Source organism: Pezoporus wallicus, unplaced genomic scaffold (assembly GCF_028554395.1).
Source record: "Pezoporus wallicus isolate ANWC-B61680 ecotype Strahan unplaced genomic scaffold, APGP_CSIRO_Pwel_v1 contig_2, whole genome shotgun sequence".
NCBI lineage: Eukaryota > Metazoa > Chordata > Aves > Psittaciformes > Psittacidae > Pezoporus > Pezoporus wallicus.
The window spans coordinates 1,489,989-1,634,167 of NW_026639478.1; the positions used below are offsets into that span (position 1 = coordinate 1,489,989).

At 41.9% G+C, this 144,179-nt stretch overlaps 1 protein-coding gene and 1 long non-coding RNA gene across 4 annotated transcripts; one reads left to right on the forward strand and one right to left on the reverse strand.

Moving 5' to 3' along the window:
* Positions 1-6,775: 6,775 nt before the first annotated feature.
* Positions 6,776-14,413, reverse strand: LOC130602153 (uncharacterized). Its single transcript, XR_008972835.1, has 3 exons — positions 14,309-14,413; positions 12,524-12,613; positions 6,776-6,914 (listed from the first exon to the last, which is right to left on the reverse strand). It is a non-coding gene; the product is annotated as an uncharacterized LOC130602153 (long non-coding RNA).
* Positions 14,414-14,598: 185 nt separating this feature from the next.
* On the forward strand, positions 14,599-116,615 carry ZNF516 (zinc finger protein 516). Of its 3 annotated transcripts, XM_057414736.1 has the most exons (6): positions 26,786-26,857; positions 57,543-59,567; positions 99,757-101,238; positions 106,029-106,133; positions 107,030-107,097; positions 113,582-113,781. In XM_057414736.1, exons 2-6 carry the CDS (start codon positions 57,668-57,670, stop codon positions 113,639-113,641), a joined length of 3,615 nt encoding a protein of 1,204 aa, XP_057270719.1. In that variant the 5' UTR covers positions 26,786-26,857; positions 57,543-57,667; the 3' UTR covers positions 113,642-113,781. The 3 variants fall into 3 exon arrangements, with proteins under 3 accessions (XP_057270718.1, XP_057270719.1, XP_057270717.1); XM_057414735.1 differs by lacking the exons at positions 26,786-26,857; positions 107,030-107,097 and adding an exon at positions 14,599-14,730 and having other exon boundaries at positions 113,582-116,615; XM_057414734.1 differs by lacking the exon at positions 107,030-107,097 and having other exon boundaries at positions 113,582-116,615.
* The last annotated feature ends 27,564 nt before the right edge of the window (positions 116,616-144,179 follow it).

The window sequence follows — 144,179 nt, forward strand, 5'->3', positions numbered from 1 at the left end:
TTGAAGCCTGGAAAATAAATGCTGGACTAGGCAGAGGACAAAAATACTTGGCTAGAAGTCAGCACCAATGAAGTGCCCTGTATTTACTTTGTGATATGTATCTAAATTTCTATTTTGATTCAGGAATTTACCCTGATAGATTAATCTATGTTTAGTGAGAGCAGCAACTCATGCTACCTGTTTCAACAGTGAATTTGCATTAAATAAGATGGGTAAGAAGAAAGCTGAATACTCCATTTGCACATTAAAAGCTGATCATTAATCCTATATTTTAACTCTACAACTGTCAGGAGCTATTATTTCCCAAAGAGCCTGACAGTTCAAGGGATAAACTGGAGTGGGTCCCATTATAAAGGTCTATGAATAGACGTCAGAATAGTTTGCGCATCAAACCCCAAAGGCTATTAAATGTGATGCTTTAAGAATCAATTTGTAGCTAAATTAAACTGAAGGGATGTGAATCCTAGGACAGATTTTAATAAAGCAGAAAATGTAACATAGGCATTTTAAATACAATTAGGCAGATGTAAAGATTTTTAAAATATGCATTATTAAGCATTAAAAAAAAACAAAACACCACATTGATTTTCATCCTAATGCTTGGAAAACTCTGCCACAGTTTGCCACAGTAAAGAGATCAAACAAGCAGAGGTGCTGAAATGCTGCTTGCAAAATTATGTTTTCAAGTGACTTTAGAACAGATCAATAGAGAGCTGATAGCTTACGAGCCTCTGAGACAAGTCAACAAATGCAATGCAAGAAAAGAGGACCAAAGAGCTGTCTTTGCACAAAAAAAAATTAGTTTCTAACAGGGCATCCTGCCGAGTTTTATCTGAGTTCATTAGGCTTGAAGACTGAGATCTGCTAATTCCACGTGAAAAGTTCCAGGCATTTGCAAAATCAAATCAAATGTGATGCTGCACTTAAGCTTGTTAAGAAGTTGAAGTTAACACTAAAACCTGCTTAAATGGGCTATCATGAAACAAGGCTGTACAAGCAGCACCATCCTCACACTTTCATCAAGCCAAAAGAAATCATGTAAGCTCTGTGCAGTTCTTGTGAAGTTTTTTAGCACCACATTAGACTGGCCCTCCAAAAAATAAATGTTGGGAAAAGAACATGTTTCTCCAATATGTTACTTCTGTTTTCCCCCAAGGGGTCTCAAATGAAGCCAGGGAGTCAGGCCCAACATACAGAATTACAAGGGCAGGAGTGCAGAAAGACTGACAACCTCACTGTACTGGGACTAATTTTGTTCTCTCTCATTTATTTCCACAATTTCTTTTTCTTAAGTCATTTATATCCCCAAGTCCTTGAAACAGGATGTGCCTTAAAAATGATACATCTTCCTCTGTGCTTGTAAAGTGAATAGTTGTTTATTATTCAAAGTAGGCTACCGAAGAAAAGATCTCTCAAAAATGAAATCACGGTTCATTTCCATAGCTGAAAATGGAGCTCCTTGCTTACTGCAGCTGGAAGAAGTGAGGACAAAGAGAAGTTTATCATAGATAGTTACCCCTGGTTGTTTTGTTTAGAGCTGGCTGAGACATGAATGGAAATTCCAGAAAGACCCCCACTTTGTACTCCACTGCTTATCATGGATTTTAATATTCTGGGGGGATGGCTGAAAGCTCTGTGCTGTGATGTCTAGTAAATCACTGTCTCCGACAACTTCGGTTTAGCTATTCCTGCCTTTTTTATATTGTCAAATGAAATGAACTATTACCCACTTCGTGGTCCACCATTATTTTATTATTTTGAACTAGAGGCAAGCTGTCTATAGGCATGTGCATATGCATAATACATATTAAAGGAAGCAGGTTCTTTACTATTTTCTTAGGCTGTGTAGACAAAATAGTATCGAAAGTGTCAATACTAAGGATGTCTGTCCACTCACCCCTTTACATGTGTGCTTTATGGTATCATCTTTAATTGCACACCTACCTGCTAATTTCATTGTAAATCATAATTTAAATTTCAGGAATTAGGAGCAATTCCATATTTTGCTACCTTCAAAGCAGTTTATTATCCCATGCCTTACTTACAGTATGCTATTCAAGCATTTTTCTCAAAAAAGGAATAATTAAATTCCTCATGAGATTTTCTGTGGTGACCAGTTCTGCACTATTTGAAAGCTGCATGAACATAAATTAATATACGTCCCTCTTAGCAGTTGCTTTTGGAACTCATCCCAACCTTACTGCTTTGAGTTCTTAGTACAGTGAAATTTTGGCTTTGGCCCTGTAATCTATCCTAGAATAATATATTCGAGCATGGAATAGCGAGGACACTAGTCTATAACTGAGGACATGGCATATGTGGTTCAGTCAGCGCTACCAGCTGTGAGAAACCTGAGCATCCTCAGTTACAGCAGAATCTTCTTAGAATTTAGCAACTCCAACTGAAGAGGTAGTGATGGAGCATGTGCAAACTGTGAATTTTCACAGGCTTATAACACAGCCAAATGTATAACAAGAATAGCAAAAGGCAACAGGGAGCCTCTTCAGATTTTTCAGACTCTGGCTTCAAATTGTGGAGGTGCTAGAACAATTCTCAGAGAATGTCCAGAATGTTTAATGATGGGCAAACCCACCTGGTTTATGTTAACCTCACTCTCAGAAAGCAGTTTTGGCTGAAATTTTCATTAGAATTTGAACTTGAATCAGGCACTGCATGCAAACGACAGCAGAAATGTCTAAACTTTAATGAAATCTAGCTGTCTAGGAAGACAGGCTTATAAAGGTAGAGCGTCAGGCAATTTTCCTTTTCACGCTGTGCATATACACAAATGTAATGATCTCATTACACCTAATGCTGTGCATGTGAAATAAACATGTACGTGCCACGTGGGTGCAAATGTGCTTGTGCACACACAACGATCAAACAATTTAAACAATTTATCATGTTCAAGAATATCACCCATAGATAGTCACCGTGTGTAATTCAGGATCAGTTATGCAAGCAGACAGGCCTGCTGTTCATGAGCCACTCAGCAACAACAGTACTATCTCTGACCGCAGTAAGAACAGGACAGTCAGGATTATAATCTCATTAAAGGAGAATAGATTCAGAAATCATGTCCTACTTTTGTTAAATGCAGCACTGGTAGGTTATATGGATTGTTTATAATTTGAACGCTAGTTGTGTATCTGGCTTGCAAAAATGACTTGATTCATTTGTGAAATTCTAAATATTAGCATTAACAGAGCTTTATTCTTTGGGTCCATAAATCCAGGTGTATCTATAAAAAGAAAAAATAAAGGGTTTCTGTTTATCATCTGTACAGAAGTTCTTCTTGTCTTTTATTGCAGAGAGCCAAGTGTAATCACCATGAGAGGAAATGATCGAGTTCGGCAGCAGCCTCAGCAGGAAAGCCGACTGCCAGGTGCGTGGAGTGTAAGCATAACTGTGCTAGCTATGTACGCACCAAGGGTTTGATTTGCATTAGAACACTGCTGGGCTGGAGGGAAACAAATGAAAGAGAGGATAGGTAGGCACCTACCCCACCACCACATCTTTGCCCACTGAAAAGGTTTGGGTTTCACGGCAGAAACACAAATACAGCATCAAGCTAAATAATTAAAGCCTGGCATTACGGGTCAGAGTCATTTCTTATTATCGGGAGGGTCATTTTTTTTGTGTGTGTGTGTAACAGACAAACCTTATTTTGAAAGATCTTAAATGTGTTCCTAAGAGAAAACATAATCTCTTCTAGCATTTGCAAAACTTATATTACCCCAGGAAAAAAAAATAGCCGACACCACTGAGCACATGGGCTTATCTGCAACCTAATACTGTTATTGTAAGGGTTTGTATAGCTCACTTCCTGCCTTTAGGCTTGCACAACAGGATATTTAAATTACAAAGACAATGAAGAAACAAGGCAAAATGCTCTTGATATTAAAAATATTCTGGCTGCTTTACTGCTCTAATTCCCCATGAAGTGACTTGCAGGATTAATGAGTAAACACAGGGTTACTCCTAGAGTGGTGCTGGCTAAACAAACTACAGGCAAATTAAAGGCAGCCAGCAGGCAGGTTCAGGGTTTAGCAGCTGTCCCACTATGCTGTGAAAAACATATAACTTACTATTATAACAACCACTACCCCTTACTACTGTTAGCAGTCTGTCACTGTTTCCATTGTTAACTTGGTCTTTGGGGTTTAATATCTCATCTGTATCAAGTTGCATCAAGTTGAAACTTGGCACACAGGTGTGTCTGGATGGTACTCATTTTTTTTCTTTCTTTTTAATTACAAAATTAAATTGTGTCAATTAGAGCTGAGTGATTTTTTTTTTTTTCCTCCTTTACTTTCAGGCACTGTTTATTCACTTCCCAAAAACTGAATGCAAACAGAAGTTTAACTTTTCACTGAAAGAGCCCCAAAGTATAATCCAATTGGTCCATTAAATCTCTTGGTTCCTATGCAGTTTGTATTGACAGGGCTATTTTTATCCTAGAGGGCTTTATCTGAGTGGGCACTTCTCGGTTTACACTTTCCTGATCTACCACCTTGGAGTACTGAGAGACACCGAATTAACCCATACTGGATTGCTATTACATCCTGTTTGTTTCTCTTTGGCTTGTATCTGGAGGAGACTTTCTCCTCTATTCAGTGTATTTATTCTCTTTTAGCTGTGTGACCACCTCTCTCTCATTGCACAGTCAGCTCACGGAAGGTGCAAAAAAGTTTCAGCAGAAATTGCAGAACAGATATAACCCTTGTTACGTGCTAAATTAGATAAACATGCCAAAACACAATTCCAAGCACAGGTACCATGCGTGACTTTTTCCATGATTTGCTCTGCCAGGGTCAGAGAAGGTCTCAGAGTATTTCATTATGGCAGTGCAGAGCACAGCTCTCTAGAAGTACTGACACATTCTGCAGCTACAAAAAATGAGACTCAGAGAGAACTGGCTTCTGTGGCCAGTGAGTGGAGTGTCCCCCCTAAACTCAGTATATATGGCTGCAACAGGGGTCAAACCCAGCACAGCGCCTTGCATGCAGGGGACAGATGGGGCAGCCTGTGGCGAGAGATGTCCCATGCTGTGGCAGGCTGCAGGCGATGCCCAGGTGAAGTGTAACATGGTACATGCTGTGCCACAGGCACGTAGGTGCAGATGCAACCATGGCCAGCCAGTAACCACCTGGGATCCAACTCAGTCACATCAGCTCTGCTGGGCAGTGTGATCCTCCTTCTCTCCTCATTCATCTGATTGGCAATGGGCTCTTTGACCGAGCCTGCCCCTGCACTGGGACCCAAGCTGCACAGGGGGAAAAGGGGACAAGTCTTACAAACCCTTGGTAAAGATTGAGTATTTCGAGTGAAATTCAGCTTAGATTAATAGTTGGAGTTCTAAGCCCATTTTGCATTAGCAGTGACAAAGATGTGTTAATACGTGGATGAATGTAACTTATTCATGGGTTTATGAGCCCAAAATTCAGGGAGTGGAGGGCTCTACAATGGCTTTCATGGTTACATTCTTCCATTCGTATCTCTGATTAAGTTAGATCAGGGACTGTAGTGATAGGACAAGGGGTAATGTGTTTAAACTTAAAGAGGGGAAGTTCAGGTTAGACGTAAGGAAGACGTTTTTTATTGTGAGGGTGGTGAGGCACTGGCACAGGTTGCGCAGAGAAGCTGTGTTCAAGGCAGTGTTCAAGGCCAGGCTGGATGGGGCTTGGAGCAACCTGGTCTACTGGAAAGTGTCCCTGCGCATAGAAGGAGATTGGAACTAGATGACCTTAAGGTCCTTTCCAACCCAAACTGTTCTATGATTCTATGATTCTAAGTTTAAATGTAAAACTCACAGAATTTCCCATTAACTGTACATCTGAGGGAGCTGCTGAATGCACTTATGGGAGTCCAGATAAGCAGAAACTTTAGGTTATACAAACAAGTCACACATCCCCTTGCTTTTGATAAAGCATGACAGTAGGATTATATGTGTGCTAAGTAAATGGCATTAGATGAAGTAATGCCTTTTTTGGACCTTTTCCACTTTGCATTTGGAAGTCAGGAGGATCTGCAAAACCACATTTTTTTGCAATATGGTGGGAAATGATTAAATAAGAATATTGCTGTCAATCTCTTGTGTGCAAATCTTACAGGGTCTGGAAATCACCAGTGAACTTTGGAGAGAATTTTACCCTTAATATGGACCAAACACAATTGGTTGTCAAGGAGAAGAAAACACTTGGCTACTAACCAAGCAAATACTTCCTTTTAAAAATGTTCTAGTGAGCAAGTGAAAAATGAGGTCATTCATGCAAATACCCATTCACCGGCACCTTTTTTTACAGCCAGATTATGGCCACTATGCCTGCCCTACAGCAGAGTGGTGCAGACTCTGGGTAGAAAACTCTTGAAAGTAAAGATAATGGTTTGTAGTGCTCGAGGAGGCACTTGTGAATGAAATGGGGAGTGTGCTGAGGTAGTGTGAATGCTCTGCCACACTGCTGCCTGCAAGAGGCAGATGTGGGAACAGAGCAGGCTTCAGGAGCAGATGCTGAGCACGGGCAGGGATGCAAAACCAGACAGCTTTATCCTGGGTCCCACAGCAGAGTTGCTCCCCACCTCCCCTCTGAGATCTCACCAGCAGCACGTCTCTGCTTCTTACAGCTGAAGGCAGTATGGGGAGCTCAGGTTCATGTTCAGCTGTTTTGCACCAACTTCCAGTCACTGACCTTGCACAGACATGATACTGGGACCATCATAATGGTGCTTGGGCTTACGCAGCAAGAGAGCGCTGCCAGAGGCCTTTTGGCTTCCCTTCACCGTCTCTTGACCCCTTCTTCCCATTTATGCCTTATGCTGTCTCTCCTGTGCACTGCAGAAGTAAGTATGCAGTTCTACATAGCAGAGCCTTCAGAGAGTTAAGCACCAAATGGTAAAACAAACTCTCTTTAATTCTGTAAAACAAAAAAACAAACAAACAAACAGGAACTTTAGCTTCAGTGACTATGCAGGCACACCAGAGTTGCCAGTACACACTCATACTCATCCTCCTTCTCTGAAGAGACAAAGCATTGGCTTGGACATAGCATAATTCTGTGAGCATTTTTGGCAGTGCTGTTACCACACTTATTTTGCAGTGTATTATGTTTATTACACCAAGGCCCACCAAAGAAATAGGATCCTGGACCCCTTACTAGATGGAGGGATTTGGCATGAAATGTTCTAGTGTCTTAGGTAAGAATATGTGGGGATATTATATGGCAGCATACTTCATAACAATAAAAGTATGACTAGTGGTACAGCTTGTATTATGAGAACACTGTTGTACTGGTCATGTGAAGAGCAGATCTACCACATTTGATTTTATTAAGCGTAACCCTTTTATTATATAAAGCCTCTAGGAATGAACAGCATGCTTGCACCATCGATATTAATGGGATCTTTTGCACTAAAAACAGTACTTGGGAATCTTTTGCACAGCCAAAGGAATCTAAGAGTTGCTGCTGTATGTAATAACTGCTTTACTAAACAAGTACATCTCTGCTTTTGTCAGAGAAGCAAATGAAAATGTAAATAGAAGGAAAAAAACCCAGATGAGGTATTGCTCCACAAGAACATTCAAAATGAAGAAATATCTCCCAAATAGCCTGCTCAGCTCTTTAGGAAGCAACATGAGTGTTTTAGAATAAAAGTGCTGCTTATTCCCAAACAAGGCACCCACACAGGGAGCTGCTTTAGTCTGGGTATTCTGCAAACAATTCCGATAGCAAAAGCTATGCCAGCCGGCTTCCTCACTGAGGCGGGGGGAGGAGGTCTTCTCCTACATTAGGAGCCTTTTGTTGGCCTGATATGGCTATATTCCCCGCCACACTGGTGTTCAGCAGGGTTTCCGGGATAAAATAGAAATCCAAATAGCCCTTTCTGTCTACTTGAAAGTTTGTTCTGATTTGAACAGAATTTGTGTACTTACCGGACAATTGAATAGTGTAGTTTAACACTCAGCCTTTTCTGTGCTCGTTTTAAAACGCGGGGAAGGGGGAGGGAGGGGAGGGAGCAAAGGGGATTATACTGTATGAAACAGAGAAGCAAAAGTGCACCGCATATGACTAAAATATCTTCAAATCCTCGCCACAGAAGTTTCTTAAAACCTTGCCGTCTCTAAGTAAGGCCTTTGTTGACATGAGTGCCTCACTTGTTACTGAATGCTCCGGGTTTATTAGCTTTGGAGTTTAACAGGGGAAAAAGGCAAATGCCTCCCAGAGTCTGTACCAGGACGACTTCCCTAACTCACTTCTGTCTTTTAAACCCAATGGAAGCAACAAACTAGAAGCCTTCTGCATTTTTTTATATTTTTGTAAAAAGTTAGGATAATTCTATGCCTCTAATTTTATGTTAATGATCCCAGGCGTTTGTTTCAGCCTCTTTCTTTCAATGGAACGAATTCACTCGGTTGATTTGTGGATCCAAATGTGGAAAAAGGAGTCATGAATTTTGCGTGATTAATGGGGAAATTAGAAAAGTAGCCAATTTCGCATAAAATTATACAGGGAAGAAAAATGGTCTATCAGCAATGAAAGAAATAGTGGGAAGCTTTTGGAAGAGCTCCCATTCTCAAAATAATTTTCCACAGAATTGTACATCTTTATTATGACTTACACTGTTGCAAACTACTGCATCTTCATGTGTAATCATCGTACTTTTACTCATTTTTACTCTGTGCCAGTTCAGAAATGCGTGCAGGAACACACAGTTTTAGGAGTAACAGACACAGAGCAACATATCGGCTACCCACCCTCATCTAGTATTTCATGATTTAACTGCTAAAAAGAAGCTAATGCCACATATTTCTGATTTGAATGAGAACCAGAAGGTGAAAAAAAGGGTTCGGGAGCTTCTGAATCCTGAGTTTTTGTCTGGCCCAGTGAAAGGTTAGAAGGCATTGGCAAGCTTTTTCTTCAGCCTGTGAACGGTTCTCTGTGGATGGACCTCAGTACAGGTTGCAGCATCTCTGCGGTAAGCTAAAACAATCTGAGATTTAGGCTTGAAAGCATCTCTATTTCTTGTTTGCAAGTTCTTGTGTGCTTTCAGCAAAATAAATACCTGATGCTGGTCAAGTTTTTCTGGCTTTTTTCTGCTGCTCGCCATTGCAGATCCATGTCCTAGTGCTTACGACGTATTATGTTACAGCCAACAAACTAACTTCCTCTTAAACATGTTACTTCTACTCTGTTGCTCGTGATATTGATGGCTATTTTGACCTTTGGAATTCTCTAACTACTGGAGCTTTAAAATAGTACAGATCAGGTAAATTTTCTCTTTTAGAAGTTCCTTTTGCCTCGCATGCCTGAGCTGAAAGACCATATAAACCAAGATTATTCAGACACTTAGACCACTGCCCAGAATGTCAAGGGAAATTTTGTTAGCAAGAACAAGTGACTATTTTGTTCTGCTTTTACTTTTGAGATATGTTTTACACAGCAGAACTACATCGCTCTACTTGCCATGCTGCCACAGGAATCATTTAAAGCCTTCCCTTACTAAACTCCAGAAATTAACACTTGTGAAACTATTTTTTTCTGTGCTCCTTTACTTCAAGTCTTTTGTGAAACGTTACCAAATAACACGCTGTTTTAGAGCTAGCAGCCAGTTCCCCCAGTTTTATCAAGCTCTGCATTCTCTGTATCATCAGAGGTCATTTTTAGCTATTGTACCTCTTTGTCTGGTCCAGTTAGAAAAGCACACAAGCACTCCAGTACTATCAGTTATGCTTGGAGGAACATAAGAAGGGCGAGGGGGAGGGGAAGCGACACAAACTCAGAAATAGCCTGTTTCTTTGCTTTGAGAGAGTGCAGCCTGCTAACAGCCAGGTCGGGCCTGCCAGAAAATCAGCGTCCTGCAGTACTACAGTCAGTAGACAACATGGCCACAGAAATATGCCCTGACAAAGGTCTCTTAAATAAATAACAAAATAATGTCTCAAAAGTGGCATCGCTATTGAATTTGTCTCTCTTGAAATTAATTCTAGGTTGTGGCCTAGTTCTTTCTTATTTCTGAACCTATGATGGGCCACATCTGTGGAAGTCTGTATCAGCTATTCTGAAACCAGCTGCTGCCGAGATTCTTTCAGTTAAACTGAAATTAAGAACAGGTTTGTGGGCTCCCTACCTGCTGTGAAGCCGTGATGTAGTTTATAAAATTACATATGGGTGAGAAAATCTGACTGCCAGGGCTGGAAAAGTTGGTAATATATACAGCCTTTAGCATGAACCTAAAATAACCACGTACACTAAGGCTGCACTTACTTTGCAATATTAACTTTTTCTGCTCTCTTCCTCAGTGTCGTTGTAAAAGCTATGTTGAATAATTTGATTTAAAACAAAAAAAGTGGGTTTGAGAAGATCAAAGCACAAAAATCAAAATCAGGCCATATCCTAGCAACTGTGTTGATGGTAGGGGCAAATATGAAAGACATTAAAAATGTTGATTCTTCAAGAAAGGACTCCGGATTATTTCTGCCATAAGGAAAAGCTCATTACATGCCGTAAATGAGATGATGGAGACAAACACTGATCATCTTTTATCATTAAAGAAATTCCATTAATAGCAAGGGGACAACTTGTATGAGTAGAAGGTAAAGAGGATGTGACCACATCCTCTTTAAAAATGACACCCCATGCAATTTGTCATCAGATATGCCCAGGTCGCTTATTGCGGTTACATGTTAATAGACTCATCAGGTCCTGAAATACATGCGGCTCTCTGAATGGAAAAGTATTTTCAAATCTGTTTGCTAGATTTATGCCTGACTCAATTAATGGTGTGCAAGAGCTTGACCTCAGTCCACGCAGACCCAGAGTACACCAGTGTGCAAAACTTTGCTGGGTGGTGCTGTGTTTTCATAGCGCAAACTTTGGAAGCAGCTGGACACTGCGCAGCTACTGGGGCACGATTAAAGAAGAGGCAAAGATATTTGCAGCGTGTGAGAAGTCGGTCTATTTTAGCCAAGAGTATATGCTGGGTATTGATTGAAACCATTTGGTCTGAGTGAAATTTGTGCCACCCACATAAACTCTGAAAGCACACCAGTGTTAGAATGGCCCATTTTAATTTGAGTCAGAAATGTTAGTTTCTTGTTAAGAAGCATCCCTGGGAATGTTTCTGTGCAGCGATCTGCAGATGTACAAGGGCATTAGAGCCGTGTGCGCCTTCCAGTCTGCAAGTTCTGCACATGCTCTTTGTACTTCCAAGTACACCAAGAAAGAGTCTGGGTTTGAATGTAGAGACTCATAGAGGATTATTTGTCGTCAGGCTTTGCATGCTCTTTTTTTCCTCTGACCCAAGCACACTTTGAAAGCAAACTCTCTGGTTTAGATTAAAAGAGATATATACTGGTTTATTGGCAGAACTGGAGAACTAACTATAAGGCTAGGGTCTGTGTTTAGAAAAGGTTGTTGAGAGACAGATAGGACGGGAGACGCCAAGGAAAATGCTAGTCTGGGTCTTGAGATGGAGAGACAGATTCCTTAAAAAAATCAAGAGCCACAAACCATCCTGGTTTAGCACTATTTAGACACATTCTCTAAATTTCAGACAGATTCATAACAACAAGAAGTATTAACCGGCACAAAACCTGAGCAACTCTGAGCAAGCATACAGCCAAAGCTAAAGCAACTGACTCCTCTAGATTACATTTCACTGAATGTATCTGTGGATGTGACACGTATACACACACACACACATATATACACAACGTGATACAAACTTGGCTTGTTTGCCTGCCTTGAAGTATTTATACACACTTTCAGCTTTGCTTTTAGAGAGACTGCTTTTTTTCCTCACTATTCCACGCTGGGATTCCTCGGGAACCTTTTCTTATCTGAACTTCCACCAATCATTCCTAAGGCTAAGTTATGCAGACAAGTCATCGCAGAGATTTTCATCAAAATGCCATTTTCCTTAACTTGAGAAAGCCTGGTCCCAAATGCTGAACAAATAATTTATTAGATCGTAGCAAAAGTAAATAAATGTTTTCCTGCTCCAAGTATTTCGTTAGCCAGAATTATTATACATGTGAGTCTATAAATAGCAAACCGCGTATTGAGCCATTAATATCGCTGACATTCTCATACGAAATACCGTAATTTAAAGAATTTGAAACGGGAGGACATCGCCTGGAAGATTTCTGGCAAAGACAAAATGGGTAAACAGTGTCTGCAAACAGATTAATCACCCATGGTAATGGTACGTTACTGACGACTTGAAAATTAGGAGTATCTTCTCTACCTGAAATTTCTAACGACACCAGTGATGCTATGCAAATATATTTTGCATCTCCATATAAGTCTATAAATCCTTACCCTGTTCTGGGTTTGCTATTGAAACCCAGAAGTGCTGGACTCAGCAGAAGAAATCTGAGAAAATCTCCTATTTAAAATTACATGGACAGAGGAACTCTGCTAGTGAGTTTCCGTGAAATTAATATACCACTTGATTGTTTTTAAAGTCTCTGCATCTTCTGAATTTTTAATTGCCTTTCCATTAAAATGGAATACCCCTCACTTACTGGGTTTGAAATGGCTTCTCCAGTCCTTTCACCCCTGTAGCCACTGCATCCTATGCTTTTTTACAGGAACAAGGAGTGCAAGAGTGGGCCCTGCAGAAGCAAATATGGAAAATATTAAGCACTTCAAGCATTACTCTATCAAATAGTAAAGCAAGTGCTGTGTTGTGTATTCTCATGTTTTACTGTCTAAGGAAAAGAACCTATACAGACTATGAGGGAAAAGGAGTAGGTTGTAAAAATCACATTTTTTAGGTAGAGGATTTGGGAAGTCTCCTGCACCTTTCATTGCCCTGACTTGTCAATTTTTGCCATATGGAAATTATTAGCTTAATACTGTAGTCCTAAATGCTGCCCAGGAATGCTGATTTATAAGGGATTTCTTACTCTTTGTGTGAAGAAAAGCTAAACTACAACGCGCGCTGTGATTAGATAATCTACACTTTTGTGCTGTAGGGCATGCGTCTGGGGTGAATTCTTCAAGCCGGGGGAGGTGGCATCTGCTCCGGTCCATTCGCAGGTTAAGTCCGTCGTCAGGGAACTCGGAATTCCCACAAAACGCTGCAAGGGACTGGGAACACAATGTGGCCCGCGATTGAAAAAGCGTGCAGGGAAGATGCTGATGCAGAAGGAACAAAATCCAGACATTCCAGATAGATTATTTACTATTGAGGCGTGTAAAAGCGCTATCTTGGCGTAATGAGCTGCCTTTGAAGGACAGGCAAAGTGCATTTTTTAAAGCGCGTCCCCTCTCTGTTTTGACCAGCTGCTCTGCACGTCCGATATTTTTTTTTTTCCCTGTGAATTAGAATTAAATTTGATTGTCCCAAATACATCCCACTCAGGCATTCATGCTGAAAGCAGCAACAATTGTCACTGACCTTTAACACGCCTGCTATTCAAATTAGTGCAGATCATTAATCACGCATAGCTTACATTTTATGATTCGTGTATCCTTCATTACCAACTTTCCCCCTTCACTCGCTGCCCCCCATCCCCCTCCTTTCTTTCCTTTATTCCCGGGGTTCTGCTAACGAGCACTGGGAAGGGCAGGGTTTAAACCCCTCTCCCCCCGCCTCCTTCTCGCCCCAATTTTGTTTCCGTCTCCCTTGTCGGAGCAGTTTGCGTCCCAAGTGTAAGGCGGGGCTGGTGGGGAGCAGCCCCGGGCGGGAGGCTGGGACCCGGGGTGCCCGGGGAGGGAAAAGGAGAAGGGGGTCCGGGATCCGGCCCGGGGCGGCGGCCCAAGGGTGGGAGATAACCCGGACCCTCCGTCAAAAGTCCTCCGTGTCAATTCTACGTCATCACACATTACGAGACAAAGAAAGAGAAGGAAAAAAAAAAAAAGCGCCTCCTCCACACCCTCGCTGTCTAGTACCGGGCTTCGGCACGTTAAATTGGGCTTTCCAGGCACGGGGGGAACACGCTAGCGGCACACGGGCTGGCCGCAGCTACACCGGGCTTTGGGAACACGCGGGGACACACGAATCGAACTTTGCAGACATGGCAGGCGGGGGGGGGTGGGGGGGGGTGTGCTCGGGGTTTTTTTCTTTTCTTTTTTAAAGCCATATGGCAGATTGATTTGTTCGGAGGTCTTTCAACTTCCCCAGCGTGGCTGTTGAACAGTATTCCGCTTTGATCTTGATTGAGGACTTTAATGTTGTGTTGTTTCTGCGCATTTCAACAGATCCATAAATATTTTACCAGTGGAATTCTCCCCCCCCTCACAAAAAAAAAAAAAAAAGGAAAAGTTTCGCACAGAAACGCATCGGGGGCAACTCCAGCCCGCACCTTTCGCACCGGAGCTACGTGGGAACCGGGCCGGCGGTGGGCAAAAGCGCGGCTCCGTGCCCGCTCCCGCCCGGCAACATATCCCCGGCCCGGCAGCACCTCGCGCCCCAACTTTGCTCCGCGGAGACAATAGTACCGGCGGGGCTGTGCTCCGCACCGGCCTCACCATTGCGGAAGGGCGGGGGGGGAGCCGAGCGGTGGCGGAGCGGGCGGGGCGCGGCGGGGCGCGGCGTGCGGGGGGCGGTGCGCGGGGCGCGGCGGGGTCCGTCGGGCCGCCCCCCCCGCTCCGCGCCAGTGGAGCCGCTCGGCGGATCATGTGGAGCGCGCGGCCGCTCGCATGCGGCGCGTGGTTTCACCTTCAGGGCGGCGGCGGGCGGCTCGGCGCGCCTTTCCCCGGCAGTGGCCGCCGGCCAGGCGAGGAGGTGAGGGGCGGCGCGGGAGGCAGCGGGGGCTCGGGGTGTGTGTGTGTGTATGGGGGGAGAAGGGAAACTTCGGGCCCCCCCTTAATCCCCCACCCAGGAGAGGCGGCTGTCCGCCCGGCCACCGGAGCGGCTCCAAAATGGTAACTTTGCGCTGTTTCCCTTGGAGGAGGAGGATGATGGTTTTACTGCAGTGGTGGTGCCGGGGGGGGGGGGGGGTAGTAGCGGGGGTGGGGTGTTTGTGGGCTCTGGGAGCCTTTTGGCTTTGTACGGTCCATCAGGGGCTGTGGGTGGGGGGACAACGCGGGGACTGCGATATTAATGCATTAAGAAACAAAGAACAAATTGCCTCACTTTAAAGTAAAACGCTTCGGGGAACGGAGGTGGGTGATGGGTCTTGGAGCCCCGAATGGCCAGTTAAATTATTAAGTGGGGTTGATATTTTTTTTTAGTTATTTAACCCCCCCTCTCCCCCCGCCCCATAGTATTCTTTGTGCGATGCCCGATGTGTGGCGGTGCGTGGGTCCCCCCCAACCCCGCGTCCCCCCTTGTTTTTTATCCGCTCTCCACGAGTGGGTCCCCCTCGCAGAAGTACACAGTTCATCGAGGGAAGTTGGGGGCGGGCGGACGGGGAAAACAATTATTCACATACAGACAACGAGAAGGACAATGTCTCCGGAGCGGTTATTGCCAGAAGAGGAAAAATAGCCCGTTGGGTGCGGGTGGGGTGGGGGGGCCTTGATGTGTATGTTAAAAAAAAAGAGAGGAGGGGGGAGGAGGAAAGAAGAATAGAAATAATGCAGTTCCAGACATTTTGTGCTATAAAAGCTTTCCTCCTCCTCGTCCCTCCCTCTCTCCCCCCGCTGCTATCCCCGGTGATCATTAGCATAGCGCCCAGTCGCGATCCTGATGCGAGCGGAGCACTCGGGCAAGTTGGGGAAAGTTTGGATGGGTGAACTTCGCCGAGAGGGAGGGAGGGAGGGAGCTGGGGTGTGTGGACCGGCCGAGCGTGTATGTGTGTGTTGTATGTGTATGGTGGGGAGGGCATGACAGCCGGCCCTTGCTTTCCCCCCAAGCACCTAACCTTTGCCATTAATCGCTGGAGACAAACCCCTTGGGTTTGGGCTTTTTTTTTTTTTTTCCTTTTTTAAACCGAAAAGTGTGGGTTTGGAGCCGGGCACCATTTATTAGGAGCGTTAATAAGCTCCCAGCAGCAGGCGGGGATCGTGTGGGGAATGCGCATTGTGTGTGCCCACGGCTGAGCCTTCACATTCCCCCCGCAGATACGGAGGCGCTCGGGCACTGGACGCGCAAATATAATTTTGCTCGGACTACTTTCCAAACATTAATCCTGGCCTTTATTTAATCCAGATGCAGGGTTTCCCCCCTCATTCCCCCGCCCCCCCCCCCCCCATTTGCTGCCTTATTGTTGGTTTACATTTTCTGAAAAGACGACTGGTGTAACCTGTGGAATTTGAAATGCAAATAAAAGCCTGTGGGAGTTGAGGCAGAACAAATCAGCATTTATAAAGTGAAAAAGATTTAATGTCTTTGAAACCATTGCGAGATTTATTTATTTATTTATTTTAATGCAAGCCGAATCGTGACGTCAGGTCGTTTGGGAAAGATTTTTTTTTGTTGTTGTTTGTTTAATTATTTTTATTATTATTATTTTTAACGTTTGAAACGCGGGTATGCGAAGTGCTTACAGGAAAAACAGATTACAAGATTAACATCTGTTAACATGATCGTTTATCTCCAGCCAAAAATAGGTCAGTCCTTTCTTAAGGAAACACGATTGCCGGGCGCATGATTAAATAATGAAATTAGGCTGATGAGTTCATAAATTAAGACGCTGTGGAGACGTGCAGCGGCGAGGGTCCGTCCTGTGGCAAAAATAATGGTATTCGGGGTCCGAATGGTATTCGGTGCCCGAGCGCTGCGAGGGGTCAAAGTCCCTTTTTGGGGAGAGCTGCAACTCCTCCTCCTCCCACTCCCCCCCCGCCCCATCGCCACCGGTCGCCCCCTCGTCCCCCCGCCCTGGGAGCCGAACTCTTCCTTGAGACCGGAGAAGTTTCCTCGGCGGGCAGGGCCGCGGGGGTGCTGTGGATGAAGGGGGGTGGAGGGGGCGGACGGAGGGTCGGACGGGCCGCGGAGCTGAGCCCCCGCCCGCCGTCGGTCCCCGCCCCGCCGGGGCGGCCCCAGTCCGCGGGCCCGCCCCCCCGCCACCGCCCGGCCCGGCCCGGCCCGGCCCCGGGGTGTCGGGGCGCGGCGATGTGGGACGGGCAGCCGCTGGGCCGGGCCGGGCAGCTGCCTTCCCCCATCCTGCGCCCGGCCTCATCCTTTACATCCCCTCGGAGCTTCCCTCTCGGTGGTGGGGTTGGGCTTCTTTTGGAAGTGGATGCGAAAGTGCCCTTACAAAACATCTTCTCGGGCTTGGCGGTGCCATCGATGTTGTTGGGGTTGTTTTTTGAGGCAGATTTAGTCACTTTTTAGGAAGATCAGAGCAGCTTTTCAGACCTGGGCAGCTCTGAGCTGGCTCCTTGGCGGTCGGGCCGGGGAGAGGTCCCAGAAGCCTGCCCGGCAAAGGGCTCCTGTGCTTTGGCCCGGTGCCATGGACTTTATTTCATGCTTGCTGCACTAAATGAGTTAACAGCCAAAGGGTTTTTCATTAACTCGACTTGGCAACCGTGTATTTAGTTGGCTTCTACCCCCGCCCCCCCCCAAACCCCAATACAGCATAATTCTAAGCAGAAGCTGAGTGGCATAATGTGGATTGATTTGGGGGGCTGTCTGCTTCTCAGGATGTTCTCTTTGTGCCCCCATCCCGTGCATGGCGTTTGGATGGTTTGATAACACAGACTTTCATTTTTGTGAGGTGTGTGTGTCTTTATTTTTGACCGTTGCTTTGCCATGGTGCATTAAGGCCCTGTGTGCCATAGAGGGGACCCAAGCAGGGGAGATGCTGACCCTGAGTGAGGGCAGCAACTTGCTGCTTCCGCTTTATCTTCCCTTCTGCCTCATGGTGGGGTGTGCGGATGGGGCCAAGGGGGTGTGTGTATGTATGTGCTGGGGGGCACACTGCTGCATGCAGGGCAGGGGCACATGTTGCAAATGGGACGGTGTTTGTGTGCATGCATGCATGGCCAGAGATGGGGTACGCTGCATTGCTGCACATAAGTCACATGTGTGTACTTGCAGTCTTTCTGCTGGAGGGATTATGCATGTGTATGCCAGGATGGGGACTGAATGGGTGAACACATGTGTGAGGGCACACGTGTGAGTCAGGGGGTGCTTCATGGAGCAGGTGTATGTGTGTGCTGATACACGTGTGTGTGGTGCTGGGCTGTGTCCCATGGATGGGTACAGGTGATGGCGAGTACTGAGTGTAACATCATGCCTGCTTCTCGAGAGAGGCCCCCCCCGCCCCTGGCTGCTAGTGAGCCATAATTAACTATTGCAAGAGGTTTTGGTGGGAGAGCAGCGCTGGGGAGGGGTGGTGGTGGTAGGAGCAGAAGTTTCATGGAGGCAGGGAGTATTTTGGGAGATTAGCTCTTGTAGTTTTGTCTGTGGTGGCTGATTGGGGTGAGGAGTCATCTCTTGTTCACTGCCAGCATGTCCTTCAGCTCTGTAACAGCAAACCTATGGCTGCCTGTCCTAGTCATGTGCTGCTCTGTGCAACCTGTCTTGTCCCAGGCAATGAGGAGGAGTGGGCCTTGGTGGTTTTTGGAGATCTCTGGTAGAACTGGAAGCTGAAGTTGTGTAGGAGCACCTGAGTTGTAATTAGTATTATGGTGTAGTTATTTTGGCAGACATCTTTTGTTTCACAAGAGTAGCTGCCATAGCCATCTTGAATGAACTCTGTACAATGAAGTGGTTTGTGTGGAGTTTAGGTATCTCTAAAAAGTCTTACCTGGGATTTGTTTTCAAGCCTGTAGTTCCTATAAAACTGAGTGGTGTTGAAGTGACATCTATTAGTGATAAGTGGCCTGTGTGAACAACAGGGCATTATAACCCCTCTCTAAACTGTTAGTTTAATATGCAAAAATAATGCTTACAAAAGGAAAGAAAAAATAAGCTAAACACCAATATCAGTGAGAATAACATTGTCTTAAGGAGTGATCCAAAACATGTTTAAAGAAAAGAATGGTATTTGTTAGCAGCGCTCTGATCTAGGCTCAGCGCAGCCTTCTAAATTGCTTTATGGGGCTAAAACGTGTGAATGACTGCTGCTCTGTGCATCCTAGAAAAGAAAACAACTTACATGACTAGAGTGAAAGCTACCTGTTGTTATTTGCAAGTGACCTCGGTAACAGTATAGCTGGCTGAATGGAGCAGCAGCAGTGACATTCAGCTTTTGTAGATTATAAGGTTTTCCTGTGACAGTGACTAATGTCTTTGCTTTAAAAATTAGGTTTATCGTATCTTTTTATAGTTGGTCATTGTATCTCGCTGTCACCAAGATGCAGTAATAGCAATTATCATTACAAAAGTACTCATTGAAGGGGTTGAAAATGATTGTGCCATCCTTCTGAATCTTTGCTTGTTACAAGGGCAGCCATCCCTCATCTTAGCAAAGGAAGATATTTATGTCTTAAAGCTTTACGTACCTACTTCAGAAGCAGGGATGTTGTCTTTGGTTGACTGAAAAGCAAGTAGTCTTTAAAATGCACCTTGCTGTGGGCGCTTGCGTGGCTGGTACCAGGCGGGCAGCCTGGAAGAGCATCACTGGATGAGTGATGTACTCATCAACTCTTGAAAACCATCTGTTTATTCAGATTTGTTTTTCGAGGTCTTTATGTGCAGGTGACTTCAACAGGTATCGATCTGTAGATATGTGTGATTCTAACTGGTGAGTTTTATGCTGAGGTCCCATCTGATGGAGTGCATCTATATTTAGTATGGTCCAAAACCTGTCAACTTTGAAAGGCCTCGCTTCTGTGAAGACTTAAATTCATGACAAGTACTTTCAGGACTTTTCTGGGATTACATACACTGTGCAAAATGAGCCAATGCTTTTGCGAGACCAGTGATGAAGCCTGTACATGTGTGCTCAAACTGGAAAGCTGGGTTTGACTATCTTGTTTCTTAAAGTCATCAAAATAGAAAGCTGAAATACAGAGTGATTGCATTTTGCAGGAAGCAACTTGTCCGAGCTTGCAAATTTTGCAAGTAAAATGTGCCTGTTAAAGTTTTTGAGGTGCAAGTATGAATTTGTAGGCACATACCTTCTGAGCCTGAATGGGCACTAGATTTCTGTGCAGAAAAGGGGAATGGACTTCTGTTGTTTTTCGTAGCTGTGTGATGTTCCTTGGTTGGGTAAGAGTGTGTACAGTCATCCTGTAAATTGACTTGTTGCTTGTGAGCCCAGTGCTGTCCCTTAATGAGCATGCTTGCTACTGTCACTGAGTACTGTGAGTTGCAGGAGCCTGGCTCTGGGTGGAATTACATTTTCTCTGTGTGAGTCTGAAATCCTTAACAATATTGGCTGTTAATCAGCTAAAACTTAGCTAAAACTTAACTGGAACTGAAAACAAGGATTTTTTTTCTTTTTTTTTTTCCTTTTTTTCTGAAGTCATACAGGTAATCCAGGTAATTAATCACTTCATGGCAACAAAAGAAGTCACATTTATTTGATTAGATATCTGCAATATAAATATTTGAATGTTGAAGCAACATTGCTTTTTCAAAGCAGACATCTTACATGCTGCAAATGTTTATACATTTCAGTGCAAGGATAAAACTATTCTGACTCAGCCACTGAAGACAAAACTCTGTTTTTAAGTTACCCGCTGTAACTGCACAGTAACTCCAGGTGTCATCAATACGCTACTAGGGAGTTAGAATGCCTTAACATACAGCAGTATGTCTTGATTATCACTTCTGCATTAGAAGTAAAGGAGTCTTCCTTTCCTTTTCCAGCAGGAGCGATTCTAGTAAATACTATGTTAGTGAGCCTGCATTAAAACGTGCTAGTGGCTTATGGCCCAGGTAGTTAACATCTCCATGGCTTTCATTAGGATGATGACTTCATTGCGAATATTTACTTTCATTACCTAACTGTTAGTCAGCAGATGTTGGGTCTCTTGATCTGCTGAACCTGCTTTGCTATTTGAAGCCAGTGAGCTCTCTGTTGTTGGTGCGATGGTTACTCAACGTCAGTTACTCAGTTTTTGATGTTGTTTACATCTCGCTTATCTGTAGAGGCCCATCAGCATTGTAACACACTTCGTGTTAGCAGTTTCTCCTTGTGTTCCTGAAACTATATTACAGCAACAGCGCTTATGCAAATGGACTCGGGGCATTAAGCATATGTTCTAAGATTAAATTAGTGTGCGGATGGACAATGCTTGCACCTCGTAAGTTGCTGCCAGAGTATTTATTGCCTAATAAATTCTAGCAGGTATTTTATAGCAGTAGCACAAGGCTGCTGTAAGATAATTCGTTCGTTTACCGCTCCTGAGCTGTGAGCTAACGTTGCACATAGTGCCTGCTGCAGGGACACTGGGACAGTGGCAGTTTACACCGTGACCAAGTCTTCTGTTAATGAAGACACTGCTTTAAACTCTTTTAAGTCTCGTAGAGGAGCAGGGGCTTTTTGCTGTGGATTCAAAACTACTTATGTTTTGATGACTACTTATTGTCCTTTTTTGCTAACCTTTCATTGGAATGATTGCTTATGGAAAAGAATTTAATTTGTATCAGCAGGATATTGCATAGCTTAACGCTTGTTCAACAAAATCCATGTTTCATTGCAGAAGCCGTAGGCCAGGCATTGCTGTTACCTTGGGTTTATGATGACTCTGTAACTTTAGTAGAGTGACTCTGAATTTACAGGGCTGTGCGTGGGGATGAATTTAGCACACAGCACTTAGCTCCTAATTAAAGCTTATAGTATTACATCCGTAATCAGGGCGCTCTTAGAATCTCTAAGAAATTACTTTTTTCTTTGTTTACTCTTCCCCCTTTTCTTTCTTGCCATCTTGCTCTGTGATGTTGGGAGCTTGCTCCTCCGTGTTGGGGCCATGATATTTACTTCCCAAAGGAAATGTTTTCCAGCAGTGTACTCCAAATCACTAAGTAGAATCATTTTTGTGGCTCCCCAAATCTTTAAGGCCAGTTTCTGAAACTATCTAGCTTTTAATCTTCTTTTCAAAGCAAAACAGAGACTACAAAGCATATGTAATTACATTTTGCAGCTATTTTTAGACTCCTGACATGTTTCATTTATAGTATAATGATAAAAACAAATAGTCAGCACAGAGGCTAAGACAGGCAATTTTCAAACCAGCAGCAGCCGCTTCAGCTACCCTGTGTGTATTTCAGACATGTTTGCTTTAGTCTTTTTGTTCTTTTTGGTTGGGAGTGTACCGAAACTGTGTGTTTCAGTACATGGCTGGGGGTGCAGAGAAAATGAGAGCTCTATCGGGCAGGTCCTGTTGGGATTGTTTGCTGAAAATCGGATTATATGTCAGTGAGTTTTAACGCATTGCACTCACACACACACACGCATGCTTTGCTTTTCAGGCAGGTAAAATAAAGGCAGAAAGGTGAGTTGGCTTGTCACTATTTTTACACTGCGTAGAAATGCATGTGCTGGCTGATTATGAGGGATAAAGCTGAGTTACTAGAAATTTTTCCTTGTCTTTTTAAGAAAGATGGTGAGCAGTGAAGTGGCATTAGTTTTCAGTGAAGAAGGAGAGAAAAAAAGAGCTGGTGGAAATTGAGGTGTTTGAGTCACAACTGTAGCCTCATTTTAAAATAATCAAGTTTGTTTATTTTAAACTAGATTTGGGAAAGAAAATAGCCATGTTCCTTGTTTTTAAAGGGTAACGTGTATGCGCTCACCATATGGTAGCATTTAACCCATATTGTATGGGCTGACAAGAAGTCACATTTATGCTCTTGATTTATTTCAGTGTTTCAGAATGTTCTTTTTCTGCAATCTAGTACAATAAACGATGCGTTTAGGGTTGTGCAATGTAACTGTGTCTTTAGCTGTTTTGCCTCATTGTTAGAATGATACCAGGTTCATGAGTAAGCAGTTTTATTTTTTTCCCCCTTCTGAAATAATTTCCTTAGGAAATAATCTGTCTCTGAATGTTGAAATGATTTGTGGGAAGAGTTACAAACAATAGCCAGTGACACGGTGTGTTGTAAAGGACTGTGGAGCTAGGTGTTACGGTCTCTGCTGGCTGAAACTAGAGCTGCTCCTTTGATGGTTGAATATATGCTTGGGAAGACTTCCTCCCCCACTCCCGCTCTAGTCTTCACACAGAGGTTGCTTGGTTGTCTATTTTAACGGATGCATTCTGGCTTCCCTTGCAGTAGACTGTGAGGCACCTGCGTTGGTGAGCTGGTACCAGTATTGGCAGCCACAAGTATGGTAAAACCATGAATCAGGCAGCTTAAGGATTGATTTAAACTATGCAATTAGGGAAATAAAGTCTCTTATTTTCGCTTTAATTTGGAGCCCCCGGGAGTTGTATTTTTAGGCTTTCTTTCTGCCATCATTCCTAGCTATGCATATCTTCAGGGTTTCAGAAGACAGGGCTCTACTCGAAAGTCCCAAGGCATGCAGTAAACAGGAGTTAGCCCCATACGGTGCATCGCGTGAGAACTCCCAAAAGTTGGTGTCACTCCTCGGTGAGGTACCAGTTGCTCACCATCTGTCTCTTAAAGTCGTTTCTTTTAACCTTGGAATGCAGAAATATTTCAATAAGGTTATTCATGTGTTTGTGTGAAGTGTCTGTAAGCGCACTGAAAAACTGCTAAGCTTCTAATTCCAGTGTGGTGTTTGAATACTAATGTATACCAATTAGGAATGGCTGATGTTGTAATTTAGAGAAGTTGAAAGGAGCATTAAACGCCACCCTTCCAACACTAAATACAGCTTTTCCTGCCGTTGTAGCTGCTTACGTGAAACCAAGGGTCTGTCTTCCAGATTGTTGTGCTAGCACGTTGATATATCCTTGGATAAGCTACCAGTCTCACGTATTATCACGTCAGCCCCTTTGCAATATCCTGTGTATAACTGTACCTTTAACTGATTAACACAGTGCTTTCTTGGTACTGTTTTGAATGACTCTGTGAATGCTTATTTTAAGACCATTTTTAGGGAAGTGTTTTCATCACTACTGAGAAAAGCTGCACAAAATCTATAAATACTTACTCTAATTAGATTTGCTCTGTTTGTCTCTTCTCTTTTTTTTTTTCCCCTTTCCCCCAGATAAATTTTACCTCTGTAATGAATGCTGTGATCTTCAATGCATAATTTATATTGACATTAATAATGATACTTGGAGAACGTTTTAATGCCAGTCTGAGAAAACATGACAATTTATGATGATAAACCTGGTCCCATTAAGTTGGAACATCTTTCAGTAGAGAGAGCTGTGACTGTTGGTGGTATGATGAAACAACCCACTTCTCCTCATTGTGGCAAGCATACTGGAGACTTCATCTTATCATGAATGGTACATACCAGGTGTCAAGTGACATGCCAGACACACAGCTTTGCTTCTGAATGACTCCTTCCAATTAGAAAGTAATGGCTTTAAGGGCATCAGCCGAGTAATCGGAGTCTCCCAGTTCTCCAGTGCCAAGAGGTGTATATTTGCAAATGTTACTTATTTATCTGCTCTTTAATTGAGTTCCAAAATTATTGGTAACCTTGGGTGAGTGTGGTGGTGGTTGTAGGGAAATATGTGGAAATTGTGGGATTAATGGTTTAGCAGTCGGGATTAAAAATAGTTGCAGCAAATTACCCTGTTGATACTGAAGCCAGAATCTGTTAATGGGGTTACAAGCAGATTGGTTTATCAGTCATTTATTTTCTAGGTTGATTAGGGATTATAGGTTGCCATGTATTTGTATCACAAAAGTAAGCAGTGCAAAAGGAGAGGTTGGCTAACATTTCACTTAGAAGTTCCATGCACTTAAAAGGAGGGTGGCTGCAGCTCAGAAGAGTCTTCTAGACTGCGGGCAGCCTTTTATCCTCAATTTTAATGCTCTGAAGTGGATGTCTGAGGAGCATGGGTGTTGTAGTGGGCTGGCCTGACTTGCTAAAAACCTGAAAACGGGAGTTAAAGCAGTAATGTAATTTGTTAAATTCAGGCAGGCCAGTAAATATGAACTGTCAAAATACCTGTTGCTGTTATGTCTCCTACTGTTCCAGAGCAGGACAGAGAGCATTTTTGTTTAGTCATGATAATGTATATAAAGTGCAGTCTGTGCAATAGACTGAAGACTTCTGTGTGTCCTTGTTATAACCTGCAAACAAATTGACTTCGTGTGTACCCCTGCATAACAAAAAAATCTGACTGCTGCCTATATACTTCAGGTTGTGTGTTCATTTCCAAGCTAGGCATAAAATTACAAACCAAGATGTTCCCTCTGAGTCTTCATAGGAACATGAGAGCCACGATGGAGTCCTATAGTATCTCAATATTAACTCTTCTGCTGTCTAGTTCAGGGGGTGCTGTGGCTTTTGCGCTCCTCTTTGCTTCCTTGGTGTACAGCTTGAGGTAGCCCAGTGATGTTTTTTGGCTTTTCAGTACTTGCCACGTGAAATGCGATTGAAATGGCAGGTGAAGACTTCTGCAACTTTTTAGGTAGGTTTGGAGTACTGGAGAAGATTGGTGGAGAGACTTGTAGCTGGTTTTGCTTCCTTGGATCTGACAGAAAATGAGAGGGGAAACAAGAAGTTTAAGAAGAGAAATGCGACCTGGTTTGAGAGAGGAATGGAAAATATTAGCTAAAAAGGAATCCACATGGGACTGGTCGGTCCGGCAGGCTGAAGAAGGGGAAGGAAACAGAGTCCTTGAGATGTATTCCTTACCCTTCTAAGGCCTAGGTCCTCATCTCCCCTTGCAAAAAGCTTGTCCGAGCCTCCTGCAGGCTCTGGGACTGATGTCCAGGGGTCAAGGCTTGTATCATGAGACTGGAGAGGAAGACAGATGGTTATCCCCTTAATGTGGCTTCTTTGTACGCGAGTTTTATGCTCCCGGAGGACGGGAGATGGGAGAGAGAGAGCGTAACAGATGCGGTGAAGGATGAGCAGCCTAGGGCAGTGGCAGGACAGAGAAGTTTGTCTGAAGTTTGGCTTGAGACCTCTCTCTTTTAGGTCATTGTGTAGACCAGAGTGCAGGTTACTCTGCAGCATATAGGGACCCTTCAGTGATGCTGCTGCCTTGGTAGGATGGGGAATGCTGCCCTCCCAGTTGGTACTTGCCCTGCAGAAGAGAAAACCCCCATGACTCATTAGAGTCTCTGTCTTCTCTTATCCCCATGGAAGAGGGCACACTTCCTCTTAAGCTAAAGTCTCTTCAATATGTCAGAAAAAGGATGAGATGATCAGAAGTGTGAGTCTGACGGCTAAGAAGATGCTAGACATGAAACAGATTTTCGTTGTTCTTACAAACCCAGTATATCTTGCTTTGTTCAGTGTATTATACGGAGAACAGTATTTGAAGAGATGAAATCTCAGTTTTTCATTCAAAATTCCCATGCAAAATGAAGTTTTCAGTTTGAATTTTCTCAGTAATCTTTTAAAAATAAAATATTTGTGTATGTGCAGGGGGAAGTGAATGCGGAAAAAATACATGAAAAATAATTTTGCGGAGGAGCAGGAGAAACGCTCATCACAATCCTCCCTCCTTCACTTCCATGCTGTTAAGGTCTAGTGGATTTTGACGAGCATAACTTGGGGTTCTCTCATGGAGTTTTACAGCAGCTCTGAGAAGTTCATTGAAGACCAGATACCCAGAATTACTCTCAGTGTAATTCCACCCACAAGGTTACACCTTGCGTTTGGGATAGCGGAGCTGTGCCAAGATGAGCTAGTTGACTTGTAAAGATCTCTCAGCCGTTTCACGGCTGGCATCAGCGTCAGTCTCTGCAGAGGCAGTGAAGAGCTGGTGCAGGCAGCAGTCGCTGCAAAAGCTGGGGGAGAGGGAAACGCAGGGCGTGAGGAGCTGAACACAGCCTTATAGGAAAGGAGAATGTAACAAGACTGCACAGAAATAAGGGGGGAAAAAATGGGTGTTCGGAAGAGCCATGGATGTCCAGGAAGACTATTGAAGGTGAAGAATGCATTTCCCTTGTGCCTCAGGACGCTGAGTTTCTGTAGGTGGGTGTCTTTGTTCTTTCTCTCATCAGAAATCACCATGGCAGGAATCTGCAGTTATCTGTGTTGAGGTAGTAAAATGATCGTTGCCTGTTGGTGATGCTTTTCTTCATGAGCAGTGAGCCTGAGGTGGCGGCTGGAGCTCCCCCAGTCATTGTGTCCCTGTACAGCATCGCTGGATGTTGCTTTCTGGAATAGGTTGACACGGTGTAGCTGAGATCTTGTGTGTTTTTTTTCCTGTGACACTGACCTGCCAGGTGGTCTCTGCCATTCCACAGCAGCACAAGAAGGAGGCAGGGATTGTGTGGAGCTGTGTAGGAGCACGGAATGGAGGTACCTGGTGTTTGTCTGGCGCCTAAGACTTGCGCTCCTGCTTCATCACCCGGGGTCCTGGGACATGTTTGCGTCTGTGCGAAGTAACTGAATTTTTCTTGCTGTAGTTGTTTTAAGGGACTAAAGACTTGGTTCCCACTGCACCAGTCACTGCTTATTGTAGATGCTTCACAGGTCACTGCTTGTCATAGACCCTTTTTCTGCCTCTTGTCCCCCAGGTCTGCTTTGGTCTGCAATCCCTGTTTCCCAGCTGCTGTGTGCATCTGAACTTGAGCCGGCGTCAATGTTCACCTAAAACCTAAAGGTGGCGGAGGCTTGGGATAAGTGGGTGGATGTGGCATCTTGTGCATGAGAGTTTTTAAAGGAGGAATATGAAGCAGAGCAGGTTTGTCATCAAGATGAAAATGGGAGCAATCAGAGTGTTGCGAGAGGCCTGTGAGAAGGATGGGTCTATGCCAAGCAACTGGTCTGTGGGTACAAGAGGTCTAGGCGGATAGCAGGCAGGATGCTGACAGCTGCCTAAGGCTGATTAATTTTCAGCACTGGCAGCAAACTTCCTTAAAAAAGGAAACAAAGAAATTGCTGTGAGTGAATAGAATTTGTTAGGACTAGCTAAGTTTGTGAAAGATGCGTGTCAGCAAAACCAGCCATTAAAAAGAAAGGCGCATGGGAAGTCTGTTGTTCATCCACCGTCTTTTCTGTGAATACTCATGAATCTGTCCTGAAAGCACATTTTCTAGACGTGACTTTCACTGTTACGACCGTAAGTCTGGTTATTTTTACGAAGAATGCGCTGTGTATAATGTTTCTGGTATGTTAAAACGAAGTAATAACTTAAATGTTTTAAGCATTATAAGGGAGATAAAATGAGGACGTGCTTCAGTTCCTTTTTTCAAGCCTCTGCAGTTTTGATCAGTTCCTTTTGTTAACAGTCGTCTTCTAAATTGAACCACAACATGATGATCAGGTAAAGGTGTGTGGGAACATGGTAGGCATTTGTTTTTATCTGACACAAAGTCAGCGGTTTAGGCTTACAGCAGATTATGATTTATGAGGACAGTATTAATTATAGCTGTTGTCATATGGTGGCACCCAGTAGCAATGGTGATCTGTTGTTCTGGGATGTGTACAAACACATAGCGAGAATCGGTCTCGGGACTTGATTGTATCTTCTCTGTGTACATGTGGTTGTATGGATCCATTAATGGGTCATTAAAATTCTTCAAAGCATATCTGCTGTCAAATTAAACACTAATAAATGTCTGTTAATTACCACAGCCCTCTTCACAATAATAAGTTATTAGAATTGAATTTACTGTGAATTTTACTAGAGCAGGGGCGAAGCCAACTTCAGTGTTTGATCCTCAGCTGGCATTTGAATGTGTATCCACAATAGGAGGCAAAAATTTGGCAACAGTTTCCCTGGTACTGAAGGCTGCCTGTGTGTTGATGCTGTGGAATTGCTTCCTGCTCTTCTCCAAACTTGGTTTCTGTGTGGGGATCCCTCCTGTCCCAGGCTTGCAGGAAAACAGCACCATGGGCCTCTGCTTCTTCATTGCACTGTGAGTGCCTGGAAATATGGTCAGTGCCCCAAAGTATTTGGATCATCCCATAAATTAACCTGCCAGCTACATAGAAAAATGAGGGTGGTTCGTCTTTGTATCTTTTACAGAGGGGTAGTAGTGGAAAGATGGTGGTGAAAAGTCACATGAGAGATGAGAGCAGACAAGGAGGGAAAATGCTTGGCATGCCATGTAGCATGGGTGCGTTCACATGAGTACAATGCCTCTGGGGTAAAGTGTTGTTTATGCAGTTTTCCTTCACTGCAAAGACACTCTACTTTTGCAAACAGCAGTAGAATTTTTTTGGTTTTGGAACTTCAGCTTATTAGTAAGAGCTGTGCAGCGTAGTAAATCTGCACAAAGCTCAAGTTCATGTATGTACTGAGTAGTAAAGCTGGGATTAAAGTGGTGCCATATCCCATGGATGCGTAAATGGCTTTGTAATTTCTTCTAGATACTGGTCAGAAAATTGTACAGATTCTTGTGCCAACTTGACCCTAGAGACTGAGCTTTGCTCACTCACTCTGCATTTCATTGGTGTTTCTCCACTGATTTCAGTTACGTTAATCTAGACTTGTATCAGCATACGTGAGACTGGAGGTTAGCATTCAGTGTGCTAAATATGCACTGTGGCATAGAAAGTGTAGCAGGATGACATGGGACTGAGCCAGCAGAAGGAGAGATGCTTATGGTATGTATCTTGTGCCTCTCCGTACTTCAGCCTTGTACTCCTGGTGTCATATTTATCCCTGATACAGGTAGGTACAGCTTGAGCTGGGGTTATTCCTACCTTGAGGTCATGGCATAGGGTCATTTATCTTACTTTTTGACTGCTTTTCACTGTAACCCATGCTGCCTTGTAGATTAGTGATGAATTCATGGCTTGTAGGTAGTCATGTCTGTTCCTGTGCATGTGCACACATATACTACTACAAAATAAAACCTTCAGAGCCCTCACTGAATAATCTTTCTTGGCATCAGTGGGCACTTTTTACTCATTTGAGAAGTCTTGCTGACTTCAGAGGCACTTTCTTGTGAGTTTGCCAGTGTTAGCAATGGTTACCCAGCCTGGTCCCACAGGGTGGTGTTATGACTCAGTCATCCTAACGTTGGCATTGTCCAGGCACACACACATGTGCACACACACACACAAACACACACAAAGCATTGGTATTACTAGGCCAGGACTTGAAAAATGTGAAATTGTTGGTTTCACTTCTGTTGTTGATGCTGGACATCTATTTAAACCCAGGCAAACAGAATACCTGCAACCTTGGAAATACAGGTGCCTCCTTGCCCAAGCATGATGATGATGTAGAACACTGTGTGTATAGCAGCATGCTGTGATGCACTTCTGGTTCCTTGCCTCCTCCTCGGCATCATAGGCTGGATTCTCCTCAACTCTTTGCCATCAATACTTGATAATGTGGAGATTTTAGGGGTACAGGTCAGGCCAAGTTGGTCCTCTCTGTATACAGGACAACACACCTGCACGCTGTGTGAATATATTTGTTTATAGTACAGGTCAGCTGTTAAGGGAAAATGGTACATGACTTATAAGATAATGGGAAAACAAAGGCAATATTGTCATGATTACAACTTTAGAAACGGAGATGGTTTTCTGTAGTTCCTCAAATATGACAGAAGATGGGTAGCTAAGTAATGTACTAGCTCACTAGAATAAGAGTGAGTGTATGATAAAGTTAATGCCAAAGGTAAGAATGTAATTTAATATACTGACTTCAGAATTCTGTAGTTGTTCAGTTATTTCTGCTTCTCTTATCTTTCAAAAAAAGCAAGATATTTCCTTTTTTTCCCTTGCCCACCTCCCAGTTTTGCAGAAAGTAGGCTGTTTGTTGTCCTCTGTAGTTTTGAGGTTATACATTAGCAAGCATCATACTATTAACCCTTCCAAGTCAGTGTTGATTTATTTTTTTTTTTTGGTAATATAAACAGAGTGTATGCCTATACATGTGGAAACAAAAGTCACAGATTTATTTTAAAGCTATAAAGGTTGGCAAGAACCAGAGTGTACCCTAAGGCATTATTACATTGCCAGTTGGGATTTGAGCTTTTATACAAGTAAATTTTATTGTCTAGGTTGAAAGCTAAATTCATTGAACCAAATTAATCTCTGCTTCATTTCCAGTGTTGGCAGAGTTTAACCAGGGACAAACATAGCTGTTTGGTTAAAGATTAAAGGATTATTATTGGTTTGATATTTTTAAACTAATATTAGCGTGAGCCCAAAATTAAATAGGTTTTGAAGTTTTGGCATGGGGTTGCCATGCTGCCAGTAATAAAACTGATCTTTCTTTATTTCTTCATTTATTTAATCAACATACTTGCCATGAGTACAAAGCTTGTAATGCGATGCTTGGTCTTGGTCTGGCAAGCTGATCTGTATAGGCAGATGCTAGTGGCCACTTGGAAACCTATTGAACTGTCTGCAGAGATTCGCTCATGTGGGTCAGTCTTTGCAACTGGGGGTTTAGTTTTAGAGGCAATGAACAATTCACTGTTGCCTAATTTTAGAGCTCAAATAATTGCTTTGCTTACTCAAGAGGAGAAAGAATGCTTCTCTTTGAAACATTCCTAACTAGGGTGTAAAACCAGATAATTTACATTAAATGGCTGGAGAAACAATTTGTCTACTGCATGAAACCCCTATATTTATGTATCAGTGATCCAACCATTAGTTTATGGATTCAGAGTCCTCCTGGAAGTGTCACAAATGCGCAGAGCCCCTGCGCGCTAGATTTAGCACTTGATGCCCAGGTGTAGTGTTCAGATCTGTGAAGTGTCTGAACTGTTACAGCTCCCCACTGGCTGTGTTTTTCAAGATGTTCAGGCGCTTGGTACCCTGCCCAGGTCAGCTGCAAGTTATGCTCAGTGAGAAGGGTCTCAGGCAGCCCAAATGATAGCATTGCAGTTATCCTAAGGGACACTGTCATCTTCAGGATGACTTAAAAGCCTAGCTGGGCATATAATGCAGTAATAGCAGCAGGATAGCCCTGCTGCTGCTGCTGTAGGTCAGAGGATTGGATCCCTGCTGATGCTTCCACTCAGATACCTGCAGGATGGCAGAGTGCAGAGTTGGGAACTGGAGGAGCAAGCAAGGGCATTTGTTCCTGTGGAGTTTTCTAAAAGCAAGGAGGAGAAGGTGTAAAATGTTTAGGGGAGCTAAAATGCCGACTTTACTAAATGAAGCAATTTAATTAATGCAGTGCTGACATACCATAGGTGAGATCTTCTTGCCCCATTGCTCCACATGCCCTGTTGTGACAGCAGGCGCAGTTGAGCAGGGAAGTGCATCGGTGCTCCCCTCTTCTAGTTTTCATGCTGCAACCCCTATACGGATGTCTTTTGGCCAAAAACTTCCCTCAGGCATCACTTCAGGAAGCATGTTTTGACACTGCCTGCTTGCATATGCGCTTAGAGGGAGTCACTGCAGGTGTCACTGCAAAGAAGAGTCTTCTCTAGTGTATGGTTGGAAGGCTCCAAGGCAAAGAAGCCAGTGAGAATTACTTATTCTTAAAATGAACTAACTCTTCCTCTTGAAACAGCATAGATGTTACAGTATTGTGTATCGGCAATGGTTTTATCTGGGGGGAGGTGATTAGTTTTCATATGAAAAGTTTTTTGTTTTAGAAAGGTCCTGGTGAAGGACATAATACTGCAAGTTTAAAAGGTTTACGGTAAAGCAAAATGGTATTTTAACATTTTCAAGGAAGTGCTCATGGCAGTGTCAGGTAACATTTTACCTCAAACTTGGTGCTTTGTTCTGGATGAGCAGTTTTACTACTTGTGAAGTCTCAGTAGGAATGTGTGAATATTAAACTCATAAGCAAAACTGATGTATTCACTGGACCCTGTTGTCACTCTCTGGAGATGTGTATGGATATGGTATGCTCCCCATTGAATAAAAGGAGAACTTTCAGGCTTTGAAAGCAAAGTTAAAACTCCAAGGTCAAAGAGTGAAAAATACCTCCCCTTGCACAGACAAAAGTAGAGGTATGGGGTGTTTTTTGTTCTTTATAAAGCACAACAGTATATGCAGTTGAGCATGGAGATGGCACTTCACTGTGACTGTTGGTGGAGAGGTGACCTTGACAGCGGTCCTGGGCCGGGTCGTTTCCTCAGCCTGCTGTAGCCCTTCTTTCAGGAAAGGGTTGCTATGGAATGGCTGAATCAGTACTGAGAGAGGTGCAGTTTGGGGTTTTTGGGGTTGTTTTAGTTTTTTACCCACACTGTTTTTTGTATTTTTGTTGTTGTTGTGGCACTGATAGATGTGAAAACCAGGTCTTCTGAGAGACCTCATTAGCACACTAGATGTCCTGTGCAACTTTGCAAGGGTGAGGAGGAAGGGATTTGGTTGGGCTGTATCAGTTGGCAAGTATGCTAAAATGTGATAAGGCTGAGTTGATGCAATCACCAGGGTGCAGTCAGGTTCAGTTGTCCTATGCGTAGTTATTCTTCCTGTGGTTACTGACCAGTGAGCCATCCTGTATTGTAGCAGGTGCCTGCATTTTGAACTAGGTTATATGGTACCTGATCTTACTGATTTAATAATCTGGAGAGGTTTTACAGCAGAACAAAAAGAGTTTGCATACTTCTTCAGATTAACAAGATCCGTCTCTTTAAACAGGGGATTAAGATGTAATTATTCTGTATTTATATAACAGTCCCTTGTGGTTGTGTATGCTAGGGTAGCTTATATAAACTTTTCTTTAGGATTGTTTCTTGTTGCTTCATTTTTAAAAGCTATTAGGTGAATGAGAAGTTGGCTTATGATAAGACCAAACATTTTTTTTTTTTTCTCTGTACATAGGATGTAACCATTGCAAACTGAAATGAAATCACTGTTTGCTTTATGCTGATCCAACAACACGGAAGTTGTGCCTCCTACGGGTGTGCCTCATGCTGTGTGGGTCTCTTACCCATCCTTTCTGGCCCAATGGGTAAGGCTTCTTGAGCAGCCAGATCCCATAAGAAAGAGCCTCTGTCCCTCATGGCGTGGTGTCTTCGTTTGTCACAGTGGTCATGTGGTGGAGGACAGAGCCTGGTGAAGGGGCAGAGGAGGTGGAGGTGGGGAGATGGGGGCCTTCATGCTGCAGCTGTGGGGAGGGCAGGGATATGATGTGAAGGTGGTGGTTCACCTGCACTAGAAGCATTGAGATGTTTGAGTTAGGGTGTGCTTTGAAGTTCTCTGGTGGAAAGACTGCCTCCTCACCTCTTGTCTTCGCATTTAGGTGGTAAAGTTCTTCAACCTCCACTTTACCAGAAGTGTAGGTTAAGCTGCCATGCTTTACAGGAAGAAAATGTTTCCTGTGGCAAGCAGAAATTGCATACAGAAACCCATGTTTGATTTCTCAATTCTGAGTCTCTGTTCTTTCAGAAGAAAAAGTTTGCACTTCTTGTTCCACTTGTTAAGTTTTACAGGAAAAGATTGAGATTGTACTATTCGAGGTAATGTAAAATATTCAGCTAATTATCTTAGCAGAGAAGAGCTGAGGGATTTGGGAGGTGGAAAGGAAGAGGAGGCAAAGATACTTGTCTAATTAAAAGTAGTGGTGCAGTGAAGTTAAGGACCCTGTAACATTTTTGTGCCAAAGCTCAGACAGCAGTTTCATTTCAACTGTTGATTGGCACCACCATTGCCCCTGTTGCAGCATCTGACTTAACTGCGAGGAAATGCCTGAGTGAGTATCTCCTGATTGCTTATGATGTCTTGGTGACTTCATGCAGTGATGTACCTGTTTTCTCCCACTGGGGCCTGAACGCACATAGCTGCCTGTGCTTTCCTCCCATCTTTGATTAAAACTGTTATTGCCTCTTCTTGGTAGATGGCAGTACATCTCTGGAAGTCAGATGCTAGCATCTTAATCTTCACTTAAGAGTGTGGGCAGCCTACCTACCTTGGGCTTGTAAAAATTGCAACCCCAGCGGGTTTCTTTGGGTTTCCTCCTGTTTCCGTTCATCCTTCAGCACTTGAAACTAGCCTGTTTGAATCTTAAGCGTGAAATTTTAGTTGCTAAATAAAATTTCTGTTATTCATATACATTATGAGGGAAGCAGTAACAGCTTTGTGTTTCTTACTGTTCTGGTTATGCCTGCTAGGAAACTTTAAGGAAATATATGAAGCTGTCAGGGATGTAAAAGCAGGAGAATCTTGTTCTTGAAGAGAAGAGACTTGGATGGCTGATGAAATCGCAGCCCTTGGGTGCTGCAGAGAAGTAAATTGAAGTCATTATGACATTATGGCAGAGAGTGCCTGATCTGCCAAACTGTCAACGTTTGATGGACGTGGTATCTACTGGCATGATGTTGCATGAGTGCCAGCCAGTTTTTCTTTCTGTCAGCGCAGTGTTGATACTGCCAAGTGCCTGTTATTCCCTCAAACTACTGCACGTGTAAAAAAAGCTGCTGATCAATACTACAAATGGGCAATTTATGTTTGGTGATCATCAAACGTGTATTGATCCGTCTTTCTGTTATGGGTGGGTAACATTAGGAAATCGGTGATGGAGAGGGTTGAAGTATTGGTAACAGATAATTTTTCTAAATTAAACTGTAAACATTCGCAGTACTTAATAACTTGCAAGATATAAATAGTTTCCTGACATCTTTCCAGCATGAGTTTCATTTGGGAGCTGACTCACACCCTAAAATTGAGGAGAAAAATCAATGAAAGTATCAGAAAGTGACTTTTTTTTTTGTTTGGTGTGCTTTTTTTTGGTGTGTATTTGTTTGACATAGCACAAAATGAGCATCCCAGGGAAGCGCTTTTGCCACCCTGCTATGACTAAATGCCTACAAAGTGAGTCTGGAAGCAGGTTCTGAAAGTGGAGATGCAGCAGAAACAAAGGCAAAAGTTGAAAGAGTAAACCCTGACATTATGCAAGATAGCAGATGAGAAATGATTCAATAATGGCTACAAGCACTCATACAAGGGGGAAAAAAAGGTCCAGATTCCCACTTAATAGTATTGATTCTACATTTGAAAAGTGAATTGCAGTTTATTGCATCCAAGTTGTAGAGGATGCTATCTGCAGATACAGGGAGAGGTACAACAGGGAGGGTTTTGCTATGCGCTTAGACAACAAAGTAATACAGGAAGGATTAAAGGACTTCTTAGGTGAAGTCATCCTCTATTTAATGCTTATTGAGAAAGCCTTGCATCTTGTGATGTTGGCTGAATGTATTTTGGAGGGTTAAGGATATTTCTGCCAGTGTGTGAGTGATTAGTAAGGAGGTCAAAGCTCCACTCTTCTGTTGGCATCTTCTCATACAATTCTTTGAAAAGGAGTGTGCTTTTTGTTTTACTGTGTCATAATTTCTAGGGTTTTGGGTTTGGCATTTTGTGTGTGTGTGTGATAGTTGATCATCTCTAGAACATGACATTCAGACAGAAACTCTAAAATCTGGATGACCTAATTATAGATTTCTAAATTTGCAGTCCTGTGTCCTGGTATTAAGTATTCCCTTACTCGGAAGAGCTGAGTACTTAGAAATCCCATTGCAGTCAACGGGAATTGCAGTAATAAGCACATTGAAAAGCAAGCTGTCCTTGTTAAGCACTTAAACATGATGGTTTATAGAGATACCTGAGACTTAAAAAGTGTTTGCTTAAATTAGTAACCTAGTTAATATCTCTAGAGCCAATTAGCTGTTTGAAAAATATTTGCACATTATTTGGGAAATTTCAGGTTTCATTTAAAATAATTTTAAATGATTTTAAATATTGTGGGGTTTTTGGCTTAGAATTTGATCAAGTGTTTGAAGTACTACCTTCTTGTAATAAATTTTGAAGTTTCACTCTGAAATCTGATTTCACTTTCTGTTAAACCTATTGTGATGTGACTCTACTCACACTTCATAGGTCTGAGTGGCTTTGAGAAAAAGAGTAGCCCCACTGGATTTAATCAGATTACTTCTGTGTGTAAAGTTACTCAGTTGTGTGTTTGCAGAATTTGTGCTTGTGTAAAGTTTCAGTTAATGACTTAAGTTTCTTTTTGTTCCATCTTTAATAACTTGGTTTTTTTTTGTTTTAAAGATGCCTGAAAAGTCTGTATTTACAGTGCAGCCCTTCCCCTTTCTGCATTTGGTTTCAGAAAGGAAAATAATTTTAGTTGAACTTCTGTTCCTGTAGAAGAAAAAAAAGTAATGTGGAAATGAAATGGATTTTGGTTTTATGCGTGGTTTGTCAGTGATACAATGGATTCATTCATAAGCCTTTAGGAAGATGTATTTTGATATTTTTTCTCTCATTGTAAAATGTAGGTATGAGTTTTCCTGGAGAGTAACAACACAAAAGCCTTAATTTAGAGTTATAATTATGAAATGCTGACTTTACCATTCAGAGCAGCTGAATGGTTTTATGTGGAACAAGGAGAGGGATGAGGCTTTCTCTAGTGCAGGCCACTTTAGGACACTATAAATTATGTGCATCAGATATTTTTATTCAGACAGTACACAACAAAACCTGGAAATCGACTACATAATTTAGGGAAGTAGATTTATAAACTATCAGTTTTAAATAGATCCTGTAACAGTGCCAGTATAGTGTGTTATAGGCTGTTTTGGGTAATACCTAGAAATTTAATGGTTACAGATACTTCCTGGCTTGCTCTGTAGACAAAATAGAACATTTTCAAAGTAGCATTTAAAGTATAATGAACCCCCATGCACTTAAGGTGGACCAAAAAGTATTTCTAGTACTTCCTTCAAAAACCTCCCTCTGTAACCTCCCTCCCTCTCTCATTTTAATTCTATTCCCTTCCCCCTTTCCTCAAGAGATTTTTCTTCTGCCTTTCTGGGTCTGCATTCTTGAGTACTTATCGCTAAATTATCTGGTTAACCCTTATACAAGAAGGCAGAGGAGGAGACTTGCAAAAAGCACAGCTGAAGTTTTCAAAGGAACTTCCAAAATAACATGCATAAGTTTCTTTCACTACTTTAAAAGTTGCAGCTTACACCTCTTTCTTTGTTTGTATTGTTTGTCTGTGCCCATGCAACTCCGTAAAATTTCGTATATTGTAAAACTGGCTTGATATCTCTTTAAAGTTAAGTGTAGGTATTGAGAAAAAGTTGCTTTAGGCTCAAGGTATTTTACCAATATTCTACATTGAACTTCTTATATTCAAAACTATTGCCTGTAACAATTTGTGGAGTTGCGCTGAAAAGTGAAAAGAGGAGCCTTCATGTGGCTGAGTGCCAGAATGAGGTGACCTATCAAAAGATATTTTATCTGTGGGACTCGCTATAGCAAGGTATTACCACAGTAAAACCTCACAGAGCAGGGTGACTAATGGCGAGGTTATAACATACAGCTTATGGCTTAAGAGGTCTACTTGAAGTCTGAAGTCAAGAAGACACCTTTTCAGGATAGCATGCTGTTGCCTGCTTCTGAATTACTTTGTGCCTTCTGAAGTTGGGGCATTGGTCTCGTCTCTGTGGTTGTTCTTACAATGAAGTGATGGCACTGGTTTTAGAAAAAATATTTTTTCTCCCTATGAGTCACTGCTATGGTGACTTAGATTTTAAGGAAATGTCCTCATTGTGCATGCTTTGTTATCTTTGCACCAAATATGAACAGTGTTCATCATAAAGTGGCTTTTTATTCTAATAAAAGGGGGGGAGGGGGGGAATAGTACAGGGATTAAGCTCTAGGTCAGATGGAATAAAGCCACAGAGTTCTTGCAGTGTCACTGAAACTACACTGGCTTGTATGAATGGTGACCTGCTGGCACTTGCCCTTGATTATCCTCTTTTGTACAAGAGACTACAGTTCATACTAGAAGTGAACATTGTAGAGTTAGGAAAGCAACACGCCGCTTTGCTCTGCAACTTACATCTTATGTGCTTCACTGAAGAACAGCTTTATTAAACCAGCCACTGCTTGCCGATCCCCTCCTCTCCAGCAAGACCAAATCTGATACTTTTTAAATGCATTTTTCTTTCCCTCAGTGCTGAAACAAGCAGAAGCAGGCAGAGTTGCTGTATGTTGCTTCTCTATTCGTGGAAAAGATTAATTCAGAACTATCAAGCCAATTTCCTGTTTAAATTGCTGGATTTTTTGTTGCCTCGAACTGGAATTCAGATGAAGCCAGATGAAGCCAGAACCAGCTATTTCTCCCTGACCTTGACATGTGTTGCTTTTCTCGGCAGGCTGAAAAAATGTTAGAACAAACTTCATGTAATGCACTTAAAAAAGTAATTAAAACCCTGCATGTAGTTCTTCAGTTGTTGGTTGCATTTCTGTAATAAGTAATTCAAATAATTATAAATAATCATAACACTCCCAAAAATTTTTTTGTGGGCGCTAGAAACTGATGGGTGAAGAACTGTGATTTTTGTGCATGTTTGATTGATATTTGATAATTGTGGAGCCTCTCCCTGGAAAGATTTTGTTGTGCTGAATGAAGGAGACCAACTTTTGGCTTCAGCCATTGTTCTGTAAGGTACTTAAGTGAGGACTGCCTTCAGTGTTCGGCAGCTGCATTTCTTCCTTTAGGGCTTTCACCAGGGAGAACAAGAGCAGTAACATGGAGATAACTTAATTATAAAATGCGTAGATGTTGTTACACTTATTTAGACAATAGGCTGGAGACATGGGAATATGAACCTGTGAAGCAGTAAGAATTCTTCTAATAAAGGAGTGTTTACAAGTGAAGCAGCTTTTAAGTTGGATATTTGTGCGCTGTGTTGAAGATATGTTGTGGTTTCGTGCCTCGGAGTTTAGTATGTTTATGTCAAAGGGCTATCAGAGTAGTTTAAATATTTTTGGGTTGCAAATCCCTTATAAGGAAATGTAAGGTGATACGGGCTGTTCCTTCAGTTGCTTTCCAGTTATTTAATGTATACGGAAACATAGTTCCCTTCAGCTTTGTGAAAAATATCAGTCTAATAATATCAGTGCGAAATGCGAGTTTTTCTCAGAGCCACACACCGTGCAGTTAAAGCCAAGCTGGACTATAAATCACTGTTTTTGCAATACAAGTAGCGAGAACGTAGTATCTCACAGCCTAGCAACAGCCTTAATTAGCTGCTACCGCACAGGCGTGGTAGCAAAGGGTAAAAGCTATTGCAAGCAGAGCCCCAAATCTGCATGTGTTGTTTTCATTTACAATGTTAATGTAGATGAGAAATGTTATTAATGTAGCGTAATTAAAGTGCGCATCCTTGACTTTGTGACGTTTCTGCAGTTTGTTTTGTTTTAGGTTGCAGGAAGCATTATGAACTCTAAAAAAGCTGTAAAGAGAGGTTAACAGAAGTTACTGAAAACAATTTGGGGTTTAAACTGGAAAGCCTTGTAAAATTACTGCTCTTTCTCTTTTTCACATACTTACATGGTTTCTAAACTACTTCGTTGAGGGCTTATACGGATTTTGGTTAGGAGAAATACTTTAAAAGGACTGTTGGGATGAGTGCTGATAATAGATGGGTCTGACTCTATAATGATTTATAGTTGTTATTCAGTTAAATTAGACCTTGGTGCTCTGATACACATCTGGTCATTACTTTCTTTTGGCAGGGTTTCCCTAACAGTTTTCCTTCATTAACAGCTACCAAGTGACTCTTAGAAAATAATTAAAATTTCATTTGATGGTATTTGTAATACAATGGCTGCATTGTTGCTGGAAAGTGAAATCAAATGCTTGTTAGCCGCAAAATCTCTACAGATGAGTTTCACTGTTTCAAACAGAGAAACTATTGGTCGCACAGTGAAAGTTGTGAAGGCTGATGTGTGTGTCCATGAGTGCGAATACACTGATAATGTCATTACTTTCTTCATAGTGGCATTCCATTCACTCAAAAAATCTAATGGTGTTTGGGTACTTAAATCTTAGGGCATCTTTAAAAAGATGTCATTTTAAAATGTCATTGTTTAAGAAAACAATCCTTGTGATTAATTACAGATGTTTTCTAGCTTGATTTCTGTTCCTCAGCTTTGGGTGCAAGACACCTGGCTTGAGTTGGTCACTGGAGTCCATTTGGTGAAGGCATGGGATTGTTTCAGAAGCTCATTGTAGGCAGCTGTGGCAGTGTCTGGTTTGCAGTAAGGAAGGTGTCCATGTTCCTGACAGCCTGCACAGTGGAAGTTGTGACACAGAAGCAGAGCAGGTAGCAGAGTGGGCGGACTTGTGTGTGTGTTTAGAGCCTTTTTTTTCCCCTCCTCCTTCTATTTTTGTGTCCCAGGGAACCAGCGCTGTTTGCCTTCCCAGCTTGAAAGTTATGTTGTCAGCTTTTCTGGAGACCATTGTCCTCTCAGATACGTGCATAAAAAGGCATGGAAGGGAGTCAGCTTTACGATGGCGAGGTGTGTTCCCACTGCTTTGCTGGAGATGCTGGCTGCGTGCTGGGTGGCTGCAGCACTGGCTGTTTTGCAACTCACTGTGAAAGATAACGCTTGCCCCAAAAGTTTGTGGTCACATAAAAGTGACTCCCCACTGTCCGACTGGAGGTGGCTGGCCTGTAAGTTTGGAACTTCAGTTTTTTTCCTGGGGACCTTCAGTTTTTTCCTGTACAGTAGCAGATGGCTTAAGATTTGTTACGAATAGTCATCAGAACATAAGAGGGTGTGAACTGGGTCAGGCTGAATGTTGGTATGCTCCAGTATCGTCCCTCTGACAGTGCTCAGTGGTGGCTGCTTGGGGAAGGAGCACTGGGACAAGTGGTAACCCCTCCAGGGGAACTCTCCCAGTTTGACCAGTTTGCCCCATAATGGCTTCCTGAGGTAGAGGTCACATCTGTATCTTGCTGGTTTCTTAGCCCTGGATGGGCTTTTCTTTCATGACTTTGGCCATTTGCAAATGCTGAGCCTCATTTGAATCAGTTACGTAGTGGCAAAGGCACTGGGCAAATTGGGAACCTACAATTTTGGGCACCTTGGTTTCAAGCTGATCTGCACCTTGTAGGCTCAGACAGGGTTTATAAAGAAGTCTGGTGCATACAGAAATAATGCGGAATGCATAAGAGATAAATGTCAGTCTTGTACTTTAAAGCTGAAGGGCTGGTGTATCTCCCTTCTCATGCGAGTGTATGTGTATAGTGACTCTGCTAAACTTTATGTGGTAGGTTGGGATTGAACACCTATCTGACTCAGCTTAATACCTGACTTGCAGTTTGTTACCCAGAAAGACTGAACCTCTTGTGAGCTGGCAGTCTCTCTGCTAGCTCTGAGATGAGAGATCCTCCTGGTATAAGAGAGCTATATAAAACTGCTGTAGCAGAGCTTCCAAAGAACAGCTGCCTTGTGCAGGAGGTACCATGCAGCCACATGGTGAGGCCCCATGGTGACCAAACACAGAGGCTGGACCAGCCTTGCTTGGTCAGTCATCTAGAAGGCAGCATGAGGAAGCATCTAGGAAGCAGCATGAGACCACCCTCCGTACTTTTGGTTTGTGGTCTGCAGCATACGGAGGAACGTCACCTTCACAAGTCTGAAGGTGATAATGTGCTAGAGCATAAAGTGTTGAAATAGATGCTAATCCAGACCTTTATTTTCTGACATCATGGTTGTGTCTCGGAGGATTTGCCTGTTGGACTTCTCTTTTACAAGGATACCTAATAATTTGGGTTGAAACAACCCAGTCCTTAGTGGTTTTGGTGTTAGCTGCTGCAGCTGCCTTTAGCTGTACCCAAGACAAGACTCAGTTTTGCAGAGTCACTGTTTATAATCTGCAAATGACAAACCCAGTGAGACACAGTGGGGTTTGTCTGCTCCCTCAGAGCTGGCTTGTCTTACAGTAGTATTATCACCATCTATTCTACTTACATTCAAGGGTTATGGTTTACTTAGAAACATTCTGGCAGAAGATCAAGGTATTTTTAGTACCATTCAGGGTTTTGCAATGTCTGTGCCACATCTGCACCACAAGGCACCTGGCAGATATAACAAAGGGCTTGTGTCCTGCAGAAGAAGTAGCTGGGGCCACGGAGTATATGGCATTGGATGTCTGTCAGTGGGTACCTTGATCTTTTTATGGTTATACAGGCTTGTCAAATTAAGATGGTTTTCAACACTGTATTTATCTTTAGCATTCTTAATTCTGTTAAGTCTAGTTTGAAAGCATTAAGTAAAATATTTATGAACCTAGATCTCAAACACTATATACCTAAATAAAATATTATTTTCCCAAACCAAATAAAATAGTTTGTCTTCTTTTGCCTCATTTTTTGATTCATGTAAATTCCATAGAGTAAATGGAGGCTATGCATGCTCTGTACAGCTGACCATCCACTGGATGAGTATGTGGAGGGATTATTCTGGCCCCCAGCATTAGATGTTTATAGGTAAACTGCTGTAGCCTTCTGAGGAGTGTTTATGGCTGAAGTGGAGGAGGAAAGGAATACCACCTCTGTATGCTATAGTTACAGTGTTCCCCCTTTGTACGATTTTGTCAGAGGAGAGGATGGGGATCATTTCCTGCAGTCCCTTTTTCTGCCATCCAGTGATTGCAAAACAGGAGATGTAAGCCTCTGAAAAAAGAAATTTCTTTGGCTTCACAGTTGTTGGAAGAAGCTTGTGACATGACTGAATATAAAAGCTCAGAAGGCAAATAAGAGAATCCACAGTACATTCAAAAACCTCTCCTGTCTTTGGGTATCTTGTGGTATTTGTGTGCTTGGCCCATGAGGTTTAGTGTTCTGTGTTTGCAGTACTATAATCATAATTTTTATTGTGCTTTCTGTGCAAGTTTTAACTATACCTGGTTTTGGATAGTGTTTTTAATTAACACTTTGACTTTATATGTTGATTGTGTTAATCATATGTGGGAAGTTTAGGAGGTACTTAAAAGCCTGTGAGTAGAGAAGCGTGGTAGAATGAGGAATGATACTTAACAAAACTGTGTATTGAGAGTTGTGATATTGAAAGGAGTTCTCCTACTTGATTACAAGCCTCATACATAGGTTTTATGAAAAAGGTTTCCTTATGTTTAGAAAATACATGGCTATGGATAAGGTCCTGTGTTTGTGACCCTATATACAGTAGTAATAATGATGTGTGTGTTCTTTCTTTCAAGACTGTGTTTTTTACTGTTAGTCAAGTTGTGAGGCTCGGTGACTTTGGTTTTTTGTTTAATATGGCCAGTTTTTTCTTGTGAGGAAATCTTCTTTTCAGATTATAAACAGTGACTCTGATAAATACACCCATTACCTAAGTAAGTAAATACAGGTGTTCTTGTCTAAACCTGTTTTAAAAAAAATAAAATCCAAAATCCTCTAAAGTATTAGCAAACATTGTAGCTGACTGTTGTAAACCTGCCAAAATTAGATTGCACCTGCCTAAAAATGTGCTTCTAGCCAGACATTTTCTTAGTTTTGCTTGATATTTCTACTGAAATAAAAACCTCCGCAGCACAGATTGCTTCTTTTTATTTGTATGCTCTCCACTGCAAGTGGAGTAGCCATGGAGTACTAAAGATAGTATACAGTTATAAATGGTTTGTTTTCATAGTAAGAAGTGTCAAGTAACCAGTTCGAGCAGTCACTTGTATACAGAGCAAGCATAATAATACTGTGCTGTTGAACCATGATTATTTAGCGCTCACTATGGTGTAAAACTATATTAAATAGAGAGTAGCTGAGTAATAAATGGGTCAGATGCAGAAAAGCGCAAGCGGTAAAAAAGATGGGTAATGAAAAACAGGAGAAGGATCTTTGTGTATGTGGCTGAGACAAATGGCATTTGTGTGTTAGGAATAGCATCACAAAACATCCCATGGTGAACCAGCCACGCCATAATCCATGCTTATTTGTTGTGTAACAGGTTTAAGGATTTAGCAGTGTGGCTCAAATTCCGCTCTCGGAGTTAGCGAGTCACAGTACGTTGTGCATCTCTGGTGGAAAATCTACTTGCTTCAGCATTGTCCTGAGAGTCAAGGAGTATTTGTATTTGCAGAATGGTAAAATGTGTGATAGAAAGCAGCATGCACGTCCTGGAGGAAAGTGAGTTTAGAAAGCTTTCAAATCAGACTTACAGTCTCAGCTGTAGAAAAGAAACTAAGGCCTGTAAGAATACCGTATTGAAGTGAGATTCACCATTGGGATCTTATACTTTAATTTGATGTTCTGCACTGCCCACTTTTTTCCCAGTGTTTCTTTTGGTGGCATGTGCCCTGGAAATGTGCTTGTTATTATGTTTTTTGCTTGTTGTTATTAATATTGTGTAAATGGATGCAATTGGCTGGAAACCTGTGTTTCAAAAAGGCAGAGAGGCGAGAGGGTAGTGACATGATTTGTGCTTTGTTCATTTCTTTACTATCTGATAGTCCTTTTGGTTCACTAATAGGTGAACTCTGGGTGGGCAGAAGAAGGCATTAGTTTACTTTTGGGGCTCATGGGAAAGAATCTTGGTTTCTCAACTTCTGACTCTGCCTGTGATGAAAAGAGGGACTTTGACTCTTTCAGAAGGCAAGTCTTGACTTTATAATGATAATTTGTTCTTAGAAATTGTTTGAAGTTGGAACATTTGGCACTCTATAATAAAGTATATAAAAGAGCATGTATAAAATATTTCAAGTCTCTGCCTTGAGGAATATATGTACCAATTAGAATACATCAATATCTACTACACATATTATGCATTGGGGAAAAGAAACAACAAAACGGAGTGATGGGTTTTGTTTTGGAAAATAATTTGAGTAATCTGTGGAAAACACACTTTTAAGAATTAATGGAAAAATAATGGAAAAACTGCTCTAAATGCAGTGTCAAAACACAAGGTCATAAGTGGGAAACTGATGCAAAAGATGCATTAGGGAGAGTGAATCACTGCCCACACAAAAGAGAGTAGGTGGAACTGTGGAGGTCCTTGCGGGAGAAGAATGGCACTTGACATGTGAGGCGTTTGACCTGGGTGTTATAATCCATTTGACTTTTGGGAGAGCGCTATGCTGTTAGCAGCAGTTACTTGAATAGAGCAGAGGAGAACATCTCGGTGGCCAGAGATGACTCTGTAGTAAATGAAGATAGAAACACCTGAAGAATGGGCATCTTCTAGGGAGCAAGACAGAAGGGGAAAGGAAGAGGCGCTTGCTGACTGTCTTGCCAGACAAGGAGCCAGTGAGCAGGGACTGAAGCCATACGAGTGAGGGAGAGCCCAAATAACGATTTAGTTAGGAAGGGCCTAAACAGGTTTGAGAGAGAGGAGGTGAAGGTGCTTCTGGAAGAAACAGAAGCTTTGGCGACAACTGAGAAAGCAGGGCTGAAGAGCGAGCAGACTAAGAGAAGAGTGGGGAAAAGAAGTGGCCTTTACACTGAGACTGCAGGGTGGCAGTTGCTTGGGAAAGGGACCATGCTGCCTCCAGGTAGTCCAGAAGGGATCTGACAGTCAGGTGGTATGCGTGGATAGCTGAGGCTTGGAGGAATGGTGGTGATGGAGGTGGGGTAGAGGTGGATAGGAGAGTGTAAGGAAGGAAATCAGTGCTGCAGTAGGGGTGTGGGTGTGAGCAGGATGGACAGGGACCCGGGCTGCGGTGGAAGATGATGTGAATATAGCAATAACGGCATGTGAGTTCTCTGTCACAAAGAGTAAGTGAGAGGGGAGGGTGTTGGTGTGTATATGTGCTACACAGGCATGTTTCTTTGAAAGGAGAAATAAAGTCTGACTGTAGTATTTGGTGATGCAAACAAATTCATGTTCTTAGTGTAATTGCCAGCTGATAGATTTGCCTTGCAAGTTGCAGTTGTAATGTATGGAAAAATAAACAATCAGGCAGCACCAGACCTTTCTTCCTAGCAGGCTTGTTTGCTTAATATCCTATCAGTGGTAACTGTAGGGAAGTTGTTTTGTTTTTAAGTAGTTGCTCAGCATTTACATGCTGAGGCTGTACAAGAGTTTCTATGTAGAGGCTGGGTTTTGTTCCTCTTCTTTTTAGTCTTCTGTCTGCTCTTAGACCTACCTACTTGAGCAGTGGGCTCAGGAATGGTTTTAGAGATGGATGTCCATCCAGGCCCTTCTCTTCCATTGAGAATGAAATACAGAATAATTTTCAGTACTTCAGTAAATTTCTGTCTGTATTTCTGAAGAAACAGCTTGTATGCTGTAGGTGACGGATTGGCCCAAACATGATTAAATGGCAAAGGGAGAGGAAGTACATATACCTGTTTTTGTAAGGAAGCTGGAGTAGTTCTGAACAGAGTTGTCAGGGTTTATCTTGTGATATCCGTGGTGTTCTGACCTGCCAAAATCTGAAGCATGCCTTACATTGTGCCTTAATGAGAATAAAGTTAACAGGCTTGGTAAAATGTGCCTTGAAATTGTATTTATGAGGAGCGGATGGAATCTGTTTGTCTCTCTGGATGATACATTGCAGTGATGTTTCACAAGAGATAGTTCAGCATTTCAGACCAAAATAAGCCAGACCAACTGACAGCTGAATGATTTGGTTTGAGTTTAGTTTCTCTTCTCTTGTCTGGGAGCTTTGAAATCCAGAAAAAGTCATCTTGTGCTTTGTATTCAGTTGATACGCAGGACCGTTTCTTTCTTCCCTTTGTTTATAAAAGTAAATACATAAATAGAGGAGAAAAGTAGTTGCCCCACTGTGTAAGTCAGCTCGTGTATTATAGTAATACCAGTTTTGTTTTACTGGCTATAAATGTTTGCTTTTCTATGCTGATGGTGATTGGGCAGTACAAGATTTAGTGTATTAGAAAGTTGGATTTATCACACACATACTGGCAGTAGCTTTTAATGCTGAGAACTACAAAAAACTCTAAAGTCAATTAACAGGGTATTGAAACAACAGCAGGCATCTTCTTATCTTTAAAACCACGGGTGAACTTAGAAACTCACGATCCTTCTTTTAAACTATGAGCAGTCATCTGTCTTACTACTAAGTGTAAAAAAGCTCATCATCACAAAATATACTTGTGGATCAAGTGATATTTGCTGGTATCTGTGTACCTTAGCCAAAAGAAGGTTAAAATGAAGGTATTTCTGAGACACTGGCAATCCACAGATTGGCCTTCAGCACTGTACTCTGCCGGTTTGGGGCTGGGAGTCACTAAGCCAAAGCTGCATGCACTTTAAGTAACGCAGTGGGTCCTGCGTTTCAGCTGGTGCAAAGCTAGATTCAGCTTGGCTGGTTTGGGATCTCAAAAGTGCAGAACGTCTGTTCTTGGGCCTGGGCATAGTCTGCATGCTTGACATTCAGAAATGTTGCAGAGAATGGAAAAACTGTGATTGAAAGTCTTAATTACCTGCTTAAGTTCTTAAATGTTTGAGAAAGCTTCCTAAAATAGACTTTGTTCATGCTGTTTTGTGCTTTGCAAAAGCTTACAGTAAAACACTTTCATATATAAAAATAAGTAACCCAACAATGGAAAATGAGGTTTTGGTGGTGTGTGCTTTGTGTTGCGTCTCAGTGCTAACCATTGCTATCTCAGAAGGTAATGTTTAACAGAATATTTTATGGCTTATTGCATATGATTATCCCTCCTTGTGTTTCAGGGCACAGCTCTCTCCCTTTCCCTTCTGCCCTTTCCCTCTCCCTTTTTTCCAGTCTCTTCCCTCTCCCCTTCCATTCCCCCCCCCCTTTTTTTTTAGTGCAGTCTTTCTACTCTCTTAAAATGGGGTTTTGAAAAGAGTTAAGGTAGTATTTCCTGAAAGCTTGTTTCAGTGCTTTGTAATTCCTTTATAGTGGGGGTGGACGGCGGGGGGGGGGGACGACTAAGCAACAACTTGCTGGTGTTATTTTAAAAACAATTTTTTGTTACTGTAAGGCTTTAATAGTTAATCAAACAACAGTGCTGTAATTCTAAATCTGTTAACAGGTTAACGCTTGGCAACACTTACATTTATAAGGTAATGATTTTACTGTAGCAATTTGAGCAGTAGGATATATTAGGTGTAAGAAACTAATTTATTACCTTGAATTTCTTAATTCTCCACACAGCTTATTTCATAGCAATGTACTGTAGAAATAATCTTTACCTTCCATTGACCTGCTGAACATAGCTGTAGCTAGTAAATTTGCTTGGTATTAAACATAGAGCTTTTTGCATTTCAGGCCTGCTATGGGCAAGTCATTACAGCGCTGTATGAATGTACTCAAGCACTGAAGTTCGTTCCTCAGTGGTGTAACTGTTAGGGAGGAATTTGAGCACATAGGACGACATTGCTTCCTGTAACTTTTTGCTGGGGTAGGAAATCGACAATTCATAATGTTTACTTTTAATTATGCTCTTGCTTTTCTTGCATTCGGGTCTTGATTTACACAGCACAAAGGCATACTGGTTTTAGCTAACGGTACGGCTTCTCGTTCGGTGCAAATTGATTTCATGGCACCGTGTGTGCTTACGGCAGCTGAGGATGTGGTTTGTGTGTAGCTTGCATTGATGGGGCAAATGAAAGAGGCAGCAAGGGGCGGGGTGTGTGGTGTGTGTGTATGTGTGTGATGTACTGTACTGCTGCGTTGGCTGCCAGCTGATGATCCAGTCCCTGTTCTTTTGCAGATAATGTAAAAATTAAAAACCTAAGTATTTCCTTGTTGTGACACTCAAAATAAAAACAGATACCTTTTTTGTTTCCCCCATTTTAAGATATAAACTGAGCACATGGCAGCATATTGGTGGGAAAATACCCTGCCCATACAGTTTGAAATCGACCCCCATGCTGAAGATTTAAAATGGCCATGTTACCTCTCCATGTAAATTGGTTTGCAGTGGAAACCCTAACAAGATCATTAAATATAAAAGCACTGTTAGATGCTGGGAAAATACTGTGCTGCCCATGTATATGTGCATCTCCATAGACATGCATGACTAGACAGCGTCAATGCCATTGATCTGAATAAGGAGGTAATAAAACAGTATTGAGGTGACTTTGCTTGTATTTGTAACTGACTTATTTTTTTGATACTGTCAGAACTGTGGATGTTTCTTCAACTTTTCTTCTAATTTTTACTGCTTGGGAATACTAAGATACTAAAGTAACTTGTTGGGTGTGGCCAAATAGGAAAACATTATTGTTACATTGAAAGAATGGAGGTCTTTTTGGTTTTGTTTTTAAGATTTTGCTGAAGCTAGGATGATGCTTCTATTCAGAATTAGCAGTATTGTTGCAGCATGTCAGAATAAGAGCTCTTTCCGACATATATCATTAATGACCCTAGGAAAAAAAAATCCCATCTGCACTAGTGCAGTTCTTGGCTTTTCTAGGGCTGATCAATAATCACATTGTGTATTCATTCCCGCTAGCCCCCTACCCTGCGAGGTCAACTTTAACTACTAGTCTTTATATTTCAGGAAAAGGAAGGACACAGACTGCCTTATGCATTAAAAATATTGGTCTCAGAGTTTCCTTTGGGTCTAATTTACTGATCAAAAAATCAGTAACTTTTTTTTTTATAACTTAAATACTTTATTTATCATTTTTCAGAAGATCTTTTCTCCTCTTCTGCCTTCCTGTGCTGTGTTGAGAAGTCTGTTTGGGAACTGGATTGAGGATGCTGAGGCTTGCTATGATTGTGCTATTTAAATGGATCCTCTCCTGATGGCGTTGTAGCATGTGACAGTGACAATGGGAGAACAACAATTTCAGGGCCTCGTGTCTGGATGGTAACACAGCTGCTGCAATAAAGTCTTGTTATGGTTGTCCAGTCACATTGTTATTTCTAATTAGACATTCTTATTTACGTTGCATTAGAAAACAGTTTGAGTAAACTAGTAGATACTTGAAGTTAATTTTCTCCTCCTTGTCTTGAAAGATTAATGTTGCTTTTTTGTTTTGTCCTGCAGCCAGAATAAGTAGTCTTGAAAGAATCTTGCCTTTAAAAAAAGCTTTTAATGATTATTGGTTTGGATTATAATCTCCAGCAACTGCTGTAAAAATAAAGGGTTATTGTGGGTTGTTCTGTCAGTGTTAGACATCACCAGTAGTTTTAAGTCTTGTGATGGCATTTTGTGATTTCTGCATTGTTGTTTTTTTTCCATGAAAGTACTAGTGATACTGGCTCCCTTTTATTCATTTCTTCATATTAGAGGGGAAATGTAGTTTGTTCATAATGGATTATTGATTGGTCTGCGAACAGCAGAAGCCCCAAGGCCTTGTCATCAATGGTACTTAGTCTCCCAATAGTGAATGCATCGCTTCATGCAGCTATTTGCAACCCCAGTCTGTAGAATATAAGCCCGTAATTGTTACTCTTGTGCAGCACAGTTTTTAGGGAGAGGAACTCTTCATTGTCATTATGGGATTTTCCCCCTCAATTTGTTCAAAGAATAGTCCCTTTGTTTGAGTAGCAAGATAAAGCTTGTCCTGGATGTTAATGATATATTTCAATTCATTGCTTTGAATACTACAGTGTAACTAATAAAGTACATTTCTTTGTCTCCCGGAAGACAAACACGCACAGTATACTAAAACACAAAATGTGTATGGAGTGGGTGACAGCTCTTTCTCAACATACCCTGTAGCAGCGCAAAAGCAAGCTCCCCCCTCTTCCCCTTGCTCCTGAGCTGCTTCTTGAGGAGCCACAATAAAATCTGGGTTACAGAGGTTGTGCTGACCTTGTTTTGAGAGAGATCACCTCGCTGCAGATGCCTACCTCTTGCTTTTTATGCATTTGTGGTTTTATCTTCATTTCAGTGTATTCTTTCCCCTGCTAAGGGTGTGGCATCAGTTGAAAAAGGCCTGACTCTGCTTTTGCAGCCCTGGCTGCCGCCCTGAAGCCTGCTGCAAAATGTCATTAGCTCATGGAGGGAGAAGGACATGAAAACACATGATGTATTTGGAGAAGCTCAAAATAATATTGCAGGGTTCAGACAGCAAACTTTTCAAATGGGAAGAGCTTTCCCAGCCGCAGGGGAAGGCTGGTTTAAAATAATTGAACAAAAAAAGTATTGCAAAATGCTGCTGAAGGATTTTATATAGCCTAAGCGGAAATAAATGAATAGAAATTCCTTGTTTGTTTTTCCGGGAGCTTTTTATTTCTCCTTTTCAATCCTATGTCAGTTTTGGCATGCTTAAACAAACTTTAGGAGGTTTGTTGTCAAGATTGCTGCTTTTAATAACTGAATAGATTTGAAAATTTGACAGTCTTCTAGAACTGGCTTTGGATTTTTGAATAGGTTTTTAGTGGGTTAGCTTGGATTGCTCTCAGAAAATCACTTCAGAGCTATGCAGCTTTTACCTAATGGCAAGTTTAATCCATAGGTTGCAGAATGTCAGGATTTCCAGCAAGTATGTGCTTACTACCTAAAGGTACACTCGCTCTACTACCCTCTGATATAGTCTGAAAGGTGCTGATAAGCTCAAGTGAGCAAAGGGTCTAGAGGCTAGTGACATAGGTCTGTAAAAGGCCTTTTGGTAGGGCTGGTGCATAAATGAGGATGGCAGGATCGAGTCTTTAATCAGTGTGGTGGACAGATGGCTCCCATGGGATCTGGGTGTTCAGAAGAAGCCATGTCTCCTCACAAAGTGAGGAGGACGGTGTGCAGGTAGAGCATGGCTAGTATGTTTGTAAGGTGGTATCCCTGCAGCCTTGGGAGAAGACATGGAGGCGAAAAAGGTCTCTGCGATTTGGTGAGCATGAAAGCTGGTGAGACAGTTGTAGAACTTTCTGTGCCTTCCATCCGCTCTTCCCCTGCACTTTGCTCTCTTCTGGCCTCTACTCAACATCAAAGTCTTTGGCTCTGGGGTTACTTGAGCCTGCTCAAATCGAGAGAGATCAGTTCTCCAGGTTGCTGTTCTTTAACAGTTACAACTTTCTCAAATTCACCTACACATTTATGTTCCACGTCCTATCATTTCACCATCTAGAAGAAATTTCAGTAAGATATTTTTTTTTTCCACAAGATCATGCCTTCCGGTGTTTTCTGTGTGCTGTTTTTTTTGGGGGTTTTGTTTGTTTTGTTTAGTTTTTTAAAGTCATTGATTTTGGCAAAGGAACACGGTGGTGTGAGTGGAGTGTATAGTCAAAGCTCTTGAAGACTGTAAGAGCAATATTTCTCCAGTGCATTTGTTTCAGATGGGATTTGAAATACTTGCACCCAAACTGAAAGCAGTTTGTTTTAAAATAGACACTGTGCTGTTTGAATAGGTCTGTGTAGCTTCCCAGATTGTATGTTCTTGCTTATTACTTACTGAAGAGTTTTCCCTTCTTGCCATTACAGCTATGAAAATGATTTTTAAAGTCAGGTTTAGTTGAAAGGTAATTAAAAAAGAATGTATAGTCTTCTGTATGTTAGAACAGGAATAACTTTCTTGTATGTTTTCCTCTCATTCTGCTCCGCACAGGGTATCTGTATGTAGCAAATGAATTTTCAAGTAGTTTTACAATATGGTACCTCTTGCATTCTATTTTTCAGTTTTCTAGTGTAGTTTATTTTCAGTTTCTTCGTGCATTAATTGTTTTCCAAGAGGTGCGAAAGGCCCTTAAGAGAGCCTGTCTCACCCTGCAGGGGAGTCCTCACAGCATACCCGGTCCTCTTCCAGAACATGCAGGTGTCATGTAGAGTAGTAGGTATTTCAGAGTACTCCTGTTTTATTTAAAATGCTGTTCCCCTGTACTTTTAATATACCTAAAGACTTGCAGAAGTTGCGAGGATGGTGCAGCCATGCACTGGTGCACCTGCATCTCTGCCACAGGGGATGTGCTACTATGACCTTGCTGGGGAAGCTGTGGCTGGTGCTGGGAAAGGCCTTGTGGCTCTGTGATGACCGCTGATCCCTTTGGCCAAATGTATTTTCTCTCACCGAAGAACCATGTCTGAGTTAGTTTTTAAAACCAGAGAAGTTTTGGTGTCTAAATGTTTGAAATAGAGTCAATTCTAACCAGTTCTTGGTTTAAGCTAGTAGGAAAAGCTTGTTTTCCCTTCTGGTGGGGACATTAAAAAATGTTTATTTGTACTTGTCACTGTGTGAGTCAAGGCAAAGGCTGTCTATGGGGCAAGTGGTGCAGAAACAAGCCTGAAATATTTGGCTGAGCAAGGGCATTTCTCATCATGCCACGCCTCCTGGTTTTGGGTCTTTGTACGTTTCTCTTCCACCTTGCTTTATATACCAAACCTGCATGTAAATGGTAGTGGTGTTAAGTGCCTCAGTGTATTTAATAAGGGCTGGAAATGCCCTGGATACTGGCCAGCACCCTCTTTCATGAACTGCTGATCCCTAGTTCAACAAAACAAAGTGAGTCTAGTTCATATGGCTCTTACAGCATAATATCAGACATCCTCAAGGAGTTGTATTGCATTTGGCATACATACATGTTACTGTGTTTTAATGGCTGCAATGCCATTAAAACACACAAAATACTTTTAAAGACTACATATTAATTTACAGCTTGCATTCAGTTGAATTTCCTTATGGTTTGCAAGTGTGCTAGTGGGGATCACTGTGCTGTGACAGTCTAGGAGAAGTCTGCAGGCTGGATATGACTCTGCTATGGATTCTGTGTGACAGGATGGTGCTAAGGAACTGCAGGGTGAGCTTGAACCAGAGCAATGAAAGGTTACCATCTACCACCTGAAGTTAGTGAGAGTTGAAACGTTTCTGTAGCAGCCTTAGGGTAGCTGAACATGGCCATGTTGCATGTGTGCTGAAAGAGAATTATTTCAGAATACTTTCAAATTCATAATTATTTCAAAGTACATATATTTTTATTACCACAGTCAGCCTGGAAGAAACAAAAATAGCTGTGACAAAATTTTACTCACAGCAGAAGAGCAATCAGTGGGGCTTGATTTGCAAGCTGATGTCTTCCATCCCTTGTGCCATCTTTGTTCAGTGGTTAATGCTAAAGTGGAAATTATTAAGCCAAAGTATTATTTTCTGTTGGAAGGATTTTGCAAGTGATGTTTTCCTTATTTTGTGCATTCAGTCTTTGGAATTTGAGCTTTCTTTAAAGTTGTTTTTTCGTTTTTTCCTGCTTCTTTCCAATGAACACTGGCTTTGCTGTTCTCAGAGAGCCCCTCTAAAAGCATTAAAGTGGCACTCAAATGATGTAGGGAGGGAGTTCTAAGTTGTTCATATATGTTTATCTCAGTCAATTTTCCAAAGCCTAAGGGAGACCTCTCCATGCTGTGTAAAGCAAACTCGGATTGGGTGAACACCACCCTTCCTCCCCCTGGAATTTCTGTCTGTGGAAGAACAGGCTGGAATTTTTGTGAGTCTTAAATAATTCAAATCTAGGACTACTTTATTTCAACTTTTAAAGTTACAAATTGCACTGTGTTGGCCAAGCTAAAGTAATAAAGATGAAACAATTATCTCAGAATATTTTGGTGAAGACGATAACACTTCCATGAAGTATTTTAGGCTAATAAAATAATTCAGCAATTTTTTAACTTTGACTTTTTCCCCCCTCAGGCCTAATGTAATATAGGGCTGAGGGGAATCTCCTGTGAGTGGCTAATACCCCTCTTATAAATAATGCTTTCTTCATATCCTCATTTTCATAACTAAGTTTCATTAATGAAAATGCTATAAATAATTAAAGTGAAATATGTCAAGGCTAAGCATAGGGAATCTGCGGCCAAGTAAACAAAGGGACTCTGAAACTTTGAATTTATGTGTGTCTGAACTGCTGCATACAGCATTCTTGTCTAAGTTTGGCTCTTAAGGCTCTTTTGAACTTTCAGACAGGAAACCTTGTAGAAAGTTGAGTTAAAATGGGACCTACAAAAAAACCAAGTCAATAAGCAGTGTTTCTCACTGGTGTAAACTGTAGAAAATAGAGAATGTAGAAAAGATTGCATAAAATACCTGGAAAAATCTGCCCCAGAGCTTTCTGGTTTTTTTTGTTTTTTTTTTTTTCTGCAGTGGTGGAGAACATTAGAAAAGAATCTGTAGCTTGTTCAAGTATTCTTTACTGTTGTGTTAAATGAAGAAGTTACCCTGGTGGTTTTTTTTATGATTTAATGACTTTTAGGTTAAGTCTTTGATTATAAGACACTATGGGTTGTTACTCGGCAAGTTTAGATTACAGGTCAAATAAATAAGATGTTACTCTAAATTGTTTCATACATCAGTAATGCAGTGTAAACTGCACTTCTGTTTGCTGTTTAGCATGTTTGTACTTTCTGGTACAGCCACAACTTCCAGTGGCTGACATCCATTAAATACCCAGGGAATTTCTTCTGAGACTGCCCCTCCATTTGGTTTTAAATGTCTAATTTCTGAGATTAATTTAGATAGTCTTGTTTATAAATTTCCTGCTCATCTGGATTTCTGAATTTGGGATTTTATTTTTCTTTTTAGTCACAATAAATTAGTCATAATATGAAAAATGCGTCATTCAAGGAATGAAATTGCATTTGCATCATGTCCTTTAGATATTACTGTCAGCTCTCTTGAGGAAAAGTTAGTTTGGGTTTTTGCCATTGATAACTCCTCACATGCTGAACGGATATTAGATATTGCAGAAAATCAAACCCAGAAATGTATGGTCCTGTAGCAAATAAGAGACTAGATTATCTTCATGTTGTTCTATAGTGTGTAGCTGATATGAGCATTGCATCAGTTTTACCTTGCTTTTTGTAAGGCTCATGCTGGTGATGTGGTTAGACTATTTATTTATTTACACATTGAAGAGATGCAGAGGTGAATACAGCTTAAAATGTGCAACTGTAGATCTGTAGCTCTTTATTTATTGAGTCACATGTCAAGTGATGGATGTGTGAACATATAGACTTGTTATTGCTCTGCATATTTTTAGCTGCATTTTAAGAAGTTGATGTTTTCTTAATGTAGTAATAGATTGGTTCTTTTTGTTAGAAAATACAGTATTCTATGATCTTAGTCGTGTGGTGTTTGTAGTACTTAATGAGGATAGGAAAGGGGGAAGATTTTTTTACAGTGTGGTAATTGGAAAAGAATCTGTGGAGACTTACCCATTGTCTTTTGCCATATACAAGGTGGGGAATTGCTGGTGTGTTGCATCTTGCATTGCTGAGGCAGATATTGACATTGTGTTTAGTCATGATGAGATACAAAAGCTTTAAAACTTTTATTAATCTGTTTTGTTAATCAAAGCTGTTTCTTGTTTTGTTTGTTTGTTTATGGTTGAGATTCTGTTTCATTGTGGTGGGTGGTGCTGTGGTTTCCTGTATGTCTTGTTAAGATCATTTGATACCTATGCACATTATCAGTTTCCTTTGTTAGATCTTGACTAAATATTAAACTTTGAGGGGTTTGGTTTTTTTCTTCATTGTCCATCAGGAAGTAACTTCTAATTTTCCTGAATGCTTTGTCAGGCTCTGGATTCTTATTTTCTCTCTAATCAAAGTACTGAGCGTCCTCAGCCTCTGCGCCTGCTCTGTGCATGCCGCATCGTGCAGAGCTGTCTGAGACACAAAGTAATGCAGTTGCCAGCAGGAATATGATACTTGTTAAAGACTCTAGGAAAGCCTTTTATCTTTGGCAAGGAAGTATTTTACATGAAATTACACATGATGGTAAAGCCACAGATTTAAAGCATAATAACCCGTTCAAGAAATGTTTTCCTCATTTAAGGTATATTTTTAGCCGCTTCTGCCCGGTTTTAAAACAAAAAGTGTTTTGAAAGTTTGTACTTTTTAAAAGACACTCTGATGTCAGTTTATGGAAATGAATCTTTGCTTTTTTTTTTTTTTATTTTACTCGTTTATTAATGATGCCACTGAAATCTAGATTATCAGCAAAAGGAGAAGCTGCTGCGTTTTGGTGCAATAAATTGCGGCACAGTATGCTTCTGAACATGGTGTGATGGAAGCTTTTGAATTAAAAATATGAATAGGTTTATATAGATTTAAGAATCTGTTTACATGATTTCTGTACATTTGTGTGATTTTTGTTCTTGTTTCAGGTGATCTATGCCATCCGTTTACACAGCACACAGAAGTAAAGCGGTGCTTCAGACTCTCTTGAGCAGCTGAAAGGAGAAGCGTTACCCAGAGAATGAAGCAATAAAACATCTCTCTGCAGAACCGTATGATTGAAAACGCGGTCCAGCCCTCCTCTGCTGCCGGGCATGCTTTTGTCCTCCTGCCCCTCTTACCTGATGTTGCAGTAATACAGATGGATCGCAGAAGAGAGGCAGAAATGGAGCTACGGAGATCCTCCAGCCCAGGCAAGCTAAGCAAGAATGACATGGATACTGACAAGACCATGTGCCACAGCTGCTGCATCTGCGGTAAAAGTTTCCCTTTTCAGAGCTCTTTGTCTCAGCACATGAGGAAGCACACGGGTGAGAAGCCCTACAAATGCCCTTACTGTGATCACAGAGCTTCCCAAAAGGGCAACCTCAAGATCCACATCCGTAGTCACAGAACAGGCACTTTAAGTCAGGGGCATGAGGCGGAGATGGGAGAGGCACAGCTGGGGGAGATGGGCGTTTCGGAGGGCCTTGGTGGGTGCACCAGCCCCACTAAAAGTACATCTGCCTGCAACAAGATCTTGAATGGTACTGCTCAGGTTGATAGCAGCAAGATCTTGTTGAGAAGCAGCAAGAAGGAGGTCATGGAGGCAGTTCCAGCCGAGGTGGATGGCAAGCTGACCTCTTACCAGTGCACCTTCTGCAAAAACAAATTTGAAAGGAAGAAAGACCTGGAGCAGCACCTACACCAGGTCCATAAACCATTCAAGTGCAGGTTGTGTAGCTACATGACCCTGAGGGAGGAGATGCTCTTAAGCCATGTAGAGAAGGACCATGCTCAGGTCCCAAATGGGGGGCCCTACACAGAGAACTGCAAGAGTGAGCAGAGTGCAGGCGAGTTTCCATGTGAAGTGTGTGGTCAGGCTTTTAGTCAAACCTGGTTCCTGAAAGCTCACATGAAAAAGCACAGGGGGTCATTTGATCATGGGTGCCACATTTGTGGTAGGAGATTCAAAGAGCCCTGGTTCCTCAAAAACCATATGAAGTCACATGGCCCCAAGACTGGGAGCAAAAACAAACCAAAAAATGATTTGGAGCTCATAGCCACTATCAATAACGTGATACAGGAAGAGATGATTGTGACAGGCCTATCTCTGTATGAAGTTTGCACCAAGTGTGGAAATCTGTTTACAAATATGGAAAGCCTGAAAGCGCATAATGCTGTTCACTACCGAGCACAGAGGGGCAGCACTGGGGATAAAGCTGAGGACTTAATTGATGGGAGCCTAAGCTCCTCGGTAACGAAGCAGTTTTTCTTGCAGTGTCTCAATCTAAGGCCATCTGTAGGGCTGGATAGAGTTACAAGAGAACAGCCTGGGAAAAGGGTAGCTGAGCTGGATCCTGTCAGTAGCTACCAAGCTTGGCAGCTGGCCACCAAAGGAAAAGTAGTAGAGCCCTCAGACTATGTGAAGTATGTGGGATGGGACGAGGCCCTGGCGGATGCAGATGTGACTTACGACAAGGATAAAAGAGAGTATATCCTTGTCAACCAGGAGAAACGCAAGCGAGACCAGGACTCACCCAGCTCTTCCAGCAACCCCAAGAAGAAGAGCTGCACCAGTGGGCGCCTGGAGAAAACTGGCAGCACCCCATCGGGGGAGAGCTGCCCTCTCGCCCAGGGGGACCTGGACTACCGCCCTGCCTCACGGCAGGGCCGGCGGGCCACCCAGAACAAGTCCACCGAGTGCTTCGAGTGCGGCAAGATCTTCCGCACCTACCACCAAATGGTGCTGCACTCCCGGGTGCACCGCAAGGAGCGCAGGAGCTGCCGCGAGGGGGGGACGGCTGCCCAGCCAGACCGCTATGGCTCCAGCAGTGAGGAAGGGGACTCGGGGTCTGTCAGTGGGCCCAGTACCCCCGAATCTGCGTCCGCCCCTGAGGACTCGGTCACCTCTGGCCTGGGAGAGGAAGGGGCTGAGGAGAGCTCAGAGGAGGGAGCAGCCAACCCCTTGATAGGTAAGATTGCTTCCAGCTTTGCTTGCACGGTGTTGCCAGTTCCTGTGTCTCCCGGTGCGGGTCATGGTGATGAGCAGAGGGAGAGATGTGTGAAAGCATATGAAAGGTTTAAAGGCAGTGTGATTGAGGTCCTGTGTCCACTGAGTGCTGCTGCTTGTCTTGGCATGGTAACTTGTGGTTCCTGGCACAGGTAATAAAAGCAAGATCAGAGGACAGTTCCGTAAGGTACAAGTGAATTTGTATTTTGGTGAAGGACACCTGAGAAATATTTTAGTTGCCCATAGCAACAGTGTATGGGCAACTACCCAATGCTGTAGGGTAGAGTAGTGTTTTCCCTGGATATCCTGGGGGCTGTTTTTCCCCAGTTTATGGGCACCATGTGCACTGTTCTGCCTGTAGCATGCAGGTGTAGCAGGGGCACAGCCAGTGTGGTGCAGCCCCGAAGCGTGTAAACTTGTTAATCTCCAGCGTGAAAGGCATCTCTCTCTTCTTCTCTGCTTCACTTCCCAAATTGTGTTTATAACTCCAAAGGCTATAATTAATCTCTCTGGATTAAAGCGGTCCTTTGAGCCCAACACTACTAAATGGAACAAATTATTCTCCAAATAGCAGCAAAGTAAATATTTAAAAGAACACCATTAAGCACTTTTGTATTTTTTAATATAGTTTCTTTTTGTTGTTCACCATTCTTTGTTTATAATACCCTCTTAGAAATGTGAGATTAACCGTTTTTTCCTTACTAGCCTTGTGCTGCTTTTTTGTTTGTTTTCTCTTTGGCAAACAGTAACGTTTTCTTTTTCATTCGTTTTGTTGTGAAGAACATAGTTATCTGTAGAGTTAAACACATTTTCAAGACCATCATAGATGAAGTAATCTGCACCATTGTGGAAGAGGGCGGGTTATTCAAGTAGCTGTGTTCTGTCAGGGCTTTATATAATGTTGTGCTTTTTCCTCGCTACAGACCCCACAGTAGCAAAGGAACGCTTTCCAGAATTGTATATTGTTACATGTTTTTCATAATGTTTTTATATATACATATATATATTACACACACTTTTTGGTCATTGAGCTGCTTTTGTGAAAGTCCCATGGTTTTAGGACAGTAAAAGTTGGAGCCAGCACTGCTTGTAAGGTGTAGAGGGAAGAAAGTGCCAGAGGATTGAAGCTGTAAAAAATTAAACCCATCTGTTTGTCATTAAATTAACAAGAATGGTCCTAAACTTGATTTTGCTACAACTTGGAGTAAGTCCCCAGTGGACAAATTGGGTGAGTGCTAGAACAGAAATGTAAATTAATCCAGGAACTCTTTTTTTTTTTTTTTTTTAAATGCCCTTTTTTTTTTTCCCTTTCCATAAACCGCAATTCCAAAAAGTCCCAGTAAAAAGTCCCAGTGATAGGCTGACTTACATATTTTCTCAGTGATTACTTGCCTGTTTGAAAGACTCAGAATTTAGCTTTCCTATCTGCTGTTGGATTTTGGATGCTTAAATTAACTTCATTATGGAAGCATACATACTTTGTGTGAAAATCCATCAGCTGCTGCCTGAAACACCTTGGTACAGTTGACATAAGATGTAGTGATAACCCTGCAGCTTTGTCTACAGTTAAATACAGTTGCCATGTTTTACCAGTGTATGTACATTTATTTGCCTTACGGAAACTGCTGTGGTGGAAAAGTGTCTCTCTGGAGATGGCTAAAAACACCAGAACACTTCTTCATGATGTTCAAGTAGGAAAGCTGTTCTTACAGGCTCTCCATATGAAGCACTCTTGCTAACAAGAGGTGCTGTCTCATCTCTTCGCCAGTCCTGCTTCTTACCTCAACTCAAGCTTTAAGCTCTTCTTGCAGGAGTGAAAGGTGACAGTTAAATTAACATGGCAGTTTCTCTCACAGGAATTAAGTGACTGGCTTAACCTATGCCAGTAGCCAACACCTGGAAACGTGTTTGTTATGGTACCAAATTGGTCCCCATGTTTAACTGTAAAGAAGCAGCAAACTGATGGGCCTGAATAAAGGTGCATCTTGGAAAAGGGATGTTTTTGCATCAGTGAGCTGGGAGGGTGGCAGCTGCATGTTGCATTTGCTAATGTCACAACTAAAGAGCTAATCAAGTATTCAACTGGCTGATAAGATTATGACCCAGAGAAATATTACCCTTGCTTATTAATAGAGCTTATTTAAATAAAATCACTGTGTCAGTGAAGTGAATGCTTTTTACAAGTGACAAAAGATTTTGGGGATTCAGAAGAAAGTTTTTGGTGGTGGTGGTAATTTTTTGTTTGTTTGTTTAAAGGTGTTTCCATAAGTCAATGTTCAAGACTTAAGTTTCTCAGTTTTCTGTTTTTGGTATGCAGATTTACTGACACTTCCCTTACATTGTTCTCTAAGGACAAGGGGACCTTCTGTCCCTCAGGCTGTAGGATTATTTTTACTCTTCAGGTTGCTGCTTTAACTTGAGAGGCCTTCTTTCTTTCCCCTATGAACAGAAACTTAAAAGTGTACAGAATATAGGCCAAATTCCGCCTTCATGTATGCGACTGCTAAAATCAGGTGTTCGGTATGGTCTTGAAGCACATTTTGTTGTAGAAGTACTGCGGTTTGCTGTCCTCCACTGCGGCTTTTCATAGTCACTCTTGCAGGTGAAGCTTTTCCATCAAGAGCTGTGCTCCAACCATACAGACAGCATCATTTCCCAGTGGAGGTGGGCGAGTGGTGCTCTCAGTTCCTCTTCCTGGCATGCCTCCTGTGGTGGAATTTTTACTCGGGCTACAGTCAGGAAAATCTCGGGCTACTCATAAGGTTATATAGCAACTGTATCATTTCTTTACTTTCACATCTTGACTGGTTTTCTCCTCTTTGACACATTACTGTGTTATCCTGGTTCAGAAGAGGGCCTTGAGACTGCCAAGTGCTGAATCTTGTGGCCTTGACTCAGCTGAAGGTTTTTCTTTCTGTGGTTAATTCTTAATCAGCTGAGTAGCCCTGTTGACACACAGAGTCTTGCAGTGGGGGAACTGCCAGTGCACCTCTGTGGTCACGTAGGGCCAAGAGGTGTTGAGGCTGAAAAGTACTGATAGGGCTTAGTGGGAAAGAGCAAGAATTACACCTTGCATGTGAAATGGGGTTGAGAGCCTCCAGGGTAGGCACTTCTTTGTTCTTAACACAACAGTAATTTGCTGTCTGCATAGACTAACGTAATGATTTCTCAGGCACTGGGATAGTGTTTGCAAACCCAGCTTATCAGCTGTCAGGGGGTAAGGTAGCTGGTTACGAAGTGCTTTCTGTCTTGTTGGATGGAGGGTAAAAATTAGGTTTCTGGAGTTACACATGGTGTACCTTGTGATACCTGTAATACTTTGTATATATGCAGTGAGGTATATGTGCTTGTGACGGCCACATGGGAAGAGGTGGCCCAGAGCACATTCACTCCATTAAGAGCAGCCTGAATATTTTTGAGGCCTTCCTACCCCATATGAGTCTTCGTTTTTATTTGGTATTCCAGCCACTAGCAAACTGTACCTGAATTTCCACTGAGTTGCATCCAGGCTGTTTGAACCGCTTATGAGTTGTTGCACAGCACTTCTCCAGCTTGAGGCTTTTTTTTGTCTGGGATTTTCATTTTTAACTAAACCCCAGAGCTATGACTGAGGGAGTAGAGGGGGATTATGCATGTGCTGATAAAAGTGGAAAGGAAAACACTGTCTTTCTAATCTTCCATCTTCTCAACTAAAATGTAGGTTTTGGTATGCCAAATAAATAATTCAGCCTGTGTGCGTTTGGTGGTGTTTTTAAGGCTCAGTGTGGGCCCCCTCATTGTCATGGTGTGCTTAGCAGTGAAGGTGTTGCAGTCTGTTACGTTAGGCACTATAAACAATTTTGGTCCTGAAATGAAGAAGCAAATTCAGTTTTTGAGGCTGTGACTGGTGCTGACAAATGGGAAGATGAAGAAAACAAATACTTCTTGGTGCTTGGCAAACACGTAGTAAAATCACAGGCCTTTGATACCCCAGCCAATAAAGGAATGCCGTAAAGGTACTTCTTTTTGCATTTTAAGTGCCAGACTGGGCAGGAAGTAACTGTTACAAGTAATGTGGGGAGGGGAAAAAAAAAAAAAGAGGAGTTTTATATAGGAGTAAAGGAGAAATGCTGCTTCCAGCCTGACCTTGTCAGAGAAGGATGGCAGGTAGAGAGGGTATTGCTCCTTGGAATGCTGCATCCAGTGGAAACAGTCATAACCATTTTATTTCCTTCATCTCCCTGCCTCTTCTCTCCCTTTTCTTCTTCCCTTTTTATTTCCTGTCAGACTCCTCTGGATTTTTGAAATGCTTTAATGAGGGACTGATTCACCCTTACTCAACACATGTTGTTCTTATTACATTGGCTAATACGGGAAGGGGCTGATTGCAAGTGAGAACTGTTGCACTAGGCCCTGTACCAGCACTGCTTCAGGCCCAAGGAGCTCGTAGGCTGACTAGATGAGGGGGACACAAGTTGCTAGACTGCACAGAATGTTAAAAAACCCCACAACAAACAATGAATACAAAACAGTCATTTGTGGCTGTGTTTGGTTTGTGTTTTACCACCAGGAGTTAACTGATGGTATGGTGGTACTTGCTCAAGAGGTGATGAGCTCTATGAAGGGGTGAGACAAGATGGGAATAAGGTGTAGGGGGGAGAGAAGGGGAAATGGGGGAAGGCAGAGAGGAGCAAGATCTTGGTGAAGGGAATTGTGCTGTACAGTGAGGTTTCAAAGAGGAGGGGAGGCTGAAAAGAGGTGTGGGCTGGTGTTGGGTTTCAGACCCTCCAAGGCAATGGCAGGGTTCTGGGTGTCTTGCACTGAAGCTGTGAGGGCTTGTGACGCCCTACACTCAGAGGCTCGTGACTCCAAGGAGATTGCCATGTGAAGTGCAACAGTGGAGTAGTCACATGAATGGGAGACGGCAGCGGGAGCTCACCTGCCACTGGAGTCACCGGCTTGTTGTTACTAACCTGTTGAAATGTCTGAGCTCTCAGCTCCTTCCTTGGCTTCAGCTTAAGCAAAACAGGGGAGCAGTGCCTGGTTTTAGAGCTCTTCATGCTTGTTACATTTAAAAAACTCTTAGAAATCCATGGCCAGATGTTGCTTTAGTATCTTTATTAGTAAACTGAAGGAGAAGAGACAGCTGTTTGTGAATTGCTTACAGGTTAGACAAACTGAGAGATGTAGCACATACCATTTATCCCAAGCATATTATAAGAAAATTCTGTATATAAATTGGAGTGCTTGAATAGAAACATAACATTATCATGCTTTTTGAAAGAAGAAGAGTAGGAGAGACTTAAAAAGCATAAATTTGGACTTTGTTTTGCTCAGATATAAATCATAATGAATCCAAGAGCTGGAACTTTCTAACAAAAAGTGCCCAATTTCATAAGGCATTTGATTTAAAGTAAGAGTAAAAATTGTCTTGAGTTGCTTTAATTTTCCAGTAAAATGGCAAGTCTGTAATTCGGGGGGGGGGGGGGGGGGGGGGGGGGGGGGGAGGAACCAGTTAAGCGAGTGAAAATAGAAAAATTAAAATATATAGTAACTCCAAAGAAGAAAGATAGTCCTATGTTCTCTGTTGCCAGAGTGAGTGCATGAAAAAAAGCTGTCAGTATCTAGTACCAGGACTTCATTGTTCTGCTTATATGAAAAAGTGTTCCTCTGTGGAAGTCCTCTCCACTCTTGAAAAAATCAAACATTTTTACTATATGTCTTAATCAAATAATTACACTTCAGCTACTTCTTATGCCAGATTCTCACTTACTGTAAACCCCACAGTGTCATGCCACTGAAGGCAGTGCCGTTGGGGCGTTTTACATCAAGTGAAGATCTTGTTCTGCATGTACAATCTTAAGTATGTTGAAGTTATTTAGCTTATTTATTTTGCAGAATAAGCATATTAAAAGTTGGGGAATGTCTCAGTGCTGCACTATTAGTAACTCCTGCCCCGGGCTTCCAAGAAATGAGGTAGTTTCAGGGAGGAAGAGTGTCTCAGTGGCTTCTGTTAGATCCCTACCACAGAGATAAAAACATTACACTGTGATTACACACTTCCCCAGTCAGTTTTGGCATTGCTGAGGATCGTTGTTGGCATATAAAACCCCCTCAACTTTATAACCCAAACTAATTGTTTTGGTTGTTAACACCAGTGGGATTAATGCCAGGACTTTAAATACAGCAAGTTGATGTCTCTTCCCAGCTTCTTCTGTGACTTGAACCAAGGACCCTGTGCTTACACAAGTAAGATCTCTTAAGCATTGTTTGGAACTTTAAAGTTCAAACTGTTCCTTAAAGCCCATTCAGTGAATCAGGACTAGATCAGTTACCTGGTTTGAACGTGCCTCATAATACCATGCAGAAATTTCTCTCATGTCTGCCTTGCTGTAATGCACACAGTCCAGTCATGATGTATGTAGCAAATCCACATGCAGTGTGGTATTTTCTCATGATCTGAAGTTTCTCTGGAAAGTACTGCAGGTTGAAGCATTATTTTTGATCAGTACAAACCTGTGTGTATCTCCACAGCAGCACTTTGTTACCTCTTCGCTCCCCTTTGGACTCTTCTGCACTCCTCAGGGCTGCAGAGGCTATCTTCTATGTGTGAGCATATATATATATATATTCCTGTGGTGCTGCTGCCATCAACAGTAGCTTTTTTGCTTTCATTTATTTTTAATTGTGGGTTGACATGAATGGGAAGAAGAACTGAGGAAACAGAAGAAAATAGAAATTATGCTGATCATCCCAAGCAAATGAATAACAAGAAAAATTCTGACAGCCAGGATCACTGAAGTGTGTATCAAGGGGAGAGAAATGGAGAAGAGCCGTAGGACAGATACAGAGGTGTGGGTCAAAACCTCTCTTGGATGTGTACCTTACACATGTGAAGTTTACTTGGCCCTTGCTTATTTTAGGGTGATGGTTGGAGCTGTGCTTCAAGAAGCTCAAACAAAAAGCGTTTGACTGGAAAAGGGCAGCGATGCTTTGGGATAATGTAGTCATTACCCTTTAATGTTGTGCATTACCCTGACGTCATATAACTAAGGAACGCTTAACCCTGTAGGCATCTTGGGTAATTTCCACTGTATTCCTGATTACGCATTACTAGGTCCTGTTTTACTCAGTCTGCTGTAATGTGGGTGGCCAGCCAGAGTGTTAAACAGTAATTCAGGTTCTTCTCCCAGTGGAGCATGGTGATGAAAAACAGGTAACACACAGCTCAAGTCAGAGCTAAGTCTTGCTGGTTGAGCTTGAGATACTTCAGTAGATGAATGACTTCTCAAGACAAAGATTGCTGTTGCTCACAGACAACTTGTTTTGCAGCAGTTTGAACTTATTAATCCAGCTATTGCATTGCTTTTATTCCTTGCAAACATTTATGTTGGGGTCTTGTTTAAGTACTGAAAAATTTTGCGCAGGGTATTTTGATATAGCATGTCATAGATAGTCTTACTGGATTTAGCTTTAATTGTTAATGTTCCTGTTTTTGCAGGTTGCCATATTCAGTAACGAGACACAATTAGAAGTATTGTTTAGACAGTTTATTGTAGCTGTAGTCTGTGATAACAAGCAACCAAAGCATATTTCACCTTGGAAGAAAATTTGTGCCAAGATGCTAAGGGAGAGGTAGGTTTACCCATCCTTTATTTTATCTGTCAGAAAGCAGGGAAGTCAGTGTGTTTTTTTAAAAGTAGGCAGTAGTAGGATAAGCTTTGCCCTGAAGCTTCTGTCAGATGCCCAAAGCAAGATTAGTTCTTCATACTTCTTCCATAGCTTTTGGAAATTTGTCACAAGAGCTGCTTCTAAGGATCGCTTGTATTTTATGTTCAGTCCTTCCTGAATTGCCAGTTCCCATTCTGTGCTTGCCAAGCACTAGTATTTCTTTGTAAAATAAATTCCAAGGGTGTGGAAAGCTGTTAGCCATCTTGTTTTCAGTTTGTGCATTCAAAAATACCCCTTCATGTTTAAGACAGTTGCCTTGCCACAGGGGTTGCAGTTTTCATAGTAGGCTTTTAGCTTTTCTTCAGCAAGTATCATAAACATCTGCATATAGGGACGCACACTCGGGCATCCAGCTGCATAGTAACTGGGCTTGTTCAAAACACTCATTTCTGGACACCCACCCTGGCCTTGCTGCCTTGTAAAAGCCAGTTCAGCGAGCAGTTCTGGTATTTGTTAGTACTGATGTTTCTATTACATCAAGTTATAGCATGTGAAATACTGCTTTGTGACATTTATAGTCATAAGATCACATTGTGTAGTGCTTTTATTTTCTAGCGGTTTCTGATTAGTGAGCAAGGACTTCCTTCCCCCATCTAGTAAAACAAGATTCAGGCAATGAAAATGGCAGTGCTAGCGTTTTTAATCTAATTTCCAAATATTTCGGTAGTGCTGTGGCTGTGTTCAGTGGGATTATACTGATCTGTGAACCGCTGCTAATGAGGGACTTGTGTCTTTAATGTTAAATGTTTTTGCTGCTCTTAACATCATGGTTCACAGTTTGCTCTTCATCCATCTAAAACCAGGTTTTCTTTGTTAACATGTTGGGTTTGGCAGTAGGTGCTCTCAGTGGGTATGGTGGGCTAAATTTTGTGGATGCTGAAACCTGGGGAGTCCCCGGGCTGCACAGGGTATAGAAGTAGTTCATGGTGTGGGCTAGTGTTGGTAGATAATTTGTTTTCTGAAGGTGCATTTTACAAATACAAGTTTTACTTAAGGCATCACCTGACTTTACATTTATTACTTCATAACTCAGTAGTCTCATGCAAGCACTGGATTGCTTTAGCTTGAATGGGGCTGACAGTGGTACCAGTCATACCAGTAGAAGTCAAAAGCAGCTGTAATCAAGGGAACCCTTTACAGTGGGAGTATCAATAACTTTTTGTTTTATTCTCAGTTTTTTGTTTTTGTTTTTTTTTTTTTTTTTTATTGCCTACAAGATTTATCAGCATCAAGCTTGGGTTATTAGGGAAATGAAAAGCATATAGTGAATTGTGTGGAAACTGCGGAGGAAAACTTTTTGAGTTTTTCATTAGAATTTTCAATGCCCTAGTCCTTGAATGAGACTTTTGGATCCTCATTACCCTTGGCGTGTGACTGCTACTGTTCCATATTTTGTGACCAATACCTAGACATTATTTTCAGTGCCTGGAATGGATTTGTAAATGTCTAAGGAACTTATTTTTATGGTGAATTTGTTTTCTGTGTTTATACACAGCATGAGTTTGAACTGGCAAATTACTGAATGTTTTGGTCCTGATCCAGCAAAACTCGTAACTTTTGGCTTGATTTTAAGCCTATGAGCAGTCAGGTTGGAGTCAGTAACAGCTGCTTTGTTGAGCTACTTGGCACCTAATGGCTTGAGGTTAGAGAAGAATAGAGAAATCTTTCTTTGCTGTAATCGATGCCAGTGTAAATGGCATATCCTGAAATGTACTGTAGCATGCAAACTTTACAGGTGTTAAGATTAGGGGAGAGAAACAGGTATCAGAATTGTCTTTTGTGGGTACTCTCTTAATGGTTTCAGTTACGCTTTAGTGATGCTACGGGAAAAAATCAGCACCTTGTTCTTTTGAAGTATAGAATCTCTATTGAGAAAGCGTCCATGTGAAACACAAAAGTATTCTTTCAGCTGATGCTTGTAACTTGGATATCGGTGCTTATTTAACATGGATTTAGAGCATGAGATACTTCTCATAGCGGATCCATGGGGGAAGATTCGCCCTTCTGCTTTTTAGAACTTTGTTTTCCAGGTTTCTAATCCCAAACCTTAGATACTACTTAAGCTCTGTCACTTCAATAAACATAAAAACAAATAACCATTAAAATGAAATCATATCACATCTGTAATTTTAGTCTTGTTTGGGAGCCATAAGTTAGCGATAGTTACTCTTAAGTCATCTTCCCTGTTGTCCCATTTCCTCCCCCCTGCTCCAAAGGATCCAAAGTCACTGGTTTATTTATTTTTTTAAATTTGGGGTTAGTTTGTAATATGAGGTACTCCCAAACCTTGTGTTTCTTTGAGATAACAAATTCATCAGGCAGTTGAAGGCATCAGCTACACCTAACAGCACTTCAGAGGTGTATGTTATCTCAGGATAGCATATGTCTTGTGATGTCTTACTGCTTAAATAGCATTTGAGGCAAGCTACTGTCAGCAAACCTAAATATTTTTTGGAGGGGAAAAGAAAGCACAACACAAGGGAAATATATGGATTCTTTTGGAAATGTGAAACTTGGGTCTGCGTGGCATCTTTATTTTTCCTAGTCTGTGAAACATTTTCTGTGTGTTTTAACAATAGAGCTTGCATGCCAATGTCATGATGAGCACAGTGAGTTGGGATGATAATTGGATGTAAAAGACTTCATTTCTTCCCATCCCTTCTGTACCCCAAGGAGGTGGAGCAGCTGTTTCATACAGTTGTTGCCTTTTGCATGTTTTGCTAGTTGGGTAGCACGATTGAACCAAAGGTGTGTTCAGTTTTCTGTGGTTAAACCTTTATTGGGTTGGTAGTAAAGCCTTTTTTAGGAGATAATGAAGCAAATAGATCCTTCTCTTTCCTTAAAAGAGAATTCAGGAAGTACAGCTTATACTGCACATGGAACACATTAATCTTAAACCCCTTATAATACTTCGCAGAAGTTTCTTGTCCTTGCACATGGCTGTATCCACATGCGCAGCAGTTTCACAGAAGCATCTTAACCTTAAGTACTGTTGAAGCCTGGAGAAGCCTTAAAAAGCCCTCCACAGAATGTCAGGTAAAGTTGTAACAGGAAAAACTTAATCTTTGCTTGGACTGTTACGGAACAATGGACTGGGTGCATGTAAGTAAGAATCACTTACTTGCTACTGTAGCGCTAAATATGTTTGACAGGGAAGCCTCAGTGCTGTTATTTGTGTGGGAATACGGAATATTGTTTATTTCATTAGTTTATACACACAGACATGACTTACTGGTTATGATTCAAACATAATCACTTTATTTTGCAAGTGAAGTTGTCATGGTTTTTTATCTCTGCTGTTATCAGCATGCAATGCCTAATATTAAGGCCTTTAATGGAACGGAAGTGTTATTAATGCATAATGAAATTTTTACGTGCTAGTAAAATTTTCTGCTAGACTGACCTTTCTTGGTCAGATTAGAGCAAGATTTTATATATATATATTTTTTTTTAATATCTTAGGATATACTTAGTAAGTTGAAGTACTGAGTTCACTCAACCAATGCGTCATGGAAAGTACTCTTCCTACAGTATTTACTCAAATTCCAGTTTTGCAACTTTCTTTGAGGCCTTCAGAAGCCAAAAGGAAAGAAACATGATACATATGGAGGTGAAGGTTGGAATGGGCCAGAAACATAATGTAATTAAAAACTCTGTCAAGCTGAAAAAGATTTGAGAAAGGCAAGGCAAAAAATCGGGAAGTGTGGGAGTGTGTGTAACAAGTATAGGTTAGTATACATAAACGGGAAAGTGCTGATGTGTTACTATTAGAGATGCATCCAAATGATGTAAACAACTTATTCTGGAACTTGTGGATACTTCCAAGCAGATCTCTGATGCTGACAGTACTACAGAGATCCCTGTCGTAGAGGGGAGTGGAGGGTATGCAAAAGCACAAGCCAGAAATGTAGTCTTCTGCAGTAACTACCCTATCTCTGTGAATTTGCTTTTTGGTGTGAGTAAGTTCAGTCTTATGCACAGTATCAAAAGTATCACACAATATATACTGTAAGGTAACCAATCTACATTTCTTTTGTTGAGGGTCTGAATTCAGAGTGAGACAAAGTTTATCATATCTCAGCAGTGCTGTGGAGAAAGCAGGTACCCAGGCTGGTGCTGCTGAGAGCTGGGTGCTGTGAGGACATGGATGGGACCTGGCTGGGGGCATTTCCCTTTGATCCAGCTTGTTGCAATGATCATGAAGTTGTGAATAGAAGGGGGTGATGGAAGATGTTGTCTTGAAGGTGTTGGTCCAGATTCAGGCTCTTGTCAACTGAAACCTATTGGTGGTTTAAGTAGGAATGGCAGCCCTAGGGACAGCCTTGGAGGAAAGCTGAATCAATGGCACAAGGAAGTAAGCTGGAGGTAAGCAAAGGTTCTGTTTGCATAAGTGGTGTCATGGTGTTAGCTTATTGGTCAGAGAAGGGCCATGAGGATGTCTGAGGCCCGGAACAGCACATTCCAGGGAGGTTGGCATGCTGCAGGGAGTCAGCCTATGTGGGCACAGTTGGCTCTCAGAAAATGAATGTTGTTTAAAGGAAGTGAGTGACCGCAGGGTGCATGTGGAGAGAAAGTGGAGCATCAAGGAAGGAGGCACTGTAGTGGAGTGTTACCCTGTTTGTGTTAGGGTGTGGGAGTGTGTTGGGGCAGGAGGTTGCACCATGCCCCCGCCACTACTCTGCGTGAGCAGTCCTGGCACTCGAGAGCTATGCACAGCGGTCGAGCACAGGTGAAAGAAAATCAGGTAAAAGTTTCTTTCAGGTCCTGAGAACAGCGGAAGCTGAAAAGGGAAGGAGAAGTGATAACTGTGAAGCGTACAAATGAGGGATTCCGCTTTGATATGTTGCATGTCTTAGTGTTTCACCTGTTAAATCACAAGGATGACTATATTCCTTTGTGCCTTTTCAATTGAGTGCTTGAGTGTCAGGAGATAATAGTTATGTTTGGAGAAACACTTTGAAAGAAGACATTTGCAGTTCTTCATCTGTTTCACTTTCCTGGTGCTCGGGGAAGAGGAATAAATACATTTTTATCAAAAGTGTCAGTGAATGGAAAGATTCAAAATGGTAAAGTGATGGACTTTGAAAACTTCAGTCTTAAAACTGGTGTGGCTGGACCGCTTGGCTTAAATGTAGCATATCATTTCAAAGGCACTAAAGCCAGATACATAACTTGCCCCAGATGTTTAGATTCAGTGGAGCAAGCGTGCATGGGATCTTAAACAAAGTTGCCTCTATCCTAGTAATGAGTATTTTATGAATAATACTGTAATTCCAGACACCCTTCTCTGCCTATATATTTTCACACAAATAAACTGGCACCCAATGCAAGGCACTGTGTTTGTCAAACCAAGTTCAAAATCCTAATGTGTTGTTTTCTTGTTACAGATACTTGAAAGTACTTGCTATATTTCTTTCCTTTAATGAAATTAACAGCTTGTTGAGAGCTAAGGTCGCATGTTGGATTCCTGATCAGTTGTGCTTATACAAAATATTTTATTTGCTGCCTTTCTTTCATTTTGGGGGCGTTTGTCTAGTAACAGAACTTCCATTAACTCCTGCTGTTTATTCTTTACCCTTAAGCTACAGCCCTTTGTTGCGGCATCACAGTGTTGACCCTGGAACCAATTACTGTGCGTAACAACCAGGAGATGATGAAGCATATTCTGCACCCGTTGTTTTCCAGTAGTCTTGGTGCACGTAAGCCTCTCGTAGTACATGGAGCAGTAGGATAAATCTTTTTAAGAACTTTGTAACACTGCCTGGGCAAAAACATCAGTAAAAGCAATGCGGGAGAAGGCTTCTTTGCTGATCTCGTTTTACAGTCCTGAGAGTGCAGCTGGGAAGGCCACAGCATTCTTCCTGCATTTGGAGAGTTGGGATGTTCTCCATTAGTTTTGATGTCTGTCTCTTCTCTGTAAGTGAGTGCATGTGTAAATGTGGTACAGATGTTGTATGAAAGCTTAATTACGCCTCTCTTTACTTTAAGCTGTGGTGCTGTTCTGTTGTGACCCCCACCCCCCACCCCAAAAGGCTTTTCCTGAGAAGAGAAGGGAAACCATTTTCCCATTCTTCCCTTACTCAGGGGTTAATTATATTTTACCCTGCAAGTGTACCTCAGCAAAAGCTGAATGGAAATACAAGTCTCTTTTGACAGAATGGCGGAAGTTTTTAGGCTAGCTTAGACTTTCAGTTCTCTTTTTAGGAATTAGAAGTCCTTACCAATTTCAGCCAAAAGAAGAAATCCCACCCGGAGGTTACATTTCATCCATTCCTCTGAGAGAGCTTAAATCTCTCTGCTATTTCCTCATGTTTGGTTGCTGGTTGTTGACAGCCAGCTGGGTCAAATTGTCACAGGTGCAATTGTAAGCAGTTAGCAGGAACTGAAGAAGCAGGGGTAATCCCACTTAGGAAATCCCCTAGTAGCTTGGTGCTCACTTGAAGCAGTAGACCAGAAATACAGTTGGTGGCAGTTAGAAACAAGGAAGAAGGAAATTCTTAGCTCATGCATCAAAATTAAAGGGATATACTGTGCTCTCTTTGCTGGGGTTAACGTGTTACCACAGCTCTTCTCTTAGACTCTTCTGTCTTATCTATCTGAACTCCTGAAACCAATGAAGAAACCGCTTGCTTACACTCTTAACCTAATATTATAGTCTGGTTGTGGGATGCCAGATAATACAGTTAGATTGAACATTTATTTCTATTTTGCTGTATTTATTTTTGCTGTGTTTATTTCTCTGTATGCCTTTGTGCTTGTGGTCTTTTTGTGCTTTTACAATTGTCAGTATAATCTTTTCCCCCTTCATTTTTAAACACCACCTCCAATACAACAAAATGGAACAAGCCATTCTCTCAAGATGTCTTGAGACCTGACTTGTTTATATTTCTGGATAAGAAATAATAATAGTCTCATAATTTTATGAACAAAACCCAGCCTCTAAAGTAAAATGGCTTGTAACATATTTTTGGAAGATGATTTGAGCAGATCTGAGGCAGTTTTAGTGGGTATTTTTTTTGTGTTTGTTCTGTTTTGTTTGTTTTTCACCCCTTTCCTCCCCCAGAAGTGGAGCTTCCTGTCTCTTTCTAGAAAAATTATCAGATTATTTTTGGAGGGAGAAATACGTGAAATGCATTCTTTTATATGTTGTTCCAAAGAAGAAATTAACTGCTTCTTGTCCATCATCTCTGTTTCTAAAAAAATACTTTTTTTTTTTAATTGATTCTGTTGATGAAACAGCTTTAATTTTCATGGATTTTTTATATATATATTTTTTTTCTATTGGAAAGAAGCTGAGTGATAATGTCACAGAATCCTTTTCAAGTGGAATGCTTGGCAAAGTACTCACGGGAAAAGTAAGAGAAAACTTTAAACAGGGGTAAAACCAGAGCGTTAAGGGGTGGATAATGGTATATCTGAGAACTCTGAAAGTGTGTGTGACCAAAATCATCCACCAGGATTTCCCACTGCGTGTTGCTATTTTCGAACATACAGCTGTGTCTAATTATCTAAAGCTGATGTACAGTGCAATTAATGTCACGCATCTGAAGAGCCAGGTAACAGGGCAGCTGTCTGTATGAAGGAATAACCCAATGTGTGTACAGCGTGTACACACAAATGCGTGCAGAGCTGTTCACAAACCTTTACAAAACCCCCAGCTTTTGGGCCAGTCTTATCCACTGCCACTGCACTCTGTGTGGACACAGTCATGTGGAAGTCAAATGAGAGGACAGCAGAGAGAAAGCCCGTCAGTTGGAAAGCCATAAATAAAACCAATCCAGCAAATAGTTACTGCAGAATTAGAGGCATTGTGACTTTTAAAGATTTCTGAACAGCTGATACCATGACCCTGTATTCTTTGTTATTTATGGAAATGCGTTACTTGCCAGACTGTGAAAATGGCTGCCTGTTTGCTATATATATGTTATTTTTGAATCACTTACAAGTCAGCAGCTGCATTTTCACTAAGACCTTAATAAAAATATAAAAGACAATAGCTCTTTATTAATACCTAGATATGAAATTCTTTAAATGCTTTAAACATTCAAATCATTTGTGCAAAACAAAAAGGCTGTAAAAGCTTTCCCAAATAAATGACTGTCACCAAAGCATCTTTCCATATAAGGCTCATATTTCAGATCTAAGCCTAACTAAAAAGAACAGAAATATATGATCATCACATATTAATAAATGACTGCCTTCTGATTGTGCAGTAATTCTGCTAGGCTTTCTTTAAAGTGCAGTTAGATTTTTTCCTACATTGTGAAGTTCATTTGAGCTTTAGATCTTGTGTTTTGCTCGGATGCTGTAAGGCAGAGCTGATCTTCCTAATTGATTTACTGAATGTTGCTGTTCGCATTTGCTTATCCATGTCCAATACTGTATGGGCCTTTTGACTTTGTGACTAGCTGAGGAATTATGTGGAAGCAGCAGAGTTAAGTTAGTGATGAGTTATTTGTGTGCAATCAGATTGGTATCCCTCTCTCTCTTCCCTTCTCCCTGTGCTGCTACTGTATGAAGGGCTCAGCCAATTCAGCTATAGGTTGCTCAGTGAGAACTGTCCAGTCTCTTCAACTGTCCTGTTGCTGAAATGATGTTTCAAATTGGGTTAATCCACTTGCCTGGAAGCCCATATCCATAAGGAGTGCAACAGCTGAGAATCTGACTCATCAAAAGGAACCACTCACTGTACATGTGTAAGGTGTCTACAGCGTGACCACTACACGCAAGCTGTTGTACAAGAGCTTGGTGTGAGAAAAACACTTTTGAAGTGAAGATGGGAGCAGGATTGGGTTATGCTATTTACAAGAAGTGTGAGAGAAAGGGTGCTGCCGTTTTGTTGAGGCAGGATGTTAATTAGTCTCTGGTCAAAATGTGGCACCACAGAGTTGGTGAAAATGATGAGTGGGAGGTTGCAAGAAGTTGAGTACAAAACCAGTGCTTCTGATCTTGGAGTCCACACCACCGAAGTATGTAGGCTCCAAAACTCAGTCAAAATAAACAAAATCTATCTCCCTGTAGGGAAGGTGGAGATTTGAACAAAGCCTTCTTCAGGCCGGTTTCCAGTCAGGCTGAGTTGGAGAGAGGCTGGCTTTTCACAGAATCACAGAATCCTAAGGGTTGGCAGGGACCTCAAAAGATATCTAGTCCAACCCTCCTGCAAGAGCAGGGTAACCTAGAGTACATCACACAGGAGCTTGTCCAGGTGGGCCTTGAATATCTCCAATGTAGGAGACTCCACAACCCCCATGGGCAACCTAATTCCAGTGCTCTGTCACTCTCACAGTAAAGAAATTTTTCCTGATGTTCACATGGAACCTCCTATGCTCCAGTTTACACCCATTGCCCCATGTCCTATGGCAAGGAGTTTGCCAAAAAGACTGTGGCATTTTTTTTTTTAGTTCGGTCAGACACAGAACTGTGTCTAAGAACTGTGCTGTCTACAGAATACATACTACTAATTTACCAAGGCCAAACAGGTTTTTTGACAATCCTTATGCTTCCAGTATACCCTGGCCTGCCTTATACACAGAGAGACTGCCTTAAGGCTGGTGTCTAGACAGGGCCTTGTGTTTCAGTGAAGGGAGTTAAAAGCGGGCTCTGGTGTCCCTAAATTTACAGAGAAATCTTTCTTTTGACTACCTGCCTGTCATAGTTAATAGACAAAGTGTTACATTTCTGTTGGGTCCTGGGATGTGTGAAGATAAGGGAGGCATTTCAGGTGTGGTTGTCAAATGATGTAACTATATAGTGGCTTGTTCAAATGTGGCTAATGAGCTGCTGCTGCTGTATGGAGTAAACAGTGGGGCTGCTGTTTGTAGACAGTCCCATTCAATGTCTCAGGCTGTCATTGTAGTAAAGGATTATTCTGACATTATAAACCAAACAAAGGCAGCTCAGTGAGCTTGACCTTCTTAAATCTAAGATGAAATTATGATCTGTTTTACACCATGGGTTATGGGCTTAAGAGAGTCCAGGATGGTGATTCTTCAGTCATGGGGAACTGTAAATAAGTTGCCCTACCTTACAAGGTATTAGTTAGTAGGACTGTTAGTAGTTAATAGAATTTTATTTGGCATATTAACCTTGCTCTAAATTTTAAAGGCATGCTGCCATTTGCCACTGTTGGAATTAATGCAATCATGGAGAAAGTTACTTGGGTAATGGCTCTGTCAGGGTTAGTACAGTGTAGGTTGTGCGGCATTCTTTGTTCTTCAGGTGTCCAGTGTAGTTTGTAAATATAGCTATTCCTGGTTTATTATTTACTTATTTTAAAAGTAACATCAAAACCTGGGTTGGTAACACTAAGGGTCTTTAGTCTTTGATTGTAGGTCAAAGTCACTTTAACAGGAACATGCATATTAGATGCTCAATGTGAATACATAAGGGAGTGTGAGGCAAATGCACTTTTCAGCCTTCAATTCAACCAGCCAAGCTTTTAAGAGATTGAAGACTGAAAAACTGAAGTTCAGATTAGCTGATGTATTTTATTCATGACAATAAATTGTACAAAATAGGTAAACATTAAATGCTGGTTTGCTGCTTCACAAAGGGTAGTGCCCTGCGTTTCAGAAAAAATCGGCTTTTGTTTTCAGATGATCTGCATTCCCTCATCACTGCTTTCATCATTGAAGATAGTTCCCTATAGTGTCCTTCCATCATTCATCTGCAGTGCTCTTTGCTGTTGGTGAACAACAGGTTTAGAGTTTTGAATAATAGGCTGGGACTCAAATGGATAACCTCTATCAATTATTCATGATAGGTCTGAGTAACCGGTGTACAATACTGACAACCTTCATACCTTTCTACTGTAATATGAACTGTAAACGATGCAGTGATTGATAGACTACATATGACCTTTGGTCAGTTTTATTAATTCCTGTTGTTGAGTTCTGTAACCTGTTTTTCTTTGCTTATGCCATGGAGCCACTGAGTTTTCAAAAACTCCAGCTGTCCAGACCTGGGAGAGGCTCTGAATTTACTGCTTATTATCTGTTTATATTCTTTGGATCAGTTCTCCTTCCTTGGAGGTTAATAGTTGTATCATCAGTGACTTCAGGAGGGTTGTAACAGGCTTCTTGTACATGTTTAGAATAATATTAGGTGAATGAAATAAAATGTGGTTGGTGATCCTGTACTGTGGCTGATGGTGAGTAGAGCTGTGGGGAGTTCTCAGCAAAAGCAGAGGAAGGAAGGGATGCTTGCCCTTTGCTCATGGGCTGTTTCTGTTTGCCTGGTAGGTTAATACAAAAACCCTGACTGAAACAATGCAAGGCTTGAGATATTTTGCTTCCTAACTGTAAGCATAAGGGAGCTTCATTGTATAATTAGGTATACTGTGCTGTGGAAAGTCTGTAATTTAACATTACAGAACAAGCTGAAGTTTTAAGAGCATTTAAGTCTGTTTACTGAATGTCCTACTGGAGAAGTGTTTTCTGAAGTCCAAAATGAGAAGAGGCTCTTAAATTTTGCATTTGTTTTGCTTATGGAGTACACTGCTTTAAAGCACAGTAATTGTCATTTTTGCTAACTTGTTTGAGAAAGTGCTGTAGATACCAGTCTGCAGAAATGTAGTTCTGCATTTGAATGTGCTGCTTATCAGGAGTTCACACAAAGGGCGTATTTAGAAGGTATAAATAAAACTCAGCCAGACCTGGGAGAAATCAGCACTGGGCCATGTACTCGAAGACAGAAGGGTATGGAAGGGAGTCCTGGTCTGTGACAACAGCCAAAAGTAACCCAAAATTGGAAGATGAGCAAGCGCATCTCTTTCGCAGGAGACCTAGATGCGCTTAGCATTGCAGGCTCTACCAGCAGAATTGTCTATGGTAGGCTTTATAGCAGTGTAACACCCTGACTGGTATATAGGTGTGGTGGAAGGAATCTTAGTGCAGATGCAGAGGTGTCAACCAAGTGGCACATCTAACTGGGCTGTGTGCAGAGAAAGGGGGGTTTGGCTATAACAGCACAAATTGCAGCCTTGCTCAGATATCTGCATCCATGCTGACAGTCGCATGGATGTCTGGTTGTGGCTCCTGGCGTGGCTGTAGCCGTGGAACTCCTGGCATGTAGAACTCCTCACAGTGACGCCACGGCTGCTTTCCCTATCTGACTTGTGAGGCAGTGCTTATTCGTGTGGGATGATGGGGATGGCGGTCACTTCTGTTGTTACAGCTATGCCATGACTGTTGTGGGAGAGGGTGGTGGTGTACTTGGTGGTTGCGCAAGCAGGGAGCAAAAAGCATTCGGAAGCCCTGCTGCCTGTGCTTACAAGGTCACTTCAGTCACAGGCATTAATCCAGGACATCTCTTCCCTTCAGCTCCATTCCAGGGAAGGAGCTGTGGCATGCTTTTCCATAAGCAGTGCAGGCGTTCAGGAGGCTGAAGCTGATACATACGTTAGGTTACCATGCAGTCCTGCTGGCACACCTGAATCCCGATCTAGCAGCGCTGGAGCACCAGGTGCCTCTCCCCAGGGAGCAATTGCCAATGTTCGTTCTCTGCTCCCTTGTATTCCTGGTGGGTCTTTAGAGCAGCTGAAAGTAGGGCTATTCTCCACTCACCAGTCCACCTTAACAGAGCAATACTGGCCAACATATTTTGTTGATCAGTGTGATTCCAACTCTGCAGTAATATGTAGACTAACCAGATGGAGGCTTGTACCTCTTGTGATTGTAAAATTAACCAGAATCATTGATAGTTACGAGAGTGATGACGGAGACCCAGGCGCTGTCAGAACAATGTGCTTTGAGGCATGCTTAAATCTGTTAAGACAATATTTCGTGTTGCTGCATGCTCAGTATACAATTCAGGAGCATGGCAAAGCGCTTATACCTCACTCTCAGCTGTGAGGGTGGATAAGGGATGAAGATTAATTGCTACTGAATTTGACATAGCAAAGGGGCAGGTCCTGTTCCATTCAGAGGCACATCCAAGAAATTTTAGTCGCAGGTCCAGATGCGTGTATTCTTTGGCTTTGTTTTGATCTTTATAATAGGCCAAAATAAGATTTTTCTGACTTTTGGAATAAAAGATTTTTTTTCTTGTAATTGGAACCTGATGTGAAAACTTCCAGGGAATCAGTGAGAAATTTGTAAGAAACAGCTGGAGATAACAGTGGAGAAGGCAGTGCCATCTCTATTCTCTTCCTGTCACACAGCCCACAGACTGTACTGTAGATCGCTGTTCATTTACATCAGTGACTAAAGGACGTATTTAAATGAATGAACTTCATGAATTAATAAGTGTGGGGGGCAGGGGGAGGGAAGAAACCTGCATTACAAAAGGTACTTTGTTCTTAGATGTTGAGAGTAAGAGTTCGGTTTGATATTTCATAACATAGTGCTGACTGCTGTTTGCTGTATTTCATAATACACCCCTAGTAACATGAGATCGTACCACAGATTCCTGCTGTTAAATGGTTATTCAGACGTGTTGCACTACCAGCAGCTTTTTGCTTGCATGTGAATTATTAGGTGTTTGAATTAGCAAAATGTGGATTAGCAAAGTTTTTGCTTCTCTAGTGGTTCAGCAGACACTTATGCCATTTGGTCGTCAGCTACAGTCGTTTTGTGTTTGAGCTTCTCAAAATAATGCCTGCCTAGTGCCTCTGTAATTAAACATCTGTCAGGGTTTTCAAAATGCCCTATGGGTTTTCTTCTTTTTGGGGGGGGGGTGGGGGGTGGAAAGACATAAGCCCCTGCTTTTTGGGGGTGGAAAATGGTGTGTGTAACAGCAAAATGTATTTTAGCCGGTTTTACAGCAGGGCAAACTTACGGAATCAGCAGCTTTCCTCTCCATTTTGGCTGATGTAAATAAGCAGTAAATTTATTGAGACATCCGGCACAAAACTGGTGTGAGAACAGAACTTTGGGCCTTGTGTGGCAGCTTGAGCAGATGGGTGCTTCTTACTATTTCTTAAAAACTGAAATGACAGGGAGATTAGGGTTTAAAAATCACAGCTTCTGTCGCATGCATTAATTAAAGGGGATTAGTGTAATAATTTTATCTTACTGTTTTAAAGCATACAGTCAGCTACTTTCAATTTTTAAAAGTCGTCAGCCCTTCTCTGGGATCTATGGCTGTTTGCTCAGTTAAATTCCTTCTGATTAAAGCTCCCTGAATAGTCATTGCCTTCATGTACTGAGACCAGGTCTGTTTTCTCTATGCTACGCTGATAATGGGGTCACTGGGAGATTTCTGAATTACAAGGTCTAACTGAAGTTACAGTGCTTCAGGGATGGTTCGCTGCTCAGCACAGGCTGATGCGCCTCAAAGGACCATTGGAGCACTTGGGGCAGTGGCTCATACATTTCTGTTCCTGACTTGTTTTGCTCACAGGGGAAGCACTGTAGCAATTTTGGTTATTTCATATCAGGTCCAAAATATCATTATATTTTTTAATATGGAAAGAAGTTGGAACCCAAACTCTGCAGTGATCTAGCAGTACTAGCATTTTTGTTTTTAGGTATGCCTGCAATGGCCTGTACGTTATTACTTTTGCCCTGCAAAATATAAACCTGCAGCTTTTTCAAATCTGAAAACAGCATGCATCAAGCAACCCTGCACAGGAGAGGTGGGGCTCCTCTGGGTTTTAATCTGATGGGCTGTGACAAGGTCATTTGAAGAAAGCAGGCCTTATTGTGACTGTCAGGCAAGTTTCATTTAAAAATGTCAGTCCTATGGATACTGTGGATTTGTTAGTGGTTTTTGCTTCTTCCAGCCAAACTTGACATTCCCTGGAAGAGCAGATGTTTGTGGAACGAACTCCTGGGGAATTAACTAATTAAGAAGGTCAAGCTTCTGCGTTCTTCCAGACCGTGTATCCCCAGGCTGCAGTGTGGTGTCAGGGCTCTTCCTTGGCAGTGCTTGATAGACATGTAGGTTTAGACTGGCTGAAGACCTGTAACTGTCTGCCAAACTGGTGAGATTGGTTCAGGAAGAGTTGCCAGTCCAACAGCTTTCTTGTGTTCCCTTTAAACTGATGATCAGGAGATGTGGTGGAGATGGTATCCATTTTCAGTGGTTTGCTGGAGAGCCTGTGCTGGTACTGGTTCAGTGAGTAGGTGGAGGTGATTTATCCTTTCCATCTCTGATCGGCATCACCTGGTAAACATGGGTTTAGGATTTGGGATGTGCAGGTACTGTCACCAGCTCCGAGACTGATTTAGTGATGAGTAGTAAAATGATGCTAAACACAAGTTGTATATTTCTTTGTTGTTTTGTGTTTTTTTTTTTTTTTTTAATTTTTTTCTTTTTTTTCTTTGTCCAAGTTGGGAAATGCCCCTCTCAGCAGTTGTGAGCAGCACCTTGCAGGAGCTGAGTTACTGTTCTTTGCCTTGTTAAGTGCTACAGCTCCCTGCAACAAGCTATTAAGCTCTTAGGGCAGACAGATCTATCTTTAGACTGTATTGACCCGTTATCACCTTGAGTCTTCATGTCTTAGAGGGCAGGCCACACAAAATAAGGGATTTCTTAGATCCTCTTAGATGGAGAAAGGAGCTTGGTAGAAGAGGTAGGTTGACACCCACCCTGAAGAAGACAATCACAGTAAAAGGGGCTGTGGATAGTTTGTTTCTGAGTGTGGGGGAATGGAAAACCTCCTCAGAGGGTGTTGCAAAGAGAGGTGAGGCTTGTTCAGTGGTGGATCTCCATTTTGAGTCTTCAGCCATCTCTTGCAGTGAGAGTCTGCAGGATGGAGAAAACTAGATTGGCAAAGATTTGGGTTTGAGAAGACTGGCAGAGGGATAGAGAAACTCTGCTCAACCCTTCCTGGTTCCTTTCAACTTGGATAATAGAGCCCGTCAGCCTAGAATTTGGAAGCAACTTTAACTGAGATTATGCTGGTACATTAAATTTCTCATACTTAATTTCAAAATGAAGGCTAGAAAAATTTCATGAAAGCTACTTGAGTCTTAAGATCCAAATATGCCTATTTTGAAAACAGTCTTTGGAGCAGTGTGTTATTATAATGTTTAAATCACTGCTTTCCATAGAAAATAATTCATTTCTTGTGATTCAGTAATGTTGTTAGACAAAGTATTGCTTTGTTTTTTTGTGGGTTTTTTTCAGCCTAGTAACAAGATGACTCAGATAGTAACCTGGATAATGAGGTTACATAGAAACAGATCTGTTAAAAATTTTGTTTTATGTTCTTCGCATTACAGCTTAAACTTGCTACCAATAGTAGTGGATCAATTCTGAACCAAAACCAGGGCACATCTAAAAAAAATTCAGCTCCATTTTGAAGGCACTTCTCATTGTAAATACAGGAGTACAACACTGCATTAGCAATGCATTTCTTATTTTTTTTTTAGGTAAACAGAATGAAGCATTTTACAGAAGAGCTGCTATGGTAATTGTACTTTTGATTTGCTGGAAAACAAGGATTATGTTTTACCACAATATTAAAAGGACTCTGTAGTTTGAACCATTTTAAGTTGTTCCTGTTGAGAAGGTTTACAGGGTAAAACTTGGCTTCACTTTGAAGTCCAACACTAAGCAGCAAGAAGATGTCTAGCACAATACAAGTGCCAGTAATACTCAGCCATATGAAATTCCTGGTAGTTTAAATGAAGTTTTGAATTGGGTGTTTAGGTGGAGGGAGCTTGAATTACCTGGGCAAGAGTTACTGCCTAAAGGAAGTCGTCTGACTTTCCATAAGCACAAATGTAATGCATTGAAAATACAAAGAATGCTGAGAAAAACTGAACAGTGGGGTTCAGAGATGTGGGGGAAAGAGAAGGGTAAAGAGAATATAAAGTGATGTTTGTTTTAAATATACCTTTGTTTTTTTTCATAATGACTAGGATGTTTTTTGCCTTATGTAATTACTTAGAACTTCACTGAAACTAGTTAACTTGAGTGAAAGAATAACCAGGCTACAAACTCTGATCTAAAGTTGCAGCTGTAGTAAATGATGAAGACTGGATATGATGAGGAGTTACAGTCAGTGTTTCATCATTACAGTGTTTTATCTTCAAAAACCAAGTTCCCTGTCTTGGCCAGGGCATGTGGTCAAGGAACCACACAACTGAACTTAAGGCAGAGACTTTAACATGGAGAGTTGAGTTGAGTAGAGGACAAATCTCAGTTAGTTGTAGCTAAGAGACGTTCTCATTTATGAGTATCTGTTCCTTTTCAGAGGATAGTCCAGTTTAATCTCAGAGGGATTGAACAACTTTCTCATGGTCATTTATGAGACTAAAAGCTCTGGGGTAAAACTGAAATCTGTAACTTGGAATGTCTTTGAATGCCTTTAACTACAAAACCGTCCACCCTCTGAGATACATGTTCTTCCTTGTGAAGCAGGGAATGGAGAAAGACAGAAGGACAGAGTACTGGTGAATAGTAAGAAGTATGTGTTCTCAAGATACTGGAAGAGTAGGGGCTAAAGGGCCCCAAAAGGCATCTTCATGGTTTTGGCTAACGCAAAACTAGGTGTAATAAGCTTTTCCACAGGCTGAATAATGCAGAAAGACAGACAGGAAGATTCAAACAGGAAGGGCAAAGGGGAAAAGTCCTTTTGCATGAACCCAGTGGAGACTGAAAGGTTGACTTGGCTTTGTAGTTGGCTGAATTCTGTGTGCTGCTGTAGAGGGTGGCTTTCACACCTGTGACCTTAAACACAGACCACTGCAATCTAGAGACTGTTCTAAGGCTCCCCTTTGCATGGGAAGCCTGTTTGCAAGCCCTAAACAAGATGAAAAGAGGTACTTCATAGCATAGAATTTCTTAATTATAGACAAAAGACAACTTTAAAGGCTCTTTAAAGAAAAGGGGGGGGGGGGGGGGAGGGATTGTTAACGGTGAGCTTGGGAAAGCCAGTATTTCATCAGCAAATACACAAAATTAAAACAGCTTTGGAAAGTCCCTGGTAAGCTCTGTGCTCATTTACGTTCTGATATTTTGCAGGGAACTTTCATTCTGAAATAATGAAAGAATTATTATGTGAATTAAACCTGAATCTTTAAACCAGGCAATTTTTTTTAGAATTTACTTTGAAAGTGCTGCTTTTCATTGAACTTCCCTAAAGCATCCTAAAACTGCATGTTCTGACCTTGCTAGTGTTGTTCTACATTCCCCAGTAATCAAATGGAAAAGTGGAAGAGAAGAGTCAGTGGTTTGCTCTCATTCCTTGATAAGTGGAGTACAGATGCCAGTCAGCGTACTAAGTGCACTTGGGTGCCTAGTGACAGGTAGCATTTCCAAGTTTTGCAGAACATGATGAAATATACTTGTCTCTGAAAGCTATGCCCTATGAATGAAAACATATGAAATAAGTTTTCGTGCTAAAAAATAGGAGCACTCAAAATTCTTTATTGCTTTAACATACCTAGGCCTTTGTATCGGAGGCCCTCCTCCCCTATAATCCTTGATTTTTTTTTTTTTTTATTTGTTTTTTCCTGCGAATAAAGAGTTGGCTCCATTTATCCAACTGTTGGTCTTCGTCTTAAGCTTGAAGTTGAATTCAGAACATAAAAATGTACTTTTTGCTTTTCCCTCACTACATTTGGCAAAATCTGAAGTTTTTTATTCACATGCCCTTTCCAAATATTTTAAACATAATAATACATTGCTGCAGCATTTTAGCTTGTCCTCTGTCCATAATCCAGCAGTCGGGAATAGTTTAAAACTGACCTGGTTGCAAATATTGGATGCCATCTCCATAGATACCTCTTTCCTTGTGCATGTTGCTGTGCACTGGTTTGCTTTGCTGCTAGTTGTATGTATATATGTAAGTGAAACTTCTCCCACTCCCACAGCACTTCCTTAATCTGCAAGAATGTTCTCTCAATTAGTACTCAGCAGGCATAGGTTTTTGCATTTGTGAGGTCTTTGTATTTTCTTCTCCCACGTTTCTGTATTTTCCCCAGTGGCTGTGCTAGGAAAATTCAAGTGATCCTTTCCTGCAGAGAGATCCATGTGGGCTGATTACCAGGCATCAAGAAGAACTCTCTAAAAAGGAGGAGATTGGCGTTACCTCATCCTACTACTGACTGCTCCAACTCTGGCCTGTTTTGACGGTGATCCTTTCTAACTAGTAGGAGCAGTGAACAAAAGTCAAAAACCTCTGTGCTGGAGGTTTTGCTTCCCTTAAAATGGATGCTTTTCTACCATCTGCAAACATGGTGCTTCCTGTAAAATAGCCTGTATTAGCCTATTGGGAGCTATTTATTTCAAGGCAGTTCTTGTTTGAAAAACAAACCAAGCCCTAAACAGGACAAATGCATATAGTGTGGTACATTATATAGAAAACCCTATCAAAATACTGTACCTTCTGTCTTGGTTTTCCTGTTGTTTCTCTGATTATACCCCGTTCACTGGGACCACACGCAACTTCCTCTGTGAGAAGATTTTCATTCTCTTTTGTTTCCTTGGTGGTCACAAACACCTTGACCTAGGGTGTGTTGCTCATCATGGTTAAACATGGCACACCTCAGTCCTGCTGGCACTGTCTGTCATCTGAGAGGATGGAGCTCCCCTCCATACCGCAGTGCTTGGTCACTGTATGACTTGTGTCCCCATCGCACAGGGGTATCACAGCATGTCTGATTTTGATTATGGATGGCAAGGGAGCTCAGTCCAGAGACTCCCCCAGGGTGGGGATTAGGTTTCCCAAATTCACAGCTGGTGAAAGGAGTGATGGGGTGCTGACTGCCCCTTCCTAGTCCCATAGCTTCTCTTCTGGTTCTGCGAGGTGATTCCACCTCTGTCCTTTGGAAGCGTGGTGGTAGGTGCCGACAAGTATGCCAGTGACTGCACCTGTGTGGTCAATGTAATCATCTTGTATAAAGTTGAAGGAATAGGGCTGCCTGGAGCATGTGGTGAAGCAGGGATGAGTCCCACTTGAAGGCTGCCTCTCCTGGGAGCAGCATCCGATGTGACACTGCCATCACCTAGGAACACTTCTGTGGGGTAAGACTTTTTGGGTTTGCTTTGTTCATTTATTGCCTTTTTGTTTTGTTTTGCTTTTCTTAAATATTTCATTACTTTATTACCCCCACCAACTTTGCGGTGTTCCTCGGTGCAGGGGACCCAACTAAAGAGGACATCGGCGCCGATGGCGACGGAAGTGCTGCATGCACACTGAAGGGGAGGTTTCCGCTGCACTGGGTCAGCCATACTTAGGGCTGGGGTTCCTGAGGAGCTGCTGTGGGAGCAGTCCCCTGCGGGCTTTGCTTTTCTTGGTGGGGATTTGTTGCTGTTTGTTTTGCGGGTTTTATTGGAGGCGGTTTTGCACTGCGGTTGGGTTTTGGAGCAGGAGGCGCAGCGCCGGGGTTCATCCGCTGGGCGGCGGCGCCACCTGGCGGCGGCGGGCGGACCGGCCGGTGCCTGTCCTACACCCCTTCCGTCCTCTTCTTCCTCTTCCTCCTCCCCCTTTCTCCTGCCCCGGCCGTTCTTAGCTGTGCAGCTGCTGAGCCAGGGACTGACATCGGCATGCGGGGGAAATAACGGCGCATTTAATGTCTGGGACAACATTTGAGTTTTCTTGTAGGCGGCGCACTGTAAAGATCTGGTTTAACTGCGCTCTTTGGAACGTGGGAGCTGTGGTGGTGTTCTCGTGGCAGGGAAAAGTCAGATTTGCTGCACATGACTCTTGGGGTGGGTGGGATTTTAACTGAGAGCATTACCTATATGCAGATGGAGGTGCCAAGGTGAAGTAGTGCTGAGTGTATTACTTAACTCATAGGGATAGGTAACTCTGTTAGCTACATAACCTCTCTTTCAACACTTTCAGGCCACTTGGGAAGCTGTGCGTTATTTTTGATTAAAGAATTAAAACTGAAATTGGCGTGATGTGCGTGAAGACTAGTTATCAGCTGGACCTTGTGTAGTCAGGGGTGCAGGTGGATTAAGTCAGGGATTAAATGTGTCTGAGTGAATAGATTTAAAATGGCTCTGACTTTGAGGAGGGTTTTCAATATGCTTTATTTTTCTGACATTGTCCTAATCTGTATCTTTGCCAGAGTAGCTGTGGCAGTAAGTACTTTGTGTGATGCTACTGGGGACATACGTACACTCACACCGTGCAATTGTTTACCTTTCTCTTTTTGGAAATAATCTGGGCAGACATCTGTTTTTCTTTGTGATTTTTGCTATTAAAGAATCTGAAATAACCAGGTTAATTTCTTAAGCCCATTTTTCTTTAGGCAAGTTTTATTTCTGTCTGAGAACAGTCTTAAGAAGTCAGCTGTGGTTGGGGTGGGGAGTGTCCTGTCTTTTGTAGCAGGAGCGTGTGTATAAATGGCAAGTGAGTGATGTAGGTGATCTGAGGAGCTCTGTCTGTTGATAACTTAATCCTTCTTTCTATTTGGTTTTTTTTTTGTGTGTTTTTTTTTGTGGTTTTTTTTTTTTTAATTTGTTTTGTTTTGTTTTTTTTTCCCCCTGTGGAGTTTTATGTCCATAACAACAGCCCAGGCAACTGATACAGGAGGTTGGTTCAGTTACCTCAGGTCTCCTCATCCCTCCCCATTGCATTGTTTGACCCTGCTGGAGTTGCTCTGACCAGGCCCTCCATGCACTGCTGGGAAAGCAGATGGCCTTCCTGAGTTTCCAAAAAAATCCGGTCCCTGTATGACCGGAACACTCGGGAATAGTAATTAACACTTAAGCTCCTCAGGAGGAGAGGTGTCAGGACTGCTTCTCGCATAAATACACCTTACCACAGCCCTCGCCCAAGAACCGATGCAGCTTGTTCCTTGCTCCCAGTGGGGTGTGCCTCCATCCCCCCAGGTTAGCATGTCTGAAGCGGAAAGCTTTGCACTGCAGTGGCAGGCATCTTTCTGTTTAAGAACACCTCATATAGATAGCTGATCACTGGCATTTTAAAATGTTCCTTTGTTAATCCCGTGACAGGTGCAGGGAGTTTTCATGCTGCTTTCTAAGGGCTTGCTGTCAACATGAAGGAAGGAGACGTCAGTGAGGTTAACTGAGCCTCGTGCCCAAAATGGTGCTTGCAGGCTGCTGCAGGTGCACGTGTAGAGCCTCTTTTCTATCAAACCAAGTTTGTAAGTTGCCCTTACAGACATACTTCCCTACTCTCTTGTAAGGTAGGTAACAGAGTGAGGGCTTGAGAAAGGAAAAAAAAAAGTAGAACCTGAAGTACTTTCCAGCCGTTCTGGATGTGTGATTTGCTTTGGTTCTGTGTGTTTCAGGTTTTTTTTTAGATCCTTTTGAAAAGGAGAAGTTCCAAATTAAGCCAGCCTGTGGCAGTGTTTTTCAGCATTTCTTGGGCTTCTGCTGCATTTAAAGCTTAAGCCTTGGTGCCAATTGGAAAAGTTGGGAAGCTTCCTATGTGCTGTATGCAATAGCTAGTTTTCAGTGTTTAATAACGTTTTAGCATTTTCCACAGCTGTTATTAAAATGATTGTGTGATATAAATAATCATGACTCACAGGTGCAAAATTGCTATTTCGTTGTCTATGAAGCTTATTTTAAAAGTGATGTGTTGCTACTGCCATTTTTCAAATGGATTTGATTTCTCCCCCCCATTCTCCTTTAGCATAACAATGTTTCTATTATTTGAAAAATTCGTTTAAACACATTTGCAGCTGGTTCTTCTTTTTTCAGGACGTCTTTGAGACATTCCCTTGTCTTCTGACCTTTTGAGCTACATCATGCACCGTGGGATGATTCTCATCCCACTTCCTTCCAAAACAGAAGGCTTCCTCTTGCACCAGAGATGAATAGATGCTGGAATGTACTTATTTTATCTTTTAAATTGCATATTAAAAGTTATTTTGTTCCACATATTCACTTTCCAAAGTAGTAAGCCTTTTAAAAGTAAGGATTTAAGTGAGCCCAGAACTTTGGTGCTCTCATGAGCTCTCAAATTTGCCTCTCTGTATGAAAGGAAAAGTGTCAGGAAAAATGCTAAAACTCAAAATCCCTTTTAGAGCACATTTTGCCTGCAGGCAGCTGCCCTTTCTGCCACCGTGCTGGTGGCCGTAGGTTCCAGCCTGCTTTGTCTATTAGCTCTTCAAGGGGATTATGGAAGTTGCCAGTAAATGGCTGATGTCTTTAGTGATCTGTGTAAGGCTGTCAACAGAGTTGTTTCAAGCCAGGTCTGAAAGGCCATTTACTTTGCTGGAAGTGCCTCTCATAGTTATTGTTACCACTTCCTCTGTTCCTACACAAAGGGGCAAGGGAGGACAGTGGAAAGAAAGGGAAGGGTAAAGGAAAGGCTGCTTACCTAGCAATTAGCCAACCTGCCAATACCCCTGCCGTGATTGGTCAGTAGGAGCAAGCAGTGCTGACAGCCAGCCAGAGGCTGGGTGGAGGGGAGCTGGGTCTGTCAGGCAGGAACTTAAGCCCCTTCTCTTGAGGCTCAGGGCTGCTCACGTGCAGAGTGTGTTTGATGCAGTTCAGCTCAGTTGATACTGAGTCAGTGGCCTTGGTCAGGTGGCCACAGGCTGCCCTCGTGCCTGCAGCCACATCCTCCCTGGGAGCTCCGCTACTCTTCGATCCATCCAGAACAGAGCTGTTCAAATCAACTTCTGATCTATCTGTAGCTTAAGAGCCTTCTCGTACCTTGAGGGAGCACTGCACATCTCACATCCTGCTGGGCTCAGCCCCTCACATCCTTGCAGCACCACGTAATGGTGATAGTTATGATGCAGCAATGTCACCCTTCACCAAGGGTGATGATAGTTCAGTCTGTCCACCTCTGTCTTGGATTTGATCTGACTTATTTTCCTATTCCAGCCCTATTTTCTTCTATTCTCGTTCCAAAGTCCTCTTTCCTCTGAAAACCTGAAAAAAAAAAAAAAAAAACAACAGAAGGAAGAAGATTTTCTGTCAGAGTACTGTCCAGCGAATCTTTACGTATGTGTAATACTTGCAATCTAAATTCACCTTTCTGTGGTTTGCCACCATACGTGATGTGACTGACATGCACAGTAGAGAGTTCCTTGGTTGCCTTAAGTCTGAAGAGAGCCACAAGCCATGGTAGCATGGACATCGTCAAGAGCAACAAGGCAAATTAGGTCATGCACAGCTCCTTATTTCCATAACTATGCTACCTCTGTTACAGTGCTGGGCTTGCTGGCCGAAGCTTAGGTATTTCTGCAGAATGCTAGCCTGCAGCACAGCTGTACCCTCTGTTTTTACACAGAGCGGCTCTAGTAGGGCTTTATGATGTATGGCAATACACTACCCATGCTTAACAAATGATAGGGGGAATGAAATATTGGATGTGGAATGTTAAGCTGTATGGGGTGGCTGCCAGTCCACAGTCCTGGTGTGGAAAGCCTTTCTCCTTAATGCACTTGAAGGAAGAGGAACAGGTGGTGGTCAAGAAGACGCTCTGGAGCAGACGTTGTGGGAAGTCTGACTGTTGAAACAAAAGGGAAAATCTCCAGGAAGATTTACAACTGTTTGGGGCTATGTTTGGAGTGGATGTACAGGCAGGCTGCCACTTGCTTAAAAAAAAACCAAATAAATCTGACTCATAATTTTCCATCTCTGCAAGTCTTTTTGATGCATCAAAACCAATTGCACTTCTCTTTCTGTGCCTTAAACTAAAATAAAAACCCCAAACAAACCCAAACCCAAAAAACACAACAGCCCCTACCCAAATCCAGTCCTCTCAAATTTAATTATGTATCCTGCTGTGTTAATAGTCTTACACCCTTCCTTCTTCCTCCTTCTACCTGCACCAAACTTCACAGGCAGGGCCACACATGGAGAAATGCCTAGCAGCTACAGAGCATACTGGAAGTACTCTGCCTACTTTTTGGACCAGTTGATACTGTATTGCTGTTAACTCTGAAATTACAGCAAAGCTGTGTTAGAGTCGAATTGGTGTCATCTGGCCTAATCACTTCCTAATTTTGCAGAGCATTCCAGGGGTTTTATGTCCCATAATTTTCTTTAAGTGTATTACAAGCAGCAACATTTAAAGCAATGCCAAATTGTACAGTTTTCATGTTGGCAAGCAGTCACTCCAAGTGTTTTTGTATTGGTCCTGTGTACATACTCATCTCTCCCTCTATTTTACCCATAATTTATAGATGAGTACTTAACCATTGCCTCACCACTTTCTGAGATTCAGACAATGATGTGGAACTGTGAAGGTGCCTGTATGTTTTAAGTGTTTTTGCTCCAGTTTAGTCCATGAGTGGGAGTAATAGACCTTTCTTCTACATCCACTTATGCATTTTGGCATTACATTTCCTAAAGGAAGAAGAGCAGGTTTTAAGTTTTGTAAGGTGGGGACAGAATTGCAAAGCCATGCGTAACGTGGACAGCTCAGCCCTGTGTGAGACGGGAAGGCATCAGGATGTACTTGAAGTCCACAGGGCAAAGAGAGGCTGTGAGGTATGACCGGGAAGTTCAGTCCTCAGAAGGAGCTGTGTATGTACTGTGAGACAGATGTGGTGACAGTATAGGAATCAGCATTACTTGCAGCCTTGCTGCGTAAGGCTGGATAGACTCATGTCAACTCCCCTCAGCTCTTTATTTAAAAGATAAGCTTTCTTCTCAACCAGCAAAAGCCCAGCTGAAATCTTAACTACCCTTGGGTCAAGCTAATGTGGATGAAGGGTGAAAAAGGCTCTTGAAAATACTATGATAATAGGAGCTACGGCTTTGCCTGCACATACACTTAATGGGGCTTTTCCCTTGCTGCTGGGCAGAGATTATGCTCTTGGACCCCTATGAGAAATACAGAGGTGACAGGATTGGTAAGTCATCGCTAGCTCTGCTGCTGCCCAGAATTCCTATGCACCATATATATAATGACTTACAAAAAAACCCCACTGAGGAGGTGCAGAGAGATGTGATGAACACTGGAAATGTGTCATGGCGCACTGCCAGCAGCAGCCATTTTACCCACACGTGCACTTCCATTTCATTATGTGCTCTGCTGTGGATACTTTCCTTCTCTCACCTCCAAATAAAGTCTGTGTTGATTCTGGAAGGGCTGATACCTGGGAGACAGATCCCAAAGCACCTGGCCCTAGAAGAGAGTTTGTGTTTGGACTTAAGCACAAAGGTTTTTGCACTTGATGCTCATCAGTGTGATGCTGAGGGTGATGAAAATACACTCTGTGAGGGGAAAGTGGAGTAATTTGCATGTGAAGCTGCTCTTGCAGCCAGTTGGCCTTTGGGAGTCCTGTAGCATTGGTACCCTACTTCTTAATAACAAAATCAGATATTCTTCAGGGAAAAATGATAGGCAAGCAGATAGAGAGAAGAAGTTCACCGTGAACTTTCAGTCCTGTTTTTCATCGTGCCTCCGGTACCTAACAGTGTGCACCTCAGCCCAACAGATTCTGGATCCAATACCCTTTTCTTTTGCATGTAGTTCCTCAGTTACATTGTTGGTGCCTATCCTACAGCTATGGTTGCATCTGTGGATGGGGGATGTTTTCAGGCCTTCCTTTTCTTTTTGACAAAAAAAAAAAAAAGTGATCCTTGAAGTGTCACATAACTCTAAAACATTTCTGTTGTGCAAAGGAATTTGTAATTTTACTGAGCTAGGGAATACCTTATAGAAAGGGGTCTTTTGTGTGCTGTACTGTAACTGTTCTCAGACTTGGATTTCACTCATCTCAAAATGCTAAGTTTCAAATTTAAGCTACTAAAATTTTTATGCCCTTTTCCCCCATCGCTTTGGTGACCTTTCAGATTCTTTCCAAAATGCAAAACTAGTGCAATCAGTGTTTCTGATGATAAGAACAACAGTAGTCTAAAATAATTCAGACACCTCCACATGTGCAGCCCAGAACTGAACAAACTTGACTGAATTAGTTTGATGGTTGCCTATTCATGTTTTTTGCTGCCTGGATTGTAAAAGCCCAGTGGGTTTTGTTTTCTCAAGCAGCAGGTGTCCTCCCGGACAATGCCAGATTAGTCAAGTGGCAACTGGGGAATGTTAGGAGCAGTGGTTTGGGCTGGCCTGTCCTGCTTTCATCCCCTGCAGTGTATCCCAGTTCTGCAGAGGGAAGGAGATGAACAGCATAACAGGGCCCTTCAGCTGTTTGCATGCGCAGGGCATGGCGGTACGATGTTTTAAGCGTTCCAACAGCAAAGGTAAAAAGTATCTTGTGGGTAAAGGTAGAAGTTGTGGGGTGTAAAGTTAGTGAGTGAAGCAAACAGGACTTTGGAATAAATCTGTATGTTGTTGTGGTTCCAGAAGGCGTGAAAACAACTGTGCAAGAAAAAACAGCTGGAAAACAGCACAATCATAAAAAAAGTTGAATTTATGGCTTCAAGCATTAGTCAGTTGATCATGGTGGCAACAGTGGTAGTACCATTTAGGAAGAAAAGAGTGGACGTGAAAAAAGTTAAATGTCGTTAGGAGGGTCACAGGCTCACCGCTGAAGTCTCCAGGAGTCCTTTCGTTAGCGAACCACATGAGTTAGTTTGAAAGGAAGGCTGGTTTTGGCATATATCTACAATGCAGTTGTAGTGTATGGATGTTAGCTTACAAGGGGTTTTGGTTTGCTGTGCAGGTAAAGCAAAGAGAAGGACTAAGTCAGTCATGCTTTTTACTTCCTTGTGAAAAGGATGGATTTTTATCATGCATTGGTAATCTGTGTTTTGTGCAGTCATGTTTTACAGTCCAAGCAATGTTCCATCTCTTCTCTTGACATTTATTTTGCAAGCTGCAAATACACATTTATTTTTCTTTTTTTTCTCCCTATTCATTGTGAATTGTCCCACATGAATTTATATCTGACGGTCATGATAGATTCCAGTGCTGAGGATGACGTAATTCTCTCTTTTGGAACTTGACATTCCTGATGGGGTTGCAGGCGTGGGCCTGTCACAATCCAATCTTCTCTCAGCAGTGTGAGGGACACTTAACTCTTCATTTTCTGTCTGGTTACTTTTCTCTTGCAGTTCTCTAACTCCTTCTGACTTGTTTGTGTTTGCAGATCTGCGCAGATATTCTGGGAGCAGGGAGTATTTTTGTTGGACCTTCCTTTCACAGGATAAAATACCTTGATTTTCTGCTGCACACCTGCTTTTTTCCCTTCTCTCCCCTCCTCCCACCATGTCCCATTGTATTGTGCTTATTGTAAACTTTTACACAGTGCCCGTTACTATGGTGTATATATTTTGGTTTATACACATATCGTATATACACACACATATCTATACACACCCCATATATGTATATACATAAAATAATGTGACCAACATGGCCGTCATGTAAATGCCTTCAGAGGAGTAGTTTTATTTTTATAATGAATATTCTTATATGTGAAAGCTAAACTGAAAAACCTCACCTAGAACACTTGCATTTAGCTTGCCGTCTATTGTAACATCTGTTATTTTCAACGTTGCTGCTTCCCAGATTTTGCCCTCCCACTGCATGGGGTTTTTTGGATCATTTCCCTTCACTTGTCTTAGCCTGCTTTCTTTTCCAGAATGAATCTCATTTGATTATTTTCAGACTACATTTCTATTCTCTCTAAGTCCCTGTGCAGTATTTCCTTGTCCCCATTATTTTTGCAGTTCCTCCAAACACACTGTTTCCTGGACATTTAAGTTAACATGCTGTCTAGAGTCTCTTCTGGATCATTAAAGAATATAACAAGTGAAATAGGACCTAATACAGGTCTTTGCAGCATTTCACCTCCTTTCCATGTTATCCTTTTATTATGATTTATTTGCAGCCAGTTTTCAAATTGAGCCACAGCATTCATCTCAAAGTGCAAATCACTATCAAATGTTTACTAAAAATCAAACACATTGCATCTGCTCCTTTCCTTTTGATGCATAGTGCTGTAAATGCTAGCCAGAAAAGGGGCCAATTTCTAGCCAGTTCTGCTCCTCTGAATAGAAATCACAGTTTCATTGTCCTCAGACTTGTAGCCTGGTTTACTTTAAAGGAAGCCTTATGAATTAAAACAGCTGTGCAGCCTGTTCTGAAATTTGGTTTTGTGGAGAAACAGAGCTGAGGAGGAAACAAGTGGAGTTTATGCATGTGAGGGGAAGCGAGAGTGAAGAGAAAGAGGTGTGTGTGGGGAGAAGGGGATCACTTTTACGTGGCTGGGTGAGATTGGTAACTAAGTGATGGAAGTTAGATGTATTTCTGAAGAACTGGTTGAATGCCTGAATGTTCCTGTGTTTCTAGACCGTGGCTTCCAGTGTAGTTGTTTCCCACTGTTCCTTTTTGCTGTCCTGCAATGTATGTGAAGCTATGGCCAAACTGAAGGCACAAGATGGCATCAGCCACCACTTCCTAGCTGGGCACCTTGTAAAATTCCTCCACTTCAGCTGCTGGCCAGGTATCTGTGGCACAGAAAAACCGCTACCATTTCAGGGATATGGTGAAAGGACCTTTCTTACTCTTTTAAGTACAACAGGTAAATGGCTGGTTTGGGTAAGAAACAAAGGAATTGAGACAAACGTGAGAAGGTGACAGGGACTGTATGATAAGAAGTGAGAGCATGCTTAGCCAGGAACTCTTTCAATAGGGAATGTGAGTTATAGTCTCTGGAGATCATGCAAAAGGCATCCCATTCATGGCTTTTTGCTTTGACCTGGCCATAATAAAATCTTGAAAGTTTCTGGTGGCAGTAATGCCTGTATTGCACTGGTTAGAGCAGTATTTTATGCCAGTGATTTAAAAGGATTGTTACTACCCCGTTTCAGCTGGGGCAAGTGGCTAGGAGCAGGCAGAAATAAATTTAATCTATTTTTCTAAAAGGGCTCTATATTTTTTGGGTTGCATACCATCTCCTCTTGCCTGCATCTCTTCTTCCCCCCTGGATTTTGCTACCTGCTCACAGCCTAGTCTAGATCACCACTCATGATGGGAAGGATGGCAGCATTTCAGCCTGGGCATTGGTACCTGGAGTGTCAGGTCCCTGGTGGAGATCAGGATGGGGCTAGGGAAGAGCTTAGGCTGCGCTTTGTGCTGGTGAAGAAGTGTGTGTTGGCCTGCGGGTGAAAAGCGTGTCTGTCCAGATCTTGGGGAAGGGGGGTAAGGATGTGGTTTTGTTTGGGGCATTTTTTTTTTTTTCCTAGAAGTGCAGCTTGAGTAATAAACACAAATGCTGCTACTAAGGCTCCTGGTCTAAGCTTTTAAAATTATTCCTGGTAGGTCCAGTATTGTTCATGTGAGACATTAGGGGAATTGAATCTAGCAAAACACTGCCAAGAGATGTTAGAAGCTGTGCTTTATCATAACCTTACAAATTTTCATATATTGTACTGACAGCATATGCCTTCAGCATTGTGGCAGCTGGGGGCCTACATACACCTCAGAAATGCCTTCACAGTTTTCCTATTCTGTGCTGCGTTTTCTACCTGGAAAATCCCTTTTTCTTTGATGGCTGCACTAAAACGATACTGCTAAAAGAACTGTAGCCACCTCGAGGTTTCAGTACCAGACTTTATACCCATTGTTGTTGGGGCACATGGGGCTGTGGTGTCTCTCTGCTTCCTCCTTCTTCCCAAGTACAGATGTAAACTGAACAGTCCAGACCTAAAGACCAAGCTGTGCCCCCTCATGTAGATTTTGACCAAGTCAGAAATCATCAGGGGGTATGCAGAGCAACCTGGGAGTTGAGGGTGTCTGGCTGTGCACTCCTTCATCAAGGCTATACAGAGTGGCTGGTGCTTCCTGGCTGTGCAGGCCTGGTCCCCATCTCCCTGCTCTACCTGCTTTGCTCAGCATAGCCAGTAGGTTCAGTCTCTGCTGAGTACTCCTAGGACCAAATGATTTGGTTTTGCTTTGCTTTGCTTTGCATTATTATTTACTATGGTGATCAAAAGAGCCACTCCTTGTGATCATAAAGAGGAGCCTTAAAATCTTATTTAAAAGCACAAATATTTTGGGCTTTGACAGATGTGCTTTAAAAATTAACACAGATGTTCAGTGTCAGATTTCACCACTGTGTCTTTGTTTCAAACTGTAAATTTGGCTAGTAGGGCTGGGTATGTGCTTTCCCAAAACCTTGCCCCTGCAACACAGGAAAAACAAGTTTCTGGGTTGTGGTTTGTTTTGTTTTTTTCCACTGAATTTACTTCCTTAGTTTGAAAGGAACATGGTCTTAGCAGAGTGAGCACTCAGCCCTGCAAGGCCACACATCTATAGGTTATTTTTAACCTAATTACCTCAAATTAAGTAAAAGGTTAAGAATTTTTTGCTTGAATTGAAGGTGAGGCTACGTAGACTTTATTTGCAGTGGAATTTCAGCTGAAGACTAGCTTCTTCCATTGTGCTGTTCAGAATAATGCCTGTGGCACTTCTCTGTTCTGACAGAGCAGTGCTTGATTTTCTTGGCTTTTCTGAGTTGCAAAAGGATATGCAGCTCTAGAGCAGTTCACTCCTTTCCCATTCTCACCTCTCCTAGGGATGCAGTGATCACTTTGGACTGGTGAGATTTTAGCTGGAGCATGCCACTTGCCTGGTAGTAGCTCATTAGCTGCATGTTAATTGAAACTGAAAGTTTGTCAGACAATTCAATTCGATTACATGTTAAATGGATTCGTGCAGCAAGCATTACTGCTGTGATGAAAATCTTAGTGGAATTGATTTGTGAACTGATTTGGAGGGATTCAGCAGCTTCATCAACAGCAATGAGAGATCTGCATTGGGAGAGCATGCAGAGGTAGCCATGCTCCCAGCAAAACAAATCCTTCTCTTTCACTCTAAACAGCTTTAATCAATGCCTAGTATGTTCCCTTTTCAGGACATGTTAGGTAGATACATTTGTTCTTGAGAGAAGCAAAGGGGAAAATGAGAAGAATCAAAATGGTTTGTATTCTGTAATCAACATGCCTGAAAATGTTGAATTCCTTATCTCTCAGTGGATCGAGTGACTGATCATAAAATTTTCCTAAAGTTTGACTCAAATGTAAACATATGTTAGAAAAAAGAAATATCTGCTTGAAACTAATAAACAGAAAATTCAAAATTTACATCCTCCATAACTCATGTTTTATACTTGGCCACTGCAAAGTTCCCTCTTCGGTGAGCAGTTTATTCTGTATGCTGTACCTGCTTATACGCTTGAGTTCTGTGTGGAGCCAATTTTTACTGCTGAGTTATAAACCCTTTGAAAATAGGGGCTTGTAATGGAAGTGCTGCCAGACCTTTAACAAGCTCAGTCTTATCTGCCTCCGTTATGTTAAAGCATTAAATGGATGCGTATTTGTTTGTTTTTCTCACAGTCCCAGATTTTTAACATTAAGTATGTATTGAATTGTTCTTTCTTCAAAAAGTCATGAATGTGCAGCATTAGAGAGTTTATCCAGACCTCACAGTCATCTTTAAAAGTAATTTGAATTGTTGTGCCCTATTTCAAGATTTTCTTGCTTATGCAGTATGTTTAGTCTGTAGCATGTCATTACGATACTAATAGCAAAGTTTGCTTTTTCTCCTGCTATCATCTTATTCTAATCTTGAATTCTGCTCTGTCTTCTGGGCTCCTGTCTGCGTAAAATGACAGCAATGTTTTTTTGTTTGTCCCATTCAGATGAAAAGCCATACCCCTGCAAGTTTTCTGAAGAGGAAACCCCGATGGTAACATCTCAGTTGGATGAACTCCCGAAGCCGGGGATCTGCAACACCAGAGAAAATGAGGTCAAGGAATCCAAACCAGAGATTCCCACCCTGGTGTCACCACTGGAGAGTGTCATCAGGGAGCCCTTATCAAAATACCAAGATATAACAGGTTCTGCAGACATAAAGATGCCAGCGTTTCACTACAGCCAGGGGCTTCCTTGCTCCAGTCGCATTGCTAGCTTTGCTTCGGGTGTGGGGCAGACATCTTCATGCATGGTCATGGACTTGAAAACATCACTTGAAGTGCAGACTAATTGTGCTAGAGAAACTTTGCTGGACTTGCACAGGGAGCATCCTGTGATAGAAAAACGCGCTGAAGCTCAAGAGGTAGCTCCACTCGATTTGAGTGAAAAATCAACAAGGGATAATTCATGCAATAATAAAAATCTGAATACATCCTTGCAGGCTGCTTTAATCATCTACCCATGTCCTTTCTGCAGTCACAAGACCTACTACCCTGAAGTCCTGTGGATGCACAAAAGAATTTTGCACAAAATCAGCTGTAATTTGATGGTCCCCCCTTGGGTTCAACAGAATGGATTCAGGAGTATTAAAAGCAACCTGGTCTTTCTGGCTAGGAGTGGGCGTACTGGCCCCCCTCCTGTTCTGGGCGGTAAGGAATGCCAGCCTTTGCCCATAGCCAGATTTACACGCACTCAAGTGCCAAGTGCATCGCCAGGGTCCAAAAGCAGCTCTCTTTCTGTTGGGATGACTGGGAAGTCTGGGAATATGCATCAGTCAAAGGATGGTCATGCCTTCAGCCACTGTGGTCCACGCTTATCAGGTCTGGATGAGTACAGACAGCCCAAGTTAAACCATTCCCAGGAGCAGTACAGCATAGCAGCACAACAAAAAAGTAAATACGAAGCAAATTCCAAACTTATGCAAATGGGAGCCTATAGCAGAAGCGTAACACCTACTCCAACAGTCATATCCAGGCCTAGCACACAGCCTGCCAATAGTAAGCAAGCTGAAAAGTATGTGGTTCCCCAAGGAAGTAGTAGTTTTGCCCCTCCAGGTAAGCACTGTGCATCTGACTCCATGAAGGCCAAATTCAGCCCAGCGCCACAGTATCATCCTCTGTGTAAAAGTGAGCAGCACACTAAACATGAAGAGCCACTGGTGCCTCAGAGGGAGTCTCACATGAAGGCTGGGAATGAGATGAGGACATTGGCAAACTGCACAGCTGTAGCACGAGTGAGTCCACTGCTGCAGCCCCAGCCTAGTGCTGCAGGAGTTCCTCCGGCTTTACACTCCAGCAAACAGGATTTGGGATCAGATGGGCATGAGAAACGTTTGGACATTTTAAATATCTTTAAAACATACATTCCAAAGGACCTTGCTTCGTTGTACCAAACCTGTGGTGCCAACAGCCCTGTCCTGGATCATGCAGGTAAGATACTTTTCACAAGCTCTTCCATAGCTGAGGATGCAGCTTGCTTGTTCCTGCTTTGTTAAGAGCCATGATGCGCTGTTTCACGGTTTCTTCTTTCTGTCCCTTTAGCGGTTGGATTACAAGTTCATTGGTTTTATAATTTCTGGATAGGCTTGAATGGGTTGGGTTTGTTTACTGATCTCTAATATTACAGCATCCCCCCTTGTGCACCGTGTGACATTTCTATACAGGTTAAATGTATCTGGTTCCACCTGGAGTATTACTGTTCCTTTGTCCCCTCACATCAAGCAGGCTAAAGTTACACAGATGCTGTCACATGAAGATCCCCTTGATATGCTGCTGCTGGCACGCATCATCATCTTTTTGCTTCGGGCAAAATAAACATCCTCTGGGGCTTATTTGTAATGTTATTTTGGAGGTTTTGTTCAGTTTCATCTGCAAACAAGTCTTCCAACAGAGATAATCACTTGTCAGTGTCCTTTGTCTTTCTTGACAAAAGTCTTAAGATCTTCTTTGTCCGTATCAAAGACTGCAGTCCTTTTTCTCAAATGATTCTTTTGATCTGTTTGTATGTTTCAAATTAAGAAGAGGTAGGACCAAATACACATAAGCAGGAAAGACAGTTGTGCCAGTTTAAAAGTTCAGGGACTTCAAAAGTACCAGAGCTCTCCTTCTCTGTTTTTTGCAGTTAACTGCCATGTAAAAAGAAGAAAGAAAAGGGTGGGGGGAGAAAAAGAAAACTATGTGTTTGCATTTGAAACCATACTCTTCTGATGATCTGCCAGAATTAGTTTGTTAAAGTGGAAACTGAAAATCACACTGATTTATTGCTCTTAAATGGGTGTATGGGGGGGGGGGGGGGCGGGAGAATGGGACCTATCCCATTCTTTTATATGCTTCTCTTTCTGGAAATTGTGCAAATACTGAACTCCACATGGAAAGAGCACACATTCCAGATCAGTGTTCTGGTGTCCTCACCTGACATAATGCTCTCTGTTTTGTTAAAAGCGTGTGTGAAATGGAGCTTTTGACCCCATTTTGCAAGTGGGACAAAATCCAGGACGTTTGGAGGCTGGTAGCATGAGGACAGATATGGTCTACTGCCCAGAAGGTGTGTGCAAGTTGTCCACTCTGGTAGCTGTGAGGCAAGGAAGGAGCCATCGTGTTTGGTCAGGTCTTGGTGGAAGGCCTTTTGGAGAAGACAGGAAGGCAAAATCTACCCGAAATAGTTTGTGAGGTGCATCTTTCAGCCATTCCATTGTGTTACTTATTGAGTACATCATTCTACAGGTGGTAAGAGGCTGCATGATGATTATAACTAACATCAGACTCTTGGTTTTCAAGGAAGCAGAGACGGAGATGCTCAGTTTCTAAAACTGCAGCGTCAGTGTTGCTCATTTTGTTTAGCTGACTTTGCTTTTGGCATCCCAGTGCCTAGGAATTTTGCCTCAAGTTTCCACTTCCTGCTCTAAAAACCACTGGTTAGTTGTTCCACGTCAGGTCCTTTCACCTGGGCACCCTCCTTTATGTTCTTTAATACTACGTTTTGTCAGCCTGCTCAAAGAAATCCAGCTGTTCAGTGTGCTCCCAACTGTGTTAAGAGGGATGGAGAGAAACAGTAAAAGCCAGGAACTAGAAGGTGGCTTAGTGAATGCAGGCACCAGAAAAACCATGAGGACTGTTGGAACAAAGTAGGGGCAGGGTTTCCAAGGTTTACCTGCTTTTTAAAAGAGTTTTTTTTTATTGCCAGAGTGGTTTTGCTGGGCAGTGATTTCAAGAGACACTTTAACTGGAAGTTATTTAGTGCCCATTTCTGCTTTGAAATCTCTTCTTTCATTCCAAGTGACAGCAGTCAAATTTTCAGAATTTGAAACCTCTTTTTTTTATTTTTATGTATCTTGTCTTCATTTTATATACAACTTCCAGGTTGTTGATGGTTCTCCAAACCAGTTGGCATGATGGCTGTTTTTCATAGCACTAAAAAAGCTGCTGCAGGTAAAAGGACTGAGATCCTACCAACTGCAAATAGAGGACGATAAATGTACTTCGTCTGAGACATCTCAGTCTAGGGCTGTGTGTTCTCTGAGTCAGTATGCATCATACAATCTGGTTTTAATATGGCAGTGTGCATATGGCAATCATGACATAAAGGACAAACAGAAATCCCACTTAGGTATGCTATTTGTTGTGTTTTTTTCCCCAGTTGAAGGTTCCCAATGGACTTTACACAAGTGTTTGTTATACAACCTCATCTTGGATCACTCTAGAATATTTTAGTGTCTAGTAGAGCAGTGTTCAACTTCCCTTAAGAGTGACTGGATTTATTTCTGAGATCCTTGTTTTACATTTGTGTTTATTCCAGTGTGTCCTTGGAAAAGAGAGTTGTATGTACTGTTATGATACGGCTGCAAACACAAAGATTGCTGCGCTTAGGCTAGGTTTGTTTCACATTGCTCAGTCTTCCCCAGTGCTTGCAGAGAGAATCTTACTGTTGTATTTCATAGTGGTTATTTATTTTATTCATGATACATACATGAATCATCATATTAGGAAAGGATAGGTTATGGCAGCAGATGCACTCTATCCCTGGGGCTCCTTTGAGACCAGTTTTGAGCATCAGTTTTGCAGGAGCTCCCATTCATACAGTCACATTAATGTACCTTAATTTGCTAAGACCTATAGTCATCCACCCTCTTTTGTTCACATACTGGGTAACCTGACTGATGACTCAAGGGGGTATTGCCTTCTGGCAGTGATGCCCTTTGCTCAAAGCTCAGAACTCTCAAAAGCCTGATGGTGCTCCTTAGGAAATGCAACAGTGGCAAGTGCACCTGGAAGCAACCCATTTTTTCCACCTAAATAACTCCCATAAAGTGAGTGCTAAGGAGGGGTTAGATGAAAGTCTTAACCAGCTCACCTGCAGAGTTTATACAAGACAGGCTGGCTCACAATAGCATCCTCAACCTTCCTTCATGTGTGACTCAAGTGAAAGCAGTGCTTCCATTGAAAGCTGTTGGGCTGGGGCTGTGATGACTTCTGAGACAAGTGTATTCACCTTCCACAGAGGGAGATCTGGGGTACAGAGAGATTAAATGTCTTTCCAGAGGTGGCAGAAAAATCATCTGCAGAACCCAGGTCTCCCAGGCTTCACTGGGGCTGCTCTGCTGATAGCTGAGCCCTGCTCTGAGTGTCCGGCAAAGGCCACTTCTGGTCCTTCAACATGCTTCACTAAGTTTTTTGCTTTTAAGCTTGCAGCTGTAGTTCTGGCCAGTGAGGAGAAAATGCTAGTAACAGACCACAAAATCTGCTTTAATCTTGACTGCCTTACAAGGCAAATCTGTACCATTATAGTATGGTGACGCTCTCTTGAAATTTGTGTGATTTGGGGGGTTTTTGAGGGGTTGTGTGCATGTCTGTCTGTCTGTGTATATGTGATCTGGATTTGCTCCTAAATCACCATCTTATATTTGACTGCCAGGAGCTTCATTGTCAAGAGTGAGTGTGTTTCAGCTATATTATACAGACTGTGCTGCCATCTGCAGGAGGTGCTGTTAGAAAAAAATATGTCTGTGAGTGGATTGTGTCTTTTTCAGCAGCCAGATATTTCTTTGCAATATATGCTGTTGTGAAAATCATTGGCGGACCCTTGGTGCCATACCAGCAGAGTATATGGCAGCTTGTCTTTTTCCATTTACCTTCAGGCACAGCATCTGTATTTTGGATGAATCCTCTGGCATCTTGCAGTTGATTTTTCAAAGCGGGGGGGGAGGGGGGTGGTGTAACTGTTTTGTTCACAATTTTGTTATTTTTAAATGCTGCAACAGGGTGGGGGAAACAAAATGTGAAACTTCACTTTCACTGACAACCCCCAGAGAATTTATTTAAAAGCCAAAGTATTCCAGTGGCAAACAGAAACATCAACTCTTTTCCTTCTGAGGAGGGCATTTTACCGAAATAGAAAAGACGAGGTTCAAACATTCTTTTTTTTTTTTTTAATAATAAAAATGCCCAATAAAAGTCAAATGTGTCTTTTTTGATCAGCAGCAAAAAGACAAAGACCAGCCCTTTAAGTCAGATGCTGTAAACTGACCTTTGGAGAAAAAGGAGAGGTTTGAGCGGTTTTCTACAAATGCTAATGGCCTAGAAAACATGTTTACCCAGGGCTGGGGGAAGGCTGCTGCACTGCTACCAGCTCAAAATGTCCGGAATGACACTTTCATTCACAGATGTCTTTCGTCTGTGCCTCAGAGGTCCGAGGTCAAAGCAGCACCGGCAGGCAGGTAGGCAGGGGCGAAAGGTTTGATCAGTCTGCGATGGCTCCGCTCGCTCTGCATTTGTCTCTGAGGTATTGCAGCCTGGGGGGGACAGTCAGGCTCTGGTCCTACTCACTTCCTATTATCCATGTGACTTGTCTCCACCATGCTGGAGTCACTTTGATTTGCCTGATGTACTGCTTGACAAAGCTGGGTGATGGCTGAGAAGTGGATCCAGCTGCTCTGAAAAGCGCACACCTGACATGCCAGTCCTGGTGCGGGCACATCATGGGGAGCATTTTTTAATTCAATGTAATTTATGCATTCTTGCAGTCCTGTGTGTGCCTGGCCTGTCAGCCAGTGCCTAGATGAAGGCTGACAGTTGTCATCCAGGGCCTGAAGGTAGCCTCACATAATGACACATTAGACATACTAATGATGTTTTCTTCTGGCATAATGTTTTCTTCTCAACTTTCCTCTCTCCTCTCTCCCTCCCCAACCCCTCCTCCCTCTCTCCCTCCCTCCTGACTACAGGGATGCTCAGGACACAAACACGCCAAGGAGACTGCGTCTGCAGAGAATGTGGAAAATGCTTTACCCAACCCAGTCACCTCAGGACTCATCAGAGGTCCCACACAGGTACCTTTTTACACTCACTCTTGCTTCCTCCATTGCCTGCTTTCAGATCTGGCTAACAGTACGCCAAGGTTACATTTCACATACCATGTTAACCTAAGTAATTCCGGTACCTAAATCTATTAGACAGGTTTTTTATTTTTATGACTATTGCCCTTGTTCTTTCGATATTGCTTACCTGATTCCTGCCCGAATTCCATAAAATCACAGTGCATTCGAGATAACTCTGTTTGCAAATGTTTTATTTTAATTAGAGAGTAGGGTACTCAGAAATGAATATGCTAATGAATTCTGTTGCCACCAGCACAAATTGAAATCAAAGTACCCTTTCAGCACAACAGAAGGCTTTATTTTGCCTCATCATTGCTGTTGACAGGAACATTTTTGCGGGAAACGAGATTTTTCCACACACTGGTCAGCCCTAAGATGGGAAATCCCTACCAGCCATTTTTAACCTGGCACAGTCTGTGGTTGAGGCTGTAGGAGGCTAAAACCACCGGTGTCAGGAGACCTCCGAGCACTGCATGAGACAGTGAGACTAGCAGGTTCCTACTGAAAAGTGTGAATGATGCATACATAAGCCAATCTGATGCGAAATGACAGAGGCCAAATGGTAAGTAATGCAAGAAGAGGGTCCCTTTACACATACACTGATAATTAATGTTGTCAGTGATTGCTTTCTTCAGCGCCGAGGTCTGAATTAAAAAGGGCAGTGGCCCTAGGCTGCCATTAGCACACTCTCTTACAGTAAGTGTTACGGTAAATTGGTATTTTCCGGCCACAGGCTAGTAGCTGGTGTCTTTTTTTGAACGTGATTAATCTGTAATGGTCTCAAATAATGTACACACACTAACGAAGCTTGAATGTTCATCTGTTAACAAGCCCCCTTGTTCCCACAGTGGTATTTGAGTCTAATGGACTCCGAGGTACTGAAGTTCACACCACCTCCGCAGATGCCCCAAAACAAGTATGTTTTACAATTAATTGGATGTTTGGGTTTTAATGTGGTAGCTGGGAAAAAGTTGCACAGTGAAACTCATCACTTAAGAAAGCACTGACTGGTTTATAACATGTATAAATAATAACAGTGTCACTGGATTTTTAGCTTTTATATATTTCGAGTGTCGTATCAAAGTCTGTTATATAGAGAGTCAATTCATTGTAAAGCAGGTAGTGTTTAAATAGACATGTTGGTGGCTTAGCGGGGACTGGGTGGGATAGGTAATTGTAACGTGCAGTGATACGTAACAGTGAGATTGTACACAATTCCTAGATATAATTTGCTGGTAAAACTGACACATTTTCTCCTGCAGCAGTACCATTAAAGCTTAATCTGTATTTTTCTGGAGTATTTGTACCTTGATATCCAGTATCTGGCCTTTGAAAGGCTCTCATCCTTCAGTTTCTGTGGACTCTGTGGGGTGGTGTGCTTTAATGTTTCTAGTGTAGAGTTTTCAGTCTTAACAAACACTTCTCAGCACTCTGAATTGTACAGGTCAAAGTTGTTGCATAGAATACCATTAAAATGAATTTGTTCTCTGTATATTACCTCTTTGGAAACCAGTGTTTCCAGCTGAACATTCCCACTTCATCTTACAGGTTGGCAGGAAAGGCACACCTTCTCATGGGCAGTTCTCTTCCATTGTGAAAGTGCTTCCAACATAACTCACTTTTCCTTTCGTCCATGTTTTTAGTTTAATTTTGACTACAGCACTTTTTCTGTCCTGTTTCTTTCTAAATGAATGCAGATGGTTTCAGCCATACTTGGAGAATGCATCTTTATGCTAGTCCTGCCTTCATGAAGTTCAGGAGTTGGTTTCTGCTGGCTCAGTAAATATCCTCACTGGGCACCACCACGTTGCAAGCTCTAGCACCCTTCATGGGGCACCTTCTTTCTCTGCTGCATTTGCGTCTTTCTGGCCCAAAGGCCATGTGGGAAACCCAGCTGCTGCCACAGGAGTACTTGAGTTGCCATCAGGCGATAGGAGGGGCCAAGAACTCCCCTCAGAAAGTTTTCAAGATGGCATAGCACTTCAGTAGTTGTGGGTGGTGTTTACTTTGCTTTTGTGGAACAGTAGTAGCAAAGTTATGTTGTAGTTGGAGAACTAGATGAAAGTGATCTCCTTATGATGCTTACTTGATTAAATTGTGCAAGGGCATACCTCTCAGTATCAGCATGTGACAGAGTGGTACACTGCAACTCTGCAAACTAGCTCAACTGATCTTTGGTTCTTGTTGGTTTAGTAATGTAGACTTAGTATCTTTAAAATGCTCTTCCATCTTTTCATGCTCATGGTTTTAGTTCATGTGTAGTTGTGGTCAAATTCTGAAGGCATCTGTTGTTTTTTTTTCCCTCTACAAGACAACATAAGGTCAAACTTAAAAAATTCTGAAATGACTGTATCTATCCACTGGCAGCTCAGTCCACATCATGTCCTGGACTCTTCCTGTAATTCAGGTTATACTACTGCACAATAAATTCACTCATAATCTTGTCTTTGTAAACTACTGCCATGCCAGAATTTATTGACTAACTTCTTCCATGGCAAATAGCCTGCTCTTGCAGTCTCCGTCCATGTCAATCTGTCTTCAAAGTATTTGATTAAATTACAGTGTCTCTCAATACAGCAGAATACTGAGTAGGGGTTAGCTTCATGAATTGTTTCGTCTCTTGCCAGTCAGTATTTCTTCCACAGAAGCTGCAATATGATAACTTCTCTAGGAGATAGTTCCCTTTCTTTTGTCTTGTGTGCTCCTCAGTATCAGCCTTTGTCTCAGTTTGTCAGCATCTGTGTCAGTTAGGATTATTCAGTTGTCTGCTGTTTTGCTCATTCTCATCGCAAGCAGCTTTGTGCTTCCCCAGAAGACTACACCTGCACGGTCCCTGCGCATTAGAGAGGGAATACACTCATTTCTACCTGCAGCTGCAGGGGCCTTTAGAAGCGCAGAAATTAGCTTGCACTGAGAAAGATGCCTGCAGCACTCTGGTAACATTGTGATTTCCCACTTTAAACATTGTCACTCCGTGTCTTCGCTTCTTTTCTTAATTGGGGACAGATCTGTTCTTGAGAGTTTACAGTGTAAAGTCAGTTCAAGTTATGGAAGTGCCATGCACATGCTTCAAGCAAGAAACAATAGTAACCACATACAGTAGCTTGAGAATGAAAGGTTGTGGTTTTTGTTGTTTTTTTTAACTGCTAAGTGGAAATAATTCACTTTATGTAAAGCTTCCTCCTCAGAGGTAAAAGATCTTCCCCTGAGTTGTCTGCTAAAGGGTAAAAATATTCACATAAGTACTTCACAGTTCCCCCATTTCCTTCTGTAGTCAACCAGAAGATCATCTCTAAAGGTTTCCTTTGTGAAAGAATGTTAGGTAGGGCTTTTAAAATCCCCCAGCATAATAGCTTACAACAGCTCTACGTTATTTAGCAGTTTTCTCACAGAATAATTCTAATTCTGCACATTAAAAATAGGGTCTATAGCCAGGCTTTTTCAAATGTGAGCCAGCTAAATCTATATTTAGGTGTCTAAATGGGAAACCTACTTTAGGGTGGTGAACCACCAACAGAATATGCAGGTGTTCAGCATCACTGAAAAGTAGGCCACCTATAGGGGTGTGTAAAGAAGATCACACACAGCCCATCTTGATAATATTAGCACTGAGTTGTGTTTCAGGCTTTGTTATCAGCACCAATGAAATATAAACAAAGTGTGGGAAATAAGATGTTAATTTCCTTCATAACATTATTTCCTACTTCTACCTGAATGCATTTTAAATAAAAAGACATTTTTACATGAAATTAATTTCCCATGAACTCTGGAATATTTCCTACTTTTCTTTGTCTATAGGACAAAAAATGCTCATTACATACCCCAAGTCAATACAATCTGTGCAAAGTCATGTAGATTCTCTTGAAATGCTGCCATATTGAACATACTGAATATTCTGAATATTTTTATAAATGCTAAATATCCCAATATATCCATGATTAAACTTGCTTATCCACAATGAATATGTATCTTAATTTGGAATACACCAAGCAGCATCCAAAGACCTGATTTAGTAGGCATGAATTCGAGGAGTGCACTCCCAATTGCATATACATGGCAAGACAAAAGCTGGCTCCTTTTCAGAACAGTCCCTGTGACTGTGTGTATCTCAAAGCTGCTGCAGCTCTCAAAGCAAACCTCTCCTAAAACATGGGGTCATTTCAGAGATACTGCCTGGTGCTGCAGCATTGCAGCTGGAAGCCCAGTTCCCAAGTGACTCTCCAGCCTGCTTCTACAAAATGGTGACAGCAGTCGTAGCAATCTTTAAAAATTCCTTGCTTTTAACTTCTGTGTGTTTTAAAAGCATGCAAGAGCTTGGCCTGCTTTAGGAATGTAGTTTATCCTCTATCAGTGCTGTGTCAAACAGTATGCTCTGAAAATTTTAAAGGACAAGTAATTGGGTGTTCAAAAGGCATATTTTATTGGTTAGCAACAAGGAAGAGTTCTGTCTCACTGGGAGCTGTGTGAAGGATATTTGCAGTGCTGGAACTGGAGGCATGAGGTTCCCTGCCTTTTGTGCAAGTGAAACAACCAGAAGCCCCCAAACTTCAAAATGCCCTCTCTGGAAACATACCTTTTTACTCACAGAAAATCAATTTAAAGCTATAGCCCAGGAAAATTGAACTGGTGGTATCATGGATATCTCTGGCTGAAGCTTTCTTCATGCCAGAAGGCAGTAATGATTGTTTTCTGTGAAACAGCTTTGGACACCACAGTTCTTGAGCCTCATTCAGTGACAGGAGTAAACCACCTTTATTAAGGAATCCGTAAGCCTTCATTTTCTCCACTGCAAGTATTCTGAAATGGTACTTGAAGTGTTCAGTACTTGAGATAGCATAAATAATAGAGTTTGGGGGATAGGCAGATCGGAAAGAGCCGTCAAGAAAACACTGTGTATATATATATATATATATATATATGTACGTACACCACATATACACTGTAAGGGAGCTTGGGAGAAAGGCTGGGGGCATCTGTTACCTCTACTGTTTTTACAGTCCAGCATCACTGCAGCCCTCCTTGTCCTAAAGCAGCTTTGGAGAGAAAGGGAAGAGAAAAAAAAAAAGTAAATAAAATCCCCAAACAAATTGAAAAGTGATTTAAACCACTGGTGTCTGAGTTTGGTTGGGTTGTTTCTTTTTTGCATTTGAAATTCTAGCACTGTCTGTTAGAAGCCCGATTTATGACATTTGTTCATGTGAAATGCCTTGCCCCAGTTCCTTCTAGAATTTCTTCTGAAGATCATGATTAATAGTTCAGTCCTCATTATTGCAAATGTTATTTTTAAATAGTTATTCTGAGAACAAGAATTCCATTAATCAAAATAATAGATAATGAACAAATAAATGGCAACCTAATTTGTCTCGTTCATACATATGGAGATTATAATGCAAACAATCAAGGAACCATGGAGGCTGCTGTACTGGCATCTCAGTAATATGCATGTGCTGCGTGTCCATTAGTTTTGGAGCATTATAGACAGGATTAGCAGCTGTAGTTCTTGTCCAAACACTTTCCCCTTGCCAGCAAACTGGAGTGGCATCTGTGCTCCAAAGCCATCACTCCAATTTATTTCAATGTCATGCAGTAATCTGTCTCTAATATATTGACGTGCACAAACTGCTTTTTTCCTGTTAACTGCTGAAAAGCCCTAGAAGTAGGTGTGAAAGCAGCTGAGCTGTTGGTATGAAAGCTATAGGTTTCACTTCAAGAACTGCTGCTTTTCTCCTTTAAAATGCTGAAAGTGAAGAAAGCCTCCTTTTTAGAATGGTAATCATTTCACTTCAGAAGGAATTCAATCCAGCTATGTCTCAGCTGGTTCGAAACCTGATTGCCTGCTGGGGCTGCTGCAAGTAGAAGGGTGTGTGCCACCGGGTAGGTTTTGGCATTCATGAAGCTCAGGTGCTGTTTCCTTGTGAAACTGGGAGTGCTACATAGATAAGAGGGGCCTAGCCACCCTCGGCCACTATGTAGTTCACTGCCAGGTGGGAGGAGGATGGATTAGCCCTTTCATGGTCCCCAGTGCTGTGTGGTCCAGACCTGCAGGATATGCCTCTGTCATCCAGCACCCCACAGGCTATCTATCCCCAAAAAAGTGCCACTAGTTACACCCGTTTTTCCAGTTCTTGCTCAGGGAAACTGGGGCAAGGTGCCTGCCATCCCCTCCCCTCATGCTTCTCTCCTCCCCTGGCTCTGCAAAACCCTGCTGCGCTCCCCATGTACATAGAGCTGGTTCAATACGAGACATTTTAATGATGAATGCCTCCCCCTGGAATTGTGGCTCTGTCTCTCAGGCATGATGCAGCCGTGCAAAAATGTAAAGCATCTCTCTTGGTTTACTGCAGGAAATTCAGCATCCAACTAAGGAAGTTTTATCACATCTCTCATTCAGTTACTGTTTCCTACATTTCAAATATACTGCAGTCTGTACAGCAGCTTTTTTTTTCTTTAATTTTGTTGCAAATCTTTCCGACTTAAACCAAACTTTGACTGGTAAATGTCATGAATCTCAGGCCAGGTTTAATTAGGAATTTTCTAAATCTATTAACAAAAGAGATGCACTTAATACATTATGTCAACCAGAGCTGGGCTTTCTTTAGCTATTTCGAGGGCTGCCATAGGCACAGCTTGAAACTTCCTTGGATTTTACATGGGTGCCGTATTTTATGTTGCATTAATTTAAAATGGTCTGTTTCACTTCATCAAGACTTTAGCTTAAGGATAATGCATTTATGTAAGATTAATCTTGCCATGTTGTTTTAGGATCAGGATTGTAAACTGCATTGTTCTGACAGTGATGTTCTAAATGTCATTTTAAAGCTTTTCTCTGGAGCTGCAGGCTCCCACTTATTCATGATGTTATCTTTAATTTCACTTGATTTTTAGAATATCCCTGCTTTTTTTTTCCAACATGGTAATTATTCATGAAAATTGGCAAAAAAAAAAGAAAAAAGAAAAAAATAAAAGGAAGATGACAAGGAGGAGAAGAGGAAGCTGCCTTAGCAAACCTGCAGAAGAATTCAGTTTTTCTTCTTTTAGCTGTGACCTCAAACTTCAGCCTTTTTAAAACTCTGATCAAGTTATGAATCCCTTTTGGGTAACACAGAGTTCTGCTTTTTGGAGGCTTCTTCTTCCCCTCCTTGTCCGCAACTTTTTCTGAACTGCTCCATCGGACATTGCTGCTTTCTCTCCCTAGTCCGTCAGGGCCTGTTTATAGGCCTGACACGCTTTTCTCTAGCTGGAGATGCTTAAAAAAGCCCCACAAACCTCTTGATGCGCTGAGCCAAAAGGAGTGTATGTATTGCTAATACAGGGTAACAAATGCCAGCAGGACTTGCTGGAGGGTTGCGCCTGGGAGCGGAGGCAAGAATGAGCTTTTCCCTGTGTCATCCTTTTTGCAGGTGAGAGACCACGGCGGCGCGGAGGTCACCCACACGCTGCGTCTCCGGAAGGGAACCTAGAGCCTCAGCTGAGGAGCCCCACCGTGGCGGACAGCTCCCCGTTGTCTGCAGAGCAGCCTCCCTCCTTCCCTCCCTCCCTGCCAGCCATCACCTCGCCCAGAGCCACTGAGCGAGACCGAGACCGGCGCTCTGCGAGGAGGGGGTGCCTCTGCGCTGTTAATCATCTTAAAATAAATGAAGATGCTACACAAGATATATATAAATTGACGTACTAATCAGTCCCATGGTTCCTTATTTCCTTTGTAATAAACAGTGGAGTTGGCAAGCACTGTGGCAGCACAAGGCATCTGTATTAATCAAGAGAAGTTTGAGACACTGGAAAAATTAAACTTTATGTGATTTGGACAGCATGAAGAAGTTAAGCACTGTAACAAAAACCTCCCTGATGCTCACAATGACTATTTGATACGTTTGAAAAACAGCAGTGGATTCGAGGGCTGGAGAAGTATTAATTAATGAAACTGCCACTGCCTGTCATGCTGAAAAGCAAATTAAGGGAAAAAAAAAAAAGAACCAAGAACAACAGAGACAGGAGGAGTGGGGGTGCAGGGAAAAGGTGGCGTTTGGTGCTGAGAAAGCAATGCTTGATGAAGGATTAAAGGGACTAAAGAGAAAGACCGTCATTCTGCAATGGTTTGTTTCATTACAGTTTGGGGACCACTTGCATTTCTAGTGCTCTTGCTCTTGACTGTGCACCATTAATAGTATGTGAATATGGAAATTGAAACACTTCCAGAGAAAAGCTTCTATTCTTGCTTAGGAAAAGAAAAGCTAGTCGAACACTAAGAGAAAAAAAACAGGCTTCTGTGTTTTACTCTCAGGACATTTTTTTTTTTTTTTTTTTTTTTTTTGTAACAGGGCTACTTTCTCCAACCTGATCCCAACAAAGGAAGTCATCACTTTTTTAGTAGAAACAAGAGAAATAATACATTAAAACACTCAGCTGTCTAACGCCGCTGATCTGTACCTTTAGAAGAGATAAAGCATCACTGAGCAACTTGGGGCAGCCCTGGGCCTATAAGGTACTTCCTGCTCCTGCGTTTGGTTCAGCAGGCCAGCTATGCTCCACATCGGGCCCAGTGACATTTTGGCAAGACGAGGAACTTATTTTGTGGTGGCAGGTTAATGTTCATATAAATGTGTCATGTCTCGTACTTGGTGATCACTGGTGGTGTTAGGAAAAAAAAAAAAGAAAGAAAGAAAAAAAAGCTTTATATACCTCTTCTACCGTAACTCTTTAACTGCAAGTTTTCAAGGTGGGGTTGTGGCACATAACAGGTTGTTAAACCATGCAGTGTAAGCAATTAAAAATGTATTCCACAGATATAAATATTTTCTTTTCTTATTGCTGTGACACTATGTGTGATGGTAATATTTCTGAGAGTTTCAGATTTTGCACATATAATTTTATGCATTATCAAAAGTTACTGCTGCCTTGAAAGAAAATGTTCTGTGAAAATTTTTGCAAAAGCTTTACTAGTTTGTTTTTTTAAATTGTAACATTTTGTAAAGGCAGGAAGCGAATTAAAAAGAAAAAATCAACCTAGCATGCTAAATATATTTTTCAAGAAAGCAATAATTTTACATGTACAGAAATAATGCTAACCTTTAATACAGGTGAGAGCAACAGTTTACTTAATACGTAAACGGAATAGTGCTGTTTTTGTAGACGTGGGCTTCTGACACAAAGATTTGTTTAAAAAAACAAAAAGCAGAAAAAACCTTGAAGTGTGATCTTTCTATTCTAACCCTTTTGGTGGGTGGGGGGTTGCTTTTTTAAAGAACTCTAGTCAGTAATTGGTTCTGGATACTACTTGTTACTCGTTTTAAATTACTTGACAGTTTTTGTTACTTTGCAACACTTGCAACAATGCAAATTAACTTTCTTATGTATTTTTTTTTTAACTAGTTTTTCCTTATACTATTACACCAGATGTATACCAGAATCCTCTGTAAGTCTCGGTGTAGTTAGGAATGTCTGTGCAAGTACTTTCAAGTGGCTGTAATTAACTGTTCTGTGAAGTTATTTTGAGGGAGGTCGCATAGACACATTCCATTGTACACCAAAAAAAAAAGGAGAAAAAAAGAAAAACTGAACTATTTTGCTGTGTTGCTTTATGATTATCATTTTGGGTTTGCACTAGCTTGCTCGGTTTGGTTTGGGTTTTTTCTTTTTGTTTTGTTTTGTTTCACTTTTGTTGCTTTTCTGAATCATATTTTCCATCAGTGGAAGTAATGGTGACAGTTCAGGACTGCACAAAAGCTAGTTGCTTAGCCTATTTGTTTGTGTTTCAGTTATTAAAAACTCTTCTGTACCCAAAATGGCACGAAAGTACATTTGTAATTCCTCTTTATTTTTTTTTTTAAATGGTATTCTTTTTGGCAAGCAGATCTAGAAAATCTGAGTTAATATTTAGAGCCAAGAGCTTCTTTCTGGAGTTTTTCTTCCAGAATCTCTGACAGAGAAACTAGTGCTGTCACTGCCATTACCAGGGTACTAATCAGCAAAGTTTACAATCATAATTTAGCTCATGAAGAACAAGAGTAGGAAAAATCAGTTTAAATAATTATATGCTGTGTATAGCACAGAAATGAGATTTTCACTTAATTAAACAAGAAATAAGAATTGGGTGAGGGAAAGCCAACCTTAAAGACCATCTGTTTTCAGAATTGAATCCCGCTATTTCTGTTTTCTCCTTTGTCATTGTATTGTATTGATTTGTTATTATAGTTAGGCCATAGTATTTAAAATGAGTTGTGTTCTTTATTTATTTAGTCAATGGGCTTGGATCAGCTTTTTTAAGCAAGTGATAACTTTTTTTGGCATGACACACTCCTGTAAAGCCCTTTTATGACTGTTACAGGGACTTTCTACTACCTCTACCAATCTACTGTTTCTTCTCTTAACAGGTTTTTATGGTGTTGCAAGTCTAATGTAACTTAGACAATAAAGGGTTTGATTATCTACGCTGCAGATTCTCAAGTGTATCTGCCATCTCTCTCTCTCTTTCTCTCTCCCTCACTCTGGTTTTTTTGTGTGGTTCATTATAGATAAAGTGTAGAAGATCATCTTTATTACAGCTCAAGTGAAAGAAAGACATTCCATGCTGGAGTATTTTTGTATCCTGTGTGTTGTGCACTGACCGAAAGTTGAACTTTGAGAAACTTTTTCCACAGAGCTAATAGGCTACTACCTTGCCATCATAGTGTTTGCATTCTTTAAATTCCTTCTGTCAGAAATTCTGTGAATAAAGGGGTACACACTGCAAAATGGAAAGCAAACTAGAAACCCAAAACAGTTTTAAGTTTTGTATTTCAAACCCACTTTAATCTTTAGTAAAACATAAAATGCTGCCCCCATTCTATGAAAGACTCTGCTTACCTGACAACAACTAGTTAGGAATTGAATTATCCTTTGGAAAATAGCATCTTCTTAGTGCAAAACAGTGGTCTGCTATTAACTGACTCAGATAAAAACCTTCAACTGGAGGGATTGCCAAGTTTTAACATGATGCACCTTTTGTGGTAATCCCTGTAAAGAGATGGAGATAACATGTGAAAGGGCCAGATTTTGACCTTCTGAAATTCATGTAAGTAGACAGTAGGCAGTGTCTGAGAAAGGCCAGTGCTGAGGTTGGGACAAAGGAGAAACAAGGAGTGAAGCAAGAGGTTTAGACCAGAATCACCAAGAGGAAAGTTGCCCAAAATGACAAAGTCAACAGTGTGAGACAGCAGAATGATTTGGAGCTGGAGCAGAAACTGCAACCTAACCAGGAGAGGTCTGTGCCTTGCAAAAGGATGCTCAGATAAAAGGGAGGAAGGATGGATACACAGGCAGCTTTTGGGGAGATGGATTGGAAGCTTCAGAAAATAAGCACATAATTTAAACTCAGTGAATCATTCTGCAAAAATGTTATTTTGTGAAATGAGCCTGAATGATGTTCTGACAGAAAATAAGGGGATGCCTTTTTGGATCTTCACTCTCTTGACTGATGGGTGAACCAGAGTTAGAACTGTAATTATGAATAGTTGAGGCTGGACTGAAGGGTCTCTCCAATACCCGAGGGATTTTGAAAAGCATATTGCTCTTTTCAAGAAACAAGTAGACTCTGGTTAGCCGTAAGCAGGAAGGGAAAAAAAGGCAGGGAAGAAGGCATAGTGTTTTAAGCAGTTGCTGAACTGGAGCAATCCTTTGAGGATGCTAGAGGGTACATTCAGATAGTATTCTCTAATACAGAATATTTTAAGATGTCTCATAGAATGTTGGGTAAAAGAGCTGGGAATGCTCAAAGCTGTTAAGAAAAAAAGTCCAATATTAAAATGGCTTCAGACATTTGGCTCTCTCCTTTGTGAAACCCTTTGCGTCTCAAATTTAAGTTGTGGATCATGGTACAAACAGCTTGATTTGTTTGTTCCTGTGTCATCAGTGTTGTCTACAAAGGTGAGTTACTTGTCAAGAGTTTAGAAAATGTGAGATACCCATGTTCCCTTTCTATAAGTGAAAATCTCTGCATGCCATATTTCATCATCATCAACTCAAGCACCACAGGAGTCTTGGAAGATTTTTCTAAGCAGAGAAAAATGATTTACTTATCTTCTAAATATTCGTTGTTCTGGTATGACACAAAATAAAAGGGACGCTGGCCCTCCACTTCATCTGACTCTCAAGATTCAGCTGACTTTTCTGGGACAGGGCAGCATTATGCCTTGCCTGGGACAATGAAGGAGGCACCAGTGGCTTTCAAGACCTATGGCTTGCCACAGAGCCCTGGAGTGGTGCTGCAATAAACACACTTCTACTAGGGACCTCTCTTGGCAATGGTAGTTTGCAGACTGCACCATTTCTTTGATTTATCACAAGTTTCCATGAGAATCATGTTGATACTGCTGGGATACTGGGTCTGTTCTTCCATATGGGAGCTAGCGGTGGAAGGTTACTGCAGTCAGAGGACCATGGACTTAAATGATAACCAGCTTACTGGCTACTGTTTTCCTAAAGTTTTCTTTGTGTTCCTCTCCTCCCTCAGAGAGCACAAATGCAGGTGGTTGGTTGCACCATGGAGGAGGTGACATGTCCAAAGCAGTGGTGGGAAGAGGCAGCTGGGAAGAGTTTATGTTGACAAGAAGTCCATGTCGTGGCTTGCCCAGTATCTCGTCCCCTCTGCTGGGCTTCCTTCCCCTGTCTCCTGTCAAATGGCAAATTCATTGTTGTGTGGCTGTGTTCCCAATAATGCACAGAAGCTTGCTGTGGATATGGGAATGATTGATTGTTGTCCAAGGTTTTTTTTTCTTTTCAAATATTGACGGAGTAGAGCATCCCTGGGCCTCGTTGTTAGAGACAGTGGAGGAAGCCTAGTTAGTACAGTTGCAACATAAGGCACCTTTTCTATCTGTAGAACGGTAGGTCTACTGGCAGGCTCTAAGGGCTCCTTGCAGTGGTGAATTTGTGGGAATTTGCTAACTAGAAAGTAGAAGTGCATGGAAATGTGCTCGGGTTTTACACCAGCTGTGCCATGGGGGCAGCCCCAGAGCCCCAAGCTTTTTTAGCTGGGAAGATGTTCCAGGCCTTCTTGGAGGACCCTGCATGTGATGAGCGGCTTGACTTAGACTCTGGGTGGTGACTTCTGGAAAGGCTCACTGCAACTCTCACTTCACCCTTTGCAAGTAAGGGCCCCTAGCACCTGGCCAGGGGTTATTAATGGCAAAAGTGACATCCAGGAAGCCTGCGGGAACTTCTTGAGCTAGGCTGAGTGCAGTGCTAGGGCTAAATCCAAGCAGGCCCAAGTGGAATGGCAATGAATTCACCAGAGGAAGGCCACAAGGATGGTTGGGGGCCTGGAGCACCTCCTGTATGAAGATAGGCTGAGGAAGTTGGGGCTGTTCAGCCTGGAGAAGAGAAGGCCGCGTGGAGACCTCATAGCAGCCTTCCAGTATCTGAAGGGAGCTTATAAGGGTGCTGAGGAGGTACTTTTTAAAGAGCATGTAGTGATAGGACAAGGGGGAATGGGTTTAAAGTGACAGAGGGAAGATTTAGATTAGACATTAGGAAGGAATTTTTCATTGAGGGCGGTGAGACACTGGCAAAGGTTGCCCAGAGAAGCTGGGGCCGCCCCATCCCTGGAAGTTTTAGCACTTTCAGGGTTAGAAACATGTAAGGAATTCCCTGCAAGGCTACTTAGGTTATTTTAATTTTGTCCCTACTGACAGAACATGATATGAGGAATTACATGGCTTTTAAGGTGAGGCAAGTAGAAGGGGAATGGTCCAAGCAGCAGCAGTGTTGCTGTCCTAAACACCTAATTTTTAAGAGTATGACATTAAATTTACTTGGCAACTGAGTTCATTCTGCTTTGCATTCGTTCTGTTAAATAAATGGGGGCTTTAAAATGAGGCACAGCTGGAGGCACCATTAAACCTACCTGAGTTTTGCTTCTCAAGTTGTATTTTCTGAGTATTTTGCAGAGAATGAGTCTTTGAGAGTTTTTAGAAAACCTAGAAAAAAGTTTTGACAAATTATTTTGACTGTATCCAGAATTACAGTGTTTCAGCAATTTGAACTTGCAAGAAACAGGTGAGTGCTGAGGTGGCATAGGAAGAAGCACCAAGGCTGTAAACCTACCTAGATGTTGATTTAGCCATTTTATTACTGAGGCTGGTTTGGTAAATGTGGCTCCAGGGAGTACAGGTGCCTCTTAGGGCCTCCTCTGATCATTTTTCATACTACTTGTGGCAGAGTAATTTTGTTTGTAAGGTTACGGTTTCCTTCATTATATGAAGGGCCTCTTAGGTCGCTGTCTGTCTGTGCTGGGCACTGTACGGTAAGAGATATTTCCTGATGCAGAAGCTGCATGCGGGTTGCCATGCAGAAGTGACTCTGACCTAGGCTTAAGGGCAAATTAACCTTCTGCCCACCTCACTTACCTGCTTGAATGCCTTTAAGCTGCCTGTGAGGCAAACTAGTTACTGCTTTGAGAAGCAGGGTGCAATGCACTGGGGGGACACAGTGCTCTAAAGGCTTTACCTGCCATGGGGATGGGCCCTGTCACCCTTGGTTTTATCAGTCAATCTGTCCTGAACATCTGCTCTTAATGTAGCCAAAATGTGAAACAAATAATGCTGGCTGGGTGGTGGACATTGCTTGCCACAAGGTCGGGCGGGATGTGTAGGCAGTCTGGCTTCAGGCTGAGCCCAGGCAAGTTAGGTGTGAGAGAGCAGGATTTCACAGCTCAGGTAAATGCATAGGTGTGTAGGAAGGCTGTGGAGGAGCCTCACCTCTCAGCACCTTGCACAGTATGCAGGAAGTGCATAAAGGACATGGCGATGGGCTCCACTGGGTGGGTACAAAGGAAGAGCATTTGCTCACTGCCCTACAGCATACGTAAAGAAAGACACGTCCTTAGGCTTCCAAAGGATGCTAAGGCTTTATGGAAGCTCAAGAACTTGACAGTCTTAACCTCCCTAGGTATGTGGAAAGCTTGATACTTCACCATTTCTATAGAAATCCTTTAATTGTTTAATTGTTTTTAATTATTCTATCTATCCATGAGTCCATAGTGCTTTTGTACCGTTAGAAGGATGTGAGCTGTTTCTTAGAAGAGACTGAAAGCCTTTGGAGGTCTCTCCATCCTTCACCAGCGTGGAAAAAGGGCAAACAATGTTCTCCCACCTGTGTGTATTTGAAGCAACTACATTAACATCAGTGGGATTTTTGCGTAGTTTCATGGCTATATGGTAAGGACAAATTTGACCTCCAGTCAGTGATGTACAGACACTTGATATATGCCTATGTGCATAGTTATTTTATGAAGGGAAGTGGTTAGAGCAGGGATTGCAGAATGATCACAAAATGGTCCTGTTCCCTACACACATCTGAATAAACTTGTGACACCAGTCCTAAAGCCAAGATCCCCCTAAGAGATTATTGTGAAGCTGATGTCATATACTAGCTCATAATGTTTTAGCTGAAGTTTCTTCTTTTGGCAAGAAGTGCTTCTTAAGAAAAAAAAAAACAAACAAAAAAAAACCACCCCAAACCCAACAAAAACTTGCAATAAAATAGCCTCAGAAGATGGAGGTAAACAGGTGTAGTTGTCCCAGTGAATCAACTGTGAAGAAGCAATTGCAACAATGATACTTAATATACTTTAAAAGTTTTGGCTTTAGTATGGAAATGATGCCAGTTGAAGTGAAAGCAATACTATCTACGTGGGAAAGTGGCATTGAAATAGTCTTTCTTTCTGCTGCCTTTTGTCAATAAGAGAGGCTTGAATTATGCATTAGCAAGCTATAGAGTTATGGAAGATAATACAGCAAGGTTATGAACTCAGAACAAAAGAAGTGGAAACTAGGTTCAACTCGGTAATATATCACTTGGAACATATATAAATGGTTATAATGCTTTGCACATTATGAAGACAGTAGTCATGTATTTAAATGAGAGCAGAGCTATTGCTTCAAGATTTTCTTCTAATATTAATTTGAGCATTGTAATTAGTTCCTCTTGGGAAGCCTTGCAATGTTCAGTATGTTTAGAGCTTTGTGGAATATTCTAGAAAATGACTTTTAAGTAGGTATAGTTGAGATGTCAGATTTTACATAGATATCAATTTGTATTCACATAGATGAAATTCTGAATCACCAGCTGTGAACAGTCATCTCTTGAAATGGGAGTGATCTTTGGACAGAGAAGGCCAAAGCAATACTAATTCTAAATACAAAGTATTTGGAGGAGAAACCATAAGCAAAGAATTATTCACAGCATTTTATTTTTTTCTAACATCATTAATTTTTTTTACGATGTGCTTTTCTCCTTAAACTGATGAAGAGAAAGGGAAGCAAAATCCTTTGTCTAATTGATTTGCTATCTGCTGATAGTTTGGAAATGACACATTACTGCAAAGCCTTTCACCCAAGTGATGTCCAGCCACTGTTACCCGCTGGATGCTGGTGCTCCTCCTGACCTCGATGTCCACCCCAGCCCATAAGGTCTTGTCCACCCCTGGCTGTGCAGGTACTCATCTGCAGCACTGGGGGAAACAAAGTCTGCACTGAGCCTGACTTCAGCATCCCAGGTTTATCCATCATGTTCTTTGAGTATGTACAAGAGGCACATTGTTCCTAGGTCAGTTGTGTTTGGAGCCAGGGCACTTGCTTTCCAGTTCTCCGAGACAGAGCAGCATGGGGTGGGATAGAGCTGCTGTTGCAACATCGTGTTTCCCAGTGATCAATGGGATGATTCAGTTGGTGCTTCTCTGGGCCCCAGGGGCCAGGAGGACGCTGAGAGGTTTTGCTGTGTTGGCTCCGAGACCCTTGGCTGCCCCACCATGAGTAGTGCCTGGGCTTGGGCAGATGCTGGTGCTGGGTCCACTGAAGTCCATCTTCTTACCCACGTGAAGCCAATTCGCTTCACAGTCAACATGGAGCAGGGAAGGTGCTGTAAGCCTGTTGAGATACTGCCTTTCTCTTTCTTGCTCAGCTTTGGAGGCAGGTAGGAACCCAACTCCTTGGTCCCCTGTGCTGGGCTATGGCCACTGCCAGTCCTCACTGCCACTGCCCATGGGTGCATGCTCTTTTGCTGGGGTTGTCTGCCCTCCTCCTGCAGCGCAGGGGAAAATGACAGCATGTTTTTGTTGCTTTTGCCAATAATGCACTTAAATTATTGGTTTTGTTTTGGGTTGTTTTTTTTTTCCCAGTAGGATTTTGGGCAAAGATCAAGTAGAGAAAAGTTAACTACAACAGTTTTGGTTTGTTTTTTTTAAAGAGGATGGACATTGGAAAACAAGGTCTTCCAATGGCTGACGCTGTTTACTAAATCAATGAGAGCCATCTGATGTGCACTCACAGTTCCCTGAGCTGTATCATTAAACAAGTGTAAGTTAACCAACCTTTAGTCCACTGTTATTTGCTTTTAATCACAGCTGAGGAGCTGCTTAAGAAAGGTCTTGGGAAAAGCAAACCATTTCTTGAAGAGAGGAATGGGGAGTCTAAGGTAAGTATTTACCAGTTGTCAAGAATCTTTAGATCCATTTAGTGTCTCATTATTTGGTGAATAAACCACCTGGCATTGCTTAGAAAAACATCAGTATAATTCCTTTCCAAGACAGACCTAATTGTATAGCAGTGTGGGGTCATTATTTTCTTCCACATCCAATCTGAGACTGGGAGCACATGCATATAGTTTCATTCTCTTTTCATTTCAAAAGCAATGTCCTTAAAAAATGAGTAATTGTGGGGAAATGGTACTATGTTTGGCTACTCACACTAACTGTCTTGCTTAAGAAAGGTTCCAGCTGAACCCTTACAAAAGAAGTAAAAATACACACACTTGCCCCAGCATTATTGTGCTCTGCAATAAATGGTTGTGATGAGGAAAACAGAGGAGACTTTGGTTTCGTCTTTTGTATGGTTGTTTTTTGGGTTCGTAGATGAGGGCTCCATTGTCTTCAACTAGTCATCAAGAAACCTCTCATTTTCTTTCTCCTTGTTACATGCACTCCCATGCACATAATCATGAAGATTGTGGTTCTTGGTTATGAGAGGAGAGTTAATTCCTAATGTTTGATCATTATTATTATTATTATTATTATTCAAGACCAGGTTGGATGTAGCCTTGGGTGACATGGTTTAGTGTGAGGCGTCCCTGCCCATGGCAGGGGGGTTGGAACTAGATGATCTTAAGGTCCTTTCCAACCCTAACCATTCTATGATTCTGATTCTGTGATTACCTGCAAATTCTGGAAACTGGTTCTGAAGAGAATTTGATGGGAGCTGGTTGAGATGTCGCAAGAATATATGTGCAGTTCTTTAAGTTTATTTACTTGAGGGACTGCTTCACACTGCCCTGGGCATGGAGGCTTTTTAGATTTGGGTTTCACTCCTGAGCATATGGTGCGCTGCCAGTAATTAAGCCTGACAGTCATGGATGCACGAATCACGTTGGGTGAGTGACTTCCACTTGTAAGAAACAGCATCTTGGGGCCACCTAGGGTAAGAGGTAAATGCATCCCTACCCTTATTGTATAGCCAGTGCCAGTGAAAAGCACAGCAGGGCCGAGTTGTCAGGTACTGATGTCATGCAGGTATGAAGGTCACCACTTCATCTGTTCTGCGTGTGCCTGTCTCGTTGTTGCTGAGGTGTATCTCCCACCAGTTGCCTATTAGGGAGTTTCTGTTTTCAGGCTGGTTTCAGGTAGGCTCTGGGAGAACTGGAGAATTGTGACCTGTGGAGGGTTGATGGCTTTTTCCTGACTATCACTAGCTGTTGTGGTACACCATGCCCTCTGGAGCTCGGAATGGATGTGGAATGGAAAGCATGAGAACGTACAGCCTATGTGTCCTCGGGATGCACTATCTTCTGTGCCAGTGTCCATCCATGAGAGGCTGGGGCTAATTTTTTTGCTACACAGCCTGAATCATGTTACAGTTTTCATAAGATTTTTAGAATTTTCAAACTTTGTTTTCTAATTTAATTCTCAGTTTCACAGAGGTCATGTTTTGTCCATAAGACAGAACACGGCTTAAAAAAAGGAACATAGAAAGTTTCTGGGTAAAAAGTAGTTCATAACTTGGATCATTTAAGACCAGTTTCTGATCTCCTGTAGGCTGAGGAAAAAAGCTGCTGCTGCTTTCCATAAAGGCAGGAGCCTGTCCTTGCTCTTCATTTCCAGTACTTATTATTTTTACCACATTCATATTTTTATATTTTGCTTTTGGAAGACAGAGGGACAGAATGATACTCCCTTCCCTCTGATCTTGCTGTGATTATGTAGCATAAATCTCCCTTTATAATCTTATCACTGGGCAATTCAGTTATTTTAAATGTGAGCCTTCTTGCACACTAATCAGTTCATCTTCAGGTTTTTAAAAGCACTATTTCATAATTCTGCACATCCCAATTGCTTCTGAGTGTCCAGCCCAGCTCTGCCTTCACTTATCCCCGTCTCCTTCCTTTCTGACAAGGCAGGCTCTTTCTCTTGCTCACAGTCTTCGCATTCCTTCCAAGTTGATGCACATAGTCATTTGTAATCAAGGCTGTAAATTGTATTTAAAGCTGTACTGCACTATCCATGGATATTTGAATCATAAATGAGAGTATTGTCTTGCCTGTACTCTCACTTATTCTTTCAGCCGTAATAGATCCTTTCATTTGTGCTCAATTAGCTTTTCCACTCCTGCATTCAGATGCTGAAAGTTTCTACTCTTTTCTTCAGGTCTTGAATGCTGATGGTGTGGCCACGTTCGCCTCTACCCCATAATTTGCTTAGCTCTTTTGTGCCACAGATTTCACTGAATATCGTTTGTTTGTTTTGACAAATCCAAACACCGTGACTATATTGTGCTGTAATATAAAAATGTTCCCTTTAATTATTGCTGGGGTGCAACGGCTCCGGGATGGACCTCTTTGGTGTCTGGGCTTTTATGTCTCCAGGTTGAACATAACCAGAGTTTTGGGTCATTGGGTTTTTTTTTATTCTGATAGAGCAGCGAGCCAAGTCACAGCAATCATGTGTCACGGCAAGTCATTTTTAGACAAGCAAGTACTCCATGCAAGTACACAGAGTCCTCTTCCTTTTGCTGCAGTGCCCTTATGCTGAGATGGATAATCCAGCCCGCTGCCATTCCCGGCCCCTTTCACTCTGCCCTTCCAGTCTGGGGCAGTAAAACCTTGGCAGTGCTGCTGGCTGCTCCTTGTTAGGTGTTACAGCTCCCCTGGGACTTCAGCCTCGTGCAGAATCTGTGGCTCCTAATGCTTCTAATGATCTGTCCCGCTGCCAGCACAGCTATTTATGTTCACTGACATCTCCAAAGGTGGAATTACAGAGTTTTCTTGTGAGCAAATGTTTCCTTTTCCCTTCACGTTTCCACCCCCAGGTTTTGTTTGGTTTCGTTCTGTCTTTGTTTTCTGAGAAGAAAACAAGCAAAACTCAGTAAAAATTAGCCAGCTTCGCTTCCTTGCTTTGTACTACAAATGTGCACGTACCTTTCCAGTGTGATCAGACAGGTTTTGTTTCTCCTCTTGTTCCATAAATACGGACTGATTTTAGTTTTGCTTTTAATTGATATTCATTTTGGTTTTGAAAGTGTTTTTTTTTAGGGAATTCTCTTTCCCTTTGAACAAAGCTGGCATATTTAAATAAATGCTTCTTTTCTGAACTGAGCCCTGGGATAGTGTTGCGGGAGGGTAATTGATGTGTACTTGAAACTAACATCTCAGAGATTATTTTGTGATCATCTTCCAAGGGGAAGACAGCCATGACCTTTCTTTCCAGGTCTGTCCATGGATGGAGGGAGAATGTATTTGGATGAAGTTTGTCCTTAATACTTGTGAAGGCTTCTAGTAGGTTTAAACTGAACACAACGTGAGCTAGTCTCTAGTTTATTTCTCTTGCTATAGGCAGACATCCCTGAGTTTCCTTAAATTTCACTCTGAACTTTTCCTTTCATGGGATACTCTAGAATTAAAAAATAAAATGAAAATATCTATATCTCTGAAATACTAAATTGAAGAGAGCTTCACTTCGAGTGTAAGTGCACAAAATTCCAGGGAGGAAATGGGGCAAAGACAGCAGAGATGTTAAGGTATTCATCTGGGATGTGAATCTGAAAGCAAGCCAGGAAAATACACCAGCTAATAAGACCTTTGTTGACCTGCATTTGGTGGGGAGGATTTAGGGCAAGAACTCTGTCCCTAAATCTCACCAGTAAGAGATGACAAATCTAAGCAATAAAGTATCATGCTTGGGGCTCTACATCAGGGGCACACAGAGCTTGTTGGACAAAACTTTCTAGAACAGTCAAGTCTTAACATTAACTCCTTCATGAACACCGAATGTAACTAGATTGTCTTTTCATATTTGGTGATATCCAAAATATAAGCCATTTTTCTTTGTTTCTTTGATTCTTTGCTTCTTTCTTTCTTTCCCCCCAGTTAGAATGAACTAGAAAACTCCCTCAGTCCTCATTTATTTGACACTTTTCATTTGACAGCTCTGAAATGTTTGATTTTTGTGAATCCGCAATCTTTATAGATCCCAAAGAGACCTATATAACTAACAAAAACATGGTATAGCTATTCTAAGCCTTTATATATGTATGTATAAAAATCTCAGTCACCATTCTTTCCTGTAGGCACCTTTCTCATTGTGGGACCCTACTCATCTATACAGAAACCTCAATTTGAAATCCTATCATTTCCTCCCAAAAGGAGGGTCAGTCTGTGCCCCTGCTGATACGGATTTTCCACATATACTGACCTTGTGCAGCGTTTCTACTTAGTGAATTAAAATCAGCGGAGAGAGCCAGCCATGTACAAGTCTCAATGGCCTCATTTTATTATATGCACTTTAAGGATAGACTGTTAAGGAGGAACATTGCTTGGATGATGGTGAATAGCAAGTCAGGCAGACAAAGCACAATGGAATTGCTCAGTTCGTAACCTGATCTGCAGATTTCCATGGCTGCAGTCCTGTGCTATCCTCCTTCGTACATCTGTACCCTGCACATATGATTATATCTCATCTCCAGAGTTACTGCCATTTTAATATCACATACTGCAGTCATAGCATCTAATATTGCTATCAATATATTATTTTTCTTTAGGTTTAGAGTTTCAGGCTCCTGACAGCAGGGAATGACTCCTCCTTCTCAGTCCAGAAGGTCACCATCCTTTACCATGACAGACGTATGCCAACACTGTAATCATTGATGACATCCTACCACACTCCAGCAAGGTAGCTTGCTCTGAACACAGTTTTGGATTTCTACATGATACAAATCATGCAGAAATCATGGTTTTAGGAAAGTTGTTAGGAACAGTCATGGTTTTAGAAAGGGTCAAACGTGGGAGGAAAAACAAAGTGAGCCATTCCTGACTGCTCCTGTGCTGTTTGAAAGCTTGCTCGTGCCTTTTCCTTTTGGCATATGTCCTTTGGGCATCTTCCTAACTGGAATTGCCTGGAAACAAAGAAGAAGTTGTTGGGATATAAAAATGCCCCTATTTTGCATTTTCACATTAAAACTGCCAGTATGCTGCAGTTGCTTACTGTATGTATGTATATATACTGCCAGTATGCTGCAGCAGCCAGCTGCAAATGCTAGCTGTCCATTACCCCCATGCACAGAGGTGTGCTTCTCACTGACCAGGAAGCTCCAGGAGGTCTTGAACCAGAGATCAGATATTAAGAATGAATTTTCTTCTCTGAGATGAAATGAGACTCTTACTATTATTTTATCATAGTGTTTTGGTATTTAATATACAAGGATTTGACAAAGTGCTACTGTATAATCTCCTAAGACTACCCATTTTGTCCCATAAAATTATTATATCCAGTCTTAAAATGTTAAATGTGTCACTATTAGGGTAGAGTATCATAAAACTCAGTTTATAATACTGAAACTCAAAAATGACACAATGTTATCAATTACATTCCTCAGTAATATTCAACTTTCTTCATTTTTCTTTAATTTTGCATTTTAGTGTAACAAATTGAGATTAAAGCTGTAGCCTTCAGTTCAAGGTCTCTTGGCGGTGAATGGCAGTAAAGTTGCAAGTAAAGCGGTAAGAAAACAAATCACACTGTAATCTAATATTTAATAATATTTCAGACAGATTAAAGAGATATAAGACCCTGTGTTGTAATCAGCATTGGATAAAGGCAGATACACTAGTTATTACAGAGGGAAATTTTCATCTCCTTAAAAATGTGTATCAGTGGAAGACTGGAAAGACACTGAAATCTCAGTGTAAAACTGAGATTTCTTTCTGGTAAGATTTTTTTTAGATTCCCATTGTGCTCCCAGGACACAGAAATCTGTGTTCCATTGTTTGCTTTTAACTGAAGAAATTGTATATTCCCCATTCCCTTGCATTCCCTGTCACCTCTCCAGTTGGGGCTGGCATTGCACATCTTTCATCTGGACTTCTACATTGCCGGAACAAATGCAGGGAAAACGTCCCTAAAAATGGAAAAAAAAAAAAAACCAAAACCCCAAAATGGGCAGTAAATGCTCTGATGCATTTCTACTTATTTTCTGTTTTTTTTAAACATGTATCTTTAGCCCGTATTTTATTTTTTTAACACCAGAATGTAACAAAATTGTATTTTTATTCAGCTTATAAAGGACTAAACCTCCTTTTGAAAATTTGTTCAACTGACAATGAGCTGATGGCCAAGTTGCACAATAATGCAAGGAAAAAAGTTACACTTGAGTTAGCGGGGCTTTCTTTGCATGTAATGTACATATCAATTACTTAGTGATGCATTATACGGTATAATCTAATTCAGCATGTCAAACTTTTCAACCCAATTTATAAATTCAGCTGCATCAGCCTCTGCATCATTTACACCAAGTAATTTTTAGCTTCCCTAGAAATTATCTCCTACAGAAAGAAAATGGCTAGATTTATTGTATGTGTTGTACTCTGGGACCTAGTTTTCTCATTGAGCAAATTGAATGCAGTGAGTTTCACACAGTAGAACTAGATATTGTATTTTGTATGCTGTGCCTTTTTCTTTCTTTTCTCTCTCTCTGTCTTTCTTTCTCTCTTTTTTTCCCCCCTCCAATAGAGCTATCCAGTGTTGAATATGTCAGTGTGCCTTGAATGTGCAGTCACATTCTGAGGTATGTCTTTGAACTCTTCAATGGTGCTTTGCATTTCTTTGAGACCTTTTATGGGAAGGAAATAGAGAATTGTGGACTAAAATGCTGTGCGGTTGTCTCATTATTTCTCTTCCATTAGAAAAAAAAAGGGCGTTAGTTTTTGTTAGACAGGGACACCTCCGTTATAGAGTATATTCAGCATCTACTGCGCATGGCTTCATACTGATACTCACAGACAGCATGGGGTATGGTGAACCAATTTAGAAGGCCAAGACAATAGTTCTGTATCTGCTCTGAACAAAGAAATTATCATCTCCAGCTAGCAATAATTTTGACAAAAGGATAAATTGATTTTCAACATACATCTCATTCCTAGCTACTTTTTAAATTTTATTTTTTAAAATAGAAAAAGAACCCAAACCCAGAACCTAGAGAAAGATGAAGACTAATAGCAAGTAATCAGAGGATAATAAAGTGTGACCAGAAAAATTAGAAGCTCCCCCGCAGCTCTAATTAAGCTAGTGGGAAGCATATCTATGGAAGGATGGCAGAATGGGATCTGTAAATACATTCTCCTATGTAGAGCAGGATTCTGACACCTTTCCTCAGGGAAAGTAAGGGTTTGGTACCTAAATGGTTATAAGCAGCAGCCATTTGAGTGTGAGGTCATAGTATAACATTTGGCATGTTGCAGCTGGAGAAACTTGTGCCACAACGCAATACGCAGTGATTATGCTGCAGTCAACTGCCTCTGTATTGAAGAGATGTGAAGTGTGAGTGTCACCAGCCAGAGACATATAAATTAAAGGTATTTAAGGAGAAATTTCACAAAGGATTGTTCTGGCACATAAAGAAGGTAGCCAATCAAAGTTTTGTACAGAGGAGTACTCATAGAGATTGTGCTAATACATTTTATGAGGTTTCTTTGATTCTTTTAATTATATTTACATTTTAACACATTGATTTCTACATGTGCTAGGCATGAAGAGGAAAGAGGACAGTGAGATAATTTTCCTAGGACTAGGGCAAATTTTTTCCTCATAGTTGTGGATATATCCTTTGCTCAGAGACTGTGTTTATCTTTTAAGGGGTGGGGAGCATGGGCTTACCATCTCAATCAATTCTGCGCTCTAACACCCAGAAAGAGTAATGCATTAAGTTTAATTTATCAAACCTATTTTGCACATGCCCCTTTGACAGAGACGTTCCACAAGCAGATATCTTTTTATACTGTACTTGGGGCACAGCTTCTGACAGAGATTAGTGTATAACCTGAAGTAAAAGTATTGGTGTAAAATACAGGACTGTATACATGGGATTTCATCCAGAACACTCAGCCAAAAGAAATACTGAACCACCGCTAAATCATCCTAATGAGTTAAGTATTGTGTGTGGCTTTGTTATTTTAAGCAAATGCACTCATATTTGTTTCTGGAACTATAAGGGATCAGTCAAGCAAATGTTTCCGTGAAAGGAAAAAAATATATGTATGTTCATAAAACTTACACTGCCTTACTTTCTTGGTGGCAAGGTATTTAAAATAATTGTTCAGTGAAAGACTAAACATTTTCTTGGAAAGCACATTTAACTCAAGAATTAGCCATGTAGGGTGTCCACTCCACTGTGTAAAATAATAAACTTCATGCTTTCTTTTTCTCTTTTGCCTTTAATACACAGCCGCCTTTATAAAAGCCATATGTTACACAGAACCGGGCATTTCCATGTGAAAAAACCCCAACCAACAACCTAAACCTAGAAAGAATTAGATTTTCAGGCCTAAGAAAAGCATTTGAGTGGTTTCCAGTTTACACTGGGGGTGAGGGAGCGGAGAGAGGGGCAAGGTAAGACGGAAACAGTACATCTCAGCCTCAGCTCAGTGTTGGGTTGCCAAAACAGGGGCTTTCAGTAGGAGCAAACAGAACTGCCTCAGCCTTTGCACTCCTCTCCAGTTTTCTGTGGATGTAGGGATTAAGTAACTACTGCAGTTCATACATGAATGGTTTCCCTCCCAGATGTGAAACATCTTCCAGACATCTTGGCCAGACAGCTTTGGAAACATCTGCTGCTCTCTCTTCCTTCCCCACCTCCTGGTCATCCTGATTTCGATGGATAAAATAACAGGAAAACAAAAGGAGTGATTCCTGGGTATTATCATTGTTTGCTTTTGAATAGGAATTGGAAGGCTTTCTATGCATGCTTTGCACTTGTGAGCAGTGAAACAAAGAGGCATCAACAGCACAGTGTTTGCAGAGGGTAACTGGTGGGTAATATGCCTCCAAAATGGTTCTAGATGGTATGGGGGGCTTCCAGTCAAGGGCCATGGGACACGCACCCTGGAGCAGAGATGGGCACAGCAAAACCATCTTCATTATATCAAATCTTGGCTCACTGAGACAGAGAGTTCTTTACTGGTAACATTCAGGGCAGCCACATGTGTGACCCAGTAACCGGGGTGGGGGGTTCTCCCATCAGCTGTACGTTGCTGGAATCCCCAAGCTGGGACCATCCCACTGCTTGGTTTTCAAATGCCACCCACTATCTCAGCTGCCCGTTAATCGAGGATTGTCCTTTCTGGAAAACGCTTCAGATGGTCATTTATGGCAATGTGCGAGACTCTCAGGAGCAGATGAGAGAGACCCTCCCTCCTGACGGCTATAGCCTTTTCCTTAATCTTCACCAAACAGTCTCAGTCCCAGTAGCACTGGTTTGCTCATACACAGTGTGTAAATACATTGTTCTGAATGGGTTTCCTTGGTTCTCACATCTCCCCTTTAAAAAAAACCCAACCCAACTTAACCCTACCACTTTGGAAGATAGTTCATAAGCAGCGCTTACAACTGAAACATTTAAGGCATTTTCACTCTGTGGTACAGAAAGACCAAACCCAGTATTGAACTGAGTGGATTTTTTTGCTTCTCCTTATAAATCTTTAGTATTTAAAAATCATAAAGAGGCACCATTTAATTTATGGAATTTTACAAAAAATAATTCTTCTCACCTCTCACAAAAAAATAATCTATTTCAGCTAAGTGTTTTACTGGTGCATTTTTTCCAGCTATAGCCAAAAAAGACCTACTTTGGTGTAGATGTCATGACCCACTTCAAAAGAGCAGAGGCCAATAAACACAGAGAGCACGGTTTCAGTTTTGTCATTACAGGCTAAGGCACAGTGTGTCCATTACCAACAGCTGGAAAATGAGACAATGACTTAAAGTAGCATTATTGTGTTTCTCATGGATGGTTTAGTGGGAAAGTTCAGAGAGGTGCAGGCACTTGTGATAGAGAAAGCTCAACAGGGATTTTTCACTTTGTGTCACATGATAGTCTTAAAAAATTTCTGCTAAGAGATGTCAGAGGTGAACTGAACAGCTTGAGTCTAGAGCAAAAATCAATGCACACAAATTGTTTAGGTCCCAGTTCTGCTCTACAGCCTAGAAATCACAAATGCATCTTGCATAGCTACTTCAACCTCCTCTTTGCAAGAAGGGGGAGAGCAGAATCCTCCCTGGACACAGTATTGTGAGCAGTTTAGGAGATGGTGATTTCCTTTCCCCTATCTCCATTTGTTTAACTATGCTAGAACCTGCTCTGTTGAGCAGCTTCACTCTCAGCCATCTGCTGAGAACAGATATGTCTACACAACACCTTTTTTTGAGGCAGAAGCACCCTTGCTGTCCACACACAGGGATGACCAAAAGCCCTGGGATTACCATGGGTTTGAGCTCACCGTCCTCACAGGCAGGTCAGGCCAGCCACTGCTCAGTGTGGTGCTGGTAAACCTGGCCTGTTGGGAGGGCAAGTCAAGCAGTGACAGCTCAGATGGAAAGCAGAAAATGCTTGTGTAAGCCAGACAAGTATCACGAAGGCTGCATCTCAAGCCTGCTCTAGTCTCCACACTCCAATGCCTTCTTTAGTGTTATTGTTTTAAGAGAAATCTAACCTTGATTATGTGGCAGGGACCTATTGCGTTATTCGACTATCGGGCGCTAAATACATTTGCAGTGCAGTTACTTGATTATAAAATGTTAGCAGCATTTGCGGTATTGCCATAATAGCTACAGATCCCAGCTACTAACAAGGCCTGACTGTGCCACCCATTTGACAAATCTGGACTAAAAGACAGTCCTTATCTCTGGGACTGTGAAGTTTAGAGAGAGACCTGTCTGAGCCCTGAATATAAGCACAGAGAAACTCAGCAACTTGCCTGAAGTCTTAATAGTCAGTCAGAGGGAGAGCCAGGGATAAAAAACATGTTCCTTGAGCTCTGGTTGTGCTGTACTCACTTGATCACTTCGGTTTTAAATAAATCTGGTGTTTAAAGTGCTGTTTATGACTATCATTCCAAGGGAAGTTGATAAGGTCAATGCACAAGCACCCAAGACAGAAGAGTTATATTTGAAGGTTCCATACTGCACCGGCACTGCAAGCATGGGCAGGGGTGGTGAATTTTGAAGAATGGTGGTGTAATAAACTGTGTTAACCTGTGAAGTGGGAAAAATAGCAGACCTTCTTGTCTGAGCAAGTGTCAGGATGTGGGGGAGTGCTGAAGCAGAGGAGGGAAAAGCACTGGGGAGAACATATGGATGTGTCTTCTGTTCTTTCAGTCACAGTCTCCTATACAGGGGAAGGTCACAGCAATCTTAAATACAGTGAGTGTGCTACAGCTGGAGGGCAGACAATCAGAATAATCCGCTAAAAACTGGATACATATATAGAGACGTATGTGTCTGCACAAGACAAACACAAGACTTTCACCTATGGTAGAAAGCTGATCAAAATTGTGTATAATTTTATTTCCTGATTTAGTTGAGAACATGTGATCCACATTCAAGTTCCAGCAGAAGCTCAAAACGTCTCATCTAATGAAATCACAGTGGGTGTCTGGGACATCAAAACTGCATGGGTAACTGATGGGACATGGTAGGAAACTGGTGGCAACTCTTCTCTGACCTCAACAGTGACTCCTCCCATACAGCAGCTGGGACTGATCAGTTCTTGAATTTATTTATTATCTTCAGCTTAAACTTGAACAGTATATCAAATATGCTCCTGAATATTGTAATTTTCTGTAGCTAGGTTTTGAGGAAAATAGTTTAATCTCAGAGGATTTACTTAAGGGAGAGATAACAAATACAGTATTTATATTAATAAAATGATTTCTAAATTAAATTCATTTTTTAAATGCAATTTGTAACCCTGCAACATGGGATTCAGTCTTCCCTCGCTGACGCTGGTCATGAAGCATTCCCTGACTTCTATGTAATTCTACGGTTTTCTTGGTTCTTATTTTAGTAAAACATTTGTGTTCCAGATTAACTGAAGGTAGAGACCTGTTGGTGTCCAACAGCCTAAAGTTAGTGTAAAAGCTTTGATGAATGAGGATTAACAGCTTAACTAGTAGAAGAAAGCAAATTCTCTTGCAAATTGTTGGAGCTAGTCATCTTTTCGATCACTGGCCTGTGTGGAACAGAGTTTGTGGTGTCAGTCCAGTTCTCCTTCTTCATATTACCAAAAAAAAAAAATCGGTTTTGGAGCGCTGCTCTCTTTGACCATTTGAACTTTGAATAAATGTGCATGCAGCAGGCAGTCAGAAGTTGTAGGCTCAGAGGTATCTGCAGGCTAGCTGCCTTACTTGCCCTGACAAACAGCTATAATGAGTTAAGAGGTGTCCATATGTCATCTATATTCAACCAATCATGTGAGAAAGTTTGCTTTCACAGTGGTTTTTACTGCTTTGATCCCATTCTCCATGTCTTTTACTGCTTCTTACTTTCTTTTCCCTATTACTTTTCATTGTTTCTCATTATTAATCCTTCCTTACCCTTGATATGTCTCCCAGGGCTCTTATTCTGTGGGTGGTGAGCACTGTCCAATGTATGAAGCTTCTTTCATCATCAGGGGAGGACTGATGAGTGTTTTCCGAAATCCCATGAAAGCTCAGAAACCCACCTCTTCTCTGTGTCTCTGTAGAGCAACCTTGACACCTACTGATTCACTTATTATGTGTTGTTCACTCTAAGTACTAATGTGTGTTGGGGCAGCGTCACATCTGGATGAGAGTGGCAGTAATCCTTTTTTGAGTCACATTCACCTGACAGTGTCCTGCCTCCTACAACTTCTGAGTGTAGTGTTGGAGAACTGGTAGCACTTCAGGCTTTCAAAACATGTATGGGAGACATGGCTAGACCCTTGATGCTATTTTCAGTGTGTCCTGTGGTGGATCATTCTCCAACTCAGCTTCCCATAGGAAATGTCCTCAGCTTTGCTTCTGAGCTCATGTGATTGTTGGCTCGGCGTCATACACTTTCCTGATCCTGCAGAATGGAAATGGCCATCTGCTTTTCCTCTGGTTCTGCTGAACACTTGGATATGTGAAAGGTAAAATAAGATGGTGCACATGTGATTCTACCCTGCTGAGTTTGGTAATCCTGGGGGCTTATGAAGCCTGATCAATGAAGGTACCCATGCCAGAACCTGATGTTGCAGGAAAATCACATTTCCTAGGTAGGTATTTCAGCCATCTGCCTCTCAAAGATAGGCTTTTTGATGTCTCTTATGATTGAAAAGTACCTGCTTCTCTGTGGTAAAAAAGATAGAGCCAAAGGGTCAGGCTAGGGTATAATTAGATCTGTGTTCTGTGTTTCAGCCCCTAATGCCTTGAAATACTTTCTTGAATTGAAAAAGTCAAGTTTACTATCACTTGAGATATAGTTCATGTGTTTGCAGTCTTGCCCCATCGCTGTCAGTTTAAAGGTGAGATTGTGTCCTTCTGCACCCCTGGAGGGTGGGCTGGTTCCAAGCCATTGCAGCAAATCACCTGAATATGGAGTCACTCTGCCCTTTATAGCTGAGTTTAATTTAAACCAGAGGACATATTTAAATGCTCAACCTCCTTACTTCAAAACTGCAGCCTCTGGATGAAACATTGCACAGATGTGACATCAGAAACTAAGTTCTATACTCAGGAGGCCAGGCCATTCAGGCATTCTCAAGTGGCTTCAGGCAGGTCAAAGAGCACCTACAGAACCGGACAGCTGTTTGGATGTTAAGACATGTCATAGACCTGCAGCAGTGATGTCTTCTTTGTTGACTACGGATCAGTCTGCTGAAGCTCTGCCCATGCAGGTAGCATCCATCCAGGTTGTGTGTCTCATTGATATTCGCAGGACATCAAGGAGTTCCTTTCACATCTGAGTTTATGGAACACTGAGACACCCAGAAATAACCCTGGATTTGGCAGGGAGGTGACTGAGGTTGCTCTTTGAACAAAGGATTTTGAGACTGACTTCTAAGTGTCACCTCTCAGTTGGATTAAATTGAAAGGAAATGGGGACTAAAGATGTCCACCAGCTTATATGCATGGTCATGTATTCATTTAGTGTAAGGAGGTAGACCCTAAATATTTATTTTGGAAAACTTAGGGTGAAAATGTCTCCAGCTTTAGCTAGAGGGGACATATAACCACTCAAGGTCAAAATGTGTGTGTGGAAAATACCCTTGTCAAGAATCCCAGCTGCTGGTGTACTCACTGGCACTCACTGACATCCAAATTAACTACCTCAGCAGGAAGACCACAGGCTAAATGTTCTTGTGGCTGGAATTTCATTTGACTCAAAGGTCGGGACATCCTGGCGAAGCTCTGTGATGGTACAAAGGAGCCCCCACTGCACCAGGCTACCACTTTTGTTAGAATTAGAATGCTATTAGAATTCATGTCCTGGCAAGAGAGTCATAACCAACCTGAATAAAACATAGATGGTGTCTCACTGTGTATGACTTAGAGAACTTAAGTTTGGTTGAGGTCCTCTCAATCATGAGTGATTCTCGTTATGTACTATGAATGTTATACCCGTTAAAAATGTTTTTTCTTGAAATACATGAGAAAGTAGAAGAAAACCCCAAGTACTCAAATACCTGGGAAACCAGCTTAGTATTGTTTGACAAATCCTCCCTGCTGAGCTAAATCAACCAATTAGTCATGCTAATGCTTGTAAGTGACATTTCTGTCAGAAGAATAGTGTAATTTGGCTTTATTTCCAAATTCCAGCAGCAAAAAAATAACATGTATTGATCCTGTATCCCAAATGAATGATATTTCTGCCATACTAAAACCCAGAAAGTACTTGATAGGTTGCACCTTGCTATTATCTTCCAAAGCAATGACTCTGGTACTCTTGCACCTTCCAGTAAACTTTCATGATAGGTATCCCAGCAAAGACCATTAAATCAAACTTGGTACAGGCATGGCTACTTCTATGATAAAAATATAACAGGCCTCAAGAAGCACTAACAGTTGGCTCTTGTAATCTGAACCTATTACTTGCACCAGCACCTCCTCTTTGTGTTCAATCATGAGTCCGTTTTGAAAGGGCAGTTCGTCTTCAATGGGTTAACTGTTGCCACATTAATAGAGTTATAACATGATAAACAAATATAGTTTAACGCACCCTCCTTTGAATGCAGAGTTCATATGTATTCCAGACAAAAGGCCAAAAAAATTTACAACACTTCATGCATTTCTATAGCTGAGCATTTTTTACTGAAGAATATGTAAATCCTGCACTAATCAGAGGTTCTGGGATTCCAAATGCCACTAAAGGTTATGACCTGAAGCCCTGCTAATATATGACTGAGGGCGTAGACTAAGTAGTTCTGAATGACAGCAACCACAGGGTGTTTTGCATGAAAAGTAACCTCTAATAAATGACCTCTGCTATTTTCCTTTCAAAGCTATGACAGTAATGAATATGAAAGGGGGAGCTTTGTACACACCGGGTGTTATTTACACCTAAACACTGCAAGAGTGTGGATGGTATGTAAGGGTTTCAGCTGAATAAGGGAGGAAAGAGTGTTTTCCCTGCCTTAACAAACACTGCTGCACTTCCGCTGACTTCACTAATAACCCCTTTCTTAAACAGTGGCACCAAACAACAAGGTCATGTTACTAAAAGAAACATTTCCTCCTTCATTATATGTATGTGTGTGAATATAAACATCTATATATATGCATGTGTGTATATGTGTTTACTGGATGGGTTACAGGCTTTATGTGAAATCTCTTGGATTGCTGATAGAAGCATTCAAATTTCTGCTGTTTTGTGACCTTTAGTTAGGCAGAACACTGTGTCTTTGGTGGTATGAACACAACAAGGACGTTTTTAATGTCAGAGTCTCTCCTTGTGGATAATATTTACACTTCTTGCAGGAGAACAGTTCTGAGATTCTTTTCTTAAATACAAGCAGAACCAGAGCTCTGAAAAAGAGATTTCCTTTGAATGATGGTGATCGGTTTGTGAAACTTTTCACATGTTGCTGGAGATCCTGGAGCAGGAATAGAGTGATTATGAGTGGATATCTTGTCTGTGCTCCTACCATCTTAGGATTGTTACCAGTCATGTACATGGCTTTGCCTTAGCCACCCTCCATGTAAATCACTTGCAGCGTGTCTTTTATTGCTTCCAGGGCTCCCTTGCCTTCCTGATTTCACTGTGTAAGGCCAGACCAGGATGGGGCAGGCATGCAGGCCGGTTCCACTGCGCAGCTGGGAACTGAGCCCCTTATCATAATGCCAGCAGAGGGACTGTATGGAGACACTGTCATGGCAGAGGAAACCAGCTGTACAGAGTATACTTAACCACAAACCTAGGGTCACGTCAGAAATCCCTGAGGTAGCATGTTGAGGTGCAGGCTGTATGTTTGATGTGTTGTGGGGCGATTAGCTTTCTGCTTCCCTCTGCTAGCATGGTGGTACTGCAGCTTCCAGTTTGGGATCTTGTGTGCTTAAACCCCGCCTCAGGCTTCCCTGGCAGTTCTGCCCAGTAAGTGTATCAAAGGCCCAGCATCTTCAGGATGCTTAGGTGCCATTCTTGCTGCTGGAAAGCTTGGCCCTTTACAGTGCCACCACTACACACTGCTGTGCACAGAATGCCCTGAGACATGTCATGCATGGCAGTAGGGCAGCTCTGACACTCCACTTACCCCCTAGCTCCATTATCTTCCCTGTGCAAAGCCAGATTATTTGGGATTTGAGCATGTGAGTGTGGCCTATGAAGACCTTCTTCCACATCAGGATGCACTTCATACCCTGGGAATCTTTCACCTGATGTTCAGTACAAGTTTTTTTTTCTGTTTTTTAATATTATCCAAATATTTTTTCATTAGTTAATTTTTAATAAAGATGCTTTATGTGCAGACCATAGTTATGTTTGTTCAGGTATGACTGCCATTCTGTTAGGTGGCAATTTTGCCTGAGTAAGGAGGCCAAAGCAGGGCTTTAAAATGCACTCCTCATAAAAAATTAAAGAGCTATTCTTTATTTACATATTTACACAACACTCAATTCATCGTGTAAAGCTTTCTCTGCCTTAAACCCAAATCTCTGGGGTGTACTCCATGCCTGGGGAAATTGGATGGTTCAGAGAAATGATAAAGAGATATCTGTCCATCCACCTATCTATCATTTTTTATACCATACTCATTACCATAGTCTCTGAGCTCCTATTACATGTATGGAGCCTTTCCCATTTCAGTACAGAGCTGGTCAGCAGAGACAGAAAAGCCATCATTATTTTCTGAAGAGCATGAGCTTACGGAAGGACCGGTTGCTCAGCCTGCAGTGACCATTTGGCAGCAGCCAGTTTGTGCAGAAGACAAATCCCTTTTATTAGCTGCCTGGAAAGTCTGGTTTGGCTTCTGGAAGATACAGTTCAAATGGAGTATATGCAGAGTTAGCCTTAGGTATCAACATTGCTGCTCCCACATTCACTTCACATCACCAAGAGAGAGAGGCTTACCTCTTTCCTGCCTCCCTGACAGCTGCATACCAGGAGGGGGACTTCCAACTCTGAAAAAGCATCAAAAGACCTGGCAACTTTAACTTGGATAGACCATCCAAGGGACTCTTCAAATTAGCAGAAATAGCTGCATTTCTCATCCTCTCGCATGTAACTCTTTGGCCACTTGCAGGCCATGCCATCACGTATTTGTCTCATTCTTACCCTGGGGTTCACCTGTTTCTTTGCAGAATTCACTTACTGTCTTTTGACTTGTGCTTCAATTTCAAGCTCTGGATGATGGCAGCTTTTTATTAGGGTGTACTCAGGGCCAACCATAGCAGGGGCCAGATCCTTGACAAGGACCTGCAGGCATTTAGCAGACAAATATTATTTGACACTGATCATACCAAGAATGAAGTAACATCACCACTCCTGAAGCTCGCTGCAAGGCTGACTCTATTACAAGTGCGATTGCCAGTGACTGTACCACTGCTATTAGCCAGCCTGTTGCCTATTTGTTTTAATCTCCCCCACCCATGTTAGGATGAGAGGTTTCAAATCTGTCTTAGTTTGCCTGCCACCTCTATCTGACATACAGTGGCAGTCTGGAATGCCCTGTGCTCCCAGGATGACTTCTACTGGGATGCTGCACCACGGCCTGGGCATAATGCTGGGGTGTGGGCTCCAGAACCTATAGGGTGGATGGATGGATGTTCCAAACAAATCCTTCTTCTCTTTCCCTTGTTCCTGTGCCATGGAGCAGTGGAGCAGCAAGGAGAGGGGTAATTTTGCTCCTCTTTTATTAGTAAAGGGCAGAGTGGTCTGTCCCAAATGACCAGCCTAAGAACAAGCATAGAGCCTAAATCTCTGACTTGCCCCTTCTCTACCACAACCATCCCTCTTATTCAAGCATTCCTCCCATCCCAGCCTGGCTCAGATATGCTGTAGTCTACTCTCAGCTTTAATTTAGAAATAGATGCAGGCTTTATCAGTCAGTCAGCAGGAGTGGCAGCCGGCATTCAGGTCATGAAATGTATCCAAGACTAAAAGAGGAGAAAGATTGTGGTTTTGAAACAAATGTAGAGGAGAAAATTATAAATGGCAAATGAAGAGCTAGTCTCCCCTGAGTCCACACTCTGACAGGGCTTCACAGATGATCTGTATCTAAAATTCAGGCTTTCCTGTCCCTCACTTACAGAAATCTTCTGGCACAACTACAGGCCAGCTGAGTAGAGCCAGGATAAAATTCAAAAAGGGATGATAAGTTTAACTTGAATTGCTTCATGGAAATGTTTCAAGTTTGACAGGTTTGTGGTGGAAGTCTGCCCTTTTTTCCTGGTCAGCTGTTGGGACCCTGGGCTTGTGGCCATAATTTTGGGACACCTTTAATGCTGGAGTCTTTTGAAGCCTTGGAGGACCTTATTTTAGGATTGATGTCTGACTAGTGCTCCAAAAAGAGGCCATGGGACATAGTACTGTACTTTGAACTTTTTATTTTTCTCCTCCTTTCTTATGGTTGTCTTATGGAGGGAAAAAAAAAAAAAAAGAAGAAGTTAATTTTCTAGTAATGTACAATAGAAATGCATTTTCTTTTAAGGATTATAGGCCAGACTTTCAGCTCTTTCCAACCAGCCTAACTCAATTGATACTTTTGATTTATGCCAGCCTAAGGAAGAAATTGGGCAATTTAAATTTTAACTTCCTCTCCTAGGAACAATCCTTTCATTCCTGAAGTCTGTAGATGAAGAATGAAGCTCTAAAAACCCTTCTCAGCCTGGCCACAGCTTGACTGCAGGACCCTGACAGCAGCAGTCTTGCACAGCACGGTAAAGAGGCGATTAAAAGTTTTACTATCCGTTTTATCATCTCGGTTTTTACAATAAAGAGAGCTGTCATTGTTTTAGGATTATTTTACCTATGTCTATTCATTTTGTTTCATTGTCTTTACAAGTCTCATTCCCATTTCGTGCTGCTTGGGTTCTGCCCTTTTCAACTCCTCATGGATGAGTGGGGAAGGAAGATAAGAATGGCCAACAAATTGGGCAAGGAGAGACTGGGAAAGCTGAGCTTCCATGGTAATCTGTTTCTTCACCTAGGAGGGATGAAAGCATTGCTTATTTTATTTATTTTTTGGTGCTCTATTTTCATGGTGCCCTTGCATCTTTCAGGTACACTAGACTGTTGCTACTTACACCAATATCCCTCACTGACTGTTTGCCTTTATTTTAGTGGTCTTGGAAATCCAGCAAAAGTACAGTCAGCTTGCTGAGATACAGGTTGGGAAAGCAGAAAGCAGAAGTGAAGTGTTCTTTAGTCTGGCATTTGGAGGAAAATAAAGGAAAAAAAGGTTGGCAATGGAGACAGTGGGACAAGAGAAGACAGCAGATGGGAAGAAAGTAAAGATGAGAGTAGATAATAATAAACATAAAAAGCACCTTTGGGGTGGGTTAAGTTGCTTTGGTAGTTTTGAAAAATCTCAGAAAACAAATATTTGTGCCATTAGAAGCTTAAATAATCTCAAAGTTCTGTGTATTGTAGATTTGAACTTTATGGTTAAAAAATAGGGATGATCATGCTTGAACTTAGAGGCTTTGTTTTTGTGCAGACAAGGAAAAGTTCTTGAAATACTCAGTTAAGGGAGAGAGTGAGGATAGTATGTTTTCCAGGTGTCAAGCAAGTTCAGAAGTCTTGCAATTTAAAAACAAGGCTAAATATTGAAAATCTGTTCTGGGAATATTCATACCGATTTATTAAAAATTAGGATCCAGCTGTGCTTACTTTCCACAATGGTTTGCTTTTGGGACATTTTTCATTTGCTTTTCCAGCAGTTTCTGTATCAGAAACATTGTTTTAAATGTCACAGTTGTCAAATCAATGAACTAAAACAGTATCATGTGGCTTAATTTGAACAAGTAATGCACTTGGAATTTCAGATTTGGAATAACAGGCTTCCTGATCTGTTCACTGTCCCTCAGCAGTTGAAAACAGAAACCAGAGTAAGGTTAGCCTATGCCTTATCCCACAGGGCTGCACAGAAGGAGGAGAAGAGGGAGGAGAACATTTGCTTATGTGTTTAACCTAGAAGTACCTATCTGTAAGTAAAGTTCAAATTCCAGCCAAAAACTTGGTGGTTTGTCTGTATTCGTCTGTCTGTCTATCTATCT

Bases quoted from the DNA above. Each gene is read 5' to 3' on its own strand.
- ZNF516 (XM_057414735.1), top strand. From the start codon at position 57,668: ATGATTGAAAACGCGGTCCAGCCCTCCTCTGCTGCCGGGCATGCTTTT. The intron at 101,239-106,028 runs GTAAGATACTTT...TCCTGACTACAG, and splicing joins CCCTGTCCTGGATCATGCAG to GGATGCTCAGGACACAAACA. The intron at 106,134-113,581 runs GTACCTTTTTAC...TCCTTTTTGCAG, and splicing joins TCATCAGAGGTCCCACACAG to GTGAGAGACCACGGCGGCGC.